This window comes from Salvelinus namaycush, unplaced genomic scaffold (assembly GCF_016432855.1).
Source record: "Salvelinus namaycush isolate Seneca unplaced genomic scaffold, SaNama_1.0 Scaffold199, whole genome shotgun sequence".
In the NCBI taxonomy this organism is placed as follows: Eukaryota; Metazoa; Chordata; class Actinopteri; order Salmoniformes; family Salmonidae; genus Salvelinus; species Salvelinus namaycush.
Window position 1 is genome coordinate 77,501 of NW_024058774.1, and position 139,378 is coordinate 216,878.

General features: G+C 45.9%; 2 protein-coding genes and 1 long non-coding RNA gene across 3 annotated transcripts in view; 2 read left to right on the top strand and 1 right to left on the bottom strand.

Moving 5' to 3' along the window:
• The first annotated feature begins 62,473 nt into the window (after positions 1-62,473).
• Positions 62,474-98,723, top strand: LOC120037934 (transcription regulator protein BACH1-like). Its single transcript, XM_038983891.1, has 6 exons — positions 62,474-62,628; positions 86,550-86,804; positions 92,378-93,454; positions 93,533-94,381; positions 97,106-97,312; positions 97,925-98,723. The coding sequence occupies exons 2-6, from the start codon at positions 86,550-86,552 to the stop codon at positions 98,165-98,167; spliced, it is 2,631 nt and encodes an 876-aa protein (XP_038839819.1). The 5' UTR covers positions 62,474-62,628; the 3' UTR covers positions 98,168-98,723.
• A 17,705-nt stretch (positions 98,724-116,428) lies between these two features.
• On the top strand, positions 116,429-117,659 carry LOC120037933. Its single transcript, XR_005474905.1, has 2 exons — positions 116,429-117,049; positions 117,136-117,659. It is a non-coding gene; the product is annotated as an uncharacterized LOC120037933 (long non-coding RNA).
• A 6,300-nt stretch (positions 117,660-123,959) lies between these two features.
• The window catches only part of LOC120037935 (glutamate receptor ionotropic, kainate 1), a 22,962-nt gene continuing 7,543 nt past the window's right edge, over positions 123,960-139,378 (bottom strand). The window contains exons 3-6 of the mRNA XM_038983892.1: positions 134,829-135,054; positions 134,323-134,573; positions 129,665-129,795; positions 123,960-124,098 (exon numbers count right to left, since the gene is read on the bottom strand). Coding sequence (XP_038839820.1) covers positions 123,960-124,098; positions 129,665-129,795; positions 134,323-134,573; positions 134,829-135,054 — 747 coding nt within the window. The remainder of the gene's footprint in view (positions 124,099-129,664; positions 129,796-134,322; positions 134,574-134,828; positions 135,055-139,378) is intronic.

The window sequence follows — 139,378 nt, forward strand, 5'->3', positions numbered from 1 at the left end:
GATTATTTAGACTATTTCTGATGTAGGCCTTTATGTGTTGGATAACATTCCTGCAGGCTTATTGTGTAGTCATTAGATAGGTGCGTCCAGGGTCTGGGGTTTATGATGCAGATAAGCTAGAGGGAGCTGGAAGGGTGAAAATAGTTGGGGTATAGAACATAGGTGGCACACTAAGAAGAGAGGGTTCCTCAAGGGTTCTTTGGGGAAGGGTGGTGGTTCTATGTGGAACCATAATGACTCAAAGAACCCTCTGAGCTCTTCAATGGTTCTTTGTAGTTCACAAGATGGTTCTTTACAGTTCACAAGATGGTTCTTTGTAGTTCACAAGATGGTTCTTTGCAGTTCACAAGATGGTTCTTTGCAGTTCACAAGATGGTTCTTTGCAGTTCACAAGATGGTTCTTTACAGTTCACAAGATGATTCTTTACAGTTCACAAGATGGTTCTTTACAGTTCACAAGATGGTTCTTTGTAGTTCACAAGATGGTTCTTTGTAGTTCACAAGATGGTTCTTTGCAGTTCACAAGATGGTTCTTTGTAGTTCACAAGATGGTTCTTTGCAGTTCACAAGATGGTTCTTTGCAGTTCACAAGATGGTTCTTTACAGTTCACAAGATGATTCTTTACAGTTCACAAGATGGTTCTTTACAGTTCACAAGATGGTTCTTTGTAGTTCACAAGATGGTTCTTTGTAGTTCACAAGATGGTTCTTTGCAGTTCACAAGATGGTTCTTTGTAGTTCACAAGATGGTTCTTTGCAGTTCACAAGATGGTTCTTTGTAGTTCACAAGATGGTTCTTTGCAGTTCACAAGATGGTTCTTTGCAGTTCACAAGATGGTTCTTTACAGTTCACAAGATGATTCTTTACAGTTCACAAGATGGTTCTTTACAGTTCACAAGATGGTTCTTTACAGTTCACAAGATGGTTCTTTACAGTTCACAAGATGGTTCTTTACAGTTCACAAGATGGTTCTTTGTAGTTCACAAGATGGTTCTTTACAGTTCACAAGATGGTTCTTTACAGTTCACAAGATGGTTCTTTACAGTTCACAAGATGGTTCTTTGTAGTTCACAAGATGGTTCTTTGTAGTTCACAAGATGGTTCTTTGCAGTTCACAAGATGGTTCTTTGCAGTTCACAAGATGGTTCTTTGTAGTTCACAAGATCGGATCATTAGAACATGAGGGGGTGTGGTTTGTGATAATTATAATGTAGTGGAGGCGGATCATTAGAACATGAGGGGGCGTGGTTTGTGATAATTATAATGTAGTGGAGGCGGATCATTAGAACATGAGGGGGCGTGGTTTGTGATAATTAAAATGTAGTGGAGGCGGATCATTAGAACATGAGGGGGCGTGGTTTGTGATAATTAAAATGTAGTGGAGGCGGATCATTAGAACATGAGGGGGCGTGGTTTGTGATAATTAAAATGTAGTGGAGGCGGATCATTAGAACATGAGGGGGCGTGGTTTGTGATAATTAAAATGTAGTGAGGCAGATCATTAGAACATGAGGGGGCGTGGTTTGTGATAATTAAAATGTAGTGGAGGCGGATCATTAGAACATGAGGGGGCGTGGTTTGTGATAATTAAAATGTAGTGGAGGCGGGTCATTAGAACATGAGGGGGCGTGGTTTGTGATAATTAAAACGTAGTGGAGGTGGATCATTAGAACATGAGGGGGCGTGGTTTGTGATAATTAAAACGTAGTGGAGGCGGAACATTAGAACATGAGGGGGCGTGGTTTGTGATAATTAAAATGTAGTGGAGGCGGAGCATTAGAACATGAGGGGGCGTGGTTTGTGTTACCTTGAGTGAGAGTCCTTCCAGTTGATCAATGTGTTGTGTGATCCTGTTACATATTATATGTGAATATGGTCAGTGACGGTGTCTTGAGGAAGACTCACGTTTGGCCGTGGACCAATAGAGAACGGTTGACTAAGTCAGTAGTTTCTCTCCTCAGGGACCCTCAGCTGTTCCAGAGCCAGTTCACTTGATTCAACGTGTCAATTAACACAATACTAATACTTATGGAATTTTAACAGTATAATATGGCTGACCAGAATTAAAAAACATGTATGCTCCTTCAAAAGGATCTGCAAAGAACATTTGTGATTGAAAACGTTTTTTTATAGAACCATTCTCCATAAACGTTCTATAAAGAACCAAAAAAAGGGTTGTAACCATAGCAGAAGCCTTTTTAGGTTCTATATATACAACCTTTCAGCTGCTGTTAGAACCCCTTTAACCTCTATAACCTCAGGGTTAAAGGGGTTCTAACAGCAGATGGTCAGGGTTAAAGGGGTTCTAACAGCAGATAGAGAGAGAGGTTAAAGGGGTTCTAACAGCAGATGGTTGGGTTTAAAGGGGTTCTAACAGCAGATGGTCAGGGTTAAAGGGGTTCTAACAGCAGATAGAGAGAGAGGTTAAAGGGGTTCTAACAGCAGATGGTTGGGTTTTAAGGGGTTCTAACAGCAGATGGTCGGGGTTAAAGGGGTTCTAACAGCAGATGGTCGGGGTTAAAGGGGTTCTAACAGCAGATGGTTGGGTTTAAAGGGGTTCTAACAGCAGATGGTCAGGGTTAAAGGGGTTCTAACAGCAGATAGAGAGAGAGGTTAAAGGGGTTCTAACAGCAGATGGTCGGGTTTTAAGGGGTTCTAACAGCAGATGGTCGGGGTTAAAGGGGTTCTAACAGCAGATGGTCGGGGTTAAAGGGGTTCTAACAGCAGATGGTTGGGTTTAAAGGGGTTCTAACAGCAGATGGTCGGGGTTAAAGGGGTTCTAACAGTAGATCGTTTGGGTTAAAGGGGTTCTAACAGCAGATGGTTTGGGTTAAAGGGGTTCTAACAGCAGATGGTCGGGTTTAAAGTGGTTCAAACAGCAGATGGTCAGGGTTAAAAGGGTTCTACCAGCAGATAGAGAGAGAGGTTAAAGGGGTTCTAACAGCAGATGGTTGGATTTAAAGGGGTTCTAACAGCAGATGGTCAGGTTTAAAGGGGTTCTAACAGCAGATGGTCAGGGTTAAAGGGGTTCTAACAGCAGATAGAGAGAGAGGTTAAAGGTGTTCTAACAGCAGATGGTTGGGGTTAAAGGTGTTCTAACAGCAGATGGTTGGGGTTAAAGGGGTTTTAACAGCAGATGGTTGGGGTTAAAGGGGTTCTAACAGCAGATGGTCAGGGTTAAAGGGGTTTTAACAGCAGATGGTTTGGGTTAAAGGGGTTTTAACAGCAGATGGTCAGGGTTAAAGGGGTTTTAACAGCAGATGGTTGGGGTTAAAGGGGTTCTAACAGCAGATGGTCAGGGTTAAAGGGGTTTTAACAGCAGATGGTTGGGGTTAAAGGGGTTTTAACAGCAGATGGTTGGGGTTAAAGGGGTTCTAACAGCAGATGGTCAGGGTTAAAGGGGTTTTAACAGCAGATGGTTTGGGTTAAAGGGGTTTTAACTGTAGATAGAGAGAGAGGTTAAAGGGGTTCTAACAGCAGATGGTCAGGGTTAAAGGGGTTCTAACAGCAGATGGTCAGGGTTAAGTCTTATGGCTGGGATCCCGTTAACGGGATCGATATGACAACAGCCAGTGAAAGTGCAGGGCGCCAAATTCAAAACGACAGAAATATCATAATTAAAATTCCTCAGACATACAAGTACTTTACAAGATAAACGTACAAGATAAACGTGTTGTTAATCCCACCACAGTGTCCGATTTAAAAAAAGGCTTTATGACGAAAGCACACCATCTGATTATGTTAGGTCAGTACCTAGTCACAGAAAAACACAGCCATTTTTCCAGCCAAAGAGAGGAGTCACAAAAAGCAGAAATAGAGATAAAATTAATCACTAACCTTTGATGATCTTCATCAGATGACACTCATAGGACTTCATGTTACACAATACATGTATGTTTTGTTCGATAAAGTTCATATTTATATCCAAAAATCTTAGTTTACATTGGCGCGTTATGTTCAGTAATGTTTTGCCTCCAAAACATCCGGTGATTTTGCAGAGAGCCACATCAATTTACAGAAATACTCATAATAAACATTGATAAAAGATACAAGTGTTATGCATGGAATTATAGATCCACTTCTCCTTAATGCAACCGCTGTGTCAGATTTCAAAAAAACTTTACGGAAAAAGCACACCATGCTATAATCTGAGTACAGCGCTCAGAGCCCAAACAAGCCATAAAGATATCCGCCATGTTGTGGAACAGAAGTCAGAAATAGCATTATAAATATTCACTTACCTTTGATGATCTTCATCAGAATGCACTTCCAGGAATCCCAGTCCCACAATAAATGTTTGATTTGTTCCATAAAGTCCATCATTTATGTCCAAATACCTCCTTTTTGTTTGGGCGTTCAGTACACAATCCAAACTCACGACGCGCGGGCAAGTCCATGCGAAAGTTCAGACGAAAAGTCATATTACAGTTCGTAGAAACATGTCAAACGAAGTATAGAATCAATCTGTAGGATGTTTTTAACATAAATCTGCAATAATGTTCCAACTGGAGAATTCCTTTGTCTTCAGAAATGCAATGGAACGCAGGTCTAACTCTCACGTGAACTCGCATGGTCAGCTCATGGCACTCTGCCAGACCCCTAACTCAAAGAGCCCTCATTCCCCCCTCCTTCACAGTAGAAGCATCAAACAAGGTTCTAAAGACTGTTGACATCTAGTGGAAGCCTTAGGAAATGCAATATGACCAATATCCCACTGTATATTCGATAGGCGATGAGTTGAAAAACTACAAACCTCAGATTTCCCACTTCCTGGTTGGATTGTTTCTCAGGTTTTTGCCTGCCATATGAGTTCTGTTATACTCACAGACATCATTCAAACAGTTTTAGAAACTTCAGAGTGTTTTCTATCCAAATCTACTAATAATATGCATATCTTAGCTTCTGGGCCTGAGTAGCAGGCAGTTTACTCTGGGCACCTTATTCATCCAAGCTACTCAATACTGCCCCCAGCCATAAGAAGTTTTAAAGGGGTTTTAACAGCAGATGGTCGGGATTAAAGGGGTTTTAACAGCAGATAGAGATTAATGGAGGTTTAACAGCAGATGGTCGGGGTTAAAGGGGTTTTAACAGCAGATGGTCGGGGTTAAAGGGGTTTTAACAGCAGATGGTCGGGGTTAAAGGGGTTTTAACAGCAGATGGTCAGGGTTAAAGGGGTTTTAACAGCAGATGGTCGGGGTTAAAGGGGTTTTAACAGCAGATGGTCGGGGTTAAAGGGGTTTTAACAGCAGATGGTCGGGGTTAAAGGGGTTTTAACAGCAGATGGTCGGGGTTAAAGGGGTTTTAACAGCAGATGGTCGGGGTTAAAGGGGTTTTAACAGCAGATGGTCGGGGTTAAAGGGGTTTTAACAGCAGATGGTCAGGGTTAAAGGGGTTTTAACAGCAGATGGTCGGGGTTAAAGGGGTTTTAACAGCAGATGGTCGGGGTTAAAGGGGTTTTAACAGCAGATAGAGATTAAAGGGGTTTTAACAGCAGATGGTCAGGGTTAAAGGGGTTTTAACAGCAGATGGTCGGGGTTAAAGGGGTTTTAACAGCAGATTGTCGGGGTGATAGAAACCCTCCTCAGCCTGACCATGGGACCGTGCCAAAGCCTTCCTGCTGAGAGAGAGAGTGTCAGTCAAACAGGCCTAATTATTTAATACCCCTGCAACTCTAAACTCATGATGAAACCCCTCTGGTGTGTGTTCACTCTATCACATTAATCTCTCGCTCTCTCTCTCTTTCTCTCTCGCTCTCTCTCTCTCGCTCGCTCTCTCTCTCTCTCGCTGTTTTCTCTCTCGCTCTCTCTCTCGCTGTTTTCTCTCTCGCTCTCTCGCTCTCTCGCTCTCTCTCTCTCTCTCGCTGTTTTCTCTCTCGCTCTCTCGCTCGCTCTCTCTCTCTCTCTCTCTCTCTCTCTCTCTCGCTCTCTCTCTCTCGCTGTTTTCTCTCTCGCTCTCTTTCTCTGTGTGATGAAGGGATAAATGATCACTTCAACCAGGCGAGTGTCTCCTGACAAATCTGAAGTTAGAATCGCCTTCAGCCTTGACCAAGACTCAGGTAAGACACACACACACACACACACACACACACACACACACACACACACACACACACACACACACACACACACACACACACACACACACACACACACACACACACACACACACACACACACACACACACACACAAACAGTTCCCGACAGAACAGCCTTTACCAACCCCCTCTGGTGTCATTTTAACTGCAGTAATTCTTCTCTGCTGCCCGACAGACAGACAGACAGACAGACAGACAGACAGACAGACAGACAGACAGACAGACAGACAGACAGACAGACAGACAGACAGACAGACAGACAGACAGACAGGTGTTCCTCTATTTCTGTTGGCCTGTGGCATCTTAAAAACAAACCTTCCACCTCACACACACACACACACACGGCGAGGTGGTCCGTGCGGTGTGTTGAAGTCAGAGTGCTTTAAGGCCGGCGGGACGGGCATTGAGATGGCAGCTGCAGCTTTGCCATAGTAGCGTCAGGTTTCCTCTGTAACACACAGACACACACACACAGACACACAGACACACACACACAGACACACTGGCCTATATTTAAAAGCATTTAACACTTCCCCCGCTCCTCCACTCCTCCCTCTCCTCCACTCCTCCTCTCTGTATCTGTCTTTCTCTGCATCTCCCTGTCTCTCGCACACACAGACACACAGTGTTGCATCATCCAGTGTGATGTCATTACATTTGTCCTCAGATTGACACCAGTACATTTAGACTTTCACTTCCAAACTAAAGCTGACAGGGATCATCATTATCTCTCTGTCTCTCTGTCTCTCTGTCTCTCTCTCTCTCTGTCTCTCGCTCTCTCTCTCTGTCTCTGTCTCTCTCTCTCTCTCTCTCTCTCTCTCTCTCTCTCTGTCTCTGTCTCTGTCTCTGTCTCTGTCTCTGTCTCTGTCTCTGTCTCTGTCTCTGTCTCTGTCTCTGTCTCTGTCTCTCTCTCTCTCTCTCTCTCTCTGACTAACTTCCAAAATAAAGCTGACAGGGATCAGCGTTATCATCTAGTTCTCACTCACCACTGTTTTTAGAACCTTCCATTACCCAGGATCCTCTGCATGTGTTCTAGAACTCCAGGGGGACATAGTTGGAGATGCAACATCCTGTATGTCCGTCTTCCTGCACGTCTGTCCATCCGTCCATCTATCAGACAGTTCATTTCAAAAAGCAGGAACTCTTAGGAATACACGCACTAACCCGAAGAAGTCAGGCTGTAGTCAGCCATACAGTGTTACAGTGTGTTGTCATTAGGCTGTAGTCAGCCATACAGTGTTACAGTGTGTTATGTTGTCATTAGGCTGTAGTCAGTCATACAGTGTTACAGTGTGTTGTCATTAGGCTGTAGTCAGCCATACAGTGTTACAGTGTGTTGTCATTAGGCTGTAGTCAGCCATACAGTGTTACAGTGTGTTGCCATTAGGCTGTAGTCAGCCATACAGTGTGTTATGTTGTCATTAGGCTGTAGTCAGTCATACAGTGTTACAGTGTGTTGTCATTAGGCTGTAGTCAGCCATACAGTGTTACAGTGTGTTGTCATTAGGCTGTAGTCAGCCATACAGTGTTACAGTGTGTTATGTTGTCATTAGGCTGTAGTCAGCCATACAGTGTTACAGTGTGTTGTCATTAGGCTGTAGTCAGCCATACAGTGTTACAGTGTGTTGTCATTAGGCTGTAGTCAGCCATACAGTCATACAGTGTGTTGTCATTAGGCTGTAGTCAGCCATACAGTGTTACAGTGTGTTGTCATTAGGCTGTAGTCAGCCATACAGTGTTACAGTGTGTTGTCATTAGGCTGTAGTCAGCCATACAGTGTTACAGTGTGTTGTCATTAGGCTGTAGTCAGCCATACAGTGTTACAGTGTGTTGTCATTAGGCTGTAGTCAGCCATACAGTGTTACAGTGTGTTGTCATTAGGCTGTAGTCAGCCATACAGTGTTACAGTGTGTTGTCATTAGGCTGTAGTCAGTGTTACAGTGTTACAGTGTGTTGTCATTAGGCTGTAGTCAGCCATACAGTGTGTTATGTTGTCATTAGGCTGTAGTCAGTCATACAGTGTTACAGTGTGTTGTCATTAGGCTGTAGTCAGTCATACAGTGTTACAGTGTGTTGTCATTAGGCTGTAGTCAGCCATACAGTGTGTTATGTTGTCATTAGGCTGTAGTCAGCCATACAGTGTGTTATGTTGTCATTAGGCTGTAGTCAGCCATACAGTGTGTTATGTTGTCATTAGGCTGTAGTCAGCCATACAGTGTTACAGTGTGTTGTCATTAGGCTGTAGTCAGCCATACAGTGTGTTATGTTGTCATTAGGCTGTAGTCAGTCATACAGTGTTACAGTGTGTTGTCATTAGGCTGTAGTCAGCCATACAGTGTTACAGTGTGTTGTCATTAGGCTGTAGTCAGCCATACAGTGTTACAGTGTGTTGTCATTAGGCTGTAGTCAGCCATACAGTGTGTTATGTTGTCATTAGGCTGTAGTCAGCCATACAGTGTTACAGTGTGTTGTCATTAGGCTGTAGTCAGCCATACAGTGTTACAGTGTGTTGTCATTAGGCTGTAGTCAGTCATACAGTGTTACAGTGTGTTGTCATTAGGCTGTAGTCAGCCATACAGTGTTACAGTGTGTTGTCATTAGGCTGTAGTCAGTGTTACAGTGTGTTGTCATTAGGCTGTAGTCAGCCATACAGTGTTACAGTGTGTTGTCATTAGGCTGTAGTCAGCCATACAGTGTTACAGTGTGTTGTCATTAGGCTGTAGTCAGCCATACAGTGTTACAGTGTGTTGTCATTAGGCTGTAGTCAGCCATACAGTGTTACAGTGTGTTGTCATTAGGCTGTAGTCAGCCATACAGTGTTACAGTGTGTTGTCATTAGGCTGTAGTCAGCCATACAGTGTGTTATGTTGTCATTAGGCTGTAGTCAGCCATACAGTGTTACAGTGTGTTATGTTGTCATTAGGCTGTAGTCAGCCATACAGTGTTACAGTGTGTTGTCATTAGGCTGTAGTCAGCCATACAGTGTTACAGTGTGTTGTCATTAGGCTGTAGTCAGTCATACATTCCAGAGATGATGAGGAAGAATGAATGAGGAAGCATCCTGAAGACACAGTCATTAGTTGGCTGACAAGGAAAGCACTGTCTTTTAGCCTCGGCCAGTTTGCAAGTCTGTTGGGTATCAAAGGGGAAGGAGTGGTTTAGCAGGGCTGCTATGTCCTGTGGTGGTCCCTTAGTGTGCAGTTCACCTTACACATCTGGTGTAGTGGTCCCTTAGTGTGCCGTTCACCTTACACACCTGGTGTAGTGGTCCCTTAGTGTACCGTTCACCTTACACACCTGGTGTAGTGGTCCCTTAGTGTGCAGTTCACCTTACACACCTGGTGTAGTGGTCCCTTAGTGTGCCGTTCACCTTACACACCAGGTGTAGTGGTCCCTTAGTGTGCCGTTCACCTTACACACTTGGTGTAGTGGTCCCTTAGTGTGCCGTTCACCTTACACACCAGGTGTAGTGGTCCCTTAGTGTGCCGTTCACCTTACACACCTGGTGTAGTGGTCCCTTAGTGTGCAGCTCACCTTACACACCAGGTGTAGTGGTCCCTTAGTGTGCAGCTCACCTTACACACCAGGTGTAGTGGTCCCTTAGTGTGCCGTTCACCTTACACACCAGGTGTAGTGGTCCCTTAGTGTGCCGTTCACCTTACACACCAGGTGTAGTGGTCCCTTAGTGTGCCGTTCACCTTACACACCTGGTGTAGTGGTCCCTTAGTGTGCCGTTCACCTTACACACCAGGTGTAGTGGTCCCTTAGTGTGCCGTTCACCTTACACACCAGGTGTAGTGGTCCCTTAGTGTGCCGTTCACCTTACACACCTGGTGTAGTGGTCCCTTAGTGTGCAGCTCACCTTACACACCAGGTGTAGTGGTCCCTTAGTGTGCCGTTCACCTTACACACCAGGTGTAGTGGTCCCTTAGTGTGCCGTTCACCTTACACACCAGGTGTAGTGGTCCCTTAGTGTGCAGCTCACCTTACACACCAGGTGTAGTGGTCCCTTAGTGTGCCGTTCACCTTACACACCAGGTGTATACATTACACTGTAGTCTCTGCTATGAAATACACGTCTGGTCAACAACGCAAGGCTACGCACGTTCCAAACGGCTCCCTATTCCCACGTTCCAAACGACTCCCTATTCCCACGTTCCAAACGACTCCCTATTCCCACGTTCCAAACGACTCCCTATTCCCACGTTCCAAACGGCTCCCTATTCCCACGTTCCAAACGACTCCCTATTCCCACGTTCCAAACGGCTCCCTGTTCCCACGTTCCAAACGACTCCCTATTCCCACGTTCCAAACGGCTCCCTATTCCCACGTTCCAAACGGCTCCCTGTTCCCACGTTCCAAACGGCTCCCTGTTCCCACGTTCCAAACGACTCCCTATTCCCACGTTCCAAACGACTCCCTGTTCCCACGTTCCAAACGACTCCCTATTCCCACGTTCCAGGGAACGCTCACTACATAGGGATTAGGGTGCCAGTTGGAATTACACCTAGGCTCTGTTCTGATAGCTCACTACATAGGGATTAGGGTGCCAGTTGGAATACACCTGGGCTCTGTTCTGATAGTTCACTACATAGGGATTAGGGTGCCAGTTGGAATACACATGGGCTCTGTTCTGATAGCTCACTACATAGGGATTAGGGTGCCAGTTGGAATACACTAGGCTCTGTTCTGATAGCTCACTACATAGGGATTAGGGTGCCAGTTGGAATACACCTGGGCTCTGTTCTGATAGTTCACTACATAGGGATTAGGGTGCCAGTTGGAATACACCTGGGCTCTGTTCTGATAGCTCACTACATAGGGATTAGGGTGCCAGTTGGAATACACCTGGGCTCTGTTCTGATAGTTCACTACATAGGGATTAGGGTGCCAGTTGGAATACACTAGGCTCTGTTCTGATAGCTCACTACATAGGGATTAGGGTGCCAGTTGGAATACACATGGGCTCTGTTCTGATAGTTCACTACACAGGGATTAGGGTGCCAGTTGGAATACACTAGGCTCTGTTCTGATAGTTCACTACATAGGGATTAGGGTGCCAGTTGGAATACACTAGGCTCTGTTCTGATTTAACACTCATTAACCAGTTGATGCTCTTTGTCTCCTTTCTTCAATCAGAGTTAAAAGATGTGGAGGAGTCGGCGCCTTTCCCTGATCTGGAACACAGACTGCAGGTAATAGGAGGAGGGGGAGAGGAGGGGAGAGGAACAGGAGAGAGGAGAGGAAGAGGAGAGGAGCAGGAGAGAGAAGAGGAGGAGGAGAAAGGAGAGGATCAGTGAGAGGAGACGAGGTGGAGCAGTGAGAGGAGAGGAAGGAGGAGAGGAGAGGAGGAGCAGTGAGGAGAGAAGAGAGAGGAGAAGAGAGGAGCAGTGAGAGAAGAGGAGAGAGAAGAGGTGGAGCGAGGAGCAGTGAGAGGAGAAGAGGGGGAGCAGTGAGGAGAGGGGAGAGAGGAGAGGAGGGGGAGCAGTGAGGAGAGAGGAGAGGAGGGGGAGCAGTGAGGAGAGAGGAGAGGAGGGGGAGCAGTGAGGAGAGAGGAGAGGAGGGGGAGCAGTGAGGAAAGGGGAGAGGAGGGGGAGCAGTGAGGAGAGAGGAGAGGAGGGGGAGCAGTGAGGAGAGAGGAGAGGAGGGGGAGCAGTGAGGAGAGAGGAGAGGAGGGGGAGCAGTGAGGAGAGAGAAGAGGAGGGGGAGCAGTGAGGAGAGGGGAGAGGAGGGGGAGCAGTGAGGAGAGGGGAGAGAGGAGAGGAGGGGGAACAGTGAGGAGAGAGGAGAGGAGGGGGAGCAGAGAGAGAAGAGGAGGAGTGAGGAGCAGTGAGATAGTCCTCATATCTATTGATAGTAGGGGCTGAGAATAGCTGCTACTGTTGCACTGAAGGATGCAATACCCATAGCATTAGACTGAGTAGAACAGACGTTATCACTATTATATGTTCTGTGGTGAGTACTGAAAGGAGTATGTTCTGTGGTGAGTACTGAAAGGACTATCCAATCTCAATTCTTCCACAAAGTGCTTGGGTGCAGGGTTTTGATCCAGCTCAGTAGTAAACACCACTGGTTAAACTAATGAAACACTTTAGTAAACACTATGATTATAGTTGATTAACCGAATCAGGTGGGCCCGTATCCACAAAACCTCTTAGAGTAGAAGGGCTGATCTAGGACCAGTTCTGCCTTTTAGATCATAATGAATTAGATTCATATGGACAGATTCTATATGGATCATAATGAATTAGATTCATATGGACAGATTCTAGATAGATCATAATGAATTAGATTCATATGGACAGATTCTAGATGGATCATAATGAATTAGATTCATATGGACAGATTCTAGATAGATCCTAATGAATTAGATTCATATGGACAGATTCTAGATGGATCATAATGAATCAGATTCATATGGACAGATTCTAGATAGATCATAATGAATTAGATTCATATGGACAGATTCTAGATGGATCATAATGAATTAGATTCATATGGACAGATTCTAGATGGATCCTAATGAATTAGATTCACATGGACAGATTCTAGATGGATCATAATGAATTAGATTCACATGGACAGATTCTAGATAGATCATAATGAATTAGATTCACATGGACAGATTCTAGATAGATCATAATGAATTAGATTCATATGGACAGATTCTAGATGGATCATAATGAATTAGATTCACATGGACAGATTCTAGATAGATCATAATGAATTAGATTCATATGGACAGATTCTAGATGGATCATAATGAATTAGATTCATATGGACAGATTCTAGATGGATCATAATGAATTAGATTCACATGGACAGATTCTATATGGATCATAATGAATTAGATTCATATGGATAGATTCTAGATAGATCATAATGAATAAGATTCATATGGACAGATTCTAGATAGATCCTAATGAATACTCTTTGTGGATCAGGGTTGGGGTCCGTTTTAATTTAAATTCAAGTCAATTCAGAAAGTAAATCAAATTCCAATGTTCCTCTTTGAAAAGCAGGTAAGAGAAATGAGAATTTCAGTATATTTCCTGAATTGACTGGAATTGGTAATGGAATTGGCCCCAACCCTCTTGTGGATATGGGCCCAGCCCTGTGTGAATAGTGTAATGTGACACTGCATTCATCCACTAGAGGGCAGCAGATAGTAGGGATATTTGGAGGGGAGGGGTTAGATAAGGTGTTGGTTGTGTTTGGACGGGCTCCTGGTAATGGCTGGAGCGGAATCAGTGGAATGGTATCAACACAATCAAACACATGGTTTAATGCCGTTCCATTTGCTCCGTTCCATCCATTATTATGAGCCGTTCTCCTCTCAGCAGCCTCCACTGGTTTGAGTGGTAAGCCGAAAGTAGCTGACTGTAGTCGAGGAGTAAAGTCGGAGGAGGTAAATAAGTACCTACAGCAAGTCGGCCAAGTTCTGCTGTTTCTAGGAAACGCGACAATACCAGACATGGCATTCGACCTTTGTTACTGCCGATGAAGTTGGATGCTATCAAAAAATTCCACTTATCCTTCACGAAGCTGAACGTGATCAACCCGATCCAAGGAATAAATATCCCAAGCATTCACAAGACTTGTTTTGTATTTTGTTGTTTTTCTAAAAATATAACCAAGTAGTGATTGGATAGACTACTAGAATGACAACCATATAGGGTGTTTCTGCATCATATGGGATATTCTCTGTTGTGTGTGTCATTACTTCATGTCCTTGTAACTTCCTCATTATTATTTGTGATTGTGCAACATGGTATTGTATCAGATGTGATTTAAATGGAGTCCACCAAGATTCTTACTGTATGGTAATGGATTGCGTCACTACAGCCTGTTGTGCATTCCTCACATTCTCCACCCTGGTTCGAATCCAGGCTGTATCCACAGCGGTCTAAGGAACTACAGACCCTGGTTCGAATCCAGGCTGTATCACAGCGGTCTAAGGAACTACAGACCCTGGTTCGAATCCAGGCTGTATCACAGCGGTCTAAGGAACTACAGACCCTGGTTCGAATCCAGGCGGTATCACAGCAGTCTAAGGAACTACAGACCCTGGTTCGAATCCAGGCTGTATCACAGCGGTCTAAGGAACTACAGACCCTGGTTCGAATCCAGGCGGTATCACAGCGGTCTAAGGAACTACAGACCCTGGTTAGATTCCAGGCTGTATCACAGCGGTCTAAGGAACTACAGACCCTGGTTAGATTCCAGGCTGTATCACAGCGGTCTAAGACACTGCATCTCTAGTGCTAGAGGAGTCACTACAGACACCCTGGTTCGAATCCAGGCTGTATCACAACCGGCCGTGATCGTGTGTCCCGTAGGGCGGAGGACAATTGGCCCAGCGTCGTCCCGGGGTTTGGCCGGTGTAGGCCGTCATTGTAAAGACACCCTCCCGGGTGGCGCAGTGGTCTAGGGCACTGCATCGCAGTGCTAGCTGCGCCACCAGAGTCTCTGGGTTCGCGCCCAGGCTGGGCTGGGTTCGCGCCCAGGCTCTGTCGCAGCCGGCCGCAACCGGGAGGTCCGTGGGGCGACGCACAATTGGCATAGCGTCGTCCGGGTTAGGGAGGGTTTGGCCGGTAGGGATATCCTTGTCTCAGTATGTAAAAAAAAAATTATAAAAAAATAAAAAATAAAATAAATAATAATAAAAACAAAAAAATATAATTATTTTTTAAAAATAAATTAAAAAAAAGTTATAAGATGTATGCACTCTACTGTAAGTCGCTCTGGATAAGAGCGTCTGCTAAATGACTAAATGTAATGTAATGTAATGTAAAATAAGAATTTGTTCTTAACTGGACTTGCCTAGTTAAAAAAAATTTAAATGTTGTTTTTGTCAATAAGCATGTGAGGAACAGAATGTGATTCAATCCCATGAAGGACAAAATACTCACTGGGTTAACACTATGAAACAGGATTAGACTATACACACCAGTTCACATTAGTTACTGGGTAAACACTATGAAACAGGATTAGACTATATACACCAGTTCACATTAGTTACTGGGTAAACACTATGAACAGGATTAGACTATACACACCAGTTCACATTAGTTACTGGGTTAACAATATGAAACAGGATTAGACTATACACACCAGTTCACATTAGTTACTGGGTTAACACTATGAACAGGATTAGACTATACACATCAGTTCACATTAGTTACTGGGTTAACAATATGAACAGGATTAGACTATACACACCAGTTCACATTAGTTACTGGGTAAACAATATGAACAGGATTAGACTATACACACCAGTTCACATTAGTTACTGGGTTAACACTATGAACAGGATTAGACTATATACACCAGTTCACATTAGTTACTGGGTAAACAATATGAACAGGATTAGACTATACACACCAGTTCACATTAGTTACTGGGTTAACAATATGAACAGGATTAGACTATACACACCAGTTCACATTAGTTACTGGGTAAACAATATGAACAGGATTAGACTATACACACCAGTTCACATTAGTTACTGGGTAAACAATATGAACAGGATTAGACTACACACCAGTTCACATTAGTTACTGGGTTAACAATATGAACAGGATTAGACTATATACACCAGTTCACATTAGCTACTGGGTTAACAATATGAACCGGATTAGACTATACACCAGTTCACATTAGTTACTGGGTAAACAATATGAAACAGGATTAGACTATATACACCAGTTCACATTAGTCACTGGGTTAACAATATGAACAGGATTAGACTATATACACCAGTTCACATTAGTCACTGGATTAACAATATGAACAGGATTAGACTATACACCAGTTCACATTAGTTACTGGGTTAACAATATGAACAGGATTAGACTATATACACCAGTTCACATTAGTTACTGGGTAAACAATATGAACAGGATTAGACTATATACACCAGTTCACATTAGTTACTGGGTTAACAATATGAACAGGATTAGACTATATACACCAGTTCACATTAGTTACTGGGTTAACAATATGAACAGGATTAGACTATATACACCAGTTCACATTAGTTACTGGGTTAACAATATGAACAGGATTAGACTATATACACCAGTTCACATTAGTTACTGGGTAAACAATATGAACAGGATTAGACTACACACCAGTTCACATTAGTTACTGGGTTAACAATATGAACAGGATTAGACTATATACACCAGTTCACATTAGTTACTGGGTTAACAATATGAACAGGATTAGACTATATACACCAGTTCACATTAGTTACTGGGTTAACAATATGAACAGGATTAGACTATATACACCAGTTCACATTAGTTACTGGGTTAACAATATGAACAGGATTAGACTATATACACCAGTTCACATTAGTTACTGGGTTAACAATATGAACAGGATTAGACTATATACACCAGTTCACATTAGTTACTGGGTAAACAATATGAACAGGATTAGACTACACACCAGTTCACATTAGTTACTGGGTTAACAATATGAACAGGATTAGACTATATACACCAGTTCACATTAGTTACTGGGTTAACAATATGAACAGGATTAGACTATACACCAGTTCACATTAGTTACTGGGTAAACAATATGAAACAGGATTAGACTATATACACCAGTTCACATTAGTCACTGGGTTAACAATATGAACAGGATTAGACTATATCCACCAGTTCACATTAGTTACTGGGTAAACAATATGAACAGGATTAGGGCTAGGAGGGGTTAGGGCTAGGAAGGGTTAGGGCTAGGAGGAGTTAGGGCTAGGAAGGGTTAGGGTTAGGGCTAGGAGGGGTTCGGGTTAGGAGGGGTTAGGGCTAGGAAGGGTTAGGGTTAGGGCTAGGAAGGGTTAGTGCTAGGAAGGGTTAGGGATAGGAAGGGTTAGCGCTAGGAGGGATTAGGAAATGTTTGGGTTAGGAGGTGTTCGATAGGAGGGGTTAGGGCTAGGAAGGGTTAGGGTTAGGAGGGGTTAGGGCTAGGAAGGGTTAGGGCTAGGAAGAGTTAGGGCTAGGAGGGGTTAGGGTTAGGAGGGGTTTGGGCTAGGACGGGTTAGGGCTAGGAAGGGTTAGGGCTAGGAGGGTTAGGGCTAGGAGGGGTTAGGGCTAGGAAGGGTTAGGGCTAGGAAGGGTTAGGGCTAGGAAGGGTTAGAGATAGGAAGGGTTAGGGTTAGGAGGAGTTAGGGCTAGGAAGGGTTAGGGATAGGAAGGGTTAGCACTAGGAGGGGTTAGGGCTAGGAGGATTAGGGCTAGGAGGATTAGGGCTAGGAGGGGTTAGGGCTAGAAAGGGTTAGGGTTAGGGCTAGGAGGGGTTAGGGCTAGGAAGGGTTAGGGCTAGGAGGAGTTAGGGCTAGGAAGGGTTAGGGTTAGGGCTAGGAGGGGTTCGGGTTAGGAGGGGTTAGGGCTAGGAAGGGTTAGGGTTAGGGCTAGGAAGGGTTAGTGCTAGGAAGGGTTAGGGATAGGAAGGGTTAGGGATAGGAAGGGTTAGCGCTAGGAGGGATTAGGAAATGTTTGGGTTAGGAGGTGTTCGATAGGAGGGGTTAGGGCTAGGAAGGGTTAGGGTTAGGAGGGGTTAGGGCTAGGAAGGGTTAGGGCTAGGAAGAGTTAGGGCTAGGAGGGGTTAGGGTTAGGAGGGGTTTGGGCTAGGACGGGTTAGGGCTAGGAAGGGTTAGGGCTAGGAGGGTTAGGGCTAGGAGGGGTTAGGGCTAGGAAGGGTTAGGGCTAGGAAGGGTTAGGGCTAGGAAGGGTTAGAGATAGGAAGGGTTAGGGTTAGGAGGAGTTAGGGCTAGGAAGGGTTAGGGCTAGGAGGGGTTAGGGCTAGAAAGGGTTAGGGTTAGGGCTAGGAGGGGTTAGGGCTAGGAAGGGTTAGGGCTAGGAGGAGTTAGGGCTAGGAAGGGTTAGGGTTAGGAGGGGTTAGGGCTAGAAAGGGTTAGGGTTAGGGCTAGGAGGGGTTAGGGCTAGGAAGGGTTAGGGCTAGGAGGAATTAGGGCTAGGAAGGGTTAGCGCTAGGAGGGGTTAGGGCTAGGAAGGGTTAGGGCTAGGAGGGGTTAGGGCTAGGAAGGGTTAGGGCTAGGAGGGGTTAGGGATAGGAAGGGTTAGGGCTAGAAAGGGTTAGCACTAGGAGGGGTTAGGGCTAGGAGGATTAGGGCTAGGAGGGTTAGGGCTAGGAAGGGTTAGGGCTAGAAAGGGTTAGGGTTAGGAAGGTTTAGGGCTAGGAAGGGTTAGGGCTAGGAGGGTTAGGGCTAGGAAGGGTTAGGGCTAGAAAGGGTTAGGGCTAGGAGGGGTTAGGGCTAGGAAGGGTTAGGGCTATGAGGGGTTAGGGCTAGGAAGGGTTAGGGCTAGGAGGGTTAGGGCTAGGAGGGGTTAGGGCTAGGAAGGGTTAGGGCTAGGAAGGGTTAGGGCTAGGAAGGGTTAGAGATAGGAAGGGTTAGGACTAGGAGGAGTTAGGGCTAGGAAGGGTTAGGGTTAGGAAGAGTTAGGGCTAGGAGGGTTAGGGCTAGGAAGGGTTAGGGCTAGAAAGGGTTAGGGCTAGGAGGTGTTAGGGCTAGGAAGGGTTAGCGCTAGGAGGGGTTAGGGATAGGACGGGTTAGGGCTAGGAAGGGTTAGCACTAGGAGGGGTTAGGGCTAGGAGGATTAGGGCTAGGAGGGTTAGGGCTAGGAAGGGTTAGGGCTAGGAAGGGTTAGGGCTAGGAAGGGTTAGAGATAGGAAGGGTTAGGGTTAGGAGGAGTTAGGGCTAGGAAGGGTTAGGGCTAGGAAGGGTTAGGGCTAGGAGGGGTTAGGGATAGGAAGGGTTAGGGCTAGAAAGGGTTAGCACTAGGAGGGGTTAGGGCTAGGAGGGGTTAGGGTTAGGGCTAGGAGGGGTTAGGGCTAGGAAGGGTTAGGGCTAGGAGGAGTTAGGGCTAGGAAGGGTTAGGGTTAGGGCTAGGAGGGGTTCGGGTTAGGAGGGGTTAGGGCTAGGAAGGGTTAGGGTTAGGGCTAGGAAGGGTTAGTGCTAGGAAGGGTTAGGGATAGGAAGGGTTAGGGATAGGAAGGGTTAGCGCTAGGAGGGATTAGGAAATGTTTGGGTTAGGAGGTGTTCGATAGGAGGGGTTAGGGCTAGGAAGGGTTAGGGTTAGGAGGGGTTAGGGCTAGGAAGGGTTAGGGCTAGGAAGAGTTAGGGCTAGGAGGGGTTAGGGTTAGGAGGGGTTTGGGCTAGGACGGGTTAGGGCTAGGAAGGGTTAGGGCTAGGAGGGTTAGGGCTAGGAGGGGTTAGGGCTAGGAAGGGTTAGGGCTAGGAAGGGTTAGGGCTAGGAAGGGTTAGAGATAGGAAGGGTTAGGGTTAGGAGGAGTTAGGGCTAGGAAGGGTTAGGGCTAGGAGGGGTTAGGGCTAGAAAGGGTTAGGGTTAGGGCTAGGAGGGGTTAGGGCTAGGAAGGGTTAGGGCTAGGAGGAGTTAGGGCTAGGAAGGGTTAGGGTTAGGAGGGGTTAGGGCTAGAAAGGGTTAGGGTTAGGGCTAGGAGGGGTTAAGGCTAGGAAGGGTTAGGGCTAGGAGGAATTAGGGCTAGGAAGGGTTAGCGCTAGGAGGGGTTAGGGCTAGGAAGGGTTAGGGCTAGGAGGGGTTAGGGCTAGGAAGGGTTAGGGCTAGGAGGGGTTAGGGATAGGAAGGGTTAGGGCTAGAAAGGGTTAGCACTAGGAGGGGTTAGGGCTAGGAGGATTAGGGCTAGGAGGGTTAGGGCTAGGAAGGGTTAGGGCTAGAAAGGGTTAGGGTTAGGAAGGTTTAGGGCTAGGAAGGGTTAGGGCTAGGAGGGTTAGGGCTAGGAAGGGTTAGGGCTAGAAAGGGTTAGGGCTAGGAGGGGTTAGGGCTAGGAAGGGTTAGGGCTATGAGGGGTTAGGGCTAGGAAGGGTTAGGGCTAGGAGGGTTAGGGCTAGGAGGGGTTAGGGCTAGGAAGGGTTAGGGCTAGGAAGGGTTAGGGCTAGGAAGGGTTAGAGATAGGAAGGGTTAGGACTAGGAGGAGTTAGGGCTAGGAAGGGTTAGGGTTAGGAAGAGTTAGGGCTAGGAGGGTTAGGGCTAGGAAGGGTTAGGGCTAGAAAGGGTTAGGGCTAGGAGGTGTTAGGGCTAGGAAGGGTTAGTGCTAGGAGGGGTTAGGGATAGGACGGGTTAGGGCTAGGAAGGGTTAGCACTAGGAGGGGTTAGGGCTAGGAGGATTAGGGCTAGGAGGGTTAGGGCTAGGAAGGGTTAGGGCTAGGAAGGGTTAGGGCTAGGAAGGGTTAGAGATAGGAAGGGTTAGGGTTAGGAGGAGTTAGGGCTAGGAAGGGTTAGGGCTAGGAAGGGTTAGGGCTAGGAGGGGTTAGGGATAGGAAGGGTTAGGGCTAGAAAGGGTTAGCACTAGGAGGGGTTAGGGCTAGGAGGATTAGGGCTAGGAGGGTTAGGGCTAGGAAGGGTTAGGGCTAGAAAGGGTTAGGGTTAGGAAGGTTTAGGGCTAGGAAGGGTTAGGGCTAGGAGGGTTAGGGCTAGGAAGGGTTAGGGCTAGAAAGGGTTAGGGCTAGGAGGGGTTAGGGCTAGGAAGGGTTAGGGCTAGGAAGGGTTAGGGCTAGGAAGGGTTAGGGCTAGGAAGGGTTAGGGTTAGGATGATTAGGGCTACGATGGTTAGGGCTAGGAAGTGTTAGGGCTAGAAAGGGTTATTGCTAGGAGGGGTTAGGGCTAGGAATTGTTAGGGCTAGGAGGAGTTAGGGCTAGGAAGGGTTAGGGTTAGGAGGAATTAGGGCTAGGAAGGGTTAGTGCTAGGAGGGGTTAGTCCTAGGAAGGGTTAGGGCTAGGAAGGGTTAGGGTTAGGAAGGGTTCGGGCTAGGAGGGATTAGGGCTAGGAGGGGTTAGGGCTAGGAGGGGTTAGGGCTAGGAGGGATTAGGGCTAGGAGGGGTTAGGGCTAGGAGGGTTAGGGCTAGGAGGGGTTAGGGCTAGGAAGGGTTAGGGCTAGGAGGGGTTAGGGCTAGGAGGGGTTAGGGCTAGGAAGGGTTAGGGCTAGGAAGGGTTAGGGCTAGGAGGGATTAGGGATAGGAAGGGTTAGCACTAGGAAGGGTTAGGGCTAGGAGGAGTTAGGGCTAGGAAGGGTTAGGGTTAGGAAGGTTTAGGGCTAGGAGGGTTAGGGCTAGGAAGGGTTAGGGCTAGGAAGGGTTAGGGCTAGAAAGGGTTAGGGTTAGGGCTAGGAGGGGTTAGGGCTAGGAAGGGTTAGGGCTAGGAAGGGTTAGGGCTAGGAAGGGTTAGGGCTAGGAAGGGTTAGGGTTAGGATGATTAGGGCTACGATGGTTAGGGCTAGGAAGTGTTAGGGCTAGAAAGGGTTAGGGTTAGGGCTAGGAGGGGTTAGGGCTAGGAATTGTTAGGGCTAGGAGGAGTTAGGGCTAGGAAGGGTTAGGGTTAGGAGGAATTAGGGCTAGGAAGGGTTAGTGCTAGGAGGGGTTAGTCCTAGGAAGGGTTAGGGCTAGGAAGGGTTAGGGTTAGGAAGGGTTCGGGCTAGGAGGGATTAGGGCTAGGAGGGGTTAGGGCTAGGAGGGGTTAGGGCTAGGAGGGATTAGGGCTAGGAGGGGTTAGGGCTAGGAGGGATTAGGGCTAGGAGGGGTTAGGGCTAGGAGGGTTAGGGCTAGGAGGGGTTAGGGCTAGGAAGGGTTAGGGCTAGGAAGGGTTAGGGCTAGGAGGGGTTTGGGCTAGGAAGGGTTAGGGCTAGGAGGGGTTAGGGCTAGGAGGGGTTAGGGCTAGGAAGGGTTAGGGCTAGGAGGGGTTAGGGCTAGGAAGGGTTAGGGCTAGGAAGGGTTAGGGCTAGGAGGGGTTAGGGCTAGGAGGGATTAGGGCTAGGAGGGGTTAGGGCTAGGAGGGGTTAGGGCTAGGAAGGGTTAGGGCTAGGAGGGGTTAGGGCTAGGAAGGGTTAGGGCTAGGAGGGGTTAGGGCTAGGAGGGATTAGGGCTAGGAGGGGTTAGGGCTAGGAGGGGTTAGGGCTAGGAAGGGTTAGGGCTAGGAGGGGTTAGGGCTAGGAGGGATTAGGGCTAGGAGGGGTTAGGGCTAGGAAGGGTTAGGGTTAGGGCTAGGAGGGGTTAGGGCTAGGAAGGGTTAGGGCTAGGAAGGGTTAGGGCTAGGAGGGGTTAGGGCTAGGAGGGGTTAGGGCTAGGAGGGGTTAGGGCTAGGAAGGGTTAGGGCTAGGAGGGGTTAGGGCTAGGAAGGGTTAGGGCTAGGAGGGGTTAGGGCTAGGAGGGATTAGGGCTAGGAGGGGTTAGGGCTAGGAGGGGTTAGGGCTAGGAAGGGTTAGGGCTAGGAGGGGTTAGGGCTAGGAGGGGTTAGGGCTAGGAAGGGTTAGGGCTAGGAGGGATAAGGAGGGGTTTGGGTTAGGAGGAGTTAGGGTTAGGAGGAGTTAGGGTTAGGAGGGGTTTGGATGAGATAGAGCTAGGAGGGGTTAGGGTTACGGTGGGTTATGGTGGGTTAGGGTGTGTTAGGATGGGTTACATGATCTTATCTGTTCCCTTCTAGCCGGTGTCTCCCTGCTCCTCTCTGAGAGAGTCAGTCCAGGTTTACAGGGACCACTGTAGGATGGCCAAGGAGTTCCACCAGGTCAAACAGGAGATCTCGCTGCTCGAGGACCGCAAGTAAATCACTGTCAATACAACTTTACTGATCACGTAAATCACACATCCATTTCTGGAGACACCATCCCATCCCAAACTTAATGACCCCACCCCGTCCCAAACTTAATGACCCCACCCCATCCCAAACTTAATGACCCCACCCCATCCCAAATCTAATGACCCCACCCCAAACCTAATGACCCCACCCCAACCCACCACAAACCTAATGACCCCACCCCGTCCCAAACTTAATGACCCCACCCCATCCCAAACTTAATGACCCCATCCCATCCCAAATCTAATGACCCCACCCCAAACCTAATGACCCCACCCCAACCCACCACAAACCTAATGACCCCACCCCATCCCAAACTTAATGACCCCACCCCATCCCAAACTTAATGACCCCACCCCATCCCAAACTTAATGACCCCACCCCATCCCAAACTTAATGACCCCACCCCATCCCAAACTTAATGACCCCATCCCACCCCAAACCTAATGACCCCACCCCAACCCACCACAAACCTAATGACCCCACCCCGTCCCAAACTTAATGACCCCATCCCATCCCAAACTTAATGACCCCACCCCATCCCAAACTTAATGACCCCACCCCATCCCAAACTTAATGACCCCACCCCATCCCAAACTTAATGACCCCATCCCATCCCAAATCTAATGACCCCACCCCATCCCAAATCCAATGACCCCATTCCAAACTTAATGACCCCACCCCAAACTTAATGACACCACCCCATCCCAAACTTAATGACCCCACCCCATCCCAAACCTAATGACCCCACCCCATCCCAAACCTAATGACCCCACCCCATCCCAAACCTAATGACCCCACCCCATCCCAAATCCAATGACCCCACCCCATCCCAAATCTAAATGACCCCACCCCATCCCAAATCTAATGACCCCACCCCATCCCAAATCTAATGACCCCACCCCATCCCAAATCCAATGACCCCCCACTGTCAATACAACTTTACTGATCACGTAAATCACACATCCATTTCTGGAGACACCATCCCATCCCAAACTTAATGACCCCACCCCGTCCCAAACTTAATGACCCCATCCCAAACCTAATGACCCCACCCCATCCCAAATCTAATGACATCACCCCAAACCTAATGACCCCACCCCATCCCAAATCTAATGACATCACCCCAAACCTAATGACCCCACCCCACCCCAAACCTAATGACCCCACCCCATCCCAAACCTAATGACCCCACCCCATCCCAAATCCAATGACCCCACCCCATCCCAAATCTAAATGACCCCACCCCATCCCAAATCTAATGACCCCACCCCATCCCAAATCCAATGACCCCACCCCATCCCAAACCCAATGACCCCACCCCATCCCAAACCTAATGACACCACTTTAAAATCTGTAAATGTAGGTATTTAGACTGACAAATACGCTTCAATTCACATTGTCATCTTTCCCATCAAAATTAATAGAACCAATTAATACATTTACACAATAACATATATTTTTTTACATTTCTCAATAAAGGTTGTACAATGTCCCATACAATAATCTGTAGTCTTATCCTCTCTATTCTTTTTCTAAATGTGGCGACCCCACTGTAATTCCCCGGTTACCCCAATTTTTAATACCACTGCTTTTACAGGGATAGTTGAATACGTGTGGTTTAGTGGGCTACAGTAGCTATATTACTGGTGCTGTAATCCAGGTCATTGAGGTACATATATTACTGGTGCTGTAATCCAGGACATTGAGGTATATATTACTGGTGCTGTAATCCAGGACATTGAGGTATATATTACTGGTGCTGTAATCCAGGACATTGAGGTATATATATTACTGGTGCTGTAATCCAGGTCATTGAGGTATATATATTACTGGTGCTGTAATCCAGGACATTGAGGTATATATATTACTGGTGCTGTAATCCAGGTCATTGAGGTATATATATTACTGGTGCTGTAATCCAGGTCATTGAGGTATATATATTACTGGTGCTGTAATCCAGGACATTGAGGTATATATATTACTGGTGCTGTAATCCAGGTCATTGAGGTATATATATTACTGGTGCTGTAATCCAGGTCATTGAGGTATATATATTACTGGTGCTGTAATCCAGGACATTGAGGTATATATATTACTGGTGCTGTAATCCAGGACATTGAGGTACATATATTACTGGTGCTGTAATCCAGGTCATTGAGGTATATATATTACTGGTGCTGTAATCCAGGACATTGAGGTATATATATTACTGGTGCTGTAATCCAGGACATTGAGGTACATATATTACTGGTGCTGTAATCCGGGACATTGAGGTACATATATTACTGGTGCTGTAATCCAGGACATTGAGGTATATATATTACTGGTGCTGTAATCCAGGACATTGAGGTATATATATTACTGGTGCTGTAATCCAGGAAATTGAGGTATATATTACTGGTACTGTAATCCAGGACATTGAGGTATATATATTACTGGTGCTGTAATCCAGGACATTGAGGTATATATTACTGGTACTGTAATCCAGGACATTGAGATATATATATTACTGGTACTGTAATCCAGGACATTGAGGTATATATATTACTGGTGCTGTAATCCAGGTCATTGAGGTATATATTACTGGTGCTGTAATCCAGGTCATTGAGGTACATATTACTGGTGCTATAATCCAGGACATTGAGGTATATATATTACTGGTGCTGTAATCCAGGACATTGAGGTACATATATTACTGGTACTGTAATCCAGGACATTGAGGTATATATTACTGGTGCTGTAATCCAGGACATTGAGGTATATATTACTGGTACTGTAATCCAGGACATTGAGGTACATATATTACTGGTGCTGTAATCCAGGACATTGAGGTATATATATTACTGGTACTGTAATCCAGGACATTGAGGTACATATATTACTGGTGCTGTAATCCAGGACATTGAGGTACATATATTACTGGTGCTGTAATCCAGGACATTGAGGTACATATATTACTGGTGCTGTAATCCAGGACATTGAGGTATATATTACTGGTACTGTAATCCAGGACATTGAGGTATATATATTACTGGTGCTGTAATCCAGGACATTGAGGTATATATATTACTGGTGCTGTAATCCAGGACATTGAGGTATATATTACTGGTGCTGTAATCCAGGACATTGAGGTATATATTACTGGTGCTGTAATCCAGGACATTGAGGTACATATATTACTGGTGCTGTAATCCAGGACATTGAGGTACATATATTACTGGTGCTGTAATCCAGGACATTGAGGTACATATATTACTGGTGCTGTAATCCAGGACATTGAGGTTTATATATTACTGGTGCTGTAATCCAGGACATTGAGGTATATATAACTGGTGCTGTAATCCAGGACATTGAGGTACATATATTACTGGTGCTGTAATCCAGGACATTGAGGTACATATTACTGGTGCTGTAATCCAGGACATTGAGGTATATATAACTGGTGCTGTAATCCGGGACATTGAGGTACATATTACTGGTGCTGTAATCCAGGAAATTGAGGTATATATAACTGGTGCTGTAATCCAGGACATTGAGGTAGATATATTACTGGTTCTGTAATCCAGGACATTGAGGTATATATATTACTGGTGCTGTAATCCGGCACATTGAGGTACATATATTACTGGTGCTGTAATCCGAGACATTGAGGTATATATATATTACTGGTGCTGTAATCCGGGACATTGAGGTATATATTACTGGTGCTGTAATCTGGGACATTGAGGTATATATATTACTGGTACTGTAATCCGGGACATTGAGGTACATATATTACTGGTGCTGTAATCCGGGACATTGAGGTACATATTACTGGTATTGTAATCCATGACATTGAGGTACATATTACTGGTATTGTAATACAGGGCATTGAGGTATATATATATTACTGGTGCTGTAATCCAGGACTTTGAGGTATGTATATTACTGGTGCTGTAAATCGAGACATTGAGGTTTATATATTACTGGTACTGTAATCCAGGACATTGAGGTACACATATTACTGGTGCTGTAATCCGGGACATTGAGGTATATATATATTACTGGTGCTGTAATCCAGGACATTGAGGTACATATTACTGGTGCTGTAATCCAGGACATTGAGGTACATATTACTGGTGCTGTAATCCGGGACATTGAGGTATATATATTACTGGTGCTGTAATCTGGGACATTGAGGTGTATATATATTACTGGTGCTGTAATCCGGGACATTGAGGTATATATATTACTGGTGCTGTAATCTGGGACATTGAGGTGTATACATATTACTGGTGCTGTAATCCAGGACATTGAGGTATATATTACTGGTGCTGTAATCCAGGACATTGAGGTGTATATATATTACTGGTGCTGTAATCTGGGACATTGAGGTGTATATATATTACTGGTGCTGTAATCCAGGACATTGAGGTATATATTACTGGTGCTGTAATCCGGGACATTGAGGTACATATTACTGGTGCTGTAATCTGGGACATTGAGGTATATATATTACTGGTGCTGTAATCCGGGACACTGAGGTACATATTACTGGTGCTGTAATCCGGGACATTGAGGTATATATATTACTGGTGCTGTAATCCAGGACATTGAGGTACATATTACTGGTGCTGTAATCCGGGACATTGAGGTACATATTACTGGTGCTGTAATCCACGACATTGAGGTACATATTACTGGTGCTGTAATCCGGGACATTGAGGTACATATTACTGGTGCTGTAATCTGGGACATTGAGGTATATATATTACTGGTACTGTAATCCAGGACATTGAGGTACATATTACTGGTACTGTAATCCAGGACATTGAGGTATATATATTACTGGTGCTGTAATCCAGGACATTGAGGTATATATTACTGGTGCTGTAATCCAGGACATTGAGGTACATATTACTGGTGCTATAATCCAGGACATTGAGGTATATATATTACTGGTGCTGTAATCCAGGACATTGAGGTACATATATTACTGGTGCTGTAATCCGGGACATTGAGGTATATATATTACTGGTACTGTAATCCAGGACATTGAGGTTTATATTACTGGTGCTGTAATCCAGGACATTTAGCTTGGCCCTAGAGCAGGTGTCCGGCCCACGAGGGGGTCCCATCAAGCCAGTGGGTGGTTTGAGTAAAAAAACTCAATATACTTTCAAAATGACTCAAACAAAACTGTGTAGAATTGATAATGTACCTACCTTCATACCGTTTCTTGTGTCCAGCTCGCTAATAAATCACTGAAATCAAAGTTAGATAGTCAGGGAGTATCCTAAATTCTCAAAATGATGGATAGAGGACTGTCTTTTGCAATTTTGATGGTAAAGAAATGGAATCAATTTTCAGTCCGGCCCCTGGGGGCAAAATTAGTTTGACACCCCTGAGTTACCGTTTTACATATGTACCACTTTGCGGCCTGCCAGTAGTGCAGGCTGGGAGGCCATGCCGGGTGTGCGCTCATGATCTGAGGAGGGTGGAGGGAGGTGGGGAGGTAATAATGTCATATTTAATAGTTAAATTCCAAAAATGAATTCTGATTGGGCACCTAGCCATGCAATGTAATAAGATACCGCCTTCGTTACCTTGTTCAGCAAGCTTATTGGATCTCACCCAGTGCGGGGTCAAATTGACCGTTTTTGTCTCTCACAAAGAGGTTTTGTTTTCTTCACTTTTCCAGAAAGCTACAGCCAATAATAGGCTAGCTACTAGCTTCGTTAAGTTTTGGTAGCGACAAGGTGAATAATTATAGGTGGCTAATCAACATGGATATCCGGAAATGGCTGGGCACTGCCAAGATCAACAAAACAAAAAAACCTTGAGTCCGATGCCGAGCTCACCGAGTCTGACCACCGAGGTTGAGGAGCCTAGCAGCCTGCAGGCCTGACCACCGAGGTTGAGGAGCCTAGCAGCCTGCAGGCCTGACCACCGAGGTTGAGGAGCCTAGCAGCCTACAGGCCTGACCACCGAGGTTGAGGAGCCTAGCGGCCTACAGGCCTGACCACCGAGGTTGAGGAGCCTAGCGGCCTGCAGGCCTGACCACCAAGGTTGAGGAGCCTAGCAGCCTGCAGGTCTGACCACCGAGGTTGAGGAGCCTAGCGGCCTGCAGGCCTGACCACCGAGGTTGAGGAGCCTAGCAGCCTGCAGGCCTGACCACCGAGGCTGAGGAGCCTAGCGGCCTGCAGGCCTGACCACCGAGGTTGAGGAGCCTAGCAGCCTAAAGGCCTGACCACCGAGGTTGAGGAGCATAGCAGCCTGCAGGTCTGACCACCGAGGTTGAGGAGCCTAGCAGCCTGCAGGCCTGACCACCGAGGTTGAGGAGCCTAGCAGCCTACAGGCCTGACCACCGAGGTTGAGGAGCCTAGCAGCCTGCAGGCCTGACCACCGAGGTTGAGGAGCCTAGCAGCCTACAGGCCTGACCACCGAGGTTGAGGAGCCTAGCGGCCTACAGGCCTGACCACCGAGGTTGAGGAGCCTAGCGGCCTGCAGGCCTGACCACCGAGGTTGAGGAGCCTAGCCGCCTGCAGGTCTGACCACCGAGGTTGAGGAGCCTAGCGGCCTGCAGGCCTGACCACCGAGGTTGAGGAGCCTAGCAGCCTACAGGCCTGACCACCGAGGTTGAGGAGCCTAGCGGCCTACAGGCCTGACCACCGAGGTTGAGGAGCCTAGCGGCCTGCAGGCCTGACCACCGAGGTTGAGGAGCCTAGCAGCCTGCAGGTCTGACCACCGAGGTTGAGGAGCCTAGCGGCCTACAGGCCTGACCACCGAGGTTGAGGAGCCTAGCGGCCTGCAGGCCTGACCACCGAGGTTGAGGAGCCTAGCAGCCTGCAGGCCTGACCACCGAGGTTGAGGAGCCTGGCGGCCTGCAGGCCTGACCACCGAGGTTGAGGAGCCTAGCTGCCTACAGGCCTGACCACCGAGGTGAGGAGCCTAGCGGCCTGCAGGCCTGACCACCGAGGTTGAGGAGCCTAGCAGCCTACAGGCCTGACCACCGAGGTTGAGGAGCCTAACGGCCTGCAGGCCTGACCACCGAGGTTGAGGAGCCTAGCGGCCTGCAGGCCTGACCACCGAGGTTGAGGAGCCTAGCGGCCTGCAGGCCTGACCACCGAGGTTGAGGAGCCTAGCAGCCTACAGGCCTGACCACCGAGGTTGAGGAGCCTAGCAGCCTACAGGCCTGACCACCGAGGTTGAGGAGCCTAGCAGCCTACAGGCCTGACCACCGAGGTTGAGGAGCCTAGCAGCCTACAGGCCTGACCACCGAGGTTGAGGAGCCTAGCAGCCTGCAGGCCTGACCACCGAGGTTGAGGAGCCTAGCAGCCTGCAGGCCTGACCACCGAGGTTGAGGAGCCTAGCAGCCTACAGGCCTGACCACCGAGGTTGAGGAGCCTAGCAGCCTACAGGCCTGACCACCGAGGTTGAGGAGCCTAGCAGCCTACAGGCCTGACCACCGAGGTTGAGGAGCCTAGCAGCCTACAGGCCTGACCACCGAGGTTGAGGAGCCTAGCAGCCTGCAGGGCTGACCACCGAGGTTGAGGAGCCTAGCAGCCTACAGGCCTGACCACCGAGGTTGAGGAGCCTAGCAGCCTACAGGCCTGACCACCGAGGCTGATGAGCCTAGCAGCCTACAGGCCTGACCACCGAGGTTGAGGAGCCTAGCAGCCTACAGGCCTGACCACCGAGGTTGAGGAGCCTAGCAGCCTGCAGGCCTGACCACCGAGGTTGAGGAGCCTAGCAGCCTACAGGCCTGACCACCGAGGTTGAGGAGCCTAGCAGCCTACAGGCCTGACCACCGAGGTTGAGGAGCCTAGCAGCCTACAGGCCTGACCACCGAGGCTGATGAGCCTAGCAGCCTACAGGCCTGACCACCGAGGTTGAGGAGCCTAGCAGCCTACAGGCCTGACCACCGAGGTTGAGGAGCCTAGCGGCCTGCAGGCCTGACCACCGAGGTTGAGGAGCCTAGCAGCCTACAGGCCTGACCACCGAGGTTGAGGAGCCTAGCAGCCTACAGGCCTGACCACCGAGGTTGAGGAGCCTAACGGCCTGCAGGCCTGACCACCGAGGTTGAGGAGCCTAGCGGCCTGCAGGCCTGACCACCGAGGTTGAGGAGCCTAGCGGCCTGCAGGCCTGACCACCGAGGTTGAGGAGCCTAGCGGCCTGCAGGCCTGACCACCGAGGTTGAGGAGCCTAGCGGCCTACAGGCCTGATCACCGAGGTTGAGGAGCCTAGCAGCCTACAGGCCTGACCACCGAGGTTGAGGAGCCTAGCAGCCTACAGGCCTGACCACCGAGGTTGAGGAGCCTAGCAGCCTACAGGCCTGACCACCGAGGTTGAGGAGCCTAGCAGCCTGCAGGCCTGACCACCGAGGTTGAGGAGCCTAGCAGCCTGCAGGCCTGACCACCGAGGTTGAGGAGCCTAGCAACCTACAGGCCTGACCACCGAGGTTGAGGAGCCTAGCAGCCTACAGGCCTGACCACCGAGGTTGAGGAGCCTAGCAGCCTACAGGCCTGACCACCGAGGTTGAGGAGCCTAGCAGCCTACAGGCCTGACCACCGAGGTTGAGGAGCCTAGCAGCCTGCAGGGCTGACCACCGAGGTTGAGGAGCCTAGCAGCCTACAGGCCTGACCACCGAGGTTGAGGAGCCTAGCAGCCTACAGGCCTGACCACCGAGGCTGATGAGCCTAGCAGCCTACAGGCCTGACCACCGAGGTTGAGGAGCCTAGCAGCCTACAGGCCTGACCACCGAGGTTGAGGAGCCTAGCAGCCTGCAGGCCTGACCACCGAGGTTGAGGAGCCTAGCAGCCTACAGGCCTGACCACCGAGGTTGAGGAGCCTAGCAGCCTACAGGCCTGACCACCGAGGTTGAGGAGCCTAGCAGCCTACAGGCCTGACCACCGAGGCTGATGAGCCTAGCAGCCTACAGGCCTGACCACCGAGGTTGAGGAGCCTAGCAGCCTACAGGCCTGACCACCGAGGTTGAGGAGCCTAGCAGCCTACAGGCCTGACCACCGAGGTTGAGGAGCCTAGCAGCCTACAGGCCTGACCACCGAGGTTGAGGAGCCTAGCAGCCTGCAGGGCTGACCACCGAGGTTGAGGAGCCTAGCAGCCTACAGGCCTGACCACCGAGGTTGAGGAGCCTAGCAGCCTACAGGCCTGACCACCGAGGTTGAGGAGCCTAGCAGCCTACAGGCCTGACCACCGAGGTTAAGGAGCCTAGCAGCCTACAGGCCTGACCACCGAGGTTGAGGAGCCTAGCAGCCTACAGGCCTGACCACCGAGGTTGAGGAGCCTAGCAGCCTACAGGCCTGACCACCGAGGCTGATGAGCCTAGCAGCCTACAGGCCTGACCACCGAGGTTGAGGAGCCTAGCAGCCTACAGGCCTGACCACCGAGGTTGAGGAGCCTAGCAGCCTGCAGGCCTGACCACCGAGGTTGAGGAGCCTAGCAGCCTACAGGCCTGACCACCGAGGCTGAGGAGCCTAGCAGCCTACAGGCCTGACCACCGAGGTTGAGGAGCCTAGCGGCCTGCAGGCCTGACCACCGAGGTTGAGGAGCCTAGCGGCCTGCAGGCCTGACCACCGAGGTTAAGGAGCCTAGCGGCCTGCAGGCCTGACCACCGAGGTTGAGGAGCCTAGCAGCCTACAGGCCTGACCACCGAGGTTGAGGAGCCTAGCAGCCTACAGGCCTGACCACCGAGGTTGAGGAGCCTAGCAGCCTGCAGGCCTGACCACCGAGGTTGAGGAGCCTAGCAGCCTGCAGGCCTGACCACCGAGGTTGAGGAGCCTAGCGGCCTACAGGCCTGACCACCGAGGTTGAGGAGCCTAGCGGCCTGCAGGCCTGACCACCGAGGTTGAGGAGCCTAGCAGCCTACAGGCCTGACCACCGAGGTTGAGGAGCCTAGCGGCCTGCAGGCCTGACCACCGAGGTTGAGGAGCCTAGCGGCCTGCAGGCCTGACCACCGAGGTTGAGGAGCCTAGCAGCCTACAGGCCTGACCACCGAGGTTGAGGAGCCTAGCAGCCTGCAGGCCTGACCACCGAGGTTGAGGAGCCTAGCGGCCTACAGGCCTGACCACCGAGGTTGAGGAGCCTAGCGGCCTGCAGGCCTGACCACCGAGGTTGAGGAGCCTAGCGGCCTGCAGGCCTGACCACCGAGGTTGAGGAGCCTAGCGGCCTGCAGGCCTGACCACCGAGGTTGAGGAGCCTAGCGGCCTACAGGCCTGACCACCGAGGTTGAGGAGCCTAGCGGCCTGCAGGCCTGACCACCGAGGTTGAGGAGCCTAGCAGCCTACAGGCCTGACCACCGAGGTTGAGGAGCCTAGCAGCCTACAGGCCTGACCACCGAGGTTGAGGAGCCTAGCAGCCTGCAGGTCTGACCACCGAGGTTGAGGAGCCTAGCAGCCTACAGGCCTGACCACCGAGGTTGAGGAGCCTAGCAGCCTACAGGCCTGACCACCGAGGTTGAGGAGCCTAGCGGCCTGCAGGCCTGACCACCGAGGTTGAGGAGCCTAGCGGCCTGCAGGTCTGACCACCGAGGTTGAGGAGCCTAGCAGCCTACAGGCCTGACCACCGAGGCTGATGAGCCTAGCAGCCTACAGGCCTGACCACCGAGGTTGAGGAGCCTAGCGGCCTGCAGGCCTGACCACCGAGGTTGAGGAGCCTAGCAGCCTACAGGCCTGACCACCGAGGCTGAGGAGCCTAGCAGCCTACAGGCCTGACCACCGAGGTTGAGGAGCCTAGCAGCCTACAGGCCTGACCACCGAGGTTGAGGAGCCTAGCAGCCTACAGGCCTGACCACCTAGGTTGAGGAGCCTAGCAGCCTACAGGCCTGACCACCGAGGTTGAGGAGCCTAGCGGGCTGCAGGCCTGACCACCGAGGTTGAGGAGCCTAGCAGCCTACAGGCCTGACCACCGAGGTTGAGGAGCCTAGCAGCCTACAGGCCTGACCACCGAGGTTGAGGAGCCTAGCGGCCTGCAGGCCTGACCACCGAGGTTGAGGAGCCTAGCAGCCTACAGGCCTGACCACCGAGGTTGAGGAGCCTAGCAGCCTACAGGCCTGACCACCGAGGTTGAGGAGCCTAGCGGCCTGCAGGCCTGACCACCGAGGTTGAGGAGCCTAGCGGCCTGCAGGCCTGACCACCGAGGTTGAGGAGCCTAGCAGCCTACAGGCCTGACCACCGAGGTTGAGGAGCCTAGCGGCCTGCAGGCCTGACCACCGAGGTTGAGGAGCCTAGCGGCCTACAGGCCTGACCACCGAGGTTGAGGAGCCTAGCAGCCTACAGGCCTGACCACCGAGGTTGAGGAGCCTAGCGGCCTGCAGGCCTGACCACCGAGGTTGAGGAGCCTAGCGGCCTGCAGGCCTGACCACCGAGGTTGAGGAGCCTAGCGGCCTGCAGGCCTGACCACCGAGGTTGAGGAGCCTAGCGGCCTGCAGGCCTGACCACCGAGGTTGAGGAGCCTAGCGGCCTGCAGGCCTGACCACCGAGGTTGAGGAGCCTAGCAGCCTGCAGGCCTGACCACCAAGGTTGAGGAGCCCGGTACAACCCTTAAGAAGTATCTGTCCCTCCTTTCTTCTGACGCCCCAGTGTTGTACCTCCACCCAAAACAGTTAACGGATACATATGGTATGGAACTGTTAACTAGCTAGCTAAATCTAAATGTACTCTGGCAATATAACCGGTAGTTATGTAGGCCTAACTATTAGCTAACCTTATTTTGTTGCAGATGTTTCAGGTACACAAAAGAGCCGATGTGAGTGAACACGACGCGCAACAGTGCTGCCAAAGATCTGCAAAATAGCTGGGCATTAATGTAGAGTTGGTCTCCCCCCTTTGCTGCTATAACAGCCTCTACTCTTCTGGGAAGGCTTTCCACTAGATGTTGGAACATTGCTGCAGGGGACTTGCCTCCAATCAGCCACAAGAGCATCAATACTTGAAGTACGCACTTGGAAAAATGGAGTCTGTCAGAGTGACCAGGAGTGGTCTTATTTTCATTTATTGTATTTCTGAAGAGCAGAGAAAGATTACAGTGAGCCACAAAAGAATCCGGACAACAGAAGTTTTGTGTTTTGAACTTCGGATTAGAGCACCCGTCAAAGGAGTCATCTCAGGGGTGATGACAGATGTTCGGGAGAGGCAAAGGTCGAGAGCCATGCGTCCTCCGAAAACACCGGCAAGCCGCACTGCTTCTTGACACACTGCTCGCTTAACCCGGAAGCCAGTCGCACCAATGTGTCGGAGGTAACACCGAACAGCTGGCGACCGAAGTCAGCGTGCACGTGCCCGCTACAAGGAGTCCCTAAAGCGTGATGGGACAAGGACATCCCGGCCGGCTAAACCCTCCCCTAACCCGGACGACGCTGAGACAATTGTGCGCCGCCTCATGGGTCTCCTGGTCGCGGCCACACAGCCCGGGATCGAACCTGGATCTGTAGTGACGCCTCTAGCAACGTGATGCAGTGACCGCGGCGCCACTCGAGAGGCTAAATCGGGAAGACTTGCAAGGGGTACTTGCCCCCAGAAGACCTGCCCTCCCAGGGTCCCCTTGAGCCTGTGTAGGGATCAGATCTGTTTAAGGTTTCAACCAACTTTAAGGTTTCTTACCACCATCAACTCAATCACCCACGTGGTCATATGCTCCTAAAAACCAATGAGGAGATGGGAGAGGCGGGACTTGCCGGTCAAGCATCATAAATAGAACCACTCTATTTGTCTCCCATTCTCATAGGTCCATAATATGGACAACATCATATTAGTGTCTCCCCTTCTCATTGGTCTATCATATGGACAACATCATATTATATTAGTGTCTCCCCTTCTCGTTGGTCTATTATATGGACAACATCATATTATATTAGTGTCTCCCCTTCTCATTGGTCTATCATATGGACAACATCATATTAGTGTCTCCCCTTCTCATTGGGCTATCATATGGACAATCGTTTTTATTGGTTGTTTGTCATTGTCAGCAGAGTAAGCTACTCTGTGATTTGTCGTATTAAAAAAGATTATGCTAATGTTTCCAGTCACATAAAGTGTAGTAGAATTGCATGAAATATGTTTATAAAATGCTACATTTTTCCCCATGCAAAGAAAGAAGAAACATATCAAATGTATTTATATAGGTTTATAATTAACGTTGGTAGTAGAATGGCCTTACTGAAGTGCTCAGTGACTTTCAACGTGGCACCTTCATATGATGTCACCTTTCCAACATGTCAATTTGTCAAATTGTTATTGTGAAGTGGAAACGTCTAGGAGTAACAACGGCTCAGCCGCTAATTGGTAAAAATAATCTGTCCTCGGTTGCAACACTCACTACTGAGTTCCAAGCTGCCTTTGGAAACAAGGTCAGCACAAGAACTGTTCGTCGAAAGGTTCATGAAATGGGATCTATGGCAGAGCAGACGCACACATACGGATTTTTGTTGTTGTTGAGATCGGTGTGGAATCAAATCAAATGTATTTATAAAGCCCTTCTTACATCAGCTGATATCTCAAAGTGCTGTACAGAAACCCAGCCTAAAACCCCAAACGGCAAGCAATGCAGGTGTAGAAGCACGGTGGCTAGGAAAAACTCCCTTGAAAGGCCAAAACCTAGGAGGAAACCAGGCTATGAGGGGTAGCCAGCTCTCTTCTGGCTGTGCCGGGTGGAGATTATAACAGAACATGGCCAAGATGTTCAAATGTTCATAAATGACCAGCATGGTCAAATAATAATAATCACATTAGTTGTCGAGGGAACAACAAGTCAGCACCTCAGGGGTAAATGTCAGTTGGCTTTTCATAGCCGATCATTAAGAGTATCTCTACCGCTCCTGCTGTCTCTAGAGAGTTGAAAACAGCAGGTCTGGGACAGGTAGCATGTCCCAGACTCAGGTCCTCCGAGAGAGAAAGAAAGAGAGAAAGAGAAATTAGAGAGAGCATACTTAAATTCACACAGGACACCGGATAAGACAGGAGAAGTACTCCAGATATAACAGACTGACCCTAGCCCCCCCCGACACATAAACTACTGCAGCATAAATACTGGAGGCTGAGACAGGAGGGTTCAGGAGACATTGTGGCCCCATCCAATGATACCCCCGGACAGGGCCAAACAGGCAGGATATAACCCCACCCACTTTGCCAAAGCACAGCCCCCACACCACCAGAGGGATATCTTCATGAGATAGAAGATAGACTAGGCCCAAACGTGAAACTCACACGCTATGTATACCAGGTAGGCTACACTGGTTGTAAAGAGGATTAATGTGCTTCATTTAAAGATTTGAGCAATAAATATAGCAGCACGAGAAAGCTGGGATCCTCTTTTAAAAAGTGCCCAGTCAAAACACGCGGATTGCGCAATGACTGGGTTTATAAGAACAACACCATGTGCTCTCTAACCGTTTCTTACATCGGGTTGGCCACGGAGAATGAGAGCCCACAGTTCTTGATAGCTGGCCGTGTCGGTGGCACTGTGTTATTCTCAAAGCTGGCAAAGAACGTGTTTAGTTTGACCGGAAGCAAGACGTCGATGTCCGCCGACATGGCTGGTTTTCCCTTTTGTAGTCGGTGATTGTCTGTAGACCCTGCCACATACCTATCGTGTCTGAGCCGTTGAATTGCGACAACCATGTTCCAGGGGTCCTAGGCCTGGTCCTAGGCCTTTAGGCTATGTTTGTAGTTATTTGGCCACTTTAGTTGTGATACAAAACATGTAGCTCTATGGGCTTGGCTACATGAGGTGTGCGACTATGATTAGGAAAAGACGTGCTGTTTCTTGCCTTACTGTTCACACTGGGCATCATTCACAAGTGATACAATTGTCACCCATCCGACTATTCTTAACTTGATCTTGTCTTTACATATACTAATTAATATGTGTGAAATTAGTTTTGATTTGGAATGGATCGTTATCACGCACCTGTCGGAACAGGGGGGGGAAATACATGTCATCTATGCACTTAAATAGCGAATGGAGGACGTGTTTCCCTCGGTTCATTTTCATGCCAGCCAGGTAGGCTATACTCCTGTTGTAAAATCGAAGCAATGTGCTAAAAGAAGAAAGAAATCCAGCCAAAACTACTCAGTTAAATAACACCCAAAATATGACAAATCTTTTTTCGTGAACACATTTTTCATTTTGGCGTTATAGGAAATCTTTGTAGAAATCTGTTGGAGCTCAAGTCGACTACAAAATCCACAATGCAATGCTCTCTCCATGGGCTGGCTAGGTAGCAAACGTAGCTACACACAATAATATCAGCATGTAACGTAGCTAGTTAGCTGTACGATCACCTAAACAAACTGCACTCTCAATTTAGGAGTCTACAATTTCACCATGTTCAACCTGCAGCTCGATGTGCCTCACAGAGAAGAGACTAACATTCGCAACGTCAGATACACTTTTGAGGAGATGAGAAACGTTGCCCATGCTACGTAAAATGGGCCACGCGGTGCATTCTGGGCGATTCAGGGACAAGGAGCGCTCTCCTTTAAGGGGAGTCTATTTGGCGCTAGCTCAAAAAACCCAACATTCGCACGAATTTCGTCAACAAGAAGTACAACATTACACATCTTTTCCTAGATATGAGATAATTAACTTGCTCTCTGTAGTATCGTATAGCTTTGGAATCGTGACATTACGTACTTGAGGAAAATAGGCACGTTTCTCGACATATTCACTGACTTTGAGAAGAGATTGTGTGACGATTAGCTAAGCAACCGCGTCACGCAGCATGTCAACGTGAACGCGATTGGTCGACGTACTTCCTTTATTCTTTGGTTTCCTATCTCCTGTCTATAACATCTCTGGTAACGGTGGAAAAATAGGAACATTTGCTCCGTTAAATTGGTAGGAATATCGCACAGATATGATCAATGGCTCATTCGAGAGAAAACATCCTCCTGACTTATGACATTTAGCCATCCTCCTGACTTATCACTATCGTATTCCTATTAACTTCCAGTGTAGTGAGAGAGACTTTATCACAGTGCTACGTCATACCGCCTGGATTTCTGTCTGCTTGAATGCCAATAACTCAGATACATCACTCAGAGATGCACAAAAATATTATAACGTTCAAAATGGGTTCAAACTTTTCCTTTAATATTAGGAAAGTTGAGAAATAAATATAGTAGGCCTAGCCTATAGAAAGCTGATGGGATCCTCCTCTTTTTAATAGAGGCCATCACTCTGTTTTCTCACGCAATTGCATAGCCTGTCATGCCTAATCATGTCAGAGTGATTAGAGGACCAACAGAGTGCTGAGTAACCAGGCCGTTAGCGACCAGCAGTTGGCAAGTTTGCTAGGCTACTAATGATCATCAGCAACATCAGAGCGCAGTTTTGGAGAAGCCTAGTTACCGTAACCTCACGTGGAATTTTGACTGCGGTCATGACTTGTAACCCACCGGTGTGGCGGTAACAGTGTCACAATAACAGCCCTAGTCCTGGGTATATTAATTGGATTGATGTCCTGTATTCAGGTCCCAGGGCAGCTGTATGACCTACTTATCTAGATCTAGAAAACAAGGAGACCCTCTTTCTCCTTTATTGTTTTTGATAGCTTGAGAGTCTCTGGATATCTGTATAAGGAGAAACCCAGAGATTCAGGGAGTTTATAATGGAGGGTGAGGAACATTACATTGTTCCTTTATATGCTGATGCCATTCTGTTGCTGATTAAAAGCCATATGTCATACAATCCCACTATGGCTCAAAACAGTGGAGGTATTTTATGTTATGTCAGCATATAAGGTTGATTGGCACAAATCTGAGGCTATGCCAGTCTCTACAATATGCCCGTCAGCCATGTTCACCCCTTTTCATTTCAAGTGGATGCAATCGGGTATGAAGTATCTGGGGATTCTATTGACATCAGGGTTAGATAAGATAGTGTATATAATAAATATGCTTCAGGTCTTACATAAAATAAAACATGGACAAGCGAATTTTCTCAAATGTTAGTTTATGGTGGGGAAATGTATTCAGTTAAAAGAATGGTTGTTCCTAAGTTTAATTATATTTCAATGATGCTACCGATATGCATTCCAGCATAAATGTTTAAGCAGTATAATGGTATTATTAAAGACTTTATATGGGAGGGGAAAAAGACAATGCATCAGTATGCAGAAAATGCATGCCCCTAAAGAAAGAGGAGGGTTTGGACTCGGGAGGGTTAGCACTCGGGAGGGTTAGCACTCGGGAGGGTTAGCACTCGGGAGGGTTAGGACTCGGGAGGGTTAGGACTCGGGAGGGTTTGGACTCTTTCCAGCTATCTAGAATGTCTCAGTACTGGAGAAGAGAGGATGTTGAGGAGAGATGGGTTGGAACGTGGTTTGACAGCTGCTTTCGGATCCTTATATATTCTATCCCAAAAATGAGCCAATGATACAGAAATACAAGGCATCAATCCAATTATATGCCATTCTAGAGAAGTGTGGTTGTCATTACATAAAATGATCAAAGAGTCTCAACAGAAACATATAGGCTTCTAAATGGTATAATCCTTCTATTGGTGTGGGGAAGGAGTCAATAATTTGGGGAAAATGGGTAAGAGAAGGGGTTCATACTCTGGGAGACCTGCACAGGAATGAGGTATTTTTGTCATTTGAAGAAATGGGGAATAAGTATAAACTTTATGATAATGACTTATGGTGATATATGCAAATCAATGCGGTGTGATAATGACGTATGGTGATATATGCAAATCAATTTTTATTTTATTTTATTTCACCTTTATTTAACCAGGTAGGCTAGTTGAGAACAAGTTCTCATTTGCAACTGCGACCTGGCCAAGATAAAGCATAGCAGTGTGAACAGACAACAACACAGAGTTACACATGGAGTAGAACAATAAACAAGTCAATAACATAGTAGGGGAAAAAAAAAAAAAAAGAGAATCTATATACAATGTGTGCAAAAGGCATGAGGAGGTAGGCAATAAATAGGCCATAGGAGCGAATAATAACAATTTAGCAGATTAACACTGGGGTGATAAATCATCAGATGATCATGTGCAAATAGAGATACTGGTGTGCAAAAGAGCAGAAAAGTAAATAAATGAAAACAGTATGGGGATGAGGTAGGTAAATTGGGTGGGCTATATACCGATGGACTATGTACAGCTGCAGCGATCGGTCAATGCTGTGTGATAATTACATATGGAGATATATGCAAATCAACGCTGTGTGATAATGACATATGGAGATATATGCAAATCAACGCTGTGTGATAATGACATATGGAGATATATGCAAATCAATGCTGTGTGATAATGACATATGGAGATATATGCAAATCAACGCGGTGTGATAATGACATATGGAGATATATGCAAATTAATGCTGTGTGATAATGACATATGGAGATATATGCAAATCAACGCGGTGTGATAATGACATATGGAGATATATGCAAATCAATGCTGTGTGATAATGACATATGGAGATATATGCAAATCAATGCTGTGTGATAATGACATATGGAGATATATGCAAATTAATGCGGTGTGATAATGACTTATGGAGAGATGTGCTATTTAATGCTGTTAATTAAACACTAGGTGGTGCCATTATGTCAAAAGGCAACAATGTTGTACAAGATGCATTTTCACTACCAAATTCTGCCATGTAAATTAACTGAATCCCCAAAAAACATTTCCACTGCATTTCAGCCCTGCCACAAAAGGACCAGCTGACATCATGTCAGTGATGTCAGATTCTGTACGGTCTACCTCTTTAGGTTACAACATGCTGTTAACGGTTAATAATGACACCTGTGAAAACTTGAGAATTGTGGCACAGGGATTTACACTGAGATAGAAATGAGATTGTGTATTTGTTCAGATATTTGGGAAAAATGTCAGAGAAGACGAGGGAAAAGGTAGACAAGATTTTCATAGATTTAATTTCCCTCCCCTAATGTTCCATGGGAGGGGTTTGTCACAGGATGATGTATGTTGGCGATGTGAAGGAGCAGAAGGAACCCTCCTACATGCACTGTGGGAATGCCCGGTTGAGCACCCCCTATGGGCCACAGCCTTACAGTGCATGGCCTTGGATCCCAGGTACCTACAGTAGGTCACCAAGACTGTGTCTGCTGAGTGACAAGGCTGAAATAAGAGCGATTAAACAAACAAAATGTAAAATACAATGTTTAGGTATTGTGTCTGTGTTAAGGGTGGTCTGAAACATTGGAAGAGCTCCAGTGTTCACAGAGCCAGTGTTCACAGAGCCAGTGTTCACAGAGTCAGTGTTCACAGAGCCAGTGTTCACAGAGCCAGTGTTCACAGAGCCAGTGTTCACAGAGTCAGTGTTCACAGAGCCAGTGTTCACAGAGCCAGTGTTCACAGAGCCAGTGTTCACAGAGCCAGTGTTCACAGAGTCAGTGTTCACAGAGCCAGTGTTCACAGAGTCAGTGTTCACAGAGCCAGTGTTCACAGAGCCAGTGTTCACAGAGTCAGTGTTCACAGAGCCAGTGTTCACAGAGCCAGTGTTCACAGAGCCAGTGTTCACAGAGTGGATGAATCTGTTGATAAAAACAACAATGTATGAAATCGTGTTAGTGAAGAGGCTGGAGAAAAATAATACAGACTATGGGAAAGATTCTTGTGTTTCCTTAAAGGGTACGTTTAAAGAATATCATGAAATTCAGATGATTTATCTGGAAAACATCTCCCTATGTATTTTGGGTTTTTAGTTTTGTTTAATGAGTTGATTATTTTTGAAAGCTGTAATTTGTATTTACAAAATACTTTTCTATACCATATTGTTTATAGCTGTTCACCATATTGTGGCCCCCTTTCACCCTACATTGGTATCAGAAGTCTGATGGCACTATGGTGTGATAAGAGCGTCTGCTAAATTAACTACACTGAGTACACCAAACATTAGGAATACCTAATATTGAGTTGCACCCCCCTCTTTTAGCCGTCAGAACAGCCTCAATTCGTCGGGGCATGGACTCTACAAGGTGTCGAAAGCGTTCCACAGGGATGCTGGCCCATGTTGACTCCAATGCTTCCCACAGTTGTGTCAAGTTGGCTGGATGTCCTTTGGGTGGTGGACCATTCTTGATACACACAGGAAACTGTTGAGTGTGAAAAACCCCAGCAGCGTTGCAGTTCTTGACACAAACCGGTGCACCTGGTACCTACTACCATACCCTGTTCAAAGGTACTTAAATCTTTTGTCTTGCCCATTCACCCTCTGAATGGCACACATACACAATCCATGTCTTAATTGTCTCAAGGCTTAAAAATCCTTCTTTAACCTGTCTCCTCCCCTTCATCTACAGTTGTGGCCAAAAGTCTGCTGCCTCAGTTTGTATGATGGCAATTTGCATATACTCCAGAATGTTATGAAGAGTGATCAGATGGATTGCAATTAATTGCATCCACTTGCAATTAAAGTCCCTCTTTGCCATGTAAATTAACTGAATCCCCAAAAAACATTTCCACTGCATTTCAGCCCTGCCACAAAAGAACCAGCTGACATCATGTCAGTGATTCTCTCGTTAACACAGGTGTGAGTGTTGACGAGGACAAGGCTGGAGATCACTCTGTCATGCTGATTGAGTTCGAATTACAGACTGGAAGCTTCAAAAGGAGGGTGGTGCTTGGAATCATTGTTCTTCCTCTGTCTACCATGGTTATCTGCAAGGAAACACGAGCCGTCATCATTGCTTTGCACAAAAAGGGCTTCACAGGCAAGGATATTGCTGCCAGTAAGATTGCACCTAAATCAACCATTTATCGGCTCATCGAGAACTTCAAGGAGAGCGGTTCAATTGTTGTGAAGAACGCTTCAGGGCGCCCAGGAAAGTCCAGCAAGCGCCAGGACCGTCTCCTAAAGTTGATTCAGCTGCGGGATCGGGGCACCACCAATACAGAGCTGGCTCAGGAATGGCAGCAGGCAGGTGTGAGTGCATCTGCACGCACAGTGAGGCGAAGACTTTTGGAGGATGGCCTGGTGTCAAGAAGGGCAGCAGAGAAGCCACTTCTCTCCAGGAAAAACATCAGGGACAGACTGATATTCTGCAAAAGGTACAGGTATTGGATTGCCGAGGACCTGGGTACTGTCATTTTCTCTGATGAATCCCCTTTCCGATTGTTTGGGTATCCGGAAAAAAGCTTGTCCAGAGAAGACAAGGTGAGCGCTACCATCAGTCCTGTGTCATGCCAACAGTAAAGCATCCTGAGGCCATTCATGTGTGTGGTTGCTTCTCAGCCAAGGGAGTGGGCTCACTCACAATTTTGCCTAAGAACACAGCCATGAATAAAGAATGGTACCAACACATCCTCCGAGAGCAACTTCTCCCAACCATCCAGGAACAGTTTGGTGACGAACAATGCCTTTTCCAGCATGATGGAGCACCTTGCCATAAGGCAAAAGTGATAACTAAGTGGCTCGGGGAACAAAACATAGATATTTTGGGTCCATGGCCAGGAAACTCCCCAGACCTTAATCCCATTGAGAACTTGTGGTCAATCCTCGAGGCGTGTGGACAAACAAAAACCAACAAATTCTGACAAACTCCAAGCATTGATTATGCAAGAATGGGCTGCCATCAGTCAGGATGTGGCCTAGAAGTTAATTGACAGCATGCCAGGGCGGATTGTAGAGGTCTTGAAAAAGAAGGGTCAACACTGCAGAATATTGACTCTTTGCATCAACTTCATGTAATTGTCAATAAAAGCCTTTGACACTTGTAATTATACTTCAGTATTCCATAGTAACATCTGACAAAAATATCTAAAGACACTGAAGCAGCAGACTTTGTGAAAATTTATATTTGTGTCATTCTGTCACGTTCTGACCATAGTTCTTGTGTGTTGTGCTTGTTTTAGTGTTGGTCAGGACGTGAGCTGGGTGGGCATTCTATGTTGTGTGTCTAGTTTGTCTGTTTCTGTGTTCGGCCTAATATGGTTCTCAATCAGAGGCAGCTGTCATTCGTTGTCCCTGATTGGGAATCATATATAGGTGGCTTGTTTTGTGTTGGGGATTTGTGGGTGGTTGTTTCCTGTCTTTGTGTTTTCTATGCACCAGCTAGGACTGTATCGGTTTGCCACATTTATTATTTTGTATTTGTTAAGTGTTCACGTTTATCGTTCGTATTAAACATGTTGAGCACTGGCTACGCTGCGTGTTGGTCCGATCCCTGTTACACCCCCTCTTCTAGTGAAGAGAGGGAAGGCTGCCGTTACACAGTCTCAAAACTTTTGACCACTACTGTACACTGATTTGAAGTGGATTTAACAAGTGACATCAATAAGGGATCATAGCTTTCACCTGGATTCACCTGGTCAGTCTATGTCATGGAAAGAGCAGGTGTTCCCAATGCTTTTATCCAGAGTGACAGTGCATTCAACTAAGGTAAATTAACAACAACATATCACAGTCATAGCAAGTAAGATATTTTTGTAACGGTACTGAGAATGTTGTTGCTGTTCGGGCCGGTTACAAGTATTTTAATGAAATACAATACTTTGCTAAAGTATCGTAGATTTTATTTCGATACATTAGTCTTTGGAGGTAACTTTGTAGTTGTATTTTTGTAATTACTGCCTATCGACGGGTACAGTACAGTACAATGCTATGGTGCACAACACAATGTTTATCAGCAAGCACACGTATTCATATGAACCTGGTGATGAGAAACTGCAGTGCAATGCAACTCCTCTTACGGATATTACAGTATTACACAAGAAGAAGATGACACATCATGTATGACTGGTCTGAAAGACTGGTTAACTATAAACACCCCTGCAGACGTTTAGACTGATCCCAGACCTGTATGTAGGTTACCGAAAGGGGGAGGAGAGAGAGAGAGAGAGAAGCCAAGCGTTAAGGATTGCAACACCTGCTGTGCCTCACATGTTGGCACAGAAAACACCCCCACACACACACACACACACACACACACACACACACACACACACACACACACACACACACACACACACACACACACACACAGAGACACCGATACACACGTTATGTTCTATCCTTGTAGGGACCTCAAACTAATTTACTTTCAAAATTCTATTTTCCTTAACCCCTAACCCCTCACCCTTAATAACCCTTTACCCCTCACCCCAATTCGAACCCTAATTGTATACCTAACCCTAAACTTAGAATAGCCTTTGGTACTCACGGGGAGAATTTTCCTTGTTTTACTACGTATATCCTTTTGTGGACTTCTGGGGATTTTAGGTCCCCACAAGGATAGGAGAACCAACACACACACACACACACACACACCCCACTACCACAGTCCAAAGGCCGTAGTTTGTTTAGAGAGTGAGATGGCGGTCTGCCAGATTAGGTCACAACACTCTGGCTACCAGACTACTTACTTTACTTATCTAACCATTTAAACCAGGAAGTTCCATTCACATAAACATCTGGCATTGAAGGCACTTCTAGTTGCGTTCCAACTGGAACCCTATTCCCTACATATGGCCCAGCTTTTAATCTGTGAATTCACCTGGTTCCCACTGCCACCTTTAACCTCCCCCTTACTCTCCAGGCGTGAGCTGCTGGCAGAGCTGGTGGAGGACGAGTTTGTTGCTGTGGAGATGGCCTGTCTGGAGGATGAGTTCCGTGTCCTGTCGGAGGAGAACGCCACGCTGCTCAACGTCCACACTGAGCGCGCTCAGCAACTGGAGACGCTCAGCTCCACCAATCGGAATCAGACAAGCCAGGACAGCTCCTCCACGTGACCCCTGAACTCGACTTGACCCCAAGAGACAAGACCTTCAAACTGGCCCGTATTCCAAAAGTGCTGATCTAGGATCAGTTCCCCTCTGTTCATATATTCATATTTATTATGATCTAAAAATGCCAAACTGATCCTATATCAGCACTCTTGTTCTGAGCCTCAAATTGGATATGGGCCCTGAAAACATTACTACCGGTAGTTGTCAAATCCTTGCTTCCTCTGTCCTTGTTTCCTTATCTCCTTTCTAAGAGCATTTTGTTTCCTTATCTCCTTTTCTAAGAGCAATGGAGAAGAGGATACAAGGTCCCTCGCTTGGACCTTCTCTTCCAATGCACTTTGAGAGGAACTATGGACCAGGCCAATTCTATTTCAATTTCAGCGATGGGTTCGGATTTCTAAACATTTAAATATTGTTAATCATCAGTTATTGCTAGAGACATGAGGAGTGTCATTAGTCTGGTTTCTACCCCAGAAGTTAATGGGTATCTGTAGGAGGAATGTATAAGGTTGGGGGTCAAGGAAGGTTGAATAGGAGCCAGGGGGCTTTGGGAGGTGCTGAGTAGAGGAGAGGCAATTGCATGATTATGGTGGATAGCTGTGGATTAGTAAGGAATGTAGAATTCAGGTCAGGTCACATTAAGGGAGAAGGACCGGTGTGTTGCCCGCATTATTTAACTTCCTGTCTAGTAACAAAGACGTAATGTTTCGAGAGAAGGAGGAGACTCCACCCACATTGGGGTATATATATAGTCTACCATTCGTGGAAATATGTCTTATGCTTTACTAATCATCCGTGAGTTTTACTACCTGACAGTTGTCAATTCAGGAAGTACACTGAAATTCTAATTTCGAATTCCTCTTCGTTGCGTTTCAATGAGCGGAATTTGGTATTCTTTCTCAATTGACTGGAAACTCAAATGGAATTAATCCCAACCCTGCTAAGGAAACAAGGACAAAGGAAACAAGGACAGAGGAAGCAAGGACTTAGTAGTAGTAGTAGGCTCTGTGAATCTCTGGGCTTGTGGAGACATACAGGTGGTGTGATATGGTCCAAAATGTTTTCAGGGGGGGGGGGGGCTTCCCCTCTCTCTCCCCCCCCTTTCCTTTCCCCTCTTTTCTTCATCACTCTCCCCACCATGGATCTAATGGATCCTGTCCCACCCCCAGGTTTATACTACACTACCCAGGATCAACTCTGAGTTGATGATTCTGATTGAAGTAGAAATGCAAGACACTGTAAGACATTGGAGCGAACCTGGATAGATATTCTGTAGTGAAATAATGGTAACGTTGAGAAAAAAAAAATGGTGTATTTGTTATTAAAAGAAGGAGTGGGCTAGTGAGAATAACAATGTTGGTTTTTATGGTAATTCCCTGTAGTAACTGTTATTAACTGTGGTATGGAAAACACACTATGACAATGACACATTCTGTATGTGGCACAATAAAGTTCTCTATTATGAATAAAACATTTTAAAAAACATTTTAGGTGGATGTCCTTCAGCACGATCCTTTAGTTTCATTTCCTGTAGAATGTCTGCTTATTAATGACCTCACGACACGGCAGCACTCCACTACCACAGAATAGGGAACTGTCTGTTTCATAATGACATTTAGTTACTCCGGGATTGGGAAACCAAACATCAGCTGTTCACATTATGTCTGACTCTCGTCCTCTCACTGACTCTCACTTTTGCTCTCTCCCCCTCGTTGTCTCTCTCCCCCCTCTCTCTTGCTTTCCCCTGTCCGTCTCTCTCTCTAGCTCTATCTCTCTCTCTCGCTTTCTCTACATCTTTCTTTACCTCCCTCCCTATCTCTTTCTTTTCCCTCTCTCTCTCAGTGGAAGGAAGGACCGTAGCAAGTTAACTGTATAATGCCAGTGGAAGGACCGTAGCAGGTTAATAACTGTATAATGCCAGTGGAAGGAAGGACCGTAGCAGGTTAACTGTATAATGCCGGTGTAAGGAAGGACCGTAGCAGGTTAACTGTATAATGCCAGTGGAAGGAAGGACCGTAGCAGGTTAATAACTGTATAATGCCAGTGGAAAGAAGGACAGTAGCAGGTTAACTGTATAATGCCAGTGGAAGGAAGGACCGTAGCAGGTTAATAACTGTATAATGCCAGTGGAAGGAAGGACCGTAGCAGGTTAACTGTATAATGCCGGTGTAAGGAAGGACCGTAGCAGGTTAACTGTATAATGCCAGTGGAAGGAAGGACCGTAGCAGGTTAATAACTGTATAATGCCAGTGGAAAGAAGGACAGTAGCAGGTTAACTGTATAATGCCAGTGGAAGGAAGGACCGTAGCAGGTTAACTGTATAATGCCAGTGGAAGGAAGGACCGTAGCAGGTTAATAACTGTATAATGCCAGTGGAAGGAAGGACCGTAGCAGGTTAATAACTGTATAATGCCAGTGGAAGGAAGGACCGTAGCAGGTTAATAACTGTATAATGCCAGTGGAAGGAAGGACAGTAGCAGGTTAATAACTGTATAATGCCAGTGGAAGGAAGGACCGTAGCAGGTTAATAACTGTATAATGCCAGTGGAAGGAAGGACCGTAGCAGGTTAATAACTGTATAATGCCAGTGGAAGGAAGGACCGTAGCAGGTTAATAACTGTATAATGCCAGTGGAAGGAAGGACAGTAGCAGGTTAATAACTGTATAATGCCAGTGGAAAGAAGGACAGTAGCAGGTTAACTGTATAATACCAGTGGAAGGAAGGACCGTAGCAGGTTAACTGTATAATGCCAGTGGAAGGAAGGACCGTAGCAGGTTAATAACTGTATAATGCCAGTGGAAGGACCGTAGCAGGTTAATAACTGTATAATGCCAGTGGAAGGACAGTAGCAGGTTAATAACTGTATAATGCCAGTGGAAGGACAGTAGCAGGTTAATAACTGTATAATGCCAGTGGAAGGAAGGACCGTAGCAGGTTAACTGTATAATGCCAGTGGAAGGACCGTAGCAGGTTAATAACTGTATAATGCCAGTGGAAGGACCGTAGCAGGTTAATAACTGTATAATGCCAGTGGAAGGAAGGACCGTAGCAGGTTAATAACTGTATAATGCCAGTGGAAGGAAGGACAGTAGCAGGTTAATAACTGTATAATGCCAGTGGAAGGAAGGACCGTAGCAGGTTAATAACTGTATAATGCCAGTGGAAGGAAGGACCGTAGCAGGTTAATAACTGTATAATGCCAGTGGAAGGAAGGACCGTAGCAGGTTAATAACTGTATAATGCCAGTGGAAGGAAGGACAGTAGCAGGTTAATAACTGTATAATGCCAGTGGAAGGAAGGACCGTAGCAGGTTAATAACTGTATAATGCCAGTGGAAGGAAGGACCGTAGCAGGTTAATAACTGTATAATGCCAGTGGAAGGAAGGACCGTAGCAGGTTAACTGTATAATGCCAGTGGAAGGACCGTAGCAGGTTAATAACTGTATAATGCCAGTGGAAGGACCGTAGCAGGTTAATAACTGTATAATGCCAGTGGAAGGACCGTAGCAGGTTAATAACTGTATAATGCCAGTGGAAGGAAGGACCGTAGCAGGTTAATAACTGTATAATGCCAGTGGAAGGAAGGACCGTAGCAGGTTAACTGTATAATGCCAGTGGAAGGACCGTAGCAGGTTAATAACTGTATAATGCCAGTGGAAGGACCGTAGCAGGTTAATAACTGTATAATGCCAGTGGAAGGAAGGACCGTAGCAGGTTAATAACTGTATAATGCCAGTGGAAGGAAGGACCGTAGCAGGTTAACTGTATAATGCCAGTGGAAGGACCGTAGCAGGTTAATAACTGTATAATGCCAGTGGAAGGAAGGACCGTAGCAGGTTAACTGTATAATGCCAGTGGAAGGAAGGACAGTAGCAGGTTAATAACTGTATAATGCCAGTGGAAGGAAGGACCGTAGCAGGTTAATAACTGTATAATGCCAGTGGAAGGAAGGACCGTAGCAGTTTAATAACTGTATAATGCCAGTGGAAGGAAGGACAGTAGCAGGTTAACTGTATAATGCCAGTGGAAGGAAGGACCGTAGCAGGTTAATAACTGTATAATGCCAGTGGAAGGAAGGACAGTAGCAGGTTAACTGTATAATGCCAGTGGAAGGAAGGACCGTAGCAGGTTAATAACTGTATAATACCAGTGGAAGGAAGGACCGTAGCAGGTTAACTGTATAATGCCAGTGGAAGGAAGGACAGTAGCAGGTTAATAACTGTATAATGCCAGTGGAAGGAAGGACCGTAGCAGTTTAATAACTGTATAATGCCAGTGGAAGGAAGGACAGTAGCAGGTTAACTGTATAATGCCAGTGGAAGGAAGGACAGTAGCAGGTTAATAACTGTATAATGCCAGTGGAAGGACCGTAGCAGGTTAATAACTGTATAATGCCAGTGGAAGGAAGGACCGTAGCAGGTTAACTGTAATGCCAGTGGAAGGAAGGACCGTAGCAGGTTAATAACTGTATAATGCCAGTGGAAGGAAGGACCGTAGCAGGTTAACTGTAATGCCAGTGGAAGGAAGGACCGTAGCAGGTTAATAACTGTATAATGCCAGTGGAAGGAAGGACCGTAGCAGGTTAATAACTGTATAATGCCAGTGGAAGGAAGGACCGTAGCAGGTTAATAACTGTATAATGCCAGTGGAAGGAAGGACAGTAGCAGGTTAATAACTGTATAATGCCAGTGGAAGGAAGGACCGTAGCAGGTTAACTGTATAATGCCAGTGGAAGGAAGGACCGTAGCAGGTTAATAACTGTATAATGCCAGTGGAAGGAAGGACCGTAGCAGGTTAACTGTATAATGCCAGTGGAAGGAAGGACCGTAGCAGGTTAATAACTGTATAATGCCAGTGGAAGGAAGGACAGTAGCAGGTTAACTACATAATGCCAGTGGAAGGAAGGACAGTAGCAGGTTAATAACTGTATAATGCCAGTGGAAGGAAGGACCGTAGCAGGTGACTACTATGATTCCCCATTGTAGCCAATTCAATTGCAGTAATTCCGTTACAGATATGTTAACAGAATTACGAGTTTGAATCACTTAATTCATAAATAAACTTGTGAAAATATTTTCTTGATATGTGGGTTTTTTTGGTAACCGAATTTCAAGGCATTTCAAGGTTTCCATTCAATCGGCGACAGATTGTCATGCCGATATTTATAGATCTGCATAAAAACTCTGCTCATTTCCACACCAGAGATGTTTCCAATCAATTGACTAGTTGCAGATTAAAAGGCTGTGCGTGACGATTTAGTGCACATAAAAATACCTTTATCGGTTAAATTCCCATTTTACCTAATAAAACGTTTATAGTTAAGTGGGTTTCCATCAAATTTTTAACTCTAAAAAAACAAAACGTGCTGCATTATATTGCGTGTGCCCACTCTAGTATTGGCACGTGCCAACAGCACCCGGGTGTAGATACAGTACTGTTGGTTAGAGCGCACGTATTTAGCTTTCATGATGAGATTATTATGGACTAAAGAGCTAGATTATTTTTATTTATCAACAGTCAATCATCGATGATCGTGTCATCAGAATAAGACCCTCGATATTTATTGGAAAGGAGCATCAAGCTCATCACCGTGACCTTTCACCCTCCCCCCTGTGAAGTTCATCATAATTTATTTAATCTGTAACCTAATAAACTGCATGTTTTCCCAAGGAGTCGTAGTGGGAGGACCACACAACGTCATCACTTACCTCCATGTTTATGTAACGGCTTTCGTCCTCTTCGTCTGAGGAGGAGTAGCAAGGATCAGACCAATGTGCAGCGTGGTAAGTGTCCATAATGAGATATTTAATAACTCAACAGAACACTGAACAAAATAACAAAAGTACAAACAAACAACCGAAACAGTCCCGTATGGTACTAACACAGGAAACAACCACCTACAAAACACAATAGAAAACAGGCTACCTAAATTTGGCTCCCAATCAGAGACAACGACTGACACCTGCCTCTGATTGAGAACCATACTAGGCCAAACACATAGAAATATAACAACAGAACAAAACATAGAAAAACAACATAGAATGCCCACCCCAACTCACGCCCTGACCAACTAAAATAAAGACATAAAAAAGGAACTAAGGTCAGAACGTGACAGTTTACTTCAATAGGATGGTTATTATATTAATATTTGTTTATAAAAGCGTTTCCGATGACATTTCTCGCATAATTCATTTTACCGACACAAAAAGATCCGACTTTATCTAGCGCTTTTTTGTTGTTGTAGACATTTGGAAAGTTTACCGAAACATTTTTCTGTTTCCATCAGGCCTGTTATGACATTTTTTATCTAACATGCACTTTGCTTACATAAAAAGGTTGACTGGAAACCTGGTTACTAGCTTGGTTTCCATCCAATTGTCAGCAGATTTTCATGCTAATATGCAAAAAATCGGCATTATGAAAATATGCAAATCTTCCCTTCAGTGGCGTGTTTCCACTAAACCTGTTGTGGATAAAAATCAGTGTTGACGACATAGTGAACTTTTTCACTTAATTTTTCATGCACCGAATAAGAATCTAAAGTTCAATGTGTTTCCATGTTACACTATACTGATAGTTTTGTCACTGTTGCATTAAATAGTAAATATTCCCACTCTGGTCTTGTTGCCTGCACTCTAGCTAACAGCTCACACATACAGCGCTGGGTAGGCTAGTCTACATGATGATATTATTATGGATAAGAGCGAGAATGTTTCTATTTGTCAAACCCATGTCAAGCATCGATGATCATGTCACTGGAATAAGACCCTCAAATATTTATTGGAAAGGAGCATTCAAGCTCATAGCTGCACTTACAACGTCCCCGTGAAGTTCAGCACTAGTTTCTTCATCTGTAACCTAATAGAGCCCCACAGTAGAACTGTCATAATACCCATCAAACTTAGCGGGCCAAACATAAATTACTGTATGGAGAAGAAATTAGCAATGCTAACGATGTTTGCTATTATTAGCTAATGTTATAACGGCTAGTCAACATAGGTAGCTAACAATGTTGACGATAAGGATAACAGCTAGTTAAATAACAATAGCTAGCTAGCTTGAAGATAATGAACATAGCATGCAATTTAGCAACACGTTAGCCAGCTAGTTAACTAGTTAGCTAATAGATTACTTTCAAGCTCCAGACTGTCCTCCGTCATCATCATTCTCATCATCGGTGTCTGCGCTATCCAGGACCACCGATTGATTGATTGTTGGTCGATCGGCTAACACATAACAATATGTCCAGCACATAAAGAAAAGTGGACACGCCACTCTTCCATTCTCGCTCCGATTGTTATCATCTTTTGCCTTCTTGTACACCCCTTTCAAATGTTGAATATTTCGCTGGCACCGGAGCCAGGTAAGCACGTATCCTTTCCCCTCTAATCTCCCTGGCTATGCCCTCATATATGGCCTTTTTTTCTCGGTAGCTACTGTAAAGTAATGTTTGACCACAATGCCAGCAAACATTTTGGTCACCAACTTTGTCCAACGTCTCCTACCACTGTCGTCCATTTTATTAGCTAGCTAGCGGGACTTCAAGCAGAAAGGAAGAGATGATCTTTCAAGCGCAACAGGTAAAGTTGGCGGTAGAAAAGAATACGGAAGTTGTCCTTTACACACTATTGGACCTGTATGGACTTTCAGTAGCCTGATTGCATCCAGACTGAGGAGAAATCTGCACACAATGAGTCCATGACCAGCTAGATCTGAACACAACAAGTCCCTGACCAGCTAGATCTGAACACAATGAGTCCCTGACCAGCTAGATCTGAACACAGCGAGTCCCTGACCAGCTAGATCTGAACACAACGAGTCCCTGACCAGCTAGATCTGAACACAACGAGTCCCTGACCAGCTAGATCTGAACACAACGAGTCCCTGACCAGCTAGATCTGAACACAACGAGTCCCTGACCAGCTAGATCTGAACACAACGAGTCCCTGACCAGCTAGATCTGAACACAACGAGTCCCCTACCAGCTAGATCTGAACACAACGAGTCCCTGACCAGCTAGATCTAAACACAATGAGACCCTGACCAGCTAGATCTGAACACAACGAGTCCCTGACCGGCTAGATCTGAACACAACGAGTCCCTGACCAGCTAGATCTGAACACAACGAGTCCCTGACCAGCTAGATCTAAACACAATGAGACCCTGACCAGCTAGATCTGAACACAACGAGTCCCTGACCGGCTAGATCTGAACACAACGAGTCCCTGACCAGCTAGATCTGAACACAACGAGTCCCTGACCAGCTAGATCTAAACACAATGAGACCCTGACCAGCTAGATCTGAACACAACGAGTCCCTGACCGGCTAGATCTGAACACAACGAGTCCCTGACCAGCTAGATCTGAACACAACGAGTCCCTGACCAGCTAGATCTGAACACAACGAGTCCCTGACCAGCTAGATCTGAACACAATGAGTCCCTGACCAGCTAGATCTGAACACAACGAGTCCCCTACCAGCTAGATCTGAACACAACGAGTCCCTGACCTGCTAGATCTAAACACAATGAGACCCTGACCAGCTAGATCTGAACACAACGAGTCCCTGACCGGCTAGATCTGAACACAACGAGTCCCTGACCAGCTAGATCTGAACACAACGAGTCCCTGACCAGCTAGATCTGAACACAACGAGTCCCTGACCAGCTAGATCTGAACACAACGAGTCCCTGACCAGCTAGATCTGAACACAACGAGTCCCTGACCAGCTAGATCTGAACACGAGTCCCTGACCAGCTAGATCTGAACACAACGAGTCCCTGACCAGCTAGATCTGAACACAACGAGTCCCCGACCAGCTAGATCTGAACACAACGAGTCCCCTACCAGCTAGATCTGAACACAACGAGTCCCTGACCAGCTAGATCTAAACACAATGAGACCCTGACCAGCTAGATCTGAACACAACGAGTCCCTGACCGGCTAGATCTGAACACAACGAGTCCCTGACCAGCTAGATCTGAACACAACGAGTCCCTGACCGGCTAGATCTGAACACAACGAGTCCCTGACCAGCTAGATCTGAACACAACGAGTCCCTGACCAGCTAGATCTGAACACAATGAGACCCTGACCAGCTAGATCTGAACACAACGAGTCCCTGACCAGCTAGATCTGAACACAACGAGTCCCTGACCAGCTAGATCTGAACACAATGAGTCCCTGACCAGCTAAATCTGAACACAACGAGTCCCTGACCAGCTAGATCTGAACACAACGAGTCCCTGACCAGCTAGATCTGAACACAACGAGTCCCCTACCAGCTAGATCTGAACACAACGAGTCCCTGACCAGCTAGATCTAAACACAATGAGACCCTGACCAGCTAGATCTGAACACAACGAGTCCCTGACCGGCTAGATCTGAACACAACGAGTCCCTGACCAGCTAGATCTGAACACAACGAGTCCCTGACCAGCTAGATCTGAACACAATGAGACCCTGACCAGCTAGATCTGAACACAACGAGTCCCTGACCAGCTAGATCTGAACACAACGAGTCCCTGACCAGCTAGATCTGAACACAACGAGTCCCTGACCAGCTAGATCTGAACACAACGAGTCCCTGACCAGCTAGATCTGAATACAATGAGTCCCTGACCAGCTAGATCTAAACACAATGAGACCCTGACCAGCTAGATCTGAACACAACGAGTCCCTGACCGGCTAGATCTGAACACAACGAGTCCCTGACCAGCTAGATCTGAACACAACGAGTCCCTGACCAGCTAGATCTAAACACAATGAGACCCTGACCAGCTAGATCTGAATACAATCAGACCACAATGCAACTTTTGTGCATCTAGACCTGTCTTTTTCATCGCAGAAGTCACATGTACACTGAGTGTACAAAACATTATGAACATTGTTAGTGTCCGTTGAGGCTGAATTGAGCTTGTTCTGAGGGCAAAAGGGTGCGACTCAATATTAGGAAGGTGTTCTTAATGTTTTGTGCACTCGGTGCAAGCGTCAAGTGTAGACATGGCTTAAAATACATTTAAATTCATAATATCTATTCATCTCTCTCTCTGTGTTAAACACGCAAACACACACTTGATCAAAGCGACTCCATTCACAAAATCCAAACACCGACTAGTGTATGGCCTGAAACGCAGAAGTGAACTCTTATAGAGTTGAAGGCATTAAATCTGCCATGGGCCATCACGCTGAAAATAAGATCTGTGGTAAACATAGGAGAGATGTTATACGTTTTGTTCTATGAGATAATCATCATTAGCTAAACATCAGCTTTTTGTGAATGTTTAGATATTTATGTCATAATATATAATTTTTTTTTAAAGAACAAAGGCTTTCATAATTCATAAAGGTCATGTTAACTGATTGAGCTTATTAATAGAACAAAAAGTATAAGATCTTCTAAACCTGTGTTGAACTCAAACCTTATTTTTTAGGGCGTTTATCCCAACACTATTCCATCTCCATAGGAATGACTGAACCGACCAGAATTAACTCATTTCCATTTTTTTTAAAGCTACAAGCTGGCGAGCTCTATATAGACGGGTTGGATGTTTAGCAACAAAACTGACGCGCGTGCGGAACTATGGGACAAAACAGACGGGGGTTGGCTTAGATGGTTGACAACATGCAAGCTATAATTTTCACCTCCAATGTTTATTGAAAACATAAATATATTTGCACAATGACCACTTGTTTTCTCTCAAATACATCGTTACAGTTGTTGGTTAGCTAGCTAGTGAATTTTAGCCATATTAGCATAGACGTGACATCAGTCAAAACACATCAAAACAAGACATGGTATCAAGAACAAGATACAACTAGATGAAATGAATCACCGACGATTACCCAGGAAGTCATTGTTGCTAGCTATCTGGCCATCCAGACTCACAACAACACACGGTCTAAAAGAGCGCCACCATGTGGTGGCCTCCGATAGAGTCGCCGATTTAGAAATAGGTACAACTGTCCCGGTAAGAGGACGGAAATGACCAGTAGGAGACAGGGATACAATTCACACTTTATTTACATACACCAAACACACACACGACAAACAGGAAGTAGACTGATGGTAGGTAATAGTGATTTTCTGTAGGACAGAAGGAACAGGGGATATATATTACAACAGTATGACGGCAGTGTTGGCTATAAAGCAGTAATAGCAGTGATGCAATATAAACAAAGCAGCAATGAGCTAGCACATGATTGTAATGGCTATAGTAGCGTTAGCGGTGCTAGCATGTTAATATTATTGGCTGGTAATAAATATACAGTAATAAATATACAGTAATAATATACAGTAATATACACTAATACACGGTTTAGCTAGTAGGCTAAACTGCTACAGAGCAGTAACGCAGGTGTACAGGCTACATAGCACAAATGATGGCATACTGTAGTAAGGGGTAGAATAGCATAGGAAGTATAAAACAGGATGCAATTAATGACTAGCATAGTATACAATACGTTCAAAGGGAGCTAGCATGCTAGGCTAGCAGGCCAAGGGCTAGTAGGCCTAAGGCTATAGGGAAAAGCACACAGTAGTATAGACAGTAGCGGCAAGTTATCATCAGTGTTGGCGGCTACAAAGGCTAGGATGCTAACCATGTTGGATGTGGCTATGACCATATCAGGAAGTGACCGGGTTGTGAGGATGTCACTGGTTGGCCATTTTAGGAAATGATATAGAATGACATGACTGGCAGCCATCTTGGGCCATAGAAAGCAATGGGTAGATTTTCCCTCGTGGCTGAACATAAAGGTAAACAGAACTATGCCAAAGGACAGACTGTGTGAAGTGTGTAACATCGGATTACAGGAGGCATTCCTGACATAGAAACATGTTAAGGAAGCATATAGCATATACTAACAAAGCAATAACAGAATACTCTGTTTCACGTAAACATGGCTTTCTCGGGATATGCTGTCGGAGTCGGTAAAGCCACGTTCGTCTAAGTCGTTCTCCTCCTCAGACGAGGAGGAGCAAGGATCGGACCAACATGCAGCGAGGTATGTAGACATAATGATTTAATTAAATTGACAAGACGAACACTGACACGAAATACACTTGAATAAGCTACAAAACAAGAAACGATGTGAATAAACCTGAACGAGATAACGCACGAACAGGAACGAACAGGAACGAACACAAACGAAACAGTCCCGTGTGGTGCGACATACACAGACACAGGAACAATCACCCACAAACAAACAGTGAGAACAGCATACCTTAATATGGTTCTCAATCAGAGGAAACGTCAAACACCTGCCTCTAATTGAGAACCATATCAGGCAACACATTTAACCCAACATAGAAACACATAACATAGAATGCCCACCCCAACTCACGCCCTGACCAACTAAACACATACAAAACCAACAGAAAACAGGTCAGGAACGTGACAGCCACCTGGATTCTTGGTGCGTCGCTCCGACAGGAATAAACTCTTCGGGAAGAAGAAGGGCGGGGGTGTTTGTTTAGTGATTAACAACTCATGGTCTGATTGTAACAACATTCAGGAACTCAAGTCCTTTTGTTCACCTGACCTAGAATTCCTCACAATCAAATGCCGGCAGGATTATCTCCCAAGATAATTATCTTCTGTTACTGTAACACCCGTGTATATCCCCCCTCAAGCCGATACCACGACGGTCCTCAAAGAACTTCACTGGACTTTATGCAAACTGGAAACCATATATCCTGAGGCTGCGTTTATTGTAGCTGGGGATTTTAACAAAGCAAATTTGAGAACAAGGCTACCTAAATTCTATCAGCACATTGATTGGAAAACTCTGAAAAACTCTGGATCACTGCTACTCTAACTTCCACAATGCATACAAAGCCCTTCCCCGCACTCCTTTCGGCAAATCTGACCACGACTCCATTTTGCTCCTCCCTTCCTATAGGCAGAAACTCAAACAGGAAGCACCCGTGCTAAGGACTATTCAATGCTGGTCTGACCAATTGGTATCCATGCTTCAAAATAGTTTTGATCATGCAGACTGGGATATGTTATGGGTAGCCTCAGAGAATAACATTGACGTATACGCTGATTTGGTGAGTGCGTTTATAAGGAAGTGTGTATAGGAGATGTTGTTCCCACTGTGACTATTAAAACCTACCCTAACCAGAAACCGTGGATAGATGGCGGCATTCGTGCAAAACTGAAAGCGCGAAGCACTGCATTTAACCATGGAAAGGTGACTGGGAATATGGCCGAATATAAACACTGTAGTTATTCCCTCCGCAAGGCAATCAAACAAGCGAAATGTGAGTATAGAGACGAAGTGGGGTCGCAATTCAACGGCTCAGACACGAGACGTATGTGGCAGGGTCTACAGATAATCACGGACTACAAAAGGAAAACCAGCCACATCACGGACACCGAAGTCTTGCTCCCAGACAAACTAAACACCTTCTTTGCCCGCTTTGAGGATAATACAGTGCCATTGACGTGGCCCGCTACCAAGGACTGTGGGCTCTCCTTCTCCGTGGCCGATGTGAGTAAGACATTTAAACGTGTTAACCCTTGCAAGACTGCTGGCCCAGACGGAATCCCCAGCCGCGTCCTCAGAGCATGGCGCAGACCCGCTGGCTGGTGTTTTTACAGACATATTCAATCTCTCCCTATCCCAGTCTGTTGTCCCCACATTCTTCAAGATGGCCACCATTGTTCCTGTACCCAAGAAGGCAAAGGTAACTGAACTAAATGACTGTCTCCCAGTAGCGCTCACTTCCGTCATCATGAAGTGATATGAGAAACTAGTCAAGGATCATATCACCTCTATTTTACCTGCCACCCTAGACCCACTTCAATTTGCTTCCTGCTCCAATAGGGTACAAGGACAATGCAATCGCCATCACACTGCACACTGCCCTATCCCATCTGGACAAGAGGAATACCTATGTAAGAATACTGTTCATTGACCACAGCTCAGCATTCAACATCATAGTACCCTTCAAGCTCATCATCAAGCTGGAGGTCCGGGGTCTCAACCCCGCCCTGTGCAATTGGGTCCTGGACTTCCTGACAGGCCGCCCTCAGCTGGTGAAGGTAGGAAACAACATCTCCACTTCGCTGATCCTCAATACTGGGGCCCCACAAGGGTGCGTGCTCAACCCCTTCCTGTACTCCCTGCTCACCCATGACTGCGTGGCCATGCACGCCTCCAACTCAATCATCAAGTTTGCAGACAACACAACAGTAATAGGCTTGATTACCAACAATGACGAGGCAGCCTACAGGGAGGAGGTGAGGGCACTCGGAGTGTGGTGTCAGGAAAATAACCTCTCACTCAACGTCAACAAAACAAAGGAGATGATCGTGGACTTCAGGAAACAGCAGAGGGAGCACCTCCCCTATCCACATTGACGGGACAGCAGTGGAGAGGGTAGTAAGTTTTAAGTTCCTCTGTGTACACATCACGGACAAACTGAAATGGTCCACCCACACAGACAGTGTGGTGAAGAAAACCTCAAGCCAAATTTCTTCAGCCTCCTGTCACCTAAAACCCTCACAAACTTTTACAGATGCACAATTGAGAGCCTCCTGTCGGGCTGTATCACCGCCTGGTACGGCAACGGCACCGCCCACAACCGCAGGGCTCTCCAGAGGGTGGTTCGGTCTGCACAACGCATCACCGGGGGCAAACTACCTGCCCTCCGTGACACCTACAGTACCCGATGTCACAGGAAGGCCAAAAAGTTAATCAAGAACAACAACCACCCGAGCCACTGCCTGTTCACCCGGCTTCCATCCACAAGGCGAGGTCAGTACAGGTGCGTCAAAGCTGGGACCGAGAGACTGAAAAACAGCTTCTATCTCAAGGGCGTCAGACTATAAAAGAGCCATCACTAGCACAGAGAGGCTGCTGCCAAAATACTGACTCAAATCTCTAGCCACTTTAATAAATGGATCACTAGTAACTTTAATAATACCACTTTAATAATGTTTACATATCTTGCACTACTCATCTCATATGACTACACTGTATTTTATACCATCTATTGGATCTTGCCTATGCTGTTCTGTCATTGCTCATCTATATATTTATATATTCTTATTCCATTCCTTTACTTAGATTTGTGTGTATTAGGTACTGTAGTTGTTGTGGAATTGTTAGATCACTTGTTAGATATTACTGCACTGTCGGAACTAGAAGCACAAGCATTTCGCTACACTCGCATTAACATCTGCTAACCATGTGTATGTGACCAATACAATTTGATTTGATTTGACACAACTGGCCGCATCAGGGTACATTTCTGGTAGGTAGAACGCTAGTTTGTAATTAACAGGCACAGAAAACCACACAGGCATGATGACAAAGGCATAGAGAAGTTTCTGAGATGACTGTGTGTTGGTCGATCGAAGTTAAACAACACCATTATCCAAGTTTGTGTGCACGTCCCCATCTACCTAGCGGGGACGGTATCTACTGCCTTACACTATGATCACTATGAGCAGACGAATACACAGGAAGTTGAAACTTCCCGATTCTACCAGTGAAATGAAAATGTGCCGGTTCTTAGCTTGTGATTTGGATAATTGTGATGTTTATGACCAAAAAACACATAATGTTGTTAATATAGTAATGACTATATGCCATGGCAGAGACAGGGTGAACTTCCCCTTTAAAAAGCCAGCAACAGGCCTGGCAACACAGTCCCCTTCCAAAACGAACTGTCTTTGTTTAGTAGAGACCCTACTGAGTATTTCACACATCACTTTAGCTGAGACAGGGTAGAAACGTTCTCTTTAGATTCTCAAAATACCAGTGTCAACATAGTAATTTTTCCATTATTGGTCTTTTTTTAAACCATCATTTTTTTCAGAAAATATTGGCTTTTCTTGTTGTTACAATAAAAGTGGCCATTGATTAAAATTCTATATCTTTTGAATGAGTGTTTCACGTTGCAATATTTAGAAATGCAAGCTTTTATTTTGAAGGTTTCCTTATTACCATACCCAGTGACGTCATCATGTGTGCTTCTGGCAGAATACTAGTTAGGAAAGTCATATGACTTGTGGTTCCGCAGAATTGGCTACAGTCATTTACAGTTGTCAACAACAGTCGAAGTTGCGGTTCCGAGGTTTAAACTGTGTTCGGAGTTCTCACATTGAATATGTCAGCCTCATAAACCTGTTTAGGATTTCAACTCGCCGTCGTCCTAGGATAACCAATGTCAGGTTAGTTCAATTTATAGTTCTACTGTTTGGAAACACATGACGCGTCAGATCTCGTAGTTGATCACAAAGTTGAGTTGTTTTGAGATTAGTTGATTTGTCAGTGTTTAGGCTATACAATCTTACATGTGTTTTGTCTTATTATTAAACAATGTCCATTATTGGAAATATCACTTACATTATGTGACAACGTGCTATGGGGTAGTTCCTACGGTAACACTAGTTAACATGAATTCTAGTTTTTTAAACATATGCCAGACATCGGCTAGACAGGGTGTGACCAACTCACCCCGACATTGTTACAGAGTTGCTGATTTGACAAAAACAGCTGACACCTGTGTAAAAATGATTATTTATTCTCATGCGTGTCAAAAGAAAACTAATAGTGTATTTTTAGAAATAAAAGGCATACAAAACATTTTTTTTTTTTTTTCCATCCTAAAAAAGGTAGAATAAGAAAAGGCCTTGATTTCTTGTGAAACAGATTGAAAAGTGGGTTTAGAAAACATTTACCAGAAAAAGTCTTTAAAAGATATTAGAAATACAAGAAGTAAAGTCTCCCCGACAACGAATATCAACACATTTCATATTGTGTTTGTTTTTGTTTGTTTGTTGCCTCACTCTCTCCAGCTAATGTCACCTATCCCAACTTTTACTGACACCTCTTTCCATTTACTGTAACAAGCACAGACCGACAGCGGACAGCCATTGAAAAGTAGCTGACATTTAGTCAGTTCGCCCTGGCCGGACCAAATCTGAACCAATCATAGAGACAGTAGAGCACTAGATTATAATGTACTGTACAAAATGGTAAAACATAGACGTCTATGATTGGTTCAGATGTGGTCTGGCCCCGACCAACCAAATGTTGTTATGTTTGGGGGCGGAGTGCATTAGAATAATTGCCAGTGTGTAGAATAATACTCAAATGCACTAAGGATATTGCATATTTCTACCTTTGTTTACCTATTCATCATACTCTTATCCACAGTGACTTAGTCAGTACATTAATCTTCAGATAGCTAGGTGAGACAACCACATATCACAGTCATAGTCAGTACATTCATCTTCAGATAGCTAAGTGAGACAACCACATGTCATAGTCAGTACATTCATCTTCAGATAGCTAGGTGAGACAACCACATATCACAGTCAGTACATTCATCTTCAGATAGCTAGGTGAGACAACCACATATCACAGTCATAGTCAGTACATTCATCTTCAGATAGCTAGGTGAGACAACCACATATCACAGTCATAGTCAGTACATTCATCTACAGATAGCTAGGTGAGACAACCACATATCACAGTCATAGTCAGTACATTCATCTTCAGATAGCTAAGTGAGACAACCACATGTCATAGTCAGTACATTCATCTTCAGATAGCTAGGTGAGACAACCACATATCACAGTCAGTACATTCATCTTCAGATAGCTAGGTGAGACAACCACATATCACAGTCATAGTCAGTACATTCATCTACAGATAGCTAGGTGAGACAACCACATATCACAGTCATAGTCAGTACATTCATCTACAGATAGCTAGGTGAGACAACCACATATCACAGTCATAGTCAGTACATTCATCTACAGATAGCTAGGTGAGACAACCACATATCACAGTCATAGTCAGTACATTCATCTACAGATAGCTAGGTGGGACAACCACATATCATAGTCAGTACATTCATCTCCAGATAGCTAGGTGAGACAACCACATATCACAGTCATAGTCAGTACATTCATCTACAGATAGCTAGGTGGGACAACCACATATCATAGTCAGTACATTCATCTACAGATAGCTAGGTGGGACAACCACATATCATAGTCAGTACATTCATCTTCAGATAGCTAGGTGAGACAACCACATATCACAGTCATAGTCAGTACATTCATCTTCAGATAGCTAGGTGGGACAACCACATATCATAGTCAGTACATTCATCTCCAGATAGCTAGGTGAGACAACCACATATCACAGTCATAGTCAGTACATTCATCTACAGATAGCTAAGTGAGACAACCACATGTCACAGTCAGTACATTCATCTTCAGATAGCTAGGTGAGACAACCACATATCACAGTCAGTACATTAATCTACAGATAGCTAGGTGAGACAACCACATATCACAGTCATAGTCAGTACATTCATCTTCAGATAGCTAGGTGGGACAACCACATATCATAGTCAGTACATTCATCTCCAGATAGCTAGGTGAGACAACCACATATCACAGTCATAGTCAGTACATTCATCTACAGATAGCTAGGTGAGACAACCACATATCACAGTCATAGTCAGTACATTCATCTTCAGATAGCTAGGTGGGACAACCACATATCATAGTCAGTACATTCATCTCCAGATAGCTAGGTGAGACAACCACATATCACAGTCATAGTCAGTACATTCATCTACAGATAGCTAGGTGAGACAACCACATATCACAGTCAGTACATTCATCTTCAGATAACTAGGTGGGACAACCACATATCACAGTCATAGTCAGTACATTCATCTACAGATAGCTAGGTGAGACAACCACATATCACAGTCATAGTCAGTACATTCATCTCCAGATAGCTAGGTGAGACAACCACATATCACAGTCATAGTCAGTACATTCATCTACAGATAGCTAGGTGAGACAACCACATATCACAGTCATAGTCAGTACATTCATCTACAGATAGCTAGGTGGGACAACCACATATCACAGTCATAGTCAGTACATTCATCTACAGATAGCTAGGTGGGACAACCACATATCACAGTCATAGTCAGTACATTCATCTACAGATAGCTAGGTGAGACAACCACATATCACAGTCAGTACATTCATCTACAGATAGCTAGGTGAGACAACCACATATCACAGTCATAGTCAGTACATTCATCTACAGATAGCTAGGTGGGACAACCACATATCACAGTCATAGTCAGTACATTCATCTACAGATAGCTAGGTGAGACAACCACATATCACAGTCAGTACATTCATCTACAGATAGCTAGGTGAGACAACCACATATCACAGTCATAGTCAGTACATTCATCTACAGATAGCTAGGTGAGACAACCACATATCACAGTCAGTACATTCATCTACAGATAGCTAGGTGAGACAACCACATATCACAGTCATAGTCAGTACATTCATCTACAGATAGCTAGGTGAGACAACCACATATCACAGTCATAGTCAGTACATTCATCTTCAGATAGCTAGGTGAGACAACCACATATCACAGTCAGTACATTCATCTACAGATAGCTAGGTGAGACAACCACATATCACAGTCATAGTCAGTACATTCATCTTCAGATAGCTAGGTGGGACAACCATATATCACAGTCATAGTCAGTACATTCATCTTCAGATAGCTAGGTGAGACAACCACATATCACAGTCATAGTCAGTACATTCATCTTCAGATAGCTAGGTGAGACAACCACATATCATAGTCAGTACATTCATCTTCAGATAGCTAGGTGAGACAACCACATATCACAGTATTTACATGTTTCTTCAAAAAGTACAGTCGGAGCTAGTAAGAGGAGAAAAGTGAAGTGTTAATGGAAGGAACATTATTTTGGAGGGTGAGGAGGGGGGCTGTGGGACAATTTAAGAGGGGGGGGGGATCAGATGTTTTTGGAAGCTGGGCAGGGACTCTGCTGTCCTAGCTTCAGGGGGGAAGCTGGGCAGGGACTGCTGTCCTAGCTTCAGAGGGGGAAGCTGGGCAGGGACTCTGCTGTCCTAGCTTCAGGGGGGGAAGCTGGGCAGGGACTCTGCTGTCCTAGCTTCAGGGGGGGAAGCTGGGCAGGGACTCTGCTGTCCTAGCTTCAGGGGGGGAAGCTGGGCAGGGACTCTGCTGTCCTAGCTTCAGGGGGGGAAGCTGGGCAGGGACTCTGCTGTCCTAGCTTCAGGGGGGGAAGCTGGGCAGGGACTCTGCTGTCCTAGCTTCAGGGGGGGAAGCTGGGCAGGGACTCTGCTCTCCTAGCTTCAGGGGGGAAGCTGGGCAGGGACTCTGCTGTCCTAGATTCAGAGGGGAAGCTGGGCAGGGACTCTGCTGTCCTAGCTTCAGGGGGAAGATGGACTGGGACTGCTGTCCTAGCTTCAGGGGGGAAGCTAGTTCCACCATTGGGGTGCCAGGACAGAGAAGAGCTTGGACTGCCCTCCTGTAGGGGTGGGAGGGACAAAACTGAGTATTTGTTGGGGTATAGTGTGTGGGCAAAGCCTGAGTTCCTCTTGCTGCTCCGTAGGAAAGAGTCATGGCCTTGTAGTAGATGCGAGATTCGATTGAAAGCCAGTGGAGTGTGCGAAAGAGCGGGGTGACATGGGAAGGTTGAACACCAGGCGGGTTGCAGCATCCTGGGTAAGTTGCAAGGGTTTGATGGCAGAGACCAGCCAACAGATAGTTGTAGTAGTCCAGACTGGAGGAGATGACAAGTGCCTGGATAAGAACCGGCGCTGCTTCCTGTGTGAGGTAGGGTCGTACTCTAAGGATGTTGTAGAGAACGAACCTGCAGTAGTGAGTCACTGCTTTGATGTTTGCAGCGAACGACAGGGTGTTTGTCCAGGGTCACGCCAAGGCTCTTTGCCGACATCCAAGCAGAGATGCGTGTTGCCACTGGGTTTCAGAAGGGGGAAGGAGAAAATTAGTTGTGTCATCCGCATAGCAATGATAGGAGAGGCCATGTGAGGATATGACAGAGCCAAGTGACTTGGTATATAGAGAGATGAGAAGAGATCCATCCACATAGCTATGATAGGAGAGGCCATGTGAGGATATGACAGAGCCAAGTGACTTGGTGTTTCGAGAGAAGAGAAGAGGTCCATCCGCATAGCAATGATAGGAGAGGCCATGTGAGGATATGACAGAGCCGAGTGACTTGGTGTATAGAGAGAAGAGGAGAGGTCCATCCTCATAGCAGTGATAGGAGAGGCCATGTGAGGATATGACAGAGCTGAGTGACTTGGTGTATAGAGAGAAGAGGAGAGGTCCATCCTCATAGCAGTGATAGGAGAGACCATGAGAGGATATGACGGAGCTGAGCGACTTGGTGTATAGAGAGAAGAGGAGAGGGACTAGAACTGAGCCCTGGGGGGCACCAGTAGTGAGAGTCTGTGGTGCAGACACAGATCCTCTCCACGTCACCTGGTAGGAGCGACCTGCCAGGTATGATGCAATACAAGAGTGTGCAGAGCCGGAGACACCCAGCTCTGAGATGGTGGAGAAGAGGATTACAGTTCACGGTGTCGGAAGGCAGCGGATAGATTTAGGAGAATGGGCAGACCTCACAAGTCACAGGATGTCATCTGGAGAGAGAAGGGAGAAAGAAGTCAAAGCGTAGGCTAGTTATGTGTGAGTGAGACCAGTGGACTCAATATGCTGAGTGAATTAAAAAGCGGATGTTGTCAACCTTCTTTTCAAAGTGGTTGGCAAAGTTTTCCGCAGAGGGGGTGGAGGATTTAGGAGGGAGGAGAAAGTGGAAAATAGTTTCTTAGGGTTAGAGGCAGAAGCTTGAAATGTAGATTTGTAGAAAGTGGCTTTAGCAGCAGATACAGAGGAAGACGAGGTAGAGAGGAGGGAGTGGAAGGATGGTAGGTCCTCCGGAAGTTTAGTTTTCCTCCATTGTTCGCTCAGCTGCCCGCAACCCTGTTCTGTAAACTCACAATGAGTCACTCAGCCACAGAGCAGGAGGGGAGGAAGGAACGGGAACAGGGTGAGTCATAGAATGCGGAAAGGGAGGAGAGTAGGATCGAAGAGGCAGAATCAGCAGACATACTGGAGAAGGATTTAGCAGAAGGGAGAGATGATAGAAGAGGAGAGAGTGGTGGGAGAAAGAGGGCTCAGCCCATCTGGGTGTGTAGGTTTGGAGAAGAGGGAGACCGAAATGGAAACAAAGTGGTGATCAATGACAGAGGGGGATTGCAGTGAGATTAGTAGGCGAACAGCCAATCTAGTAGAGATGAGGTCAAGCGTATTGCCTGCCTTGGGACTGGGAGGGGACTGGGAAAAGGTGAGGTCAAAAGAGGCAAGGAGGGGAAAGAAAGAGTTGGAAAGAAATGAATTGAAAGCAGACATCGGGAGGTTGAAGTCTGACGAAGGCCTCGAGGCCGATACGTAAAGCTTAATCAAGAGCAGTGACACTAACTCAAGAGCAGTGCACGGGTTTCCTCTTTTTTCTCATCTCATTCAACTGTTACCATGCACCTGCAACTAACATAGCTCCGATGTGTGATTGCCTTTTGATCCAATGAGCGGTGAGCTATCGTCAGGAAATGTGCTCATCAATGTATCAAGCTCATTGAGGAACTCTCCAAGGGCACCTGGTGGGCGATAGATGACAACAATGTTACGCTTGAGTGGACAAGTGACGGTGACAACATGGCATTCAAATGAGGAGATAGACAGGTGAGAGAGGGGAGAAATGAGTAGCGCTTTTCCACCACCGCAACGACCAGATGCTCTCGGACTACGAGGGAACACGTAGGCAGACGCTCTCGGACTACGAGGGAACACGTAGGCAGACGCTCTCGGACTACGAGGGAACACGTAGGCAGACGCTCTCGGACTACGAGGGAACACGTAGGCAGACGCTCTCGGACTACGAGGGAACACGTAGGCAGACGCTCTCGGACTACGAGGGAACACGTAGGCAGACGCTCTCGGACTACGAGGGAACACGTAGGCAGACGCTCTCGGACTACGAGGGAACACGTAGGCAGACGCTCTCGGACTACGAGGGAACACGTAGGCAGACGCTCTCGGACTACGAGGGAACACGTAGGCAGACGCTCTCGGACTACGAGGGAACACGTAGGCAGACGCTCTCGGACTACGAGGGAACACGTAGGCAGACGCTCTCGGACTACGAGGGAACACGTAGGCAGACGCTCTCGGACTACGAGGGAACACGTAGGCAGACGCTCTCGGACTACGAGGGAACACGTAGGCAGACGCTCTCGGACTACGAGGGAACACGTAGGCAGACGCTCTCGGACTACGAGGGAACACGTAGGCAGACGCTCTCGGACTACGAGGGAACACGTAGGCAGACGCTCTCGGACTACGAGGGAACACGTAGGCAGACGCTCTCGGACTACGAGGGAACACGTAGGCAGACGCTCTCGGACTACGAGGGAACACGTAGGCAGACGCTCTCGGACTACGAGGGAACACGTAGGCAGACGCTCTCGGACTACGAGGGAACACGTAGGCAGACGCTCTCGGACTACGAGGGAACACGTAGGCAGACGCTCTCGGACTACGAGGGAACACGTAGGCAGACGCTCTCGGACTACGAGGGAACACGTAGACAGATGAACAAATAACTGGAGTAACAGTGGTCCTCAACTCCCATGTCCCAATCAGGACCAAAAAGTCTAGGGACTGAAGTGCTGCGTTGGCCGAGATGAACTTGACCGCATTCTTGATCTGCAGTTCCAAAACGCTGCTCGAAGACGACCAGGAAGTCCACGTGGGTTGTACGCGGAGGGTGGAGAGCATCTGGAAAGCCAACAGGGAGAGGAGTGAACGTGTTACACAAAAACACACACAGTTCTACAAAAAAGAAAGCAAAAATGAGATCTGAAAATAACTAGGTAAACTACTCAGAGAGAGAGTGGTGTGGAGCCTTCCTGTTACTACTTCCTTTAACAACTCAGCATAATTTAGTTGACGAGGCCGACATGGTCACTGCTGAGAAAAACGGGAGACTGAAGTACTAACACAAATATTCCTAGCAGATGTAAAGAGCACACCTCCCTGTACTAATTACTGATTGTCTAGGAGGAGGTGAAGAACACACCTCCCTGTACAAATTACTGATTGTCTAGGAGGAGGTGAAACCACTCCAATACATGCACTGATTACCAAAACAAGGTCACATGTTTCCCTGCCCCTTAATCCTGGTTGATGTGTCAACAATCATCTGCAAGTTATGAGCAGTCAGCAGTTCACACACCAAGAAGGCTGCTGGGAAGACAGGAAGCAGTTCACACACCAGTAGACTGCTGGGAAGACAGGAAGCAGTTCACACACCAAGAAGGCTGCTGGGAAGACAGTCACCAGTAGATGGCCCTGGCTAGCAAAGAGACAGTACTAGACCACAACAGATAAAGACAGTACTAGACCACAACAGATAGAGACAGTACTAGACCACAACAGATAAAGACAGTACTAGACCACAACAGATAAAGACAGTACTAGACCACAACAGATAAAGACAGTACTAGACCACAACAGATAAAGACAGTACTAGACCACAACAGATAAAGACAGTACTAGACCACAACAGATAAAGACAGTACTAGACCACAACAGATAAAGACAGTACTAGACCACAACAGATAAAGACAGTACTAGACCACAACAGATAAAGACAGTACTAGACCACAACAGATAAAGACAGTACTAGACCACAACAGATAAAGACAGTACTAGACCACAACAGATAAAGACAGTACTAGACCACAACAGATAAAGACAGTACTAGACCACAACAGGTAAAGACAGTACTAGACCACAACAGATAAAGACAGTACTAGACCACAACAGATAAAGACAGTACTAGACCACAACAGATAAAGACAGTACTAGACCACAACAGATAAAGACAGTACTAGACCACAATAGATAAAGACAGTACTAGACCACAACAGATAAAGACAGTACTAGACCACAACAGATAGACAGTACTAGACCACAACAGATAAACAGTACTAGACCACAACAGATAAAGACAGTACTAGACCACAACAGAGGAAGGCAGTACTAGACCACAACAGATAAAGGCAGTACTAGACCACAACAGATAAAGACAGTACTAGACCACAACAGAGGAAGACAGTACTAGACCACAACAGATAAAGACAGTACTAGACCACAACAGATAAAGACAGTACTAGACCACAACAGGTAGAGACAGTACTAGACCACAACAGGTAAAGACAGTACTAGACCACAACAGATAAAGACAGTACTAGACCACAACAGATAAAGACAGTACTAGACCACAACAGATAAAGACAGTACTAGACCACAACAGATAAAGACAGTACTAGACCACAACAGATAAAGACAGTACTAGACCACAACAGATAAAGACAGTACTAGACCACAACAGATAAAGACAGTACTAGACCACAACAGATAAAGACAGTACTAGACCACAACAGATAAAGACAGTACTAGACCACAACAGATAAAGACAGTACTAGACCACAACAGAGGAAAACAAAAAGTGAAAACTCCTGGAGATATCAGAAATCCTCTAGATATGGAATTAAGCTATAGATTGAAGCACCCATAATGCAATTCTCTTACCGTATGTAAATCCACTTCATCTACTGTAGTTCAGTAACTAAAATATATATTTTTAACTGAAGATGTCATAGCTGACGCCCCCATACTTTCTGCAGTCATCTTTGAATCTGAATTCGGAGCAGATATTTAACGTGGTCGTATTTAAAAACGTAGCAGATATTTAACGTGGTCATATTAAAAAAATGTAGGGAGATTTTATCCTGATTCTGTTATCAAACTTTGCTTCTGCATCTCCATTAAATGTGTTGTTGTGAAATGTTCTGTGTAAATTGTTCAAGGTAGTCCTTGTGCAAAGAGTTAGTTTGTTCAACTTTGAAATCAATGTTTGTTTTTTGTTGTCTGGTCTACATTTTAAGTCGAAGGGTAATTCCGTTTTAGCGGTATTGTTAAAGATGGGTGAAGGTTGTTGTTGGGGCGCCTGCCGATAGGAGACGAGTAGGATAGACAGAGTACTGCTACTAGACACACATCAGCAGAAGAGACCGACTACAGTGTAGCCTGTTGGCCAGGTAGCCAGTGGAGACTAGAGGGTAGCCTGTTGGCCAGGTAGCTAGTGGAGACTAGAGTGTAGCCTGTTGGCCAGGTAGCTAGTGAAGACTAGAGGGTAGCCTGTTGGCCAGGTAGCTAGTGGAGACTAGAGGGTAGCCTGTTGGCCAGGTAGCTAGTGGAGACTAGAGGGTAGCCTGTTGGCCAGGTAGCTAGTGAAGACTAGAGGGTAGCCTGTTGGCCAGGTAGCTAGTGAAGACTAGAGGGTAGCCTGTTGGCCAGGTAGCTAGTGGAGACTACAGGGTAGCCTGTTGGCCAGGTAGCTAGTGAAGACTAGAGGGTAGCCTGTTGGCCAGGTAGCTAGTGAAGACTAGAGGGTAGCCTGTTGGCCAGGTAGCTAGTGGAGACTAGAGGGTAGCCTGTTGGCCAGGTAGCTAGTGGAGACTAGAGGGTAGCCTGTTGGCCAGGTAGCTAGTGGAGACTAGAGGGTAGCCTGTTGGCCAGGTAGCCAGTGGAGACTAGAGGGTAGCCTGTTGGCCAGGTAGCTAGTGGAGACTAGAGGGTAGCCTGTTGGCCAGGTAGCTAGTGGAGACTAGAGGGTAGCCTGTTGGCCAGGTAGCTAGTGGAGACTAGAGGGTAGCCTGTTGGCCAGGTAGCTAGTGAAGACTAGAGGGTAGCCTGTTGGCCAGGTAGCTAGTGGAGACTAGAGGGTAGCCTGTTGGCCAGGTAGCTAGTGAAGACTAGAGGGTAGCCTGTTGGCCAGGTAGCTAGTGAAGACTAGAGGGTAGCCTGTTGGCCAGGTAGCTAGTGAAGACTAGAGGGTAGCCTGTTGGCCAGGTAGCTAGTGGAGACTAGAGGGTAGCCTGTTGGCCAGGTAGCTAGTGGAGACTAGAGGGTAGCCTGTTGGCCAGATAGCCAGTGAAGACTAGAGGGTAGCCTGTTGGCTAGTGGAGACTAGAGGGTAGCCTGTTGGCCAGGTAGCTAGTCACAGCACAGGTGTAACCAATAATACCTCATACAATAATAATGATTAGAGGGACTCATAGGCAAGGTCTAAGGCACTGCATCACAGTGCTAGAGGCGTCACTACAGACACTGGTTCGATTCCGGGCTGTATCACAACCTGCCGTGATAGGGGAGTCCCATAGGGCGGCGCACAATTAGCACAGTGTCGTCCTGGTTAGGGTTTGGCCGGTGTAGGCCGTCATTGTAAATAAGAATTTGTTGTTAACTAACTTGCCTAGTTAAAAGGTTAAATACAATTTGTTAAAACATTGATGCTTCCATTCAGCCACGAGAGCATTAGTGAAGTCGGTCACTGATGTTGGGCGATTAGGCCTGGGGTTGAGGTCAGGGCTTTGTGGAGGCCAGTCAAGTTCTTCCACACCGATCTTGACAAACCATTTCTGTATGGACCTCGCTTTGTGCACGGGGGCATTGTCATGCTGAAACAGGAAAGGACATTCCCTAAACTGTTGCCACCAAGTTAGAAGCACAGAATCCCCTAGAATGCCATTGTATGTTGTAGCGTTAAGATTTCCCTTCACTGGAACTAAGGGGCCTGAACCATGAAAAACAGCCCCAGACCATTAATCCCCCTCCACCAAACTTTACAGTTGGCACGATGCAGTGGGGCAGATAACGTGCTTCTGGCATTCGCCAAACCCAGATTCCTCCATCAGACTGCCAGAGGGTGAAGCGTGATTTATCATTCCAGAGAACACGTTTCCAGTGAGCTTTACACCACTCCAGCCGATGCTTGGCATTGAGCATGGTGATCTTAGGCTTGTGTGTGCGGCTGCTCGTCCATAGAAACACATTTCATGAAGCTCCTGACGAATGGTTCTTGTTCTGACGTTGCTTCCAGAGGCAGTTTGGAACTTGGTAGTGTCTGTTGCAAGGTTCAGCACTCGACGGTCCGGTTCTGTGAGCTTGTGTGGCCTACCACTTCACGGCTGAGCGGTTGTTGCTCCTAGACGTTTCCATTTCACAATAACGGCACTTACAGTTGACCGGGGGGGGCAGCTCTAGCAGGGCAGAAATTTTACGAGCTGACTTGTTGGAAAGGTGGCATCCTATGACGGTGCCACGTTGAAAGTCACTGAGCTCTTCAGTACGGACCATTCTACTGCCAATGTTTGTCTATGGAGATTGCATGGCTATGTGCTCAATTTTACACAGCTGTCCACAACGGGTGTGGCTGAAATAGCCGAAATCTACTAATTTGAAGTGGTGTCCACATACTTTTGAGTGTTTGTATATATATACAAACACTCAAAAGTATGTGGACACCACTTCAAATTAGTATATATATATATATACACAAATCACAATAAGATTCACAACTATGTTGCTAACAGTCTATGAGATCCAAGGAATGAACGTTCCCAGCAGTTTTCAAACCCGTAGTAGAGTGGTACACGGCGACTTGACTAAACCTTCCTAAACTAAGCTCGCAGCAAACAAACAAGACTTCGGCAGATTTACAGACACCTTCAAAAACTGCCACGCCAACCGAGGGAGCTCTCCCACAGAGCCCGAAGAGGCCAAATGTACTTCCTCCTTCCTGACAGCCGGTGCAATCTAAAAGTGGCAGCGTACTGTGAAGGCTACATGCCGGATTTTGCCACAACGTTACTGTGGAATTGCTCAATATTCTATTTCCGATATGGAAGAGTTACAGAAACATTCAATTGACTTAAAATTCATTGTATCATGAAATGAGATGAAAACGGCATTGCCTATTTGATTCCCGAGGAGATCAGAGGTTGGAAATACAATTTGATCCCATAAACCAGGGGTATTCAACTCTTACCCTATTTGATTCCCGAGGAGATCAGAGGAAATACAATTTGATCCCATAAACCAGGGGTATTCAACTCTTACCCTATTTGATTCCCGAGGAGATCAGAGGAAATACAATTTGATCCCATAAACCAGGGGTATTCAACTCTTACCCTATTTGATTCCCGAGGAGATCAGAGGAAATACAATTTGATCCCATAAACCAGGGGTATTCAACTCTTACCCTATTTGATTCCCGAGGAGATCAGAGGAAATACAATTTGATCCCATAAACCAGGGGTATTCAACTCTTACCCTATTTGATTCCCGAGGAGATCAGAGGTTGGAAATACAATTTGATCCCATAAACCAGGGGTATTCAACTCTTACCCTATTTGATTCCCGAGGAGATCAGAGGTTGGAAATACAATTTGATCCCATAAACCAGGGGTATTCAACTCTTACCCTATTTGATTCCCGAGGAGATCAGAGGTTGGAAATACAATTTGATCCCATAAACCAGGGGTATTCAACTCTTACCCTATTTGATTCCCGAGGAGATCAGAGGAAATACAATTTGATCCCATAAACCAGGGGTATTCAACTCTTACCCTATTTGATTCCCGAGGAGATCAGAGGAAATACAATTTGATCCCATAAACCAGGGGTATTCAACTCTTACCCTATTTGATTCCTGAGGAGATCAGAGGTTGGAAATACAATTTGATCCCATAAACCAGGGGTATTCAACTCTTACCCTATTTGATTCCCGAGGAGATCAGAGGAAATACAATTTGATCCCATAAACCAGGGGTATTCAACTCTTACCCTATTTGATTCCCGAGGAGATCAGAGGAAATACAATTTGATCCCATAAACCAGGGGTATTCAACTCTTACCCTATTTGATTCCCGAGGAGATCAGAGGAAATACAATTTGATCCCATAAACCAGGGGTATTCAACTCTTACCCTATTTGATTCCCGAGGAGATCAGAGGTTGGAAATACAATTTGATCCCATAAACCAGGGGTATTCAACTCTTACCCTATTTGATTCCCGAGGAGATCAGAGGTTGGAAATACAATTTGATCCCATAAACCAGGGGTATTCAACTCTTACCCTATTTGATTCCCGAGGAGATCAGAGGTTGGAAATACAATTTGATCCCATAAACCAGGGGTATTCAACTCTTACCCTATTTGATTCCCGAGGAGATCAGAGGAAATACAATTTGATCCCATAAACCAGGGGTATTCAACTCTTACCCTATTTGATTCCCGAGGAGATCAGAGGAAATACAATTTGATCCCATAAACCAGGGGTATTCAACTCTTACCCTATTTGATTCCTGAGGAGATCAGAGGTTGGAAATACAATTTGATCCCATAAACCAGGGGTATTCAACTCTTACCCTATTTGATTCCCGAGGAGATCAGAGGAAATACAATTTGATCCCATAAACCAGGGGTATTCAACTCTTACCCTATTTGATTCCCGAGGAGATCAGAGGAAATACAATTTGATCCCATAAACCAGGGGTATTCAACTCTTACCCTATTTGATTCCCGAGGAGATCAGAGGAAATACAATTTGATCCCATAAACCAGGGGTATTCAACTCTTACCCTATTTGATTCCCGAGGAGATCAGAGGTTGGAAATACAATTGGATCCCATAAACCAGGGGTATTCAACTCTTACCCTATTTGATTCCCGAGGAGATCAGAGGTTGGAAATACAATTTGATCCCATAAACCAGGGGTATTCAACTCTTACCCTATTTGATTCCCGAGGAGATCAGAGGTTGGAAATACAATTTGATCCCATAAACCAGGGGTATTCAACTCTTACCCTATTTGATTCCCGAGGAGATCAGAGGTTGGAAATACAATTTGATCCCATAAACCAGGGGTATTCAACTCTTACCCTATTTGATTCCCGAGGAGATCACAGGTTGGAAATACAATTTGATCCCATAAACCAGGGGTATTCAACTCTTATCCTATTTGATTCCCGAGGAGATCACAGGTTGGAAATACAATTTGATCCCATAAACCAGGGGTATTCAACTCTTACCCTACGAGGTACGAGGCCAGATGGTTTTCTGTTCTACCTGATAATTAATTGCACCCACCTGGTGTTCCAGGTCTAAATCAGTTGCTGATTAGAGGGGAACAATGAAAATACGCAGTGGAACTGGCTTGGAGGTCCAGAGTTGAGTTTGAGGGCCATTAACTACCAGCATGCACACTTGCCATCCATGTAGGCCAGGGGTTCTCAAAGTTACATCTTAAATTACTTTTGGCCAAGGGATCCATGGAATAAGTTTAAATTGTGTAATACAATACAATATATTATTATTAATCTACAATGTATGTTCTTATTTTTTAAATGTATTTTTAATTGAACCTTTATTTTTAACTAGGCAAGTCAGTTAAGAACAGATTCTTATTTACAATGACGGCCCACCAAAAGGACTCCTGCGGGGATTTAAACATTTAAAATAAAATAAAAATATAGGACACAACACACATCACGACAAGAGACACCACAACACTACATAAAGATAGACCTAAGACAACAACACAGCATGGCAGCAACACAACATAACAACAACATGGTAGCAACACAACATGACAACAACATGGCAGCAACACAACATAACAACAACATGGCAGCAACACATAACAACAACATGGCAGCAACACAACATAACAACAACATGGTAGCATCACAACATAACAACAACATGGTAGCAACACAACATGACAACAACATGGCAGCAACACAACATAACAACAACATGGTAGCAACACAACATGGCAGCAACACATAACAACAACATGGCAGCAACACATAACAACAACATGGCAGCAACACATAACAACAACATGGTAGCAACACAACATGGCAGCAACATGGTAGCAACACAACATGACAACAACATGGCAGCAACACAACATGACAACAACATGGCAGCAACACAACATAACAACAACATGGCAGCAACACAACATAACAACAACATGGTAGCAACACAACATGACAACAACATGGCAGCAACACAACATAACAACAACATGGTAGCAACACAACATGACAACAACATGGCAGCAACACAACATAACAACAACATGGTAGCAACACAACATAACAACAACATGGCAGCAACACATAACAACAACATGGCAGCAACACAACATAACAACAACATGGTAGCAACACAACATGACAACAACATGGTAGCAACACAACATGACAACAACATGGCAGCAACACAACATGACAACAACATGGTAGCAACACAACATAACAACAACATGGTAGCAACACAACATGACAACAACATGGCAGCAACACAACATAACAACAACATGGTAGCAGCACAACATGGCAGCAACACAACATAACAACAACATGGTAGCAACACAACATGACAACAACATGGCAGCAACACAACATAACAACAACATGGTAGCAACACAACATGACAACAACATGGCAGCAACACAACATAACAACAACATGGCAGCAACACAACATAACAACAACATGGCAGCAACACAACATAACAACAACATGGTAGCAGCACAACATGGCAGCAACACAACATAACAACAACATGGTAGCAACACAACATGACAACAACATGGCAGCAACACAACATGACAACAACATGGTAGCAACACAACATAACAACAACATGGTAGCAACACAACATAACAACAACATGGTAGCAACACAACATGACAACAACATGGCAGCAACACAACATAACAACAACATGGTAGCAACACAACATGACAACAACATGGCAGCAACACAACATGACAACAACATGGCAGCAACACAACATGACAACAACATGGCAGCAACACATAACAACAACATGGTAGCAACACAACATGGTAGCAACACAACATAACAACAACATGGTAGCAACACAACATGGTAGCAACACAACATGACAACAACATGGTAGCAACACAACATAACAACAACATGGTAGCAACACAACATGACAACAACATGGTAGCAGCACAACATAACAACAACATGGTAGCAGCACAACATAACAACAACATGGTAGCAACACAACATAACAACAACATGGTAGCAACACAACATGACAACAACATGGTAGCAGCACAACATAACAACAACATGGTAGCAGCACAACATAACAACAACATGGTAGCAGCACAACATAACAACAACATGGTAGCAACACATAACAACAACATGGTAGCAACACATAACAACAACATGGTAGCAGCACAACATAACAACAACATGGTAGCAACACATAACAACAACATGGTAGCAGCACATAACAACAACATGGTAGCAACACATAACAACAACATGGTAGCAACACAACATAACAACAACATGGTAGCATCACAACATGACAACAACATGGTAGCAACACAACATGACAACAACATGGCAGCAACACAACATAACAACAACATGGTAGCAACACAACATGGCAGCAACACATAACAACAACATGGCAGCAACACATAACAACAACATGGCAGCAACACAACATAACAACAACATGGTAGCAACACAACATGGCAGCAACATGGTAGCAACACAACATGACAACAACATGGCAGCAACACAACATAACAACAACATGGCAGCAACATGGTAGCAACACAACATGACAACAACATGGCAGCAACACAACATGACAACAACATGGCAGCAACACAACATAACAACAACATGGCAGCAACACAACATAACAACAACATGGTAGCAACACAACATGACAACAACATGGCAGCAACACAACATAACAACAACATGGTAGCAACACAACATGACAACAACATGGCAGCAACACAACATAACAACAACATGGTAGCAACACAACATGACAACAACATGGCAGCAACACAACATGACAACAACATGGCAGCAACACATAACAACAACATGGTAGCAACACAACATGGTAGCAACACAACATAACAACAACATGGTAGCAACACAACATGGTAGCAACACAACATGACAACAACATGGTAGCAACACAACATAACAACAACATGGTAGCAACACAACATGACAACAACATGGTAGCAGCACAACATAACAACAACATGGCAGCAGCACAACATAACAACAACATGGTAGCAGCACAACATAACAACAACATGGTAGCAGCACAACATAACAACAACATGGTAGCAACACAACATAACAACAACATGGTAGCATCACAACATAACAACAACATGGTAGCAACACAACATAACAACAACATGGTAGCAGCACAACATGGTAGCAACACAACATGACAACAACATGGTAGCAACACAACATGACAACAACATGGTAGCAGCACAACATAACAACAACATGGTAGCAGCACAACATAACAACAACATGGTAGCAGCACAACATAACAACAACATGGTAGCAACACATAACAACAACATGGTAGCAACACATAACAACAACATGGTAGCAGCACAACATAACAACAACATGGTAGCAGCACAACATAACAACAACATGGTAGCAACACATAACAACAACATGGTAGCAACACATAACAACAACATGGTAGCAGCACAACATAACAACAACATGGTAGCAGCACATAACAACAACATGGTAGCAACACATAACAACAACATGGTAGCAACACAACATAACAACAACATGGTAGCAGCACAACATAACAACAACATGGTAGCAACACAACATGGTAGCAACACAACATAACAACAACATGGTAGCAGCACAACATGGTAGCAGCACAACATAACAACAACATGGTAGCAGCACAACATGGTAGCAACACAACATAACAACAACATGGTAGCAGCACATAACAACAACATGGTAGCAACACATAACAACAACATGGTAGCAACACAACATGGTAGCAACACAACATAACAACAACATGGTAGCAGCACAACATGGTAGCAACACAACATGACAACAACATGGTAGCAACACAACATGACAACAACATGGTAGCAGCACAACATAACAACAACATGGCAGCAACACATAACAACAACATGGTAGCAGCACAACATAACAACAACATGGTAGCAGCACAACATAACAACAACATGGTAGCAGCACATAACAACAACATGGTAGCAGCACAACATAACAACAACATGGTAGCAGCACAACATAACAACAACATGGTAGCAGCACAACATAACAACAACATGGTAGCAACACATAACAACAACATGGTAGCAACACAACATAACAACAACATGGTAGCAACACAACATGACAACAACATGGCAGCAACACATAACAACAACATGGTAGCAGCACAACATAACAACAACATGGTAGCAGCACAACATAACAACAACATGGCAGCAACACATAACAACAACATGGTAGCAGCACAACATAACAACAACATGGCAGCAACACATAACAACAACATGGTAGCAGCACAACATAACAACAACATGGCAGCAACACAACATGACAACAACATGGTAGTAACACAACATAACAACAACATGGCAGCAACACATAACAACAACATGGCAGCAACACATAACAACAACATGGTAGCAACACAACATGGTAGCAACACAACATAACAACAACATGGTAGCAACACAACATAACAACAACATGGTAGCAACACAACATGACAACAACATGGCAGCAACACAACATGACAACAACATGGCAGCAACACATAACAACAACATGGTAGCAACACAACATAACAACAACATGGTAGCAACACAACATAACAACAACACGGTAGCAACACAACATGGTAGCAACACAACATGACAACAACACGGTAGCAACACAACATAACAACAACATGGTAGTAACACAACATAACAACAACACGGTAGCAACACAACATGGCAGCAACACAACATAACAACAACACGGTAGCAACACAACATAACAACAACATGGTAGTAACACAACATAACAACAACATGGCAGCAACACATAACAACATGGCAGCAACACATAACAACAACACGGTAGCAACACAACATGGTAGCAACACAACATAACAACAACATGGTAGCAACACAACATGGTAGCAACACAACATAACAACAACATGGTAGCAGCACAACATGGTAGCAACACAACATAACAACAACATGGTAGCAACACAACACGGTAGCAACACAACATAACAACAACATGGTAGCAACACAACATGGTAGCAACACAACATAACAACAACATGGTAGCAACACAACATGGTAGCAACACAACATAACAACAACACGGTAGCAACACAACACGGTAGCAACACAACATGGTAGCAACACAACATGGTAGCAACACAACATAACAACAACATGGTAGCAACACAACATAACAACAACATGGTAGCAGCACAACATAACAACAACATGGTAGCAGCACAAAACATGGTACAAACATTATTGGGCACAGTCAACAGCACAAAGGTCAAGAAGGTAGAGACAACAATAAATCACGTGAAGCAGCCACAACTGTCAGTAAGAGTGTCCATGATTGAGTCTGTGAATGAAGAGATGGAGATAAAACGGTCCAGTTTGAGTGTTTAGTTGCAGCTCGTTCCAGTCGCTAGCTGCAGAGAACTGAAAAGACGAGCGACCCAGGGATGTGTGTGCTTTGGAGACCTTTAACAGAATGTGACTGGCAGAACGGGTGTTGTATGTGGAGGATGAGGGCTGCAGTAGTGAGGCCTAAGAGGGTTTTATAAATGAGTGTCAATCAGTGGGTCTTGCGTTGGGTATACAGAGATGACCAGTTTACAGAGGAGTATAGAGTGCAGTGATGTGTCCTATAAGGAGCATTAGTGGCAAATCTGATGGCCGAATGGTAAAGAGCATCTAGTCGCTCGAGAACACCCTTACCTGCCGATCTATAAATGACGTCTCCGTAATCTAGCATGGGTAGGATGGTCATCTGAATCAGGGTTAGTTTGGCAGCTGGGGTGAAAGAGGAGCGATTACGATAGAGGAAACCAAGTCTAAATTTAACATTAGACTGCAGCTTTGATATGTGCTGAGAGAAGGACAGTGTACCGTCTAGCCATACTCCCAAGTACTTGTATGAGGTGACTACCTCAAGCTCTAAACCCTCAGAGGTAGTAATAACACCTGTGGGGAGAGGGGCATTCTTCTTACCAAACCACATGACATTTGTTTTGGAGGTGTTCAGAACAAGGTTAAGGGCAGAGAAAGCTTGTTGGACACGAAGAAAGATTTGTTGTAGAGCGTTTAACACAAAAACCCGGGTAGGGGCCAGCTGAGTAAAAGACTGTATCATCTGCATATAAATGGATGAGAGAGCTTCCTACTGCCTGAGCTATGTTGTTGATGTAAATTGAGAAGAGCGTGGGGCCTAGGATCGAGCCCTGGGGTACTCCCTTGGTGACAGGCAGTGGCTGAGACAGCAGATGTTCTGACTTTATACACTGCACTCTTTGAGAGAGGTAGTTAGCAAACCAAGCCAAAGACCCCTCAGAGACACCAATACTCCTTAGCCTGTATTCTCTCGGGTACAAGAATGGAATGGTCTACCGTATAAAAAGCTTTGGCCAAGTCAATAAAAATAGCAGCACAACATTGCTTGGAATCAAGGGCAACGGTGACATCATTGAGGACATTTAAGATTGCAGTGACACATCCATAACCGGAAACCAGATTGCGCACCAGAGAGAATAGTATAGACATCAAGAAAGCCAGTCAGTTGATTATTGACAAGTTTTTCCAACACTTGATAAACAGGGTAGAATAGAACCCCGGGCAACATGAACCTGGTAGGAACACAAGGATATTGGTTTCCACAGTACTATATACATTTTTTAACATCAATATATATATATTTTTTTACATAAATGCACTGTAATTTAAACTGCAAAGTTTTCTCTCTGCCTCATGGGATTTTTGTTGTTGTAGAATTGCAGGATATTAGCTTGAAAACGGCATGTACTGCAGACGTCATAGAAAAAGTCCTTGTAAGGCATAAAAAAAAAAAAATCTCACTTGTGTTGTGTTCTGATCATGAAAGGGTCTCTGATGAATCTGCTGACACAGAAGGGGTGAAGGGGTAACGGCCCAAAAACGTTTGAGAACCCCTGGGCTAAGCTATACCCCCCCCCAACTTGACAATTGGGAGAGACCTTGCTCACTCTCCACGCTGTTGCGCAACTCACACACACACACACACACACACACACACACACTCACACACACACACACACACACACACACACACACATATATATATATATTACACGCTGTGCATGACTTGACTGATCTAAGCTAAGTTCAGTTCCGTCATTGGTCGGGAGAGATAATGGTTGGGGAGGGTAGGACGCAATTTACTATACGAATGTCAGATTTGAGATTTAGGACATTTTAAACACGAGCAAACTTGTTATAAAAATATTTCCCTTGGATTTATGATGGTGACGGGCTGAGTGAGAGGAAGGTAGGAAGGTACGAGTGGCAGACAGTCGACCGGATACGAGTGGCAGACAGTCGACCGGATACGAGTGGCAGACAGTCGACCGGATACGAGTGGCAGACAGTCGACCGGATACGAGTGGCAGACAGTCGACCGGATACGAGTGGCAGACAGTCGACCGGATACGAGTGGCAGACAGGTGACCGGATGCGAGTGGCAGACAGTCGACCGGATACGAGTGGCAGACAGTCGACCGGATACGAGTGGCAGACAGGTGACCGGATACGAGTGGCAGACAGGTGACCGGATACGAGTGGCAGACAGGTGACCGGATACGAGTGGCAGACAGGTGACCGGATACGAGTGGCAGACAGGTGACCGGATACGAGTGGCAGACAGGTGACCGGATACGAGTGGCAGACAGTCGACCGGATACGAGTGGCAGACAGTCGACCGGATACGAGTGGCAGACAGTCGACCGGATACGAGTGGCAGACAGTCGACCGGATACGAGTGGCAGACAGTCGACCGGATACGAGTGGCAGACAGTCGACCGGATACGAGTGGCAGACAGTCGACCGGATACGAGTGGCAGACAGGTGACCGGATACGAGTGGCAGACAGGTGACCGGATGCGAGTGGCAGACAGTCGACCGGATGCGAGTGGCTGACAGTCGACCGGATACGAGTGGCAGACAGTCGACCGGATACGAGTGGCAGACAGTCGACGGGATACGAGTGGCAGACAGTCGACCGGATACGAGTGGCAGACAGTCGACGGGATACGAGTGGCAGACAGTCGACGGGATACGAGTGGCAGACAGTCGACCGGATACGAGTGGCAGACAGTCGACGGGATACGAGTGGCAGACAGTCGACGGGATACGAGTGGCAGACAGTCGACGGGATACGAGTGGCAGACAGTCGACGGGATACGAGTGGCAGACAGTCGACGGGATACGAGTGGCAGACAGTCGACGGGATACGAGTGGCAGACAGTCGACCGGATACGAGTGGCAGACAGTCGACCGGATACGAGTGGCAGACAGTCGACCGGATACGAGTGGCAGACAGTCGACCGGATACGAGTGGCAGACAGGTGACCGGATACGAGTGGCAGACAGGTGACCGGATACGAGTGGCAGACAGTCGACCGGATACGAGTGGCAGACAGTCGACGGGATACGAGTGGCAGACAGTCGACGGGATACGAGTGGCAGACAGTCGACGGGATACGAGTGGCAGACAGTCGACCGGATACGAGTGGCAGACAGTCGACTGGATATGTGACGGATTTGGAAGTGTATTATGCTAAATAAGACATTGAGATGTCGTCAACTAGCTGTTAAATCTGTTGGTTACCACAAGCTGTTTCTGTTTACAAGTCCGTTTTTACTGCTGGGGGGGTTTTGATTTGACTAGTCTGATCAGATTTGTTTTAATTGACCATGATAGCCTGCAGCTCAATAGTAGGTTAGGCTACAGGAAGTAGTAGGATAGGCTACAGGAAGTAGTAGGATAGACTACAGGAAGTAGTAGGTTAGGCTACAGCTGTTTGACTGACACCACTGTTTTAAGGTAGTAGGTTAGGCTACAGGAAGTAGTAGGTTAGGCTACAGGAAGTAGTAGGTTAGGCTACAGGAAGTAGTAGGTTAGGCTACAGGAAGTAGTAGGTTAGGCTACAGGAAGTAGTAGGTTAGACTACAGCTGTTTGACTGACACCACTGTTTTAAGGTAGTAGGTTAGGCTACAGGAAGTAGTAGGTTAGGCTACAGGAAGTAGTATAAGTTTGTCATCTTTTCTCTCTCCCTTTGTGTATGTACTCACCTCTGTGTGTGTGTGTGTGTGTGTGTGTGTGTCTTCCACAGATGTCCGTTGCCATGTCTAGTCTGGAGAGCCCACGGTCCTCTGTGTTTACCTTTGAGTCCTCAGTGCACAGCTGCCATGTCCTGCGTTGTCTGGACGACCAGCGGAGGCGTGACCTGCTGTGTGACATCACTGTGCTGGCCGAAGGGAGGAGTTTCAGGGCCCACCGTTCTGTGCTGGCCTCCTGCAGCGACTACTTCACGCACAGGGTCTCCTCCCACGCACCACAGGGACTTGTCGTCACCCTGCCTCAGGAGGTGAGAAGGGACCATAAGCCTAGGAGTCCAAGATCACATTAGTCCACTTAGGCCAGGAGTATTCCAATCTTACCATACGAGATCCGCAGTACTGATGGTTTTCTGTTCTACCTGATAATTCATTACACCCAAGCGGTGTCCCAGGTCTAAGTCAGTCCCTGATTTAAAGGATAATCATGGAAATCAGTAGTGGAACTGGCTTCCAGGTCCAGATAGGAATTTGACTGGTTTAGGTATTAGCCAACTGAGCTAAAGCCTATTTAACACAAGTATTAGTATTTGCATTTATTATGGATCCCCGTTAGTTCCTGCCAAGGCAGCAGCTACTCTTCCTGGGGTTTATTATGGATCCCCATTAGTTCCTGCCAAGGCAGCAGCTACTCTTCCTGGGGTTTATTATGGATCCCCATTAGTTCCTGCCAAGGCAGCAGCTACTCTTCCTGGGGTTTATTATGGATCCCCATTAGTTCCTGCCAAGGCAGCAGCTACTCTTCCTGGGGTTTATTATGGATCCCCATTAGTTCCTGCCAAGGCAGCAGCTACTCTTCCTGGGGTTTATTAGGGATCCCCATTAGTTCCTGCCAAGGCAGCAGCGACTCTTCCTGGGGTTTATTATGGATCCCCATTAGTTCCTGCCAATGCAGCAGCTACTCTTCCTGGGATTTATTATGGATCCCCATTAGTTCCTGTTAAGGCAGCAGCTACTCTTCCTGGAGTTTATTATGGATCCCCATTAGTTCGTGCCAAGGCAGCAGCTACTCTTCCTGGAGTTTATTATGGATCCCCATTAGTTCCTGCCAAGGCAGCAGCTACTCTTCCTGGGGTTTATTATGGATCCCCATTAGTTCCTGCCAAGGCAGCAGCTACTCTTCCTGGGGTTTATTATGGATCCCCATTAGTTCATGCCAAGGCAGCAGCTATGTAGTACTATGTAGTACTGTGTCATGGCTCTATGTAGTACTGTGTCATGGCTCTATGTAGTACTGTGCCATGGCTCTATGTAGTACTGTGTTGGCTCTATGTAGTACTGTGTTGGCTCTATGTAGTACTGTGTCATGGCTCTATGTAGTACTGTGTCATGACTCTATGTAGTAATGTGTCATGGCTCTATGTAGTACTGTGTCATGGCTCTATGTAGTACTGTGTCATGGCTCTATGTAGTACTGTGTCATGGCTCTATGTAGTAATGTGTCATGGCTCTATGTAGTACTGTGTCATGGCTCTATGTAGTACTGTGCCCATGGCTCTATGTAGTACTGTGCCCATGGCTCTATGTAGTACTGTGTCATGGCTCTATGTAGTACTGTGCCATGGCTCTATGTAGTACTGTGCCCATGGCTCTATGTAGTACTGTGTCATGGCTCTATGTAGTACTGTGCCCATGGCTCTATGTAGTACTGTGTCATGGCTCTATGTAGTACTGTGTCATGGCTCTATGTAGTACTGTGTCATGACTCTATGTAGTTGAATAAAGGTTAAATAAAAATATGTAAACTGTGCACCTCACATAGTCTGTTCTTGAATTGGGGATTGTGAAGGGACCTCTGGTGTCTTGTGTGGGTATGCATGGGTGTGTGCTAGTCGTATGAACAGATTCAACATGTCAATCAATACCTCTCACAAATGCAAGTAGTGATGAAGTCAATCTCTCCTCTACTTTGAGCCAGGAGAGATTAACTTGCATGTCATTGATGTTAGTTCTCCGTGTAGCCTAGTGGTTAGAGTGTTGGGGCAGTAACCAGCAGGTAGCCTAGTGGTTAGAGCGTTGGGCCAGTAACCAGCAGGTAGCCTAGTGGTTAGAGCGTTGGGCCAGTAACCAGCAGGTAGCCTAGTGGTTAGAGTGTTGGGCCAGTAACCAGCAGGTAGCCTAGTGGTTAGAGTGTTGGGCCAGTAACCAGCAGGTAGCCTAGTGGTTAGAGCGTTGGGCCAGTAACCAGCAGGTAGTCTAGTGGTTAGAGCGTTAGGCCAGTAACCAGCAGGTAGCCTAGTGGTTAGAGCGTTGGGCCAGTAACCAGCAGGTAGCCTAGTGGTTAGAGCGTTGGGCCAGTAACCAGCAGGTAGCCTAGTGGTTAGAGCGTTGGGCCAGTAAACAGCAGGTAGCCTAGTGGTTAGAGCGTTGGGCCAGTAAACAGCAGGTAGCCTAGTGGTTAGAGCGTTGGGCCAGTAACCAGCAGGTAGCCTAGTGGTTAGAGTGTTGGGCCAGTAACCAGCAGGTAGCCTAGTGGTTAGAGTGTTGGGCCAGTAACCAGCAGGTAGCCTAGTGGTTAGAGCGTTGGGCCAGTAACCAGCAGGTAGTCTAGTGGTTAGAGCGTTAGGCCAGTAACCAGCAGGTAGCCTAGTGGTTAGAGCGTTGGGCCAGTAACCAGCAGGTAGCCTAGTGGTTAGAGCGTTGGGCCAGTAACCAGCAGGTAGCCTAGTGGTTAGAGCGTTGGGCCAGTAAACAGCAGGTAGCCTAGTGGTTAGAGCGTTGGGCCAGTAAACAGCAGGTAGCCTAGTGGTTAGAGTGTTGGGCCAGTAACCAGCAGGTAGCCTAGTGGTTAGAGTGTTGGGCCAGTAACCAGCAGGTAGCCTAGTGGTTAGAGCGTTGGGCCAGTAACCAGCAGGTAGCCTAGTGGTTAGAGCGTTGGGCCAGTAACCAGCAGGTAGCCTAGTGGTTAGAGTGTTGGGCCAGTAACCAGCAGGTAGCCTAGTGGTTAGAGCGTTGGGCCAGTAACCAGCAGGGAGCCTAGTGGTTAGAGCATTGGGTCAGTAACCAGCAGGTAGCCTAGTGGTTAGAGCATTGGGCCAGTAACCAGCAGGTAGCCTAGTGGTTAGAGCATTGGGCCAGTAACCAGCAGGTAGCCTAGTGGTTAGAGCGTTGGGCCAGTAACCAGCAGGTAGCCTAGTGGTTAGAGCGTTGGACCAGTAACCAGCAGGTAGCCTAGTGGTTAGAGTGTTGGACCAGTAACCGAAAGGTTGCTGGATCGAATCCCTGAGCTGACAAGGTAAAAAATATGTCGTTCAGCCCCTGAACAAGGGTGTTAACCCACTGTTCCCCGGTAGGCCGTCATTGTAAATAAGAATTTGTTCTTAAGTTAAATAAAGCATGTACGGGTCAGCTGTGCTGCTCTGATCTGAATTGTAATTTTCAGAGGTCCCTCTTTGTGTCACCTGACCACACGACTGAACAATAATCCAGGTGCGACAAAACTAGGGCCTGTAGGACCTGCCTTGTGTATAGTGTTGTTTAGAAGGTAGAGCAGTGCTTTATTATGGACAGACTTCTCCCCCATCTTAGCTACTGTTGTATCAACATGTTTTGACCATGACAGTTTACAATCCAGGGTTACACCAAGAAGTTTAGTCACCTCAACTTGTTCAATTTCCACATTATTCATTACAAGATTTGGTTGAGGTTTAGGGTTTAGTGAATGATTTGTCCCAAATACAATGCTTTTAGTTTTATAAATATTTAGGACTAACTTATTTCTTGCCACCCATTCTGTAACTGACTGCAGCGCTTTGTTAAGTGTTGCAGTCATTTCAGTCGCTGTAGTAGCTGATGTGTATAGTGTTGAGTCATCCGCATACATAGACACACTGACTTTACTCAAAGCCAGTGCCATGTCATTAGTAAAGATTGAAAAATGTAAGGGGCCTAGACAGCTGCCCTGGGGAATGCCTCACTCTACCTGGATTATGTTGGTGAGGCTTCCATTAAAGAACACCCTCTGTGTTCTGTTAAACAGGTAACTCTTTATCCACATTATAGCAGGGGATGTAAAACCATAACACAAGTTTTTCCAGCAACAGATCGATAATGATTAATAATGTCAAAAGCTGCAGTCTAACAAAACAGCCAATCATCAGTAATTTGTGTAAGTGTTGAATGCCCTTTCCTATAAGCGTGCTAAATATCTGTTTGCTGTGAAATAGCATTGTATCTAGTCAAACATAATTTTTTTCCTCAAAAAGGTTGTTAACTTCTCTGGGATATGTGAGACGCTAACGTCCCACTTGGCCAAAAGCCAGTAAAAATGCAGAGCGCCAAATTCAAATAAATTACTATAAAAATAAAACTTTCATGAAATCACACATGAAAGATACCAAATTAAAGCTACACTTGTTGTGAATCCAGCCAACATGTCAGAATTCAAATAGGCTTTACGACGAAAGCACACCAAACGATTATGTTAGGTCAGAGCCAAGTCACAGAAAAACACAGCCATTTTTCCAGCCAAAGTAACAAAAAGCAGAAATAGAGATAAAATTAATCACTAACCTTTGATGATCTTCATCAGATGACACTCATAGGACTTCATGTTACACAATACATCTATGTTTTGTTCGGTAAAGTTCATATTTATAAACGTGAAAATGCTGCCCCCTATCCTAGAGAAGTTAACAGGCTGATTTGGTTGGCTGTTTGAGCCAGTAATGGGTACTTCGCTATTCTTGGGTAGAGGAATGACTTTTGCGTCCCTCTAGGCTTGAGCACATACACTTTCCTGTAGGCTTATACTAAATATTTTGCAATATAGTCTGCTACCATGCTCAGTAAATGTCCATCCAAGTTGTCAGACCCAGGTTGATAGACAACAATAATTTTTCCATCTCTTCCACACTGACTTGACAGAATTCATAATTACACTTTGCTGCTGGCATGTCATGCCTAAGTTTGCTAATAAAAAAAATAATTAAAGTAGTTGGCAGGCAACTGGAAGTCAACTGAGTGGTTGTCAGGCAACACTGAGTGTTGGTCAGGCAACACTGAGTGGTTGTCAGGCAACACTGAGTGTTGGTCAGGCAACACTGAGTGTTGGTCAGGCAACACTGAGTGTTGGTCAGGCAACACTGAGTGGTTGTCAGGCAACACTGAGTGGTTGTCAGGCAACACTGAGTGTTGGTCAGGCAACACTGAGTGGTTGTCAGGCAACACTGAGTGGTTGTCAGGCAACACTGAGTGGTTGTCAGGCAACACTGAGTGTTGGTCAGGCAACACTGAGTGTTGGTCAGGCAACACTGAGTGGTTGTCAGGCAACACTGAGTGGTTGTCAGGCAACACTGAGTGGTTGTCAGGCAACACTGAGTGGTTGTCAGGCAACACTGAGTGGTTGTCAGGCTGCACTGAGTGGTTGGCCAGGCTACACTGAGTGGTTGGCCAGGCTACACTGAGTGGTTGGCCAGGCTACACTGAGTGGTTGGCCAGGCTACACTGAGTGGTTGTCAGGCTACACTGAGTGGTTGTCAGGCTACACTGAGTGGTTGTCAGGCTACACTGAGTGGTTGTCAGGCTACACTGAATGGTTGTCAGGCTACACTGAGTGGTTGTCAGGCTACACTGAGTGGTTGTCAGGCTACACTGAGTGGTTGTCAGGCTACACTGAGTGGTTGTCAGGCTACACTGAGTGTTTTTCATCACGTGAGCATAGTTTGTCTAAGAGATGAGATGAACTCAGTTCTGTCAGATAGGAAAGATATGGTATATGCTGAATCAACAGTAGTGCTGAGTGTGTGAATAGGTTGTATATCGGCCAAGCTGTACTGCTGTGTCAAAACCATCTGTTTCTCTTTCTTTCCATCCCTCTCTAAAGGTGACGGCGAGTGGCTTTGAGCCCCTGCTGCAGTTTGCCTACACATCCAAGCTGCTCTTCAGTAAAGATACTGTCATGGAGATACGACACTGTGCCTCTATTCTGGGTTTCAGGGATCTGGACTCGGCCTGTTTCGACTTCCTGTTGCCCAAGTTCTTCAGCAGCAGTAGGGCCTCCTTCCAGAGGAAGACCTGCTGTAAGACACGGTGTAGGAGACAGTCGCCCAGGGCAGAGCTTAGCGACACTAACAAGGATGTCTTAGATGATGACAAAGGAGTCAAGGTGGTTTCTGATTCGCCCGTTGAACAGGATGCGGGTGGCCAACCAGCAAATGACGAGACGGGACGTAAAAGCAAAAATCTCACCCATCCTCCTGAAGCCGATATCCAATCAGACGGCCAGACTGACTACTCCCTACAGTGCCCCAAGTACCGTAAGTTCCAGCAGGCTTGTGGGAAGGTGAGGCTGTGTGTGGAGGTCTGTGCCCCAGAAACAAACCCCGACTCCCTAGTGGTGAGAGAGGAGGGCTGCCCTCTGCCCCTGCCCCTTCCCCAGTCCTTGCGACCCTGCTCCACTGGTGGAGGCATTAGGGAATGTCCTGCAGTGGAGACTTCTGGAGAAAACTCTTCACTTCTCTCACAGACACAGACTGACCAGGCAGGACAGGGAGAGGTGGCGCAGAAGACTGACCAGGCAGGACAGGGAGAGGTGGAGCAGAAGACTGACCAGGCAGGACAGGGAGAGGTGGAGCAGAAGACTGACCAGGCAGGACAGGGAGAGGTGGAGCAGAAGACTGACCAGGCAGGACAGGGAGAGGTGGAGCAGAAGACTGACCAGGCAGGACAGGGAGAGATGGAGCAGAAGACTGACCAGGCAGGACAGGGAGAGGTGGAGCAGAAGACTGACCAGGCAGGACAGGGAGAGATGGAGCAGAAGACTGACCAGGCAGGACAGGGAGAGGTGGAGCAGAAGACTGACCAGGCAGGACAGGGAGAGGTGGAGCAGAAGAAAGGAGAAGAGGATGATGAGGAGAAGAGAGAGATGGATGAGAGACGTAGAGAGGCAGATGAAGAGAACACAGAGAAGTATGAGAGGATAGGAGAGACAGAAGAGAGGAGGAGAGGGGAGACAGAAGAGAGGAGGAGAGGAGAGACAGAAGAGAGGAGGAGAGGGGAGACAGAAGAGAGGAGGAGAGGAGAGACAGAAGAGAGGAGGAGAGGAGAGACAGAAGAGAGGAGAAGAGGAGAGAGGGCTTCTGGAGTCGACTGTCATAGCTCTATCCTTGCTCTCGTGGAGGTGTCTAGTGGTCGGCTTGTCAGCTGTGAAGAGAGCCCAGGGTTGGGTACAGCACCACACCGATGCCCCCTGGAGGCACCTGGGCTGGACAAGCAGAGCCCTGGAGGTGTGGGGGAAGGAGGTTGTGTTCTAGGGGGTAGAGGACACCATGAAGGAATAGATCCAGCTGTCTCCAGCCTGCCACAGACAGAACAGGAGCAGGGAGGGAGAGCGTGGAGAAAGGTGGGGAGAAGGATAGAACATGGAAGAAGTGAAAGCGGACAGGGAGAGAGGAGAGAGCGAGGATGGGAAGAGAGGAGCAGCGTGGAAAAAGAGGTGGCTGAACACTTGGCCCATGGCCTCTGGTCAGAGTTCTCCTCTTCTCCTCCCCTCCTCCAGGACTTCCTCCCTGGGACTGAGTCTGGGAACCTCCGGAGCAGCAGCTCCACCTTGGATTGGCTCCACAAGCTTGACATCAGCTCCAGTACTGGGGACTGTCCCTTCCTCCACGGCTTGGACAGGGAGACAGACGGAGGGACGGACAGAGGGACAGGGGAGGGGACGGACAGGGGGACAAAGAGCGCGACTGAGCTGGGGTGTGAGGGGTCGTCCCAGTTAGAGAAGAGTCCCTGTGTGTCCTCCCTGACATCTGGAGATGATGGAGACTCCGACTGCTTCGATACGGAGGGAGACAGCGAGTCCTGTTCCTACAGCCAGAGAATCAAAGAGGTGAGTTAAACAAGAGGGAGACAGAGAGAGGCTAGGACTGGGTTGAACTAGAGGGAGACAGAGAGAGGCTAGGACTGGGCTGAACTAGAGGGAGACAGAGAGAGGCTAGGACTGGGCTGAACTAGAGGGAGACAGAGAGAGGCTAGGACTGGGCTGAACTAGAGGGAGACAGAGAGAGGCTAGGACTGGGCTGAACTAGAGGGAGACAGAGAGAGGCTAGGACTGGGCTGAACTAGAGGGAGACAGAGAGAGGCTAGGACTGGGCTGAACTAGAGGGAGACAGAGAGAGGCTAGGACTGGGCTGAACTAGAGGGAGACAGAGAGAGGCTAGGACTGGGCTGAACTAGAGGGAGACAGAGAGAGGCTAGGACTGGGCTGAACTAGAGGGAGACAGAGAGAGACTAGGACTGGGCTGAACTAGAGGGAGACGGAGAGAGGCTAGGACTGGGCTGAACTAGAGGGAGACAGAGAGAGGCTAGGACTGGGCTGAACTAGAGGGAGACGGAGAGAGGCTAGGACTGGGCTGAACTAGAGGGAGACGGAGAGAGGCTAGGACTGGGCTGAACTAGAGGGAGACAGAGGCTAGGACTGGGCTGAACTAGAGGGAGACAGAGAGAGGCTAGGACTGGGCTGAACTAGAGGGAGACAGAGAGAGGCTAGGACTGGGCTGAACTAGAGGGAGACAGAGAGAGGCTAGGACTGGGCTGAACTAGAGGGAGACAGAGAGAGGCTAGGACTGGGCTGAACTAGAGGGAGACAGAGAGAGGCTAGGACTGGGCTGAACTAGAGGGAGACAGAGAGAGGCTAGGACTGGGCTGAACTAGAGGGAGACAGAGAGAGGCTAGGACTGGGCTGAACTAGAGGGAGACGGAGAGAGGCTAGGACTGGGCTGAACTAGAGGGAGACGGAGAGAGGCTAGGACTGGGCTGAACTAGAGGGAGACGGAGAGAGGCTAGGACTGGGCTGAACTAGAGGGAGACGGAGAGAGGCTAGGACTGGGCTGAACTAGAGGGAGACGGAGAGAGGCTAGGACTGGGCTGAACTAGAGGGAGACGGAGAGAGGCTAGGACTGGGCTGAACTAGAGGGAGACAGAGAGAGGCTAGGACTGGGCTGAACGGGGTGAGAGCGACTGAGTTTGCGTAATGCATGCTTTTATTCCAGCCCTGCTCTAACAGAACCGTTTCTACTTATCATCTGGACCAGGTGTGTTCGAGCAGGGCTGGAACAAAATCATGCACAGGGCTGTCACCCTGGGTTGTCCTGCTTTAATGAGACCAGAGAAAACCTCTGGTGTGACCATTATAAGGAGACAGGCATGCATATATTTGGGTTTGTCTTATTAACCAAAAAGTAAAATCTCTCTTTATGTTTAAAACATGTTAGATCACAGTATTTATGTTGTCTTTCCTACTGGCTCTGACTTTTCTGCTAACTTCTTTATTGAGGAAAAATGTACTGACTATGACTGTGATATGTGGTTGTCTCACCTAGCTATCTGAAGATGAATGTACTGACTATGACTGTGATATGTGGTTGTCTCACCTAGCTATCTGTAGATGAATGTACTGACTATGACTGTGATATGTGGTTGTCTCACCTAGCTATCTGTAGATGAATGTACTGACTATGACTGTGATATGTGGTTGTCTCACCTAGCTATCTGTAGATGAATGTACTGACTGACTGTGATATGTGGTTGTCCCACCTAGCTATCTGTAGATGAATGTACTGACTATGACTGTGATATGTGGTTGTCCCACCTAGCTATCTGAAGATGAATGTACTGACTATGACTGTGATATGTGGTTGTCTCACCTAGCTATCTGAAGATGAATGTACTGACTATGACTGTGATATGTGGTTGTCTCACCTAGCTATCTGAAGATGAATGTACTGACTATGACTGTGATATGTGGTTGTCCCACCTAGCTATCTGTAGATGAATGTACTGACTATGACTGTGATATGTGGTTGTCTCACCTAGCTATCTGGAGATGAATGTACTGACTATGACTGTTATATGTGGTTGTCTCACCTAGCTATCTGTAGATGAATGTACTGACTATGACTGTGATATGTGGTTGTCTCACCTAGCTATCTGAAGATGAATGTACTGACTATGACTGTGATATGTGGTTGTCTCACCTAGCTATCTGAAGATGAATGTACTGACTATGACTGTGATATGTGGTTGTCCCACCTAGCTATCTGTAGATGAATGTACTGACTATGACTGTGATATGTGGTTGTCTCACCTAGCTATCTGAAGATGAATGTACTGACTATGACTGTGATATGTGGTTGTCTCACCTAGCTATCTGAAGATGAATGTACTGACTATGATATGTGGTTGTCCCACCTAGCTATCTGAAGATGAATGTACTGACTATGACTGTGATATGTGGTTGTCTCACCTAGCTATCTGTAGATGAATGTACTGACTGTGATATGTGGTTGTCTCACCTAGCTATCTGAAGATGAATGTACTGACTGTGACATGTGGTTGTCTCACCTAGCTATCTGAAGATGAATGTACTGACTATGACTGTGATATGTGGTTGTCTCACCTAGCTATCTGAAGATGAATGTCCTGACTATGACATGTGGTTGTCCCACCTAGTTATCTGAAGATGAATGTACTGACTGTAAGTCATTCTGGATAAGAGCATCTGATAAATGACTAAAATGTAAAATGTCCTAATCCTGTCCCCCATGTTTTCAAGGTGCAGCTCCCGTTCTCTGTGGGTCGTATCGTGGGGTTGAGCAGGAATGACTTCCAGCTGATGTTGAGGCACCAGCCTCTGACCAGAGAACAGCTGGACTTTATCCACGACGTCCGGCGCAGGAGTAAGAACCGTATCGCAGCCCGGCGCTGTCGCAAGAGGAAGCTGGACTGTATCCACAATCTGGAGTGTGAGATAGACAAACTGGTGAGGTGGAAATGACTTCTTTAAAAGGACTTCCTAAGACAAACTGGTGAGGTGGAAATGACTTCTTTAAAAGGACTTCCTAAGACAAACTGGTGAGGTGGAAATTACTTCTTTAAAAGGACTTCCTAAGAGTAGTGTGTTGTTTAACTCTTGTCCCGGGGACACAAAGGGGAAGCACATTTCAGTGGTTTGCTCCAGCACTACACAGCTGCCTCCAATAATCATTGCATCGTCAAATTACTGATTAGTGGAATCAGGTGTGTAGTGCAGAAACCCTCCTCTAAAAACATCTATAGTTATTATAATATATATATTATATTATTATATCTATTATGTTATTAAAACATCTATAGTACTGTTATTGATTTGGAACATTCAGCAGAGAGTGTTATGAATAGAATGAGACGTAATTACTCTCTCTCTGTCTGTCTGTCTGTCTGTCTGTCTGTCTGTCTGTCTGTCTGTCTCTCTGTCTCTCTGTCTCTCTGTCTCTCTGTCTCTCTGTCTCTCTGTCTCTCTGTCTCTCTGTCTCTCTGTCTGTGTTTGTGTGTTTGTGATTTCTGCATGGTGTCTCTGTGTCTCCATGTGTGTCTCTGTGTGTGTGTCTCCCAGAGGACAGAGAAGAACCAGCTGATATCCGAGAGGAGCCATCTGAACCAGATGAAGCTGAATACTTGGCACAGTGTGACCGCTCTTTGTCAGAGGGTCTGCAGCGAGGCCGCCCTGAGACCAGAACAACTCCAGGTCCTAGCCAAGTACACCTCCCCAGACTGCCCGCTCTCTGCTCTCATCTCCCCCACAGACCCAACCTCCCCTGGGCTAGGAGGACTACTACAACCCCAGGCCTCTCCCTAGGCCTGCTCGTCCTCAGGCCTAGCCTCAGATACCTGTCAGAACTTTTCGGAACCTTCGGAACCTTTGGAACCTTCGGAACCCTCGGCCAGCTGCTCCAGGGACACACCCACAGGGGAGGATCTCTCAGGTGATTGAACAAGCCCTCAGGTATATAGATGTGATCAGGTGACTGATGCCCTGCTCATGGATGAGTGTGAGTCTGGACACCTTCATCATCATCATCATCATCATCATCATCATCATCATCATTTCATAGACTTTCTTCTACAGGCAAAGACACTGTGGTTGTGTTCCAATAATCTCTCCTTCCTCAGAGGTGCACTCAGTTACTCACTAAAGCATCAGATTGGTCTAGGCACTGAGCAGGGATGAAGGAAGCAGGAAAGTATTTTCCCGCGATTGACACGGTTACATACAAGCTGACAGTATTTCAACCACATGAAAATATGCATGCAAGATGAACTGAAATCCATCACCAGAGATACACTGTGTGTGTGTGTGTGTGTGTGTGTGTGTGTGTGTGTGTGTGTGTGTGTGTGTGTGTGTGTGTGTGTGTGTGTGTGTGTGTGTGTGTGTGTGTGTGTGTGTGTGTGTGTGTGTGTGTGTGTGTGTGTGTGTACAGTACAGTACAGTACCAGTTTGGACACATCTACTCATTCAAGGGTTTTTCTTTATTTTGACTATTTTCTACATTGTAGAATAATAGTGAAGACATCAACACTATGAAGTAACACATATGGAATCATGTAGTAACCAAAAAAGTGTTAAAAAAATCAAAATATATTTTAGATTTTAGATTCTTCAAAGTAGCCACCCTTTGCCTTGATGACAGCTTTGAACACTCTTGGTATTCTCTCAACCAGCTTTGAGGTAGTCACCTGGAATGCATTTAAATTATCAGGTGTGCCTTGGTAAAAGTTAGTTTGTGGAATTTCTTTCCTTAATGTGTTTGAGCCAATCATTTGTGTTGTGACAAGGTAGGGATGGTAGACAGAAGATAGCCCTATTTGGTAAAAGATCAAGTCCATATAATGACAAGAGCAGCTCAAATAAGCAAAGACAAACGACAGTCCATCATTACATTAAGACATGAAGGTCAGTCAATCAGGAACATTTCAAGAACTTTGAAAGTTTCTTCAAGTGCAGTCGCAAAAACTATCAAGCGCCATGATGAAACTGTCTCTCATGAGGACCGCCACAGGAAAGGAAGACCCAGAGTCACCTCTGCTGCAGTGGATAAGTTCATTAGAGTTAACTGCACCTCAGATTGCAGCCCAAATAAATGCTTCACGGTGTTCAAGGTACAGACACATCTCAACATTAACTGTTCAGAGGAGACTGCGTGAATCAGGCCTTCGTGGTTGAATTGCTGCAAAGAAACCACTACTAAAGGACACCAATAATAAGAAGAAGAGACTTGATTGGGCCATGAAACATAAGCAATGGACATTAGATCGGTGGAAATCTGTCCTTTGGTCTGATGAGTCCAAATATGGGATTTTTGGTTCCAACCACCGTGTCTTTGTGAGAAGCAGAGTAGGTGAACAGCTTATCTCCGGCATGTGTGGTTCCCACCGTGAAGCATGGAGGAGGAGGTGTGATGGTGTGGGGGTGCTTTGCTGATGACACTGTCTGTGATTTATTTAGAATTCAAGGCACACTTAACCAGCCATGCTACCACAGCATTCTGCAGCGATACGCCATCCCATCTAGTTTGCGCTTAGCGGGACAATCATTTGTTTTTCAACAGCACGATAAACCAACACACCTCCAGGCTTTGTAAGGGCTATTTGACCAAGAAGGAGAGTGATGGAGTGCTGCATCAGATGACCTGGCCTCCACAATCACCCGAACTCAACCCAATTGAGATGGTTTGGGATGAGTTGGACCACAGAGTGAAGGAAAAGCAACAAGTGCTCAGCATATGTGGGAACTCCTTCAAGACTGTTGGAAAAGCATTCCAGATGAAGCTGGTTGAGAGAATTCCAAGAGTGTACAAAGCTGTCATCAAGGCAAAGGGTGGCTACTTTGAAAAATCTCAAATATATATTTATTTGTTTAACACTTTTTTTGGTTACTACATGATTCCATGTGTGTTATTTCATAGTTGTGATGTCTTCACAATTACTCTACAATGTAGAAAATAGTAAAAAATAAAGAAAAACTCTTGAATGAGTAGGTGTGTCCAAACTTTGACTGGTACTGTATAAACACACATGAGAAGCACTATATTTAATCTTGGGCTACAGGTTATGACAGAAGAGAAGCTGCATGTAGGCTATATCATAGACGAATAGTCAACAATTATGTCGGAAATTAGAAGCAGAACTTTACCGATGTCAACTAGATTATTGAGGCGACCGTTCTATTGATTCATGACACCAGTCTTTTCCTTTCAAATCCATGAAGGGAAGTGAACAAGTGCACACTTTGGGAGAAAGGTAGTTGATAGTTGGTATGTAACCTGTGTGAAATAAGACCACATGACAATACAACCACAACAGCCGATGTATTTAATAAGACCACATGACAATACAACCACAACAGCCGATGTATAAAATAAGACCACATGACAATACAACCACAACAGCCGATGTATAAAATAAGACCACATGACAATACAACCACAACAGCCGATGTATAAATAAGACCACATGACAATACAACCACAACAGCCGATGCATAAAATAAGACCACATGACAATACAACCACAACAGCCGATGTATAAAATAAGACCACGTCACAATACAACCACAACAGTCTATGTATAAAATAAGACCACGTCACAATACAACCATAACAGTCGATGTATAAAATAAGACCACGTCACAATACAACCATAACAGTCTATGTATAAAATAAGACCACGTCACAATACAACCACAACAGCCGATGCAACTTAATGAATGTGAAAATTCGTTGAACATGAAGAATGTAATTACTACAAAAGTTATATTTCTCTGTGTCTTCTTTGACAGTTTCACACCTCCAACCTCTAATTTTAGTGTTTTGTTAATTGTGCCTTATTTTGTTATAACGAGCATTCCTTTGTTAAGAAGTTAATCAGAATTGTATGCCATGTTTTTCCAAGAACTTTGAAAAGGCATTCCCCTGGACTTTCTTCTGGACATGTTCAATAGCACACAAAGCCAAGGTAACCTTTAGTGAACTTCAGGTGAACTTTTGGTTAAAGTTAAGGACAGCTGTGGTGAACCTGTGGTCATTGATCAGAGTGTTTGACCGTTCAGAAGACTGGCTATGTCTATCTCAGTCGACGGCTGTGTTGACCGCTGGACCGTGTGTTCTAGAACTCTGAAGGATTCCGGAAACATGACACTTTCTCTCCTCCGGGTCAAACTCTGATTGAACTGGGTTGGGGGACAATACTATTTTTAAATTCAGGAAAATTCTGGTACGCTCCAAAATATACAACACATCTCATGGAGAGAGAGTGTCTTCTCAGGTATAGCAATGCAATGTACAGTACTCACATTTCTTTTTTAAATCTGTCTTTGTCCCTCTCTCTCCCTCATTCTCTCTCTCTCTCTGTCTGTATCTCAATCTCTTTTTCCTTAATCTTCACATCTGACCTCGAACTACTTCTTGGTCTCTGTGTTTACTGTGTAATGCCACAGTCACGTGCTAGTCAGAACGAGGATACTCAGTCACGTGCTAGTCAGAACTGGGATACTCTGTCACGTGCTAGTCAGAACGAGGATACTCAGTCACGTGCTAGTCAGAACGAGGATACTCTGTCACGTGCTAGTCAGAACGAGGATACTCAGTCACGTGCTAGTCAGAACGAGGATACTCAGTCACGTGCTAGTCAGAACTGGGATACTCTGTCACGTGCTAGTCAGAACGAGGATACTCAGTCACGTGCTAGTCAGAACGAGGATACTCTGTCACGTGCTAGTCAGAACTGGGATACTCAGTCACGTGCTAGTCAGAACTGGGATACTCAGTCACGTGCTAGTCAGAACGAGGATACTCAGTCACGTGCCAGTCAGAACTGGGATACTCAGTCACGTGCTAGTCAGAACTGGGATACTCAGTCACGTGCTAGTCAGAACTGGGATACTCAGTCACGTGCTAGTCAGAACTGGGATACTCAGTCACGTGCTAGTCAGAACTGGGATACTCAGTCACGTGCTAGTCAGAACTGGGATACTCAGTCACGTGCTAGTCAGAACTGGGATACTCAGTCACGTGCTAGTCAGAACTGGGATACTCAGTCACGTGCCAGTCAGAACTGGGATACTCAGTCACGTGCTAGTCAGAACTGGGATACTCAGTCACGTGCCAGTCAGAACTGGGATACTCAGTCACGTGCTAGTCAGAACTGGGATACTCAGTCACGTGCTAGTCAGAACTGGGATACTCAGTCACGTGCTAGTCAGAACTGGGATACTCAGTCACGTGCTAGTCAGAACTGGGATACTCAGTCACGTGCTAGTCAGAACTGGGATACTCAGTCACGTGCTAGTCAGAACTGGGATACTCAGTCACGTGCTAGTCAGAACTGGGATACTCAGTCACGTGCTAGTCAGAACTGGGATACTCAGTCACGTGCTAGTCAGAACTGGGATACTCAGTCACGTGCTAGTCAGAACTGGGATACTCAGTCACGTGCTAGTCAGAACTGGGATACTCTGTCACGTGCTAGTCAGAACTGGGATACTCAGTCACGTGCTAGTCAGAACTGGGATACTCAGTCACGTGCCAGTCAGAACTGGGATACTCTGTCACGTGCTAGTCAGAACGAGGATACTCAGTCACGTGCCAGTCAGAACTGGGATACTCAGTCACGTGCTAGTCAGAACTGGGATACTCAGTCACGTGCTAGTCAGAACGAGGATACTCAGTCACGTGCTAGTCAGAACGAGGATACTCAGTCACGTGCTAGTCAGAACGAGGGAACTCAGTCACGTGCTAGTCAGAACTGGGATACTCAGTCACGTGCCAGTCAGAACTGGGATACTCTGTCACGTGCTAGTCAGAACGAGGATACTCAGTCACGTGCTAGTCAGAACTGGGATACTCAGTCACGTGCCAGTCAGAACTGGGATACTCTGTCACGTGCTAGTCAGAACTGGGATACTCAGTCACGTGCTAGTCAGAACGAGGATACTCAGTCACGTGCTAGTCAGAACGAGGATACTCAGTCACGTGCTAGTCAGAACGAGGGAACTCAGTCACGTGCTAGTCAGAACGAGGATACTCAGTCACGTGCTAGTCAGAACTGGGATACTCAGTCACGTGCTAGTCAGAACTAGGATACTCAGTCACGTGCTAGTCAGAACTGGGATACTCAGTCACGTGCTAGTCAGAACGAGGATACTCAGTCACGTGCTAGTCAGAACGAGGATACTCTGTCACGTGCTAGTCAGAACGAGGATACTCTGTCACGTGCTAGTCAGAACTGGGATACTCTGTCACGTGCTAGTCAGAACTGGGATACTCAGTCACGTGCTAGTCAGAACGAGGATACTCAGTCACGTGCTAGTCAGAACGAGGATACTCTGTCACGTGCTAGTCAGAACTGGGATACTCTGTCACGTGCTAGTCAGAACGAGGATACTCAGTCACGTGCTAGTCAGAACGAGGATACTCTGAAATTTCCAGACTTGCTAACGCGTTATAAAACGATGATGTCGAGTTTCCCACTCGATAAGTATCAAGTGTTAACCAATAGGAAACTCTACGCAAATAACTTGCATTCATTTTAACTCGGAAACCCCTAATTCCGACTAGCATGTGAACACGGCAAAAGTGGCCGCGTTCGAGAGCATAAAAAAATGTAACCTTTGAACCTCCTGTCTGTGTTTACTGGCCGCGATGGGGTCAACAGAGGAACTAACGGGCCAACAGCACCTCTCTGAATGGTATGTCTTTTAAAATGTTTCATGTGGAATAAATGAATGTAATTTTTTAAAATTGATCTAACATCAGGATTTATTTTTAAATCAGGAGGAGAGATTGGAGAATTCTTCTTCCTCTTTTATCATTTGTATGCATTCTCCTATTCAGTCCTTCAGCTGTTCAGTCACTCTGCCGTTCAGTCATTCAGGCATTCTGCCGTTCTGCCATTCAGTCATTCTGCCATTCAGTCATTCTGCCATTCAGTCATTCTGCCGTTCTGCCGTTCTGCCATTCAGTCATTCTGCCGTTGACCTATAGGAGGATATGATCTATAGGAGAGTCTGACCTATATGAGGATATGACATATAGGAGAGTCTGACCTATAGGATTATATGACCTATTGGAGAGTCTGACCTATAGGACGGTTTGACCTATAGGCGGATATGACCTATAGGAGGATATGACCTATATGAGGGTCTGACCTATAGGAGGGTCTGACCTATAGGAGGGTCTGACCTAAAGGAGGATATGACCTATAGGAGGATATGACCTATAGGAGGGTTTGACCTATAGGAGGATATGACCTATAGGATGATATGACCTATAGGAGGGTCTGATCTATAGGATAGTCTGACCTATAGGAGGGTCTGACCTATAAGAGGATATGACCTATAGGAGGATATGGCCTATAGGAGGGTCTGACCTATATGAGGATATGACCTATAGGATAGTCTGACCTATAGGAGGATATGACCTATAGGAGGGTATGACCTATAGGAGGATATGACCTATAGGAGAGTCTGACCTATAGGATAGTCTGACCTATAGGAGGGTCTGACCTATAGGAGGATATGACCTATAGGATAGTCTGACCTATAGGAGGATATGACCTATAGGAGGGTATGACCTATAGGAGGGTATGACCTATAGGATAGTCTGACCTATAGGAGGATATGACCTATAGGAGGGTATGACCTATAGGAGGGTTCGACCTATAGGAGGGTTCGACCTATAGGAGGATATGACCTATAGGAGGATATGACCTATAGGAGGATATGACCTATAGGAGGATATGATCTATAGGAGAGTCTGACCTATAGGAGGATATGATCTATAGGAGAGGCTGACCTATAAGAGGGTCTGATCTATAGGAGAGTCTGACCTATATGAGGATATGACCTATATGAGGATATGACATATAGGAGAGTCTGACCTATAGGATTATATGACCTATTGGAGAGTCTGACCTATAGGACGGTTTGACCTATAGGCGGATATGACCTATAGGAGGATATGACCTATATGAGGGTCTGACCTATAGGAGGGTCTGACCTAAAGGAGGATATGACCTATAGGAGGATATGACCTATAGGAGGGTTTGACCTATAGGAGGATATGACCTATAGGATGATATGACCTATAGGAGGGTCTGATCTATAGGATAGTCTGACCTATAGGAGGGTCTGACCTATAAGAGGATATGACATATAGGAGAGTCTGACCTATAGGATTATATGACCTATTGGAGAGTCTGACCTATAGGACGGTTTGACCTATAGGAGGATATGACCTATAGGAGGATATGACCTATAGGAGGGTCTGACCTATAAGAGGATATGACCTATAGGAGGATATGGCCTATAGGAGGATATGGCCTATAGGAGGGTCTGACCTATAGGAGGATATGACCTATAGGATAGTCTGACCTATAGGAGGATATGACCTATAGGAGGGTATGACCTATAGGAGGATATGACCTATAGGGTAGTCTGACCTATAGGAGGATATGACCTATAGGAGGGTATGACCTATAGGAGGGTATGACCTATAGGAGGGTATGACCTATAGGATGATATGACCTATAGGAGGATATGACCTATAGGATAGTCTGACCTATAGGAGAGTCTGACCTATAGGAGGATATGACCTATATGAGGATATGACATATAGGAGAGTCTGACCTATAGGAGAGTCTGACCTATAGGAGAGTCTGACCTATAGGATTATATGACCTATCGGAGAGTCTGACCTATAGGAGGGTTTGACCTATAGGAGGATATGACCTATAGGAGGATATGACCTATAGGAGGATATGACCTATAGGATGGTTTGACCTAAAGGAGGATATGACCTATAGGAGGATATGACCTATAGGAGGATATGACCTATAGGAGGATATGACCTATAGGAGGGTTTGACCTATAGGAGGATATGACCTATAGGATGGTCTGATCTATAGGATAGTCTGACCTATAGGAGGGTCTGACCTATAGGAGGGTCTGACCTATAGGAGGATATGACCTATAGGATAGTCTGACCTATAGGAGGATATGACCTATAGGAGGGTATGACCTATAGGAGGGTATGACCTATAGGAGGGTATGACCTATAGGAGGGTATGACCTATAGGATGATATGACCTATAGGATAGTCTGACCTATAGGAGGGTCTGACCTATAGGAGGATATGACCTATAGGAGGATATGACCTATAGGAGGGTATGACCTATAGGAGGGTATGACCTATAGGAGGGTCTGACCTATAGGAGAGTCTGACCTATAGGAGGGTCTGCCCTATAGGAGGATATGACCTATAGGATAGTCTGACCTATAGGAGGATATGACCTATAGGAGGGTCTGATCTATAGGAGAGGCTGAACTATAGGGGGGTCTGACCTATAGGATGATATGACCTATAGGATAGTCTGACCTATAGGAGGATATGACCTATAGGAGGGTCTGACCTATAGGAGGGTCTGATCTATAGGAGAGGCTGACCTATAGGAGGGTCTGATCTATAGGAGAGTCTGACTTATAGGAGGATATGACCTATAGGAGGGTCTGACCTGTAGGAGGATATGACCTATATGAGGATATGACATATAGGAGAGTCTGACCTATAGGAGAGTCTGACCTATAGGAGAGTCTGACCTATAGGAGAGTCTGACCTATAGGATTATATGACCTATCGGAGAGTCTGACCTATAGGAGGGTTTGACCTATAGGAGGATATGACCTATAGGAGGATATGACCTATAGGAGGATATGACCTATAGGATGGTTTGACCTAAAGGAGGATATGACCTATAGGAGGATATGACCTATAGGAGGATATGACCTATAGGAGGATATGACCTATAGGAGGGTTTGACCTATAGGAGGATATGACCTATAGGATGGTCTGATCTATAGGATAGTCTGACCTATAGGAGGGTCTGACCTATAGGAGGGTCTGACCTATAGGAGGATATGACCTATAGGATAGTCTGACCTATAGGAGGATATGACCTATAGGAGGGTATGACCTATAGGAGGATATGACCTATAGGAGGGTATGACCTATAGGAGGGTATGACCTATAGGAGGGTATGACCTATAGGATGATATGACCTATAGGATAGTCTGACCTATAGGAGGGTCTGACCTATAGGAGGATATGACCTATAGGAGGATATGACCTATAGGAGGGTATGACCTATAGGAGGGTCTGACCTATGGGATGATATGACCTATAGGAGAGTCTGACCTATAGGAGGGTCTGCCCTATAGGATGATATGACCTATAGGATAGTCTGACCTATAGGAGGATATGACCTATAGGAGGGTCTGATCTATAGGAGAGGCTGAACTATAGGGGGGTCTGACCTATAGGATGATATGACCTATAGGATAGTCTGACCTATAGGAGGATATGACCTATAGGAGGGTCTGACCTATAGGAGGGTCTGATCTATAGGAGAGGCTGACCTATAGGAGGGTCTGATCTATAGGAGAGTCTGACTTATAGGAGGATATGACCTATAGGAGGGTCTGACCTGTAGGAGTGTCTGACCTATAGGATGACCACATCTTGCTTAGGGCCCCCAAGAAGCTAGGACCTAAGCGGCTCTGTGGCAGTGACTATGTATGAGGAGTTTATATTCTATAGTAAGCTTAACTTTTCACAGGCTGTAGAAACTTCCAGAAGCTACCAGAAGATGGCAGCACTCCCTAAAGAAATTCACAACCCTCTATGGTAGGGGTGTAGGTAGGTGGTAGTGTACTCATCTTCTTAGGGGTCTGTGTGTGTAGTGTACTACTTTTGACTAGAGACTTATGGGTAGTACACTATATAGGGAATAGGGTGACATTTGGTGATGAATTGTAACATGTCTTGTCTACGATCAGTCATGTTTGAGTGATGTTCTCAGTTTTTATTTATCAGACAACCCTCTTATCTGTCTTCATGGAGAGAGAGAGAGAAACGGGGAGACAGACAGAGAGGTGGAGAGAAACAGGGAGAGAGAGAGAGCGAGAGGAGGTGAGAGTGTGGGAGACAGAGGGAGAGGTGGAGAGAGAGAGAGCGAGAGGAGGTGAGAGAGTGGGAGACGGAGAGAGAGGGAGAGGTGGAGAGAGAGAGCGAGAGAAGGTGAGAGAGTGGGAGACGGAGGGAGAGGTGGAGAGAAACAGGGAGAGAGCGAGAGGAGGTGAGAGTGTGTGGGAGACAGACAGAGAGAGCGAGAGGGGGTGAGGGAGAGGTGGAGAAAAACGGAGAGAGAGAGAGCGATAGAGAGAGTGGGAGACGGAGGAATATGTGGAGGGAGAGGTGGAGAGAGCGAGAGCGGGTGGGAGACAAAGAGAGAGGAGGAGGTAGATTATAGGGAGAAAGAGGCAGAGAGAAAGACAGAATCCCCGTTTATACCTGGTGCAAACATGGGTCTTTTGTCCTGATGTTGCCTACATTCTGATTCTGATTTCCTGGACCCTTAATTTATGCAAATTATTTCACAGCTATTCTTTCAAAATAGTATTTATTGTAAGACAAATATTGATGTAATCAGTCAATGACGCCACTTGTCAATGATTTTAGAGGACGGAATAATGATTATTTAAATGGTTTCTCTGTCCAGATCTGTCTACACTTGTAAGATATCCAGACACAATGTGTTTCTAGCCCCGTTTATACCTGCCGATAACATGCGTCCTTCATCCTGATCTGGTCTGTTTGCACTTATAAGTTCTGATCACAGTGTGTCTTTTAATCATTTACCCTGTGGGCACAATTAGAATGTTGACAAGATCAGGACAGAGGCTGCATATTAGAACCAGATATAAACAGGACTAGAGAGAGGGCGAAAAAGGTAGAGAGAGAAAGAGGGGGAGACGGACGGAGAAAGGGGGAAAGAGAGAGAGAGGGGGAGATGGAGGGAGAGAGGGGGAAAGAGAGAGCGAGAATCCAAAGATGTTCTTCTATCCTCTTTTATCCTCGCCATCCTATTGCAGCAGGGGAGGTCAGATGGTCAGGTGTGGCCATCCTATTGGAGCAGGGGAGGTCAGGTGGTCAGGTGTAGCCATCATATTGCAGCAGGGGAGGTCAGATGGTCAGGTGTGGCCATCCTATTGGAGCAGGGGAGGTCAGGTGGTCAGGTGTGGCCATCCTATTGCAGCAGGGGAGGTCAGGTGGTCAGGTGTGGCCATCCTATTGGAGCAGGGGAGGTCAGGTGTGGCCATCCTATTGCAGCAGGGGAGGTCAGGTGGTCAGGTGTGGCCATCCTATTGCAGAAGGGGAGGTCAGATGGTCAGGTGTGACCATCCTATTGGAGTAGGGGAGGTCAGGTGTGGCCCATCCTATTGGAGCAGGGGAGGTCAGGTGTGGCCATCCTATTGGAGCAGGGGAGGTCAGGTGTGGCCCATCCTATTGCAGCAGGGGTGGTCAGGTGTGGCCATCCTATTGGAGCAGGGGAGGTCAGGTGGTCAGGTGTAGCCATCCTATTGGAGCAGGGGAGGTCAGGTGGTCAGGTGTGCCCATCCTATTGCAGCAGGGGAGGTCAGGTGGTCAGGTGTGGCCATCCTATTGCAGCAGGGGAGGTCAGGTGTGGCCATCCTATTGGAGCAGGGGAGGTCAGGTGGTCAGGTGTGGCCATCCTATTGGAGCAGGGGAGGTCAGATGGTCAGGTGTGGCCATTCTATTGGAGCAGGGGAGGTCAGATGGTCAGGTGTAGCCATCCTATTGCAGCAGGGGAGGTCAGGTGGTCAGGTGTGGGCATCCTATTGGAGCAGGGGAGGTCAGGTGGTCAGGTGTGGCCATCCTATTGGAGCAGGGGAGGTCAGATGGTCAGTAAAGTAGAATTCCAAAATCAGATTGTTAATGCTAGATCTAATGCTGGATTAGATTTTTTTTTAAACGCCCCTGGTTTTGATTAAGAATGATGGGGTCAGGGGATTAGAGGGCAAGCAAATGCTTTTATTACATTGGCCCTTGCCCAATCCTGGAATTAATCTGAATACCAAAAAAAAAATCCTAATCTTTCATTACATGGTGAGATTAAGGAAGGAGAAGCGTGGGTTGAATTTGTCTGTGGTGCGCGAGCACAAGCAAAGCACATACACACACCTCTGAGGATCGGCTCTGGGATATTATTTAGTCACAGGGTTTGAAATGTTGCTGGGGAGATCTAATGGTATCTCTGAGATAATACATTGTATGTTCACGATTGGAGTTTACAGTAATGTTCTTTTTTTTTTTTTTTATCGAAGGAACAAGTGTGTTAATTGATCTCTAAATTCTTTCTATCTATCTCTCGCTCTCTCTCTCTCTCTCTCCAATTTTGTGAGAACAAAAAGCATCATGGAGATTGTAATTCTTTATGAGACCACTGACTGGCAAAGCCCCATTACATAATTCACCCCCTTTGACATGATAACTGCATTTAATTGAAAGTTACTATTCCTTAGAGCTTGTGTTTTTAGAGTTTTGTGATTCAGCAGTGATTCAGATATCTGGCCATTGATTCAGCAGTGATTCAGATATCTGACCATTGATTCAGCAGTGAGTCAGATATCTGGTCATTGATTCAGCAGTGATTCAGATATCTGGTCATTGATTCAGCAGTGATTCAGATATCTGGCCATTGATTCAGCAATCTGGTCATTGATTCAGCAGTGATTCAGATATCTGGTCATTGATTCAGCAGTGATTCAGATATCTGGCCATTGATTCAGCAGTGAGTCAGATATCTGGCCATTGATTCAGCAGTGAGTCAGATATCTGGCCATTGATTCAGCAGTGAGTCAGATATCTGGTCATTAATTCAGCAGTGATTCAGATATCTGGCCATTGATTCAGCAGTGAGTCAGATATCTGGCCATTGATTCAGCAGTGATTCAGACATCTGGCCATTCTTTCCTAGTCACACTAGGTTCTCATTATTGTGGGTTTGTCGGTCCGTTCCCATTGCGTGTCTCTCTCCCAAACACTCTCGTCCTCTCCTAGCCTCGGTGTAGAACTCATTCTTCTTTTTTCTCTTTCTCTTTCTAATTAAAGAGCAGCAGTAAATAACAATAGCGGGGCTATGTACAGTGGTTACCGGTACAGAGTCAATGTGCGGGGGCACCGGTGTCGAGGTAATTGAGGTAATTATGTACATGTAGGTAGCTATTAAAGTGACTATGCATAGATAATAACAGAGTAGCAGCAGCGTAGAAGAGGTTGGGGCGGTGGGGGGGGGCAATGCAAATAGTCTGGGTAGCCATTTGATTAGATGTTCAGGAGTCTTATGGCTTTGGGGGTGGAAGCTGTTTAGAAGCCTCTTGGACCTAGACTTGGCGCTCCGGTACTGCTTGCCGTGCGGTAGCAGAGAGAACAGTCTATGACTAGGGTGGCTGTAGTCTGACACTTTTTAGGGCATTCCTCTGACACCGCCTGGTATAGAGGTCCTGGATGGCAGGAAGATTAGCCACGGTGATGTACTGGGCCGTACGCACTACCCTCTGTAGTGCATTGCGGTCGGAGGCCGAGCGGTTGCCGTACCAGGCAGTGATGCAACCCGTCAGGATACTCTTGATGTTGCAGCTGTAAAACCTTTTGAGGATCTGAGGACCCATGCCAAATCTTTCAGTCTCCTGAGGGGGAATAGGTTTTGTTGTGCCCTCTTCACGACTGCCTTGCTGTGCTTGGACCATGTTAGTTTGTTGATGTGGACACCAAGGAGCTTAAAGCTCTCAACCTGCTCCACTACAGCCCCGTTGATGAGAATGGGGGCGTGCTCGGTCCTCCTTTTTCTGTAGTCCACAATATTCTCCTTTGTCTTGATCACGTTGAGGGAGAGGTTGTTGTCCATGCACCACACGGTCAGGTCTCTGACCTCCCTATAGGCTGTCTCATCATTGCCAATGATCAGGCCTACCACTGTTGTCATCAGCAAACTTAATGATGGTGTTGGAGCCGTGCAGTCATGGGTGAACAGGGAGTACAGGAGGGGACTAAGTATGCACCCCTGAGGGGCCCCTGTGTTGAGGATCAGCATGGCAAATGTGTTGTTACCTACCCTTACCACCTGGGGGTGGCCCGTTAGGAAGTCCAGGATCCAGATGCAGAGGGAGGTGTTTAGTCCCAGGGTCCTTAGCTTAGTGATGAGCTTTGAGGGCACTATGGTGTTGAACGCTGAGCTCTAGTCAATGAACAGCATTCTCACATAGGTGTTCCTTTTGTCCAGGTGTGAAAGGGCAGTGTGGAGTGCATTAGAGATTGCATCATCTGTGGATCTGTTGGTGCGGTATACAAATTGAAGTGGGTCTAGGGTTTCTGGGATAATGATGTTGATGTGAGTCATGACCAGCACTTCAAAGCATTTCATGGCTACAGCCGTGAGTGCTCCGGGTCGGTAGTCATTTAGGCAGGTTACCTTAGTGTTCTTGGGCACAGGGACTATGGTGGTCTGCTTGAAACATGTTGGTATTACAGACTCGGTCAGGGAGAGGTTGAAACATGTAGGTATTACAGACTCAGAGAGGGAGAGGTTGAACATGTCAGTGAAGACACTTGCTAGTTAGTCAGCGCATGCTCGGAGTACACGTCCTGATAACCCGTCTGGCCCTGCGGCCTTGTGAATATTGACCTGTTTAAAGTTCTTACTCACATTGGCTGCCGAGAGCGTGATCACACAGTCGTCAGGAACAGCTGATGCTCTCAAGCATGTTTCAGTGTTACTTGCCTCAAAGCGAGCATAGAAGTTATTTAGCTCGTCTGGTAAGCCTGTAATCCATGGCTTCTGGTTGGGGTATGTACGTACAGTCACTGTGGGGACGACGTCCTCGATGCACTTATTGATAAAGCCAGTGACTGATGTGGTGTACTCCTCAATGCCATCGGAAGAATCCTGGATCATATTCCAGTCTGTGATAGCAAAACAGTCCTGTAGTTTAGCATCTGCTTCATCTGAACACTTTTTTTATTGACCGAGTCGCTGGTACTTCCTGCTTTAGTTTTTGCTTGTAAGCAGGAATCAGGAGGATAGAATTATGGTCAGATTTGCCAAATGGAGGGCGAGGGAGAGCTTTGTACGCATCTCTGTGTGTGGAGTAAAGGTGGTGTAGAATTTTTTTCCCCTCTGGTTGCACATTTAACATGCTGGTAGAAATTAGGTAAAACTGATTTAAGTTTCCCTGCATTAAAGTCCCCGGCCACTAGGAGCGCCGCCTCTGAATGAGCGTTTTCCTGTTTTTCTTTTGGCGGTATACAGCTCATTGAGTGCGGTTTTTGTGTCAGCATTGGTCTGTATGGTTACAAACCGATAGCATGGTTGGTTAAGAGCTGACGGCAGCCCTCCAAACATCATCATTAGGGTTTGTTGTCTAGAAGGGGCTATAGGGTTTGTTGTCTAGAAGGGACTATAGGGTTTGTTGTCTAGAAGGGGCTATAGGGTTTGTTGTCTAGAAGGGGCTATAGGGTTTGTTGTCTAGAAGGGGCTATAGGGTTTGTTGTCTAGAAGGGGCTATAGGGTTTGTTGTCTAGAAGGGGCTATAGGGTTTGTTGTCTAGAAGGGGCTATAGGGTTTATTGTCTAGAAGGGGCTATAGGGTTTGTTGTCTAGAAGGGGCTATAGGGTTTGTTGTCTAGTAGGGACTATAGGGTTTGTTGTCTAGAAGGGGCTATAGGGTTTGTTGTCTAGAAGGGGCTATAGGGTATGTTGTCTAGAAGGGGCTATAGGGTTTGTTGTCTAGAAGGGGCTATAGGGTATGTTGTCTAGAAGGGGCTATAGGGTTTGTTGTCTAGAAGGGGCTATAGGGTTTGTTGTCTAGAAGGGGCTATAGGGTTTGTTGCCTAGAAGGGGTTATAGGGTTTGTTGTCTAGAAGGGGCTATAGGGTTTGTTGCCTAGAAGGGGCTATAGGGTTTGTTGTCTAGTAGGGGCTATAGGGTTTGTTGTCTAGTAGGGGCTATAGGGTTTGTTGTCTAGAAGGGGCTATAGGGTTTGTTGCCTAGAAGGGGCTATAGGGTTTGTTGTCTAGAAGGGGCTATAGGGTTTGTTGTCTAGTAGGGGCTATAGGGTTTGTTGTCTAGAAGGGGCTATAGGGTTTGTTGCCTAGAAGGGGCTATAGGGTTTGTTGTCTAGAAGGGGCTATAGGGTTTGTTGTCTAGAAGGGGCTATAGGGTTTGTTGTCTAGAAGGGGCTATAGGGTTTGTTGTCTAGTAGGGGCTATAGGGTTTGTTGTCTAGTAGGGGCTATAGGGTTTGTTGTCTAGAAGGGGCTATAGGGTTTGTTGTCTAGTAGGGGCTATAGGGTTTGTTGTCTAGAAGGGGCTATAGGGTTTGTTGTCTAGAAGGGGCTATAGGGTTTGTTGCCTAGAAGGGGTTATAGGGTTTGTTGTCTAGTAGGGGCTATAGGGTTTGTTGTCTAGTAGGGGCTATAGGGTTTGTTGTCTAGAAGGGGCTATAGGGTTTGTTGCCTAGAAGGGGCTATAGGGTTTGTTGTCTAGAAGGGGCTATAGGGTTTGTTGTCTAGAAGGGGCTATAGGGTTTGTTGTCTAGAAGGGGCTATAGGGTTTGTTGTCTAGAAGGGGCTATAGGGTTTGTTGCCTAGAAGGGGCTATAGGGTTTGTTGTCTAGTAGGGGCTATAGGGTTTGTTGTCTAGAAGGGACTATAGGGTTTGTTGTCTAGAAGGGACTATAGGGTTTGTTGTCTAGAAGGGACTATAGGGTTTGTTGCCTAGAAGGGGCTATAGGGTTTGTTGTCTATAAGGGACTATAGGGTTTAGTCTGTAAGTGGCTATAAGGTTAAGGGTGAGCCTCTGAACTGCAGTAGAGACTTAAAGACAGAGATAGAGATGGATGGCTGATTGTCTCTGTGTGTGTGTTGATTCCTGATTCTCTGGCTGCCACTACACAGGTCTTAAAGCTTCAGAGTGTGTGTTCTGATTTTCTGTGTGTGTGTGTGTTGAGAGGGGAGACACACACACACACACACACACACACACACACACACACACACACACACACACACACACACACACACACACACACACACACACACACACACACACACTCTACTGGATACTGCTTTACCTCACCCAAGATGCTGTCTACTGTCTTAGAGGTCACACCTTTCTCCATCTTTTAAAATGTCAAGGACAAACAAGGGAAACATGTTTACAGAGTAGGATTTCCCTCTAGTTCACTACTTCTGACCAGGGCACCAAACTTGGGACACAGCCTTAGAGTTGAGAATGTTATCTCTACTTACTGAGAGACAGTTCATATTCGTAGAAATGTTTTTAAATGTTTTATTTTGAAACTCGGGCACAGCAGAAGGAAAATGTAACTATGTAGCCCAAGGGTAGGATGAACAAAAGGTTTAATGTAATGACTATTCAATCATGTTCTCATAACCAACACATTTCATTATCAATGTCGATACAGTGCCAAGACAATTTATTTTATTTCACATTTATTTATACAGTTAAGTCAATTAAGAACAAATTCTTATTTACAATGATGACCCATCAAACACATCACATCAATACACATAAATTACACATCTATATAAACATAAATTACACTAAACACATCTATATAAACATAAATTACACGATAAATATCTATATAAACATCAATTACACTATATTGCCCTACCAAGCAAAAAAGCAGTAACTGCTCATTTGGTTGGAAATTCGTTAAGTAATTTTTTGCTTCATTAAATACATGCCTAATTACGTGAGTATCCTGCCTCGTATTGTGTTTTGGAGAAAATGGGGGTCATGTTAGCAGTAACTGGATAAAGTTACTGTGAAACCAAGGTAAATTAAAAGCCCTTTTTCTCAGTTCCATTCTATGATCAGTTACTGCCTTGTTGCTTGGTTGGGCAGTATACATATCTATATACACATTAATTACACAAAACAGGAAAAAGCAAAACACAATCATATGAAAGAAACATTGTTCAGTAAAAATAATCTGCCTAAATTGCCCCTAAATCCACAAACTTTAAGGACCTTTGGAGATCATTCACATTTTTATTTATTGTTTAACCTTTATTTAACTAGGCAAGTCAGTTGAGAACAAATTCTTATTTTCAAAGACGGCCTAGGAACAGTGGGTTAACTGCCTTGTTCAGGGGGCAGAACGACAGATTTTTGACCTTGTCAGCTCGTAGATTCGATCTTGCAACATTTCGGTTACTAGTCCAACGCTCTAACCACTAGGTTACCTCCCACCCCACGAGGTGCTAAATAACTAAAAGCAGATTTACCTACCTGGGTGGTGATTGAAGGGATCTCCAGGGTTAGCCATCCCTGAGTCCGGGTCTGGTAACTGTTACGTCTGAAGGTTAGCCATCCCTGAGTCCGGGTCTGGTAACTGTTACGTCTGAAGGTTACCAATGAGGTAACGGGTCTGGTAACTTATACGTCTGAAGGTTAGCCATCCCTGAGTCCGGGTCTGGTAACTGTTACGTCTGAAGGTTAGCCATCCCTGAGTCCGGGTCTGGTAACTTATACGTCTGAAGGTTAACAATGAGGTAACGGGTCTGGTAACTTATACGTCTGAAGGTTAGCCATCCCTGAGTCCGGGTCTGGTAACTGTTACGTCTGAAGGTTAACAATGAGGTAACGGGTCTGGTAACTTATACGTCTGAAGGTTAGCCATCCCTGAGTCCGGGTCTGGTAACTGTTACGTCTGAAGGTTAACAATGAGGTAACGGGTCTGGTAACTTATACGTCTGAAGGTTACCAATGAGGTAACGGGTCTGGTAACTTATACGTCTGAAGGTTAACAATGAGGTAACGGGTCTGGTAACTTATACGTCTGAAGGTTACCAATGAGGTAACGGGTCTGGTAACTTATACGTCTGAAGGTTACCAATGAGGTAAGGTATGGCGGAAGTTTAAGCAAGAGGCTCTTTATAGCCAAAAAGAGTGCAATGCATCGATCTACGAGACTTCAAGGGAGGGCCAGCATACTTTCTGATACAAAAAACACATCACTCGTAATAAAGCGCAATGCTATAATATAATATAATGCATTATAATAAAACTTTGTCCAAATGGCTTCAATACAGTGGCAGCAGCATTCATATAGACGATATCACCATAGTCATATAGATGACATCACCATAGTCATATAGATGACATCAACATAGTCAATAACCAGAATAAATGCTGACAGAATGTTTTTGTTTTATGCTTTTTAGTGAAAAGACATGGCCTGTTCCTATAGAAGATGACTATTTTAGTTCTTAATTTCTTAACTAAGTCATCAATATGCTTTTTGAAAGATCGCTTTTCGTCAATCCAGATGCCCAGATATTTATAAGCGGGGACACGGCCAACGAGGGCACCATCCAAACTACGTATGAATAAATCATCAGATACATCCTTATGTGATTTGGAAAATAACATGTACTTAGTGGTTTACCTGCATTAAGTACTGATTTCAATTCAACAAAGGCTTTTTGCAGGACAATAAAGGCAGATTGAATCTCTGACAGCTGTTGGGGCAACAGCATACACCACAGTGTCATCTGAATACAGGTGAAAGTTATATTATTTATTTTACAGATAAAAAACATTATTATTAATGTAAATAGTGAAAAGAACTGGACCAAGAATGGATCCCTGTGGGACACCCTTTTTTTTATGTACAGAAAAGCTGATTCAACACCATCAGTAGATTCACACTGTTCAGTCCTTTAAATAACATTCCAACCAGCTACAGTACAGCAACCTGGTTCAGACCAATTGATGAAAGCCTCTGAATAAGTCATGTGTGATCCACAGTGTTCAAGGCTTTAGACAGGTCAATAAAAAGGGCCACACAGTGTTTCTACCTCTTACCATTACAATTTAAGAACATCATTCAAAACCAATGAAGTAGCAGAGATGGTGCTATGACCTGGCCTGAAACCTTACTGGTGTACATTTAGAATAAATGTCTTAGTTAAAAAGGATCTTAGTTGATTATTTACCAAGGAATCTAAGATTTTAACGAGGCAAGAGAGTTTGTAAATGGGTTGATACCTATTAAGGTCACACGGGTCACCACCTTTGTGAAGGGGGAGTCTATGGGCCTCCTTCCAGACCCTGGGGATGGAACCAGGGGGAGGATATGGGCCTCCTTCCAGACCCTGTGGAGGGTACCAGGGGGCGTATTTGGGCCTCCTTCCAGACCCTGGGAAGAGTACCAGGGGGCGTATATGGGCCTCCTTCCAGACCCTGTGGAGAGTACCAGGGGGCGTATATGGGCCGCCTTCCAGACCCTGGGGAAGGTACCAGGGGAGGATATGGGCCTCCTTCCAGACCCTGGGGAGAGTACCAGGGGGCGTATATGGGTCTCCTTCCAGACCCTGGGGAGGGTACCAGGGGGCGTATATGGGCCTCCTTCCAGACCCTGGGGAGGGTACCAGGGGGCGTATATGGGCCTCCTTTCAGACCCTGTGGAGGGTACCAGGGGGCGTATATGGGCCTCCTTCCAGACCCTGTGGAGAGTACCAGGGGGCGTATATGGGCCTCCTTCTAGACCCTGTGGAGAGTACCAGGGGCGTATAAGGCCTCCTTCCAGACCCTGGGGATGGTACCAGTGGGCGTATATGGGCCTCCTTCCAGACCCTGTGGAGAGTACCAGGGTGCGTATATGGGCCTCCTTCCAGACCCTGGGGAGGGTACCAGGGGGCGTATATGGGCCTCCTTCCAGACCCTGTGGAGGGTACCAGGGGGCGTATATGGGCCTCCTTCCAGACCCTGGGGAAGGTACCAGGGGGCGTATATGGGCCTCCTTCCAGACCCTGTGGAAAGTACCAGGGGGCGTATATGGCCTCCTTCCAGACCCTGTGGAGGGTACCAGGGAGCGTATATGGGCCTCCTTCCAGACCCTGGGGAAGGTACCAGGGGGCGTATATGGGCCTCCTTCCAGACCCTGTGGAGAGTACCAGGGGGCGTATATGGGCCTCCTTCCAGACCCTGTGGAGAGTACCAGGGGACGTATATGGCCTCCTTCCAGACCCTGTGGAGGCCAGCATATGGGCCTCCAGAAATAATTATAAGGTTATATACAGTTGAAGTCTGAAGTTTACATACACTTAGGTTGGAGTCATTAAAACTCATTTTTCAACCACTCCACAAGTTTCTTGTTAACAAACTATAGTTTTGGCAAGTCGGTTAGGACATCTACTTTGTGCATGACACAAGTCATTTTTCCAACAATTGTTTACAGACAGATTATTTCACTTATAATTCACTGTATCACAATTCCAGTGGGTCTGTCTCCTAGAGATGAACGTACTTTGGTGCGAAAAGTGCAAATCAATCCCAGAACAACAGCAAAGGACCTTGTGAAGATGCTGGAGGAAACAGGTACAAAAGTATCTATATCCACAGTAAAACGAGTCCTATATCGACATAACTTGAAAGGCCGCTCAGCAAGGAAGAAGCCACTGCTCCAAAACCGCCATAAAAAAGCCAGACTACGGTTTGCAACTGCATATGGGGACAAATATTGTACTTTTTGGAGAAATGTCCTCTGGTCTGATGAAACAAAAATTTAACTGTTTGGCCATAATGACCATTGTTATGTTTGGAGGAAAAAGGGGGAGGCTTGCAAGCAGAAGAACACCATCCCAACCGTGAAGCACGGGAGTGGCAGCATCATGTTGTGGGGGTGCTTTTCTGCAGGAGAGACTGGTGCACTTCACAAAATAGATGGCATCATGAGGCAGGAAAATGATGTGGATATATTGAAGCAACATCTCAAGACATCAGTCAGGAAGTTAAAGCTTGGTCGCAAATGGGTCTTCCAAATGGACAATGACCCCAAGCATACTTCCATTATTAATTGAATTCAAAATGAATTAAATATAAAACAAGTTTATACACACAATACACCATAATGACAAAGTGAAAACCTGTTTTGTGAAATTTATGGAAAATGAAATACAGAAATATCTAATTTACATAAGTATTCACACTCTTGAGTCAATACAACGTAGAAGCACCTTTGGAAGCGACTACAGCTGTGAGTCTTTCTGGCTGAGTCTCTAAGAGCTTTCCACACCTGGATTGTGCAAAATTTGCCCATTATTCTTTAGAAAATTCTTCAAGTTCTGTCAAATTGGTTGTTGATCATTGGTAGGCAACCATTTTCAGGTCTTGCCATAGATTTTCATGTAGATTTAAGTCAAAACTGTAACTCAGCTACTCGGGAACATTCACAGTCTTCTTGGTAAGCAACTCCAGGGTAGATTTGGTCTTGTGTTTTATGTTATTGTCCTGCTGAAAGGTGAATTCATCTCCCAGTGTCTGTTGGAAAGCAGACTGAACAAGGTTTTCCTCTAGGATTTTGTCTGTGCTTAGCCCCATTCTGTTTCTTTTTTATCCTGAAAAACTCCCCAGTCCTTAACGATTACTAGCATACCCATAACATGATGCAGCCACCACTATGCTTGAACATATGGAGATTGGTACTCATCACTGTATTGGATTTGCCCCAAACATAACACTTTGTATTCAGGACAAAAAGTGAATTGCTTTGCCAAATGTTTTGCAGTTGCAAACAGAGGATGCATGTTCTGGAATATATTTATTCTGTACAGGCTTCCTTCTTTTCACTCAGTCAATTATTTTAGTATTGTGGAGAATATTTACTCCTGAACTTATTTAGGCTTGCCATAACAAAGGGGTTGAATACTTATTGACTCAAGACATTTCAGCTTTTCATTAATATATAAACATTTAGAAAAACATTATTCCACTTTGACTTTATGGGGTATTGTGTGTAGTCCAGTGACCCACATATCTCAAATGTAATCCATTTTAAATTCAGGCTGTAACAGAACAAAATGTGGACAAAGTCAAGGTGAGATGCTGTAATTTGCAGTATCAATGTCCTTATCCGGGATCGAGCCATTTAGCCAAGTCTATGTGAGAACAAAAACATCCGGGGCTTGTGTCTCAGATATCAAGAAGGTCCATCTTTGACATCAAACGTTTCTACCTTGATATTTAACAGTCCAAGCCCTCTATGCCATTTAAAAACAGCGGTGGTATCCATATTTATGGTATTTGAAATGATAGCACTGGACGAGCTTACCACAGTGGGGCTTCCCAATTGGGCTAACAGTAACAGAACTAACAGATTACATTCACTTTATGGCCACAACATTATTACAGACCCCTTGGGAATATGGTTGTCTGTAGTAGTACGATGATAAAGCTGTGAAATAGTGGGAATGGGAAGAACAACCTGGGTTGGGCTGTATTTGATTGAATGTTTTACAAGAGCCTCCTCGATGTTGACTGAGAACTCTTGCTCGCCCTGTAAAACTGAGACCTCTCCCAGAAGTTGTCAAAATTGTCATTGAACTTCAAATTCATGGAGGAACAGTTGGATTTAAGCCAGTAGTGTAGTCAGAGGAGACGAGTTAAGCGATCCGTGATCTATTGTTGGTAAAGGCCCGGAAATGAGAACCTGTATGTCTGTCTTGTTTAGCCTCCAGAGGAAGCTCAGTAACCCGTGACCAGATTTAGAGGAGATTGCACTTTGTGATGAGGTGAAGTTGAAAGGACAGGGGACGGGGGACGGGGGACGGGGGGGGACGGGGGAGAGGCAAAGGACCTTGTTTGGAAGGGGCCCGGTGAAATCAGGGGCTCAGAGCAGTAAATTGATTTGTTAATACGGGAAAGTGGTCCAAGGTAGTATCCTCAGTAGCTATAGCAGAGGAGTCCAATCTCATAGAACATCCTGGATTATCCCATCTGTCATTTACAATTGTTTGCATCAAAGACACTATGCAGTCTGGAAGTCTCCTTAGCCAGAGTGAAACATTCTTTTAGGACTTTGTTTCTTCTCTAGTAGTTCAATGATCCGATATTTTGAGGCAAAAGAGCTGTTTACACTTTACACAAGATGTATAAACCAGTCAATTCTTCCTCTTTCACTAATATATCACAGGTCTCACATTTCATGTCTTTACTGTCCATCTCTGGATCTGACTCCAAAACAGAGGAGTCTGACACGCTTATATTCAGGTCAGAAACAGCGGTCGCAGCTACAAGAGCCAACGGCGACGTGAGACAAGCTTTGCTGGTGACAGCCAGGTGACCTAGCTAGTCGGAGTTAGCCGGTTTGCAAACCTGCTAATGTTAGCTCCAGGAGACGGTAAAATTCTGCCGAACACGGGGTGTTAAGAAAAGCACTAATACAGTGGTCCCGAAATAACACTTAAAACAAAGGTTTTAAAAGTATAAAAGTGTCTTTCGAAATATAAAACTTATAGCTAAGTGTTTTTAAAAAGTATAAAACACCCAAGCACTGTATCGCCAATCCAAACTTTCAGATTCCTACTTACTGGTTGATGAACAATACATCCTCAATGTTCATTTCCTGGTTGATGAACAATACATCCTCAATGTTCATTTCCTGGTTGATGAACAATACATCCTCAATGTTCATTTCCTGGTTGATGAACAATACATCCTCAATATTCATTTCCTGGTTGATGAACAATACATCCTCAATGTACATTTCCTGGTTGATGAACAATACATCCTCAATGTACATTTCCTGGTTGATGAACAATACATCCTCAATGTACATTTCCTGGTTGATGAACAATACATCCTCAATGTACATTTCCTTGTTGATGAACAATACATCCTCAATGTACATTTCCTGGTTGATGAACAATACATCCTCAATGTTCATTTCCTGGTTGATGAACAATACATCCTCAATGTTCATTTCCTGGTTGATGAACAATACATCCTCAATGTACATTTCCTGGTTGATGAACAATACATCCTCAATGTTCATTTCCTGGTTGATGAACAATACATCCTCAATGTACATTTCCTGGTTGATGAACAATACATCCTCAATGTACATTTCCTGGTTGATGAACAATACATCCTCAATGTACATTTCCTGGTTGATGAACAATACATCCTCAATGTACATTTCCTGGTTGATGAACAATACATCCTCAATGTACATTTCCTGGTTGATGAACAATACATCCTCAATGTTCATTTCCTGGTTGATGAACAATACATCCTCAATGTTCATTTCCTGGTTGATGAACAATACATCCTCAATGTACATTTCCTGGTTGATGAACAATACATCCTCAATGTTCATTTCCTGGTTGATGAACAATACATCCTCAATGTACATTTCCTGGTTGATGAACAATACATCCTCAATGTACATTTCCTGGTTGATGAACAATACATCCTCAATGTACATTTCCTGGTTGATGAACAATACATCCTCAATGTACATTTCCTGGTTGATGAACAATACATCCTCAATGTACATTTCCTGGTTGATGAACAATACATCCTCAATGTACATTTCCTGGTTGATGAACAATACATCCTCAATGTACATTTCCTGGTTGATGAACAATACATCCTCAATGTACATTTCCTGGTTGATGAACAATACATCCTCAATGTTCATTTCCTGGTTGATGAACAATACATCCTCAATGTACATTTCCTGGTTGATGAACAATACATCCTCAATGCTTATTTGCTCTTATATACAACAAACAAGAGAGAGAGAAACAAACAACATCCAGTACAACACACAGATTATGGGGGGGGGGGGGGGGGGGGGGGGGGGTCCAATAAGAGTCTGTTACAACCAGAGTTTTCCTCAGTTCATTAAAGCGTAGGCGAGGCGTCCCTACGCCATGGTCTCTTTCCTCAGGATGCGTTTGGGGTGACAGAGGACGCTGGCCAATCCAGATCGTCCTCGGGGTCGTGACCTTCGCCTGATGGTTTTGTGACAGCGCAGGGAGATACCCAGCTCCTCCATGACAGAGCTAAAAGAGACACACTGCCCACCAAGAGAACTACATTTAGCCACCGCTAATGCTAATTAGGCTACTCAGCATACCGGCTTTAGCATAGTCTCTAACAGACGCTAGGTTAACGGTAGCACTGAGACATATTGGAGTGATAAAATAGACACTTCTGAATTAAACACTATTGCTACAATAGGCTACATCCTCACGTAGTTACAGTGAGTAGCTAGGCTAATTGCACAAGGCTAACCATGGCTCTGGAGTCACTCATAAAGCTCAGGAATGGGGCTACCCTAGGGCCTAGCGTTAGTAATGAGGCTAACAACGAACCCATGGATCTGGGCTAGCATTAGCAATAAGGCTAACAATAGCTCCAGTGTTACTAATCAGAGCATGACTCCAGGGCTGTAGGTTAGGGTTAGAAACTAATTATAATATTGATATTGGCAGTAATTGTGAGATAAAAAAAAAAAAAATTATATCATATAACTAGTATTTTCCTTCCAAAATGCAATTACTTTTTTTTCTGGCAATAGGACAACACCTGCCGAATAAATTATAAATTATTTGTTAATTAGGTAAAAACTGTTAACAAAGAAACGCTGGAGGCGTTTGGAAATTAATTGACTCAAATATGACATGACTACGGATGCATCCTAAATAGCACTCTCTTCCGTATATACTATAGTCTATAACCTATATACTATACACTATAACCAAACACCTTATGGGCCCTAGTCAACAGGAGTTCCCTATTGAAGGCAATAAGATGCCATTTGAGACGCAGCACATAAAATCACATTTTGATCAAGATTTCCTTGTTTTTGATTGAACTTTTTCCTCTGATCTGGAGGACAGAACTTCTCAGTATGATATCTCTCTGCAGTACGGTTCCCTTTTAAACCTCTTGTATGTATCAACAGTATGATATCTCTCTGCAGTACGGTTCCCTTTTAAACCTCTTGTAGGTATCAACAGTATGATATCTCTCTGCAGTACGGTTCCCTTTTAACCTCTTGTAGGTATCAACAGTATGATATCTCTCTGCAGTACGGTTCCCTTTTAAACCTCTTGTAGGTATCAACAGGGTCGTCTCACTCTCCATCTGTTGCTTGGCATGAGCCGCCCCTACTTACTTACCATCATGCTGAGGAAGAGGATGAGGAGGAGGAAGACCCAGCGGGAGATCTATGGGTGGGGTTAAACTCCATCCAACCAATCAAATGATAGCAAACAGTGTTTAGCCTAAACAGGGTATTTATGTTGTCTATAGGCCTGTACTATATTACATATTATAATTTGTGTGGCTGTAATATTGTCGTCGGTATGTTTTTTTAAAATTAATTTGATCTTAGAGGAAGAATAAGGAGGTAGCCTCGCCATTTTAAACTTGAACTTTAAATCTTTTTTTCACAACTTTTATGCAATTACATTAGATTAGCATCACACACAAAAAAACAATTTAGAAACTTACCTTATGTGATTATATTTCAACTTTATGTCACACAGTGTGATAATCCTCCACCCTGGTATAGTTAGCCTGTTCTCAGTGTGTGTGTGTGTGTGTGTCTCTAGTTAGCCTGGTTTCAGTGTGTGTGTGTGTGTGTGTGTGTGTGTGTGTCTCTAGTTAGCCTGTTCTCAGTGTGTGTGTGTGTGTGTGTGTCTCTCTCTAGTTAGCCTGTTTTCAGTGTGTTTGTGTGTGTTTGTGTCTCTAGTTAGCCTGTTCTCAGTGTGTGTGTGTGTCTCTAGTTAGCCTGTTTTCAGTGTGTGTGTGTGTGTGTGTGTGTGTGTGTGTGTGTGTGTGTGTGTCTAGTTAGCCTGTTCTCAGTGTGTGTGTGTGTCTCTCTCTAGTTAGCCTGTTCTCAGTGTGTGTGTGTGTCTCTAGTTAGCCTGTTCTCAGTGTGTGTGTGTGTCTCTTGGTAGCCTGTTCTCAGTGTGTGTGTGTAGTTAGCCTGTTCTCAGTGTGTGTAGTTAGCCTGTTCTCGGTGTGTGTGTGTGTGTGTGTCTAGTTAGCCTGTTCTCAGTGTGTGTGTGTGTGTGTAGTTAGCCTGTTCTCAGTGTGTGTGTGTGTGTCTCTAGTTAGCCTGTTCTCAGTGTGTGTGTGTGTGTGTAGTTAGCCTGTTCTCAGTGTGTGTGTGTGTGTCTCTAGTTAGCCTGTTCTCAGTGTGTGTGTGTGTGTCTCTAGTTAGCCTGTTCTCAGTGTGTGTGTGTCTCTAGTTAGCCTGTTCTCAGTGTGTGTGTGTGTGTCTCTAGTTAGCCTGTTCTCAGTGTGTGTGTGTGTGTAGTTAGCCTGTTCTCAGTGTGTGTGTGTGTGTCTCTAGTTAGCCTGTTCTCAGTGTGTGTGTGTGTGTGTAGTTAGCCTGTTCTCAGTGTGTGTGTGTGTGTCTCTAGTTAGCCTGTTCTCAGTGTGTGTGTGTGTGTCTCTAGTTAGCCTGTTCTCAGTGTGTGTGTGTCTCTAGTTAGCCTGTTCTCAGTGTGTGTGTGTCTCTAGTTAGCCTGTTCTCAGTGTGTGTGTGTGTGTCTCTAGTTAGCCTGTTCTCAGTGTGTGTGTGTGTGTAGTTAGCCTAACCTCCTGAGCCACACACAGCTCAGCTTAACAAGGTTATCTCGTTGAGATAAAAAAAAAAAAAAATTCAAGAGAGACCTGGAACCATCAGTGACTCTATGTGAGTCTAACATACTGCAAGAGATGGATGGATCTCTCCACTATGGCTGAGTGGCTCTGTCCTGTGGGGAATGAAAACCCGTAGTGTTTAATCATTTAGCAGATGCTCTTCTCCAGAGCAACTTATAGTAGTGAGTGTATATTTTTGTTGTACTGGTCCCCTGTGGGAATCGGACCCACAACTCGGGTATTGCTGCAAGCTGAGTCAAATAACCAACTCATCAAACTTTGATTATTTGAATCAGCTTTTGTATGGGGGGGGGGGGGGGGGGGGGCAGGACCGAGTTTGGGAAACCCTGGTGTAGCTAACATAGGCAACACTGTGTTAGTTTAACATAAGATATGGAAGGATCTTCCCACGCTGGCTAAGAAGCTCTGTCCTGTCGGCAGTGAAATGGAACGTAGTCGTTGTTGTTGTTGATTTGGATAGAGCTGTTTTCTAAACTGGGGTAAACACGGGTGGAGAACATCCACTGTACGACGTCATCAGTTTAGTTTTCTCACCAACAGATATTGAAGCAGATTACTTCATTTTGCAATCAGAATTTAGTAAAAAAAAATAATAAATATATATATATTTTTAGCTTTGATTTGTCTAACTAAAGCCCAGTTGACACTAGGTGACGTTAACCCTTTGGTTCACCCATGGTTCTGAACCAACAAAGCTGACCTCAGCAGATGGAAGCCAGAAAACTATCGGACCAGTACCGGCGTTGGTAATCATGTTGTTGCTAGCTTACCATGTCATTGCTAACTGCTAACTATGCTATTGATAACCATGTCATTGCTAACTGCTAACTATGCTATTGATAACCATGTTATTGCTAACCGCTAACTATGCTATTGATAACCAGGTTATTGCTAACTGCTAACTATGCTATTGATAACCAGGTTATTGCTAACTGCGAACTATGCTATTGATAACCATGTTATTGCTAACCGCTAACTATGCTATTGATAACCATGTCATTGCTAACTGCTAACTATGCTAATGATAACCATGTTATTGCTAACTGCTAACTATGCTATTGATAACCAGTTTATTGCTAACCGCTAACTATGCTATTGATAACCAGGTTATTGCTAACCGCTAACTATGCTATTGATAACCAGGTTATTGGTAACTGCAAACTATGCTATTGATAACCAGTTTATTGCTTATCATGTTCTTGCTAACAGCTAACTATGCTATTGATAACCAGGTTATTGCTTATCATGTTATTGCTAACAGCTAACTATGCTATTGATAACCAGAGTATTGCTTATCATGTTCTTGCTAACAGCTAACTATGCTATTGATAACCAGGTTATTGCTTATCATGTTCTTGCTAACAGCTAACTATGCTATTGATAACCAGGTTATTGCTTATCATGTTCTTGCTAACAGCTAACTATGCTATTGATAACCAGGTTATTGCTTATCATGTTCTTGCTAACAGCTAACTATGCTATTGATAACCAGGTTATTGCTAACAGCTAACTATGCTATTGATAACCAGGTTATTGCTTATCATGTTATTGCTAACTGCTAACTATGCTATTGATAACCAGGTTATTGCTTATCATGTTATTGCTAACAGCTAACTATGCTATTGATAACCAGGTTATTGCTTATCATGTTCTTGCTAACAGCTAACTATGCTATTGATAACCAGGTTATTGCTTATCATGTTATTGCTAACAGCTAACTATGCTATTGATAACCAGGTTATTGCTTATCATGTTCTTGCTAACAGCTAACTATGCTATTGATAACCAGGTTATTGCTTATCATGTTATTGCTAACTGCTAACTATGCTATTGATAACCAGGTTATTGCTTATCATGTTATTGCTAACAGCTAACTATGCTATTGATAACCAGGTTATTGCTTATCATGTTCTTGCTAACAGCTAACTATGCTATTGATAACCAGGTTATTGCTAACAGCTAACTATGCTATTGATAACCAGGTTATTGCTAATCATGTTATTGCTAACCGTTTTAGAGATCAGTCAAATGTTACTAGCCACAGATACATTGAGTTGAAACAATGTCTAAAGCCCTACATTGATGTAAGTATGACTTTGATAGCTGACTCTGATGCAATATATATATGTTTTGCATGGTTCCTGACTAACTGATACTAATTAATCAATAACAAAACTAATATATAAATACATCTTGCTTTTCGTCGATTCTGATCCACTCTGGGGTGGAGTGGCTCGGCGTCCCAAATGGAACCCTATTCACTACATAGGGCACCTCCTTTGACCCAGGGGCCCATGGGGTAGTGCACTATGTAGGGATAGTATACCATTTGGGATGCGGCCTTTGTACACTCATTTGAGTTTCTTTTAGCTATTAAAATGTGTATTATGTCAATTAGTTGTCAAAACTTTGACAAACGCAAGGCAGTCTGGAGGACAAGGACCACTTCTGCCTCTCGTAAACACAAGGCCTCAGTAATGACGCTTTTACTAATTCTCCTATAATTTTTTTCAAATTGAGATTCAGTGTAAACTAGGCTTTTATAGGTCTAAAGATTTAATAAAAACACCCCTCCCTTGAATTGATTAGAAACAAAGAATCTGCATGGAAATACACAATAATAATACGGTTTGTTGCTAAGGAAGTTACTAAAGGTACTGAGAGAAACCGACTACAGGACTCTGGGAGAAGCAGTATGAGGTCAGAGGACAGAGACTACCTGAGGTTGAGGTCAGAGGTTACAAGAGGTTGAAGGTTATAGGAAGTAGCTGGGGGGGAGCGTAGACAGATGGAATACTCAAACAGGGGAACTAAGAAACCAGGACTTGACTACAGGTCGTAGGTCACGAACAGACAGACAGTGGGACGGACGTGTGTTACAAACCTAAACTTCTAGCGTGTGTGTGGCGGAGGCTAGCCTGGGCAGGGCTGGGGGGGGGGGGAGGCTACTCTATGTCATCATCGTCTCCCAGCAGCCGACCGCTCTCCAGGTCAGTGGACAGAGAGGTGGCAGAGGAGGAGGAGGCGCTGTCACGACGCTGGAACTGGCGGGACTGAACCCCGTAGAAGAAACAAAAGGCCTGATGGGTTATAGGTGGGTTAGGGCAAGCATGATGGGTTATAGGTGGGTTAGGGTTAGGGCAGGCATGATGGGTTATAGGTGGGTTAGGGTTAGGGCAGGCATGATGGGTTATAGGTGGGTTAGGGCAGGCATGATGGGTTATAGGTGGGTTAGGGCAGGCATGATGGGTTATAGGTGGGTTAGGGCAGGCATGATGGGTTATAGGTGGGTTAGGGCAGGCATGATGGGTTATAGGTGGGTTAGGGCAGGCATGATGGGTTATAGGTGGGTTAGGGCAGGCATGATGGGTTATAGGAGGGTTAGGGCAGGCATGATGGGTTATAGGTGGGTTAGGGCAGGCATGATGGGTTATAGGTGGGTTAGGGCAGGCATGATGGGTTATAGGTGGGTTAGGGCAGGCATGATGGGTTATAGGTGGGTTAGGGCAGGCATGATGGGTTATAGGGGGTTAGGGCAAGCATGATGGGTTATAGGTGGGTTAGGGCAGGCATGATGGGTTATAGGTGGGTTAGGGCAGGCATGATGGGTTATAGGTGGGTTAGGGCAGGCATGATGGGTTATAGGTGGGTTAGGGCAGGCATGATGGGTTATAGGTGGGTTAGGGCAGGCATGATGGGTTATAGGTGGGTTAGGGCAGGCATGATGGGTTATAGGTGGGTTAGGGCAGGCATGATGGGTTATAGGTGGGTTAGGGCAGGCATGATGGGTTATAGGTGGGTTAGGGCAGGCATGATGGGTTATGGGTGGGTTAGGGCAGGCATGATGGGTTATAGGTGGGTTAGGGCAGGCATGATGGGTTATAGGTGGGTTAGGGCAGGCATGATGAGTTATAGGTGGGTTAGGGCAGGCATGATGGGTTATAGGTGGGTTAGGGCAGGCATGATGGGTTATAGGTGGGTTAGGGCAGGCATGATGGGTTATAGGTGGGTTAGGGCAGGCATGATGGGTTATAGGTGGGTTAGGGTTAGGGCAGGCATGATGGGTTATAGGTGGGTTAGGGCAGGCATGATGGGTTATAGGTGGGTTAGGGCAGGCATGATGGGTTATAGGTGGGTTAGGGCAGGCATGATGGGTTATAGGAGGGTTAGGGCAGGCATGATGGGTTATAGGTGGGTTAGGGCAGGCATGATGGGTTATAGGAGGGTTAGGGCAGGCATGATGGGTTATAGGTGGGTTAGGGCAGGCATGATGGGTTATAGGTGGGTTAGGGCAGGCATGATGGGTTATAGGGGGTTAGGGCAGGCATGATGGGTTATAGGGGGTTAGGGCAGGCATGATGGGTTATAGGTGGGTTAGGGCAGGCATGATGGGTTATAGGGGGTTAGGGCAGGCATGATGGGTTATAGGTGGGTTAGGGCAGGCATGATGGGTTATAGGGGGTTAGGGCAGGCATGATGGGTTATAGGTGGGTTAGGGCAGGCATGATGGGTTATAGGGGGTTAGGGCAGGCATGATGGGTTATAGGAGGGTTAGGGCAGGCATGATGGGTTATAGGAGGGTTAGGGCAGGCATGATGGGTTATAGGTGGGTTAGGGTTAGGGCAGGCATGATGGGTTATAGGTGGGTTAGGGCAGGCATGATGGGTTATAGGAGGGTTAGGGCAGGCATGATGGGTTATAGGTGGGTTAGGGCAAGCATGATGGGTTATAGGTGGGTTAGGGCAGGCATGATGGGTTATAGGTGGGTTAGGGCAGGCATGATGGGTTATAGGTGGGTTAGGGCAGGCATGATGGGTTATAGGAGGGTTAGGGCAAGCATGATGGGTTATAGGTGGGTTAGGGCAGGCATGATCGGTTATAGGTGGGTTAGGGCAGGCATGATGGGTTATAGGTGGGTTAGGGCAGGCATGATGGGTTATAGGTGGGTTAGGGCAGGCATGATGGGTTATAGGTGGGTTAGGGCAGGCATGATGGGTTATAGGTGGGTTAGGGCAGGCATGATGGGTTATAGGTGGGTTAGGGCAGGCATGATGGGTTATAGGTGGGTTAGGGCAGGCATGATGGGTTATAGGTGGGTTAGGGCAGGCATGATGGGTTATAGGTGGGTTAGGGCAGGCATGATGGGTTATAGGTGGGTTAGGGCAGGCATGATGGGTTATAGGTGGGTTAGGGCAGGCATGATGGGTTATAGGTGGGTTAGGGCAGACATGATGGGTTATAGGTGGGTTAGGGCAGGCATGATGAGTTATAGGTGGGTTAGGGCAGGCATGATGGGTTATAGGTGGGTTAGGGCAGGCATGATGGGTTATAGGTGGGTTAGGGCAGGCATGATGGGTTATAGGTGGGTTAGGGCAGCCATGATGGGTTATAGGTGGGTTAGGGTTAGGGCAGGCATGATGGGTTATAGGTGGGTTAGGGCAGGCATGATGGGTTATAGGTGGGTTAGGGCAGGCATGATGGGTTATAGGTGGGTTAGGGCAGGCATGATGGGTTATAGGAGGGTTAGGGCAGGCATGATGGGTTATAGGTGGGTTAGGGCAGGCATGATGGGTTATAGGTGGGTTAGGGCAGGCATGATGGGTTATAGGTGGGTTAGGGCAGGCATGATGGGTTATAGGTGGGTTAGGGCAGGCATGATGGGTTATAGGAGGGTTAGGGCAGGCATGATGGGTTATAGGAGGGTTAGGGCAGGCATGATGGGTTATAGGTGGGTTAGGGTTAGGGCAGGCATGATGGGTTATAGGTGGGTTAGGGCAGGCATGATGGGTTATAGGTGGGTTAGGGCAGGCATGATGGGTTATAGGTGGGTTAGGGCAGGCATGATGGGTTATAGGAGGGTTAGGGCAAGCATGATGGGTTATAGGTGGGTTAGGGCAGGCATGATCGGTTATAGGTGGGTTAGGGCAGGCATGATGGGTTATAGGTGGGTTAGGGCAGGCATGATGGGTTATAGGTGGGTTAGGGCAGGCATGATGGGTTATAGGTGGGTTAGGGCAGGCATGATGGGTTATAGGTGGGTTAGGGCAGGCATGATGGGTTATAGGTGGGTTAGGGCAGGCATGATGGGTTATAGGTGGGTTAGGGCAGGCATGATGGGTTATAGGTGGGTTAGGGCAGGCATGATGGGTTATAGGTGGGTTAGGGCAGGCATGATGGGTTATAGGTGGGTTAGGGCAGGCATGATGGGTTATAGGTGGGTTAGGGCAGGCATGATGGGTTATAGGTGGGTTAGGGCAGACATGATGGGTTATAGGTGGGTTAGGGCAGGCATGATGAGTTATAGGTGGGTTAGGGCAGGCATGATGGGTTATAGGTGGGTTAGGGCAGGCATGATGGGTTATAGGTGGGTTAGGGCAGGCATGATGGGTTATAGGTGGGTTAGGGCAGCCATGATGGGTTATAGGTGGGTTAGGGTTAGGGCAGGCATGATGGGTTATAGGTGGGTTAGGGCAGGCATGATGGGTTATAGGTGGGTTAGGGCAGGCATGATGGGTTATAGGAGGGTTAGGGCAGGCATGATGGGTTATAGGTGGGTTAGGGCAGGCATGATGGGTTATAGGTGGGTTAGGGCAGGCATGATGGGTTATAGGTGGGTTAGGGCAGGCATGATGGGTTATAGGTGGGTTAGGGCAGGCATGATGGGTTATAGGAGGGTTAGGGCAGGCATGATGGGTTATAGGAGGGTTAGGGCAGGCATGATGGGTTATAGGTGGGTTAGGGTTAGGGCAGGCATGATGGGTTATAGGTGGGTTAGGGCAGGCATGATGGGTTATAGGTGGGTTAGGGCAGGCATGATGGGTTATAGGTGGGTTAGGGCAGGCATGATAGGTTATAGGTGGGTTAGGGCAGGCATGATGGGTTATAGGAGGGTTAGGGCAAGCATGATGGGTTATAGGTGGGTTAGGGCAGGCATGATCGGTTATAGGTGGGTTAGGGCAGGCATGATGGGTTATAGGTGGGTTAGGGCAAGCATGATGGGTTATAGGTGGGTTAGGGCAGGCATGATGGGTTATAGGTGGGTTAGGGCAGGCATGATGGGTTATAGGTGGGTTAGGGCAGGCATGATGGGTTATAGGTGGGGTGGACGGAGGACAGGCATGACGGAAATAGAGATGGAAAACAAACAGAAATAACAAAAAGGGGAAATTAGAAAATTAGACATGCACAGTTCCTATGGGACCCTATTCCCTATATAGTGCACTACTTTAGAATAGAGTGCCATAGGGCTCTGGTCTAAAGTAGTGCACTATATAGGGAATAGGGTGCCATATAAGATGACGTTTGCCAAATTCGTAACTGAAAACAAAGTCTTGATTACTTAATAACTATGTTTGTGTTGATACTGTAATACCAGGGTTGATGTTAAAGCAGTGTTCCTCCTTATATTCAATAATGTTACCTGTTGAGAAAACATATCGGCAACAATAACAGTTGTTCATGTATCTGATATCTATAGAACCAAAGCACCTCTCCTCCCCTCCACCTCCTCGCCATGCTGCAGTAACACATCCAGTCCAGTTGGAGGCGCTCCTCTCTCCTCCAGATCCATAACTCAGTCAGCAGAGAAATAGTTCCTCTTCACTCACCTCCTCTATGTCAGAGTTCTTCCTGGCCTTGTAGATGAACTCTCCGATGGCTACGAACACAGACAGGACGAGTCCGGCCGCCAGGACGATGAAGATACCGCCGATGTTCTCCACGCCCAACGCGCTGGCTTCTTTGTTGTCCTCCTCAGGACAACCGTTCCCTCTCCACCATTTCTCCTTCATCATGTGGAGCTTCCCTTCTTCCTGCAGCTGCAGGATGGCGATAGTCACCTTGTCTCTGTAAGGGGAGCCTGGTTTATGACAGGAGAAGAGAGAAGGAAGTTGAGAGGAGGAGATAAGGCCCTCTATTATTCTGCACAAGGTTGCAGTCTTCAAACACAGACGTTTTTTAAGTTCTACATATGGATGAAGAACAACAAGAAGAAGAAGAACGAAGAAGAAGAACGAAGAAGATGAACAAGAAGAACAACAAGAAGAACAACAAGAAGAAGAACGAAGAAGATGAACAAGAAGAACAACAAGAAAAAGTAGAAGACGACTCTTACCTATTGGTGTGCCCACTCCGTAGCCCTTGGAGTCTATGAGTCCTCCGATCTGCGTGAGGTTACAGTTCCTCTGACTGATGTACTCTATGCTGGTAGACTCCATCAACATAGCGTAGTCTGTGGTCAGGACCCTGGTGATCCCCTCTCGGTTGTTCTTCACCAGAGCTGTGTTCTTCCTGCTGCTCATAAACGCCCACATCTTCTCATAGGTGGAGATCTTAGATTTCTAATGGACAACAACAACAAGGCATGTTCTCATTGGTGGAGATCTTAGATTTGTAATGGACAACAACAAGGCATCTTCTCATTGGTGGAGATCTTAGATTTGTCATGGACAACAACAACTAGGCATCTTCTCATTGGTGGAGATCTTAGATTTCTGATGGACAACAAATAAGTTATTCTAATATACTACCGTTCAAAAGTTTGGGGTCACTTAGAAATGTCCTTGTTTTTGACAGAAAAGCAAATTTTTTGTCCATTAAATCAAAAAAAGGCCAGCATCCCGGAGTCGCCTCTTCACTGTTGACATTGAGACTGATGTTTTGTGTGTACTCTTTCATGAAGCTGCCAGTTGAGGACTTGTGAGGCATCTGTTTCTCAAACTAGACACACATGTACTTGTCCTCTTGCTCAGTTGTGCACCGGTGCCTCCCAGTCCTTTCTATTCTGGTTAGAGCCAGTTTGTGCTGTTCTGTGAAGGGGGTAGTACACAGCGTTGTACACAGCGTTGTACGAGATCTTCAGTTTCTTGGCAATTTCTCGCATGGAATAGCTTTCCTTTCTCAGAACAAGAATAGACTGATGAGTTTCAGAAGAAAGGTCTTTGTTTCTGGCAATTTTGAGCCTGTAATCGAACCCACAAATGCTGATGCTCCAGATACTCAACTAGTCTAAAGAAGGCCAGTTTTATTGCTTCTTTAATCAGAACAACAGTTTTCAGCTGTGCTAACATATTTGCAAAAGGGTTTTCTAATGATCAATTAGCCTTTTAAAATTATAAACTTGGATTAGCTAACACAACGTGCCATTGGAACACAGGAGTGATGGTTGCTGATAATGGGCCTCTGTACGCCTATGTAGATATTCCATTTAAAAAATCAACCATTTCCAGCTACAATAGTCATTTACTACATGAACAATGTCTACACTGTATTTCTGATCAATTTGATGTTATTTTAATGGACAAAAAAAAAAGTAATTTTCTTTCAAAAACAAGGACATTTCTAAGTGACCCCAAACTTTTGAACGGTAGTGTAAGTGTATACAATGTGTATACAACATTCATACTATGCATTGTTACCTGATAAAGAAACACTGAAGTTCTTGTGCCAGAACTATTAAATGACATGAAGACACAGATCCTTCTATTTGTTTCTGGTCAGTTCATCCTTAGATAATAAACATCTTGTTCTGTCTGATAGTAACTCCCTCCCTCTGTGAGTTCCTCCCTCCCTCTGTGAGTTCCTCCCTCTCTGTCTGGTTCCCTCCCTCTCTGTCTGTGTCCCTCCCTCTGTGAGTCCCTCCCTACCTCTGTGAGTCCCTCCCTACCTCTGTGAGTCCCTCCCTACCTCTGTGAGTTCCTCCCTCCCTCTGTGAGTTCCTCCCTCTCTGTCTGTGTCCCTCCCTCTCTGTCTGTGTCCCTCCCTCTCTGTCTGTGTCCCTCCCTCTGTGAGTTCCTCCCTCTCTGTCTGTGTCCCTCCCTCTGTGAGTTCCTCCCTCTCTGTCTGTGTCCCTCCCTCTGTGAGTTCCTCCCTCTCTGTCTGTGTCCCTCCCTCTGTGAGTTCCTCCCTCTCCGTCTGTGTCCCTCCCTCTGTGAGTTCCTCCCTCCCTCTGTGAGTCCCTCCCTCTGTGAGTTCCTCCCTCTCTGTCTGTGTCCTTCCCTCTCTGTCTGGTTCCCTCCCTCTGTGAGTTCCTCCCTCTCTGTCTGTGTCCCTCCCTCTCTGTCTGGTTCCCTCCCTCTGTGAGTTCCTCCCTCTCTGTCTGTGTCCCTCCCTCTCTGTCTGTGTCCTTCCCTCTCTGTCTGGTTCCCTCCCTCTGTGAGTTCCTCCCTCTCTGTCTGTGTCCCTCCCTCTCTGTCTGTGTCCCTCCCTCTGTGAGTTCCTCCCTCTCTGTCTGTGTCCCTCCCTCTCTGTCTGTGTCCCTCCCTCTGTGAGTCCCAGGGTGGCTGAGGTCCTGTTGATTGTGTCTGTGTATGTCCCTCCCTCTCTGTCTGTGTCCTTCCCTCTCTGTCTGGTTCCCTCCCTCTCTGTGTGTGTCCTTCCCTCTCTGTCTGTGTTTCCCTCCATCTGTGTGTGTGTCCTCAGTTTCTTCCTCTCTCTCTCTGTGTGTGTGTGTGTGTGTGTGTGTGTGTGTGTGTGTGTGTGTGTGTGTCTCCCAGTGAGAGGAAACAGGACAGCTGTGTGATAAATCTCCCGCTGTTTCAATTTGTTGCGTCCCTCCACAGCCCTGTTCCCTCCCGTCCATGGAGGAGTAATCAGACGCTGCAATCTGAGGGATAAAGCCCCACCGGATCAACCATGCTGGGCCACACAACGCACCGCCAGGGGGGGGCTGGAGGAACCTCACAGGTTATCTAACACTCACTCACTCACTCTCACTCACTCTCACACACACACACACACACACACACACACACACACACACACACACACACACACACACACTCACACTCACACTCACACTCACACTCACACTCACACACATTCTACAGTACAATGATGCACACAAGGCTAAGCACAATGTTTTATGGGTCTTGCTATACTGAGTAGACAAAACATTAAGAACACCTGCTCTTTCCATGACAGACTGACCAGGTGAATCCAGGTGAAAGCTATGATCCCTTATTGATGTCAGCTGTTAAATCCACTTCAAACCAGTGTAGATGAAGGGGAGGAGACGGGTTAAAGAAGGATTTTTAAGCCTCGAGACAATTGCGACATGGATTGTGTATGTGTGCCATTCAGAGGGTGAATGGGCAAGACAAAAGATTGAAGTGCCTTTGAACAGGGTCATGTTAATAGGTACCAGGTGCACCGGTTTGTGTCAAGAATTGCAACGCTGTTGAGGTTTTTCACACTCAACAGTTTCCTGCATGTATCAAGAATGGTCCACCACCCAAAGGACATCCAGCCAACCTGACACAACTGTGGGAAGCATTGGAGTCAACATAAGCCAGCATCCCTGTGGAACGCTTTCAACACCTTGTAGAGTCCATGCCCCCGACGAATTGAGGCTGTTCTGAGGGCTAAAGGGGGGGGGGGGGGGGGGCGCAACTCAATATTAGGAAGGTGTTCTTAATGTTTGGTATACTCACTGTATACCGGGATAAGGTTGCTCGATCGAATCCCCGAGCTGACAAGGTAAAAGTCTGTCGTTCTGCCCCTGAACAAGGCAGTTAACCCAATGTTCCCCGGTAGGCCGTCATTGTAAATAAGAATTTTTTCGATAACTGACTTGCCTAGTTTAAATAAATGTTAAATAAAGGTTAAATAAATACAAATTAAAATAACTATAATGGCTATGCTGAATGAGGTATGAAGATAACAGACCATCGTGGAATAGGTCAAAGGTCCCGAACAATTAAAAAAATCTGTTTTTTTCATCAAATTGGATGATATTTGTATGAAACCCGTTCACAAAGTCAGGTGATGAAAGTATAAACAATGACTGTAGCTGGTACATAGATGTGATTATAAAGCTACTAGTCTCCTCTAGCCTGTGTCAAACACTTGGATTCAGTCCAGTACACTTATTGTATGCTGTACATTACCTTATGGCTAACCTTCTAAGGTGACTGTGTCCTTCACTCATTCTACTGAAGAAGTGTAACAGTCAACTGTATTCTGTAATTAGCTACAAAACAATAGAATTTAAAATGGTGTATTTCTGCTGTTTGTCTGATATCCCAACAGTCCAGGATTAGCTCTGGTTGACCATGAGAGCATTTGCCAGAGAAGAAAACGGTGTTGAGACTCAGAATGACACGTGACTCATTGTTTACCTTGTTACCTGGCAACCACCACAAGGATCTTTTCAAAGAGCTGTCAGTCAAAGTGAGTTCATGAATATAAACTCCCCCGCCCACTCGGCCTGAAAGAAGCTTCCCGATTTAGTTAGAGAGATGAGAGAAAAGGTCAAATTTCTTCACTTCTGAGCATTTTAATAGCGTACAGATATTATGGTTGATGTTTTGGTCGTTCAAATTTGATATTTTTTACTTGGGAAATAGGACGACTGTGTGGGACAGATGTTAAATAAGAGAACACAGTAGGGTAGGGTTGGGTTAGGGTAGAAACTACAGAGAGATGCAGAGATGGGGCCTTTAATCTAATTTAAACATCAGCAGTCAGAGCAGTTTACCGATCACTGTACCTGTACATAGCCCATCTGTAAATAGCCCACCCAACTACTTCATCCTCATAATGTTATTTATTAATTTTTTTGCACCCCAGTATCTCTACTTGCACATCATCTTCTGCACATCTATCACTCCAGTATTAATGATACATTTGTAATTATTTCGCCACTATGGCCTATTTATTGCCTTA

Bases quoted from the DNA above. Each gene is read 5' to 3' on its own strand.
- LOC120037934 (XM_038983891.1), top strand. From the start codon at position 86,550: ATGTCCGTTGCCATGTCTAGTCTGGAGAGCCCACGGTCCTCTGTGTTT. The intron at 86,805-92,377 runs GTGAGAAGGGAC...CCCTCTCTAAAG, and splicing joins TCGTCACCCTGCCTCAGGAG to GTGACGGCGAGTGGCTTTGA. The intron at 97,313-97,924 runs GTGAGGTGGAAA...TGTGTCTCCCAG, and splicing joins AGTGTGAGATAGACAAACTG to AGGACAGAGAAGAACCAGCT.